This window comes from Sphaeramia orbicularis, chromosome 6 (genome assembly GCF_902148855.1).
Source record: "Sphaeramia orbicularis chromosome 6, fSphaOr1.1, whole genome shotgun sequence".
Classification (NCBI taxonomy): domain Eukaryota; kingdom Metazoa; phylum Chordata; class Actinopteri; order Kurtiformes; family Apogonidae; genus Sphaeramia; species Sphaeramia orbicularis.
In genome coordinates, this window is record NC_043962.1 from 44,371,482 (window position 1) to 44,485,210 (window position 113,729).

At 37.3% G+C, this 113,729-nt stretch overlaps 10 protein-coding genes across 15 annotated transcripts; 2 read left to right on the forward strand and 8 right to left on the reverse strand.

The window, feature by feature from the left end:
- Positions 1-5,875: 5,875 nt before the first annotated feature.
- LOC115421226 (pulmonary surfactant-associated protein D-like) lies at positions 5,876-11,676 on the reverse strand. 2 transcript variants are annotated; one of them, XM_030137009.1, is made up of 5 exons: positions 11,540-11,676; positions 10,593-10,761; positions 8,288-8,383; positions 7,288-7,353; positions 5,876-7,020 (listed from the first exon to the last, which is right to left on the reverse strand). In XM_030137009.1, the coding sequence occupies exons 2-5, from the start codon at positions 10,756-10,758 to the stop codon at positions 6,638-6,640; spliced, it is 711 nt and encodes a 236-aa protein (XP_029992869.1). In that variant the 5' UTR covers positions 10,759-10,761; positions 11,540-11,676; the 3' UTR covers positions 5,876-6,637. The 2 variants fall into 2 exon arrangements, with proteins under 2 accessions (XP_029992869.1, XP_029992870.1); XM_030137010.1 differs by having other exon boundaries at positions 10,593-10,758; positions 11,540-11,588.
- A 6,089-nt stretch (positions 11,677-17,765) lies between these two features.
- Positions 17,766-29,083, reverse strand: LOC115421350 (pulmonary surfactant-associated protein D-like). 3 transcript variants are annotated; one of them, XM_030137203.1, is made up of 5 exons: positions 29,045-29,083; positions 22,429-22,594; positions 19,958-20,053; positions 18,885-18,950; positions 17,766-18,617 (listed from the first exon to the last, which is right to left on the reverse strand). In XM_030137203.1, exons 2-5 carry the CDS (start codon positions 22,589-22,591, stop codon positions 18,235-18,237), a joined length of 708 nt encoding a protein of 235 aa, XP_029993063.1. In that variant the 5' UTR covers positions 22,592-22,594; positions 29,045-29,083; the 3' UTR covers positions 17,766-18,234. The 3 variants fall into 3 exon arrangements, with proteins under 3 accessions (XP_029993063.1, XP_029993062.1, XP_029993061.1); XM_030137202.1 differs by lacking the exon at positions 29,045-29,083 and adding an exon at positions 23,374-23,716 and having other exon boundaries at positions 22,429-22,591; XM_030137201.1 differs by lacking the exon at positions 29,045-29,083 and adding an exon at positions 23,374-23,715.
- Positions 28,063-35,537, forward strand: LOC115421352 (pulmonary surfactant-associated protein D-like). The gene is made up of 5 exons (XM_030137204.1): positions 28,063-28,130; positions 32,324-32,483; positions 33,216-33,311; positions 33,673-33,738; positions 33,998-35,537. Exons 2-5 carry the CDS (start codon positions 32,327-32,329, stop codon positions 34,378-34,380), a joined length of 702 nt encoding a protein of 233 aa, XP_029993064.1. The 5' UTR covers positions 28,063-28,130; positions 32,324-32,326; the 3' UTR covers positions 34,381-35,537.
- A 198-nt stretch (positions 35,538-35,735) lies between these two features.
- Positions 35,736-38,998, reverse strand: LOC115421353 (pulmonary surfactant-associated protein D-like). The gene is made up of 5 exons (XM_030137205.1): positions 38,875-38,998; positions 38,107-38,266; positions 37,144-37,239; positions 36,762-36,827; positions 35,736-36,502 (listed from the first exon to the last, which is right to left on the reverse strand). The coding sequence occupies exons 2-5, from the start codon at positions 38,261-38,263 to the stop codon at positions 36,120-36,122; spliced, it is 702 nt and encodes a 233-aa protein (XP_029993065.1). The 5' UTR covers positions 38,264-38,266; positions 38,875-38,998; the 3' UTR covers positions 35,736-36,119.
- A 537-nt stretch (positions 38,999-39,535) lies between these two features.
- On the reverse strand, positions 39,536-46,826 carry LOC115421356 (mannose-binding protein C-like). The gene is made up of 5 exons (XM_030137210.1): positions 46,645-46,826; positions 44,109-44,265; positions 41,247-41,333; positions 40,320-40,385; positions 39,536-40,092 (listed from the first exon to the last, which is right to left on the reverse strand). The coding sequence occupies exons 2-5, from the start codon at positions 44,263-44,265 to the stop codon at positions 39,713-39,715; spliced, it is 690 nt and encodes a 229-aa protein (XP_029993070.1). The 5' UTR covers positions 46,645-46,826; the 3' UTR covers positions 39,536-39,712.
- Positions 46,827-50,566: 3,740 nt separating this feature from the next.
- On the reverse strand, positions 50,567-64,003 carry LOC115421355 (mannose-binding protein C-like). Of its 2 annotated transcripts, none has more exons than XM_030137209.1 (5): positions 63,936-63,977; positions 62,367-62,523; positions 52,207-52,293; positions 51,324-51,389; positions 50,567-51,097 (listed from the first exon to the last, which is right to left on the reverse strand). In XM_030137209.1, exons 2-5 carry the CDS (start codon positions 62,521-62,523, stop codon positions 50,718-50,720), a joined length of 690 nt encoding a protein of 229 aa, XP_029993069.1. In that variant the 5' UTR covers positions 63,936-63,977; the 3' UTR covers positions 50,567-50,717. The 2 variants fall into 2 exon arrangements, with proteins under 2 accessions (XP_029993069.1, XP_029993068.1); XM_030137208.1 differs by having other exon boundaries at positions 50,568-51,097; positions 62,367-62,526; positions 63,936-64,003.
- Positions 64,004-64,641: 638 nt separating this feature from the next.
- On the reverse strand, positions 64,642-71,851 carry LOC115421357 (mannose-binding protein C-like). The gene is made up of 5 exons (XM_030137211.1): positions 71,657-71,851; positions 69,156-69,312; positions 66,285-66,371; positions 65,385-65,450; positions 64,642-65,159 (listed from the first exon to the last, which is right to left on the reverse strand). Exons 2-5 carry the CDS (start codon positions 69,310-69,312, stop codon positions 64,780-64,782), a joined length of 690 nt encoding a protein of 229 aa, XP_029993071.1. The 5' UTR covers positions 71,657-71,851; the 3' UTR covers positions 64,642-64,779.
- Positions 71,852-75,511: 3,660 nt separating this feature from the next.
- LOC115421359 (mannose-binding protein C-like) lies at positions 75,512-88,290 on the reverse strand. Of its 2 annotated transcripts, none has more exons than XM_030137213.1 (5): positions 88,209-88,290; positions 86,648-86,807; positions 77,178-77,264; positions 76,286-76,351; positions 75,512-76,059 (listed from the first exon to the last, which is right to left on the reverse strand). In XM_030137213.1, exons 2-5 carry the CDS (start codon positions 86,802-86,804, stop codon positions 75,959-75,961), a joined length of 411 nt encoding a protein of 136 aa, XP_029993073.1. In that variant the 5' UTR covers positions 86,805-86,807; positions 88,209-88,290; the 3' UTR covers positions 75,512-75,958. The 2 variants fall into 2 exon arrangements, with proteins under 2 accessions (XP_029993073.1, XP_029993074.1); XM_030137214.1 differs by having other exon boundaries at positions 86,648-86,804; positions 88,209-88,257.
- Positions 88,291-88,917: 627 nt separating this feature from the next.
- LOC115421354 (mannose-binding protein C-like) lies at positions 88,918-96,149 on the reverse strand. The gene is made up of 5 exons (XM_030137206.1): positions 96,104-96,149; positions 95,359-95,536; positions 90,567-90,653; positions 89,664-89,729; positions 88,918-89,437 (listed from the first exon to the last, which is right to left on the reverse strand). Exons 2-5 carry the CDS (start codon positions 95,519-95,521, stop codon positions 89,058-89,060), a joined length of 696 nt encoding a protein of 231 aa, XP_029993066.1. The 5' UTR covers positions 95,522-95,536; positions 96,104-96,149; the 3' UTR covers positions 88,918-89,057.
- Positions 96,150-105,273: 9,124 nt separating this feature from the next.
- LOC115421358 (interferon-induced transmembrane protein 5-like) lies at positions 105,274-108,007 on the forward strand. Its single transcript, XM_030137212.1, has 2 exons — positions 105,274-105,580; positions 107,630-108,007. The coding sequence occupies exons 1-2, from the start codon at positions 105,374-105,376 to the stop codon at positions 107,849-107,851; spliced, it is 429 nt and encodes a 142-aa protein (XP_029993072.1). The 5' UTR covers positions 105,274-105,373; the 3' UTR covers positions 107,852-108,007.
- Positions 108,008-113,729: the final 5,722 nt, after the last annotated feature.

Here is a 113,729-nt window from a genome sequence, read left to right on the forward strand (position 1 = left end):
AAAAGCCTTAAAGATGATTATGGAGACAGAGTCTGACAATTCAATATATGATGGAGCTACAGAAGAACCATTTAGAGACAGGAACGGAGAAATATAATAAATAAATCCTGGCTAGGGCACACATCAGCAGTTCACCGCCTCACCACGGGGGTCCCCCAAGGCTCTGTGTTGGGCCCCCTCCTTTTTGCCATATACACCACCTCACTCGGTCAGATCATCCACTCACACGGCTTCTCATATCATTGCTATGCTGATGATACCCAGCTCTATCTGTCATTCCCACCTGATGACTCCACAGTCTCAGTGCGGATCTCAGATTGTCTCTCTGACATATCTGCATGGATGAAAGCCCATCACCTTCAGCTGAACCTGTCCAAAACTGAACTGCTGGTCTTCCCAGCTAAGCCAACCATACAGCTGGACATCTCCATCACTATTGACTCCATACCTCTGGCTCCTACCAGTGTAGTACGTAACTTGGGAGTCATGATTGATAATCAGTTGACCTTCACGGATCACGTTGCCTCTGTCACCCGATCATGCCGTTTCACTCTGTTCAACCTAAGAAAGATCAGGCCATACCTAACCGAACAGGCCACCCAGCTCCTGGTGCAGACTATGGTTATCTCCCGTCTTGACTACTGCAATGCTCTTCTAACGGGCCTCCCAGCTTGTGTTGTCAAACCACTACAGATGGTCCAGAATGCAGCAGCGCGTCTGGTCTTCAATCAGCCTAAAAGGGCACATGTCACCCCCTTACTCATTGAGTTACACTGGCTACCCATAGCTGCCCGCATCAAATTCAAATCTTTAATCCTAGCCTACAAAATTCTCCGTGGGTCTGCTCCTGTCTACTTAGGTGCACTAATAAAAGCTTATGTCGCCCCACGACCACTCCGCTCGTCTGGGGAACGTAGTCTGGTGGTCCCCAGACCTTGTACAAGACAATCCAGGCTCTTTTCATGGGTCGTTCCATGTTGGTGGAACGCTCTACCAAGTGCTACAAGAACAGAGTCATCCCTGCCTATCTTCAAGAAGCTCCTGAAGACCCAGCTCTTCCGAGAGCACCTCCTGTCCTAGCACTTTCAAACATTCCATTTTAAATATTCTAATAAGGTTTTTCCCAGGACAACCACAGATTCTTTCACGATTATCTCTGGACCTGCTGCGGTGGTCCGGCCTCTTCCCTGCCCTCATCATCACCACTCACTTATCCTCAACCGCCTCCATGTGTCTCCCCCTACTCCCCCCTTCTCCCCCTCTCCCCCAGTCCCTATCTCTATCGCTCTCTCTTTTTCCCCTTCTCTACTCTCTCTCTTTAACCCCAACTGGTCAAGGCAGACGGCCATCCTCCAGGAGTCTGGGTCTGCTCGAGGTTTCTGCCTGTTAAAGGGAAGTTTTTCCTCGCCACTGTCACCAGTCACAAGTGTTTGCTCCTGGAGGATTCTGTTGGGTTTCTGTAGAATTGACTTAGAGTCTGGTTTTGACCAACTCTATCTATAAAATGTCAAGAGATAACTTTCTTGTGATCTGGCGCTATATAAATAAAATTTGATTGATTGAGTGATTTAATTGGTTTTCCCCTGTAAGTCGCTTTGGAAAAAAGCGTCTGCCAAATGCGTAAACATAAACATAAACATAAATAGAAGGTGAGGGAGACGGACACGGAACACGGGAAACACGGAGCGGCTCAGGTCCGACACGGAGGTGCGGGGTGGGTGGGGGGGCACGGAGCGACACAGAGAAAATGACAGACAGGAGGAAGAGAAAAGAGACATTTATAGAGGACATTCAAGGAGCAGACAGACACACAGACATGAGACAAGACAAAGGACAGCTAGTGTTCATCTGTTAGAGTGAGTTCAGTTCAGACTGAGGACACAGAACAGATTCAGCTGTATAATGTCAGCAGGGACACAGGTAAGACACTGTTTGATTTGGCTTTAGTAGGAAATAAATAAATACATATTTTCATACAGAGATAAATAACTAGATGTCCAAATAATTATTTACAGATCAAACACAGCAGGTGGTCCAAACAAGAGGACCTGATACAGCCAAGGAAAGGCCAGAAATCTACAGTATTTAGTGAATTTGTTTCTTTTTTCCTTGAAAATGAGGAATATTGAAGTGTTTATATCAAAAAGCTAAACTAATATGTGGAAGACTTATAACTGATGTACGTAAATGTGTAAAGTTTAGAAGGAACCTGGTGCTTTAGAAGATGTTTAGTCTAAAGTTTGGTGTGGATTCCCCTGACATTTTGTGGAATGATGGGATATCTTAGAGCTGTTTGTTACTATTACTGCTGTTATTATTATTTTATTTTGTGATTTGGAATACAGTGTTACTGTTGGTAAATGAGAAAGAGTCAAAAATGTAAATAGGAAATCAGTTTTATCTTGAAAATCAATATCTTTGAAAAAAATGCAGTTTTCTCAGCTTTTTGCTCAAACTTCAGTTTTTTCCTGAAAATGACCAATATTCAAATGTTTATATCTCATGAACGAATGAATATAGAATAAAATCGTTTTTTTGTGTTTAAAAGTTGAAGTTCTGTTCTTTCTTTTGATGTATTCAGTGTTCACATACTCCTAACAACATTTTCAGTGAGCCTCCAAAGGTTAGTGAAAACGACCAAAACGGCTGGCGCTGGCTACCAACTCACTGGAAAATGCTCTGGCGGGGAAAGAGTTAAAGACTGGATGTCCCACAGTTTCCTTCACCTAAACCCGAGTACAACAGAAATTCTCATAATCGGACCAGACACCTTCTCCACTTCAGTTGAACAGTTTACTGCTTCCCTCCACTCAAACATCACACCCACTGTTAAAAACCTTGGTATCATCTTTGACCAACATCTGTCTTTCAAACACCATGTCACTAAGCTCGTCCAGTCCTGTTTCCTCCAACTCAGAAATATTGCCAAAATCAGACACATCCTCTCCCCTTCTGACCTCGAGCTCCTCATCCACACCTTCATTTTCTCCCGTCTAGACTACTGCAACTCACTCTTCACCTGCCTCAGCCAGTCCTCCCTTCATCGTCTACAGTTAGTTCAAAATTCAGCCGCCAGGTTGTTAACACACACCAGTCGTCGGTCCCACATCACTCCAGTACTCGCATCCCTACACTGGCTTCCAATAAAATTCCGCATTCACCTCAAAATACTCCTAAGTACTTTTAAAGCCCTACACAACCTCGCCCCCAGTTACATTTCTGACCTCCTAGTTTCCTACTCACCCTCACGACCACTCCGTTCATCAAACATTAACCTCCTATCCATCCCCCACTCCAACATCTCAATAAAAGGTGACTGTGCTTTTGCAATTCTGGCCCCAACCTTCTGGAATAGTCTACCCCATTACATCAGATCATCAGATTCTATAGACACCTTCAAGCGACTCTTAAAAACTCACTTTTATAAACAAGCATTTCATTAAATCAGGACAGTGTAGTGTATGTGTGTGTGTGTGTGTATGCATATTAGATATAAAACACATTGTTTGGTTATTTGTCTTTTGGTTAAAGCACAAAGAGAGAGGGGAGCAGAGAGACACTTAACATATACACTGGTCTACAGTTTTGTAGAAATTATCTGCCTCGGAGATTAAATGTGCTAAATGTTATGTATTTTAATCACATTAATTGGAAAACAAATGACAAAAGTGCTTGTATGCTGATGTTTTGAAGGTACCATAAGGTGTTATTCCACATATACATTGGTTTATGTACATTTATACAACAGATTTATAAACGTTCCACTGATGAAACCTGTAAAGTGAATGTATTGTAATCTACAGACAGTGTTTGGAAGTAGATCTGGTAGCTCTGAGACTAATATTCCTCTGGAGTTAAACCCATTCTCATGTATATGTATATGTTGAGGAGCTGCTGTATCAAAAATGGAGGATTACAGTAGTATAAGACATAAAGTCATAATACAGTCCATTCCTCTTTTACTGTGGCTCAGCATTTAAATAACTTTTTTCAGATTTGATGGTTTAGTCACAGAGTTTCTCAAACCCCAAAAATGTCACACTTTTCTTTCACAAATGTGGGAATGATGGTCCGAAATTGTGTTAAAATGTAGAAAACAGTGAAATTTCTCTTGCCTGGCCAGCCAGTACTCTGGGTGCTCAGCACCCTTAAACCTCTGATCCTAGAATCACCTCCGAGTGAATGTGACTTTTTTGTTACCTGGGTAACATTATCTTCATCTGTGCTGTTGTAACGGGCCACATCAGGAGACACCTGGAATCTGGACTCAACAAACTGAGGCTGGGTGTCCGGGGCGCTGAAGCTGCTGGGGTAGTAGTTTGGAGCTCCACCAAGAGGACAGATGGGTCAAACACAGCTGAGACATGGGGGGAATGAAGTCACCACTGGACTTTACAGCAGTGGTCCTCAGATGGTCTGGCTTCGGGACCCACTACCACCCCTCAGTGACAAGCTGCGACCCAAACTGACAAAAGTTAAACTTCTCAAATGTATTTAATGAAAAGATGGTGTGTTTTGAACCTGAGATAAAACAGAATATCACAGTATGAAAACACAGAAGACAGTTCAACAATAAACCAAACTGACCAGCAGGGGGCGATGCTAAAGAGGGAAATATTCACTTATCCACTATATTAGGTACATTTGAACCAAAACTAAAAAGTGCATTCAGCCACTTATTCAAGCAATAAACAAACTGAGGTTTTTGTCCTCAGTGTAGGTAAAACCATATCTGATGCAGTTGTTGTCATACCTGAGTTTTGCCATGATATGAACAGATACTTTTGGGTCTTCCTTTATGCCAGGGATGTCAAACTCACATTAGTTCAGGGGCCACATACTAGAGCCCGGCTGATATGGGATTTTTGGGGCCGATGCCAATATTGGGGGCTAAAAAAATGATGATGTCCAATATATCGGCCGATATCCGATATTGGCCGATAACCGAAATAATGACCGATATATGACATAAGAACTTTGATCTACACAGGATATAATAATCTTATAGTAAACAAATGTGGACAGGTGGATCAACAGTTGCATAAATCTTTGTTTATCTCAAAAAGATAATTTACACAACTTTCAAATGCTGTATAATAGTCTTACATTAGACTAGTATGTGACCTGTGGGGAACCACAGGTTGTAGATGTGGTAGTTTTTATGCTAGGGAGAGCAGACTTTCGAAAAAGATGTGAATCTATATTTTATAAGTAGTGACATAACATGTTATGATATGTTTGTGTTATACTATGTTTTTGTTTGTTAAAAAATAATATGTGAGCATTGAGACCCAATGTATCAAATATGATACAAATTGAAAGTCATACATGGAAATTAGTATTTGAATTTTTGTTTTTTTGGTTGTTCAGAAGGACCAATAAAGGCTCCAGTTTTAAAGAACTGAAATTTTATGTCAATGATTTAATGGTTCAGGCTGTACAGGGTTAACAGTGAAAAAATAATTGCTATCTTTGAGAGTGAGTTACATGTCATACATATTTCATAACATACCATTGTCTATGTTTGTAAACATGTGCTTCCACTTCGTTTGGAGATAGCTTGAAAGGCTGAGGAGCAGCAGACAGGACTAGAAAGTATTTTAACCATCAAGTTAAATAGACAAATACATGGAGAGAGAGAGAGAGAGAGAGAGAGAGAGAGAGAGAGAGAGAGAGAGAGAGAGAGAGAGAGAGATTTTATCACAGTTATATCTAATAAATGAAACTTAAATACAGTGATATTAATATATTATTACGTTATTATATAATTATAAGTTATTATAAGTTATTATTATAACGTAATAACCAACCGATAACGTAATAAGTTATTACATTATTGTCCAAAAGTGATTATGTTATTGGCTCAGGACTTTTATTACGTTATTGGCCAGTTATTACATTATTGGCCTATTACATTTAAAAATAGCAAATTTATTATGTTATGGGTCGCTATTACATTATTGGCTTCTACACGCCCCTATAAGACTTGTGCTATATTTTTTCCCACTTAAAAATAGCTTTTAATCATTTGGTTTGTTTTATCTCTGTCTATTTTGATTTTTGCTTCAGTACTGGCTCATGTGAGTAACAGTTGGAAAAACCATGACTATAATGTAGTAAAAGTGAATGAAATATGGTTTTAATTCAGCCAAAAAAATAACACTTCAAAATAATGACACAAAATACATTTTATTACTGTAGTTTGACATAATATGCTTTTATGTCTTTGCAAAAGCTACAATTAATGTTATAGTACTTGTTATAGTTTTAGAAAAAAAAAAAACAAAACAGGAAGCGAGCCTTGGTGCCTAAACCTGTTTTTGTAATATCTATACTAAGATTATAATTCATTTGTTTCAGTATTTTCAATTTCAATAGTTGAAGATAATAATGAAGATCTTTCTTTGTTCTCTACTGCTGAAGATATAATTTCTCTTTTGAAATATGATTTTATATTTTAAGTATTTTATGAGTGATATAAAATGAACAAGGATGAACAACTGTAGAACTGTTTTCTGTGGTTTTTCATAGTTATTGTTTTGATGATTTTCAGTACTCAGCTTTCGAGAGGAGGTGAGATTTTCTAGTTTAGTAACAAGTTAAAACACAGAGATTGGGAAACAAAAGTGAGTTCTATTTATAACTGACAAATGATGTAAGCCTGCAGGGAGCATTCTTGTGTGACTGTCCAGAAGCCGTTTTCTGTCAGCATGGTGCAGCCTGTATCCTGGACTGATCTGTCCGGCTGCCCTTCTGCCCATTTGGTAAAAACCAAAGGTTGGTTTTTCAGATCGACTGCAAAATTCCCTTGTGCTTTTCTGTTGTTGATGCTGATCCAGGCCGTTTTGTCACCTTCACCAAACACCTGAGTCAGTGCGTTATTCTCCTCCTCATTTTGGGGCAAAGCCAGCTGTAATCCTTGCTGGGAGCAGAAGTCAACAGCTTTGGAGAAAGAGCCTCTCTCCTTGAAGGACACGAAGTATTTCTGACCAGCTCTCCTGATGAACTCATACTTTATAACTACAACAGACAAATAGATAGAAGAAGCTGTGTTAAAGTATCAAATTACATGGACTTTTCCCTTTCATACTTAACAGGAAAAGACACTCTCTTCAATCCAGAAATGCTTTTTATCAAACAGGTCCAAACATACCAAACACACAAACAAAATCCAATAAAGGATGTGGATGGAAATAAAATACATTTAAATACAATTACATACAAAATGCAATTTCTACAACTCTACCGTTCAGAGATGTTACCATCCAACTTTTGCAGAATACTTACGTCGCTGTAAGTTCTCCAAGATTTTCTTTAGATCCTCAAATTCACGGCTAACAGAACCATGGGGATCTGGATTGAAAAGAAGAGATTCTTGTTTCATTCTTTACAAGGATATGTTTTAACTTTAACACTTTGGTTTATCATCCCCCCTTTACCCTTCATAGCGATGCACAACTTAGAAGTACTGACTTTATTTACATTTTACTTTAAACAAAATGTTGAAATGCTGCAATTGTTTTCCTGAAATGATCAGTTGATTTACACTATTTGGACAAAAATATTCAGACATGTTGAATTCAGGTGTTGCTTTTCTAAACAGTGGTCTGGCTTTACTTAATTTCTCTCAATATTGATTTCTACATTTTTTTTTCCATGACAATGGATATTTTAAATGTTCTTCCTCTAAATTTCAAAAATATTTTTCCTGCTCTGACTGTAAATAACAATTTTCTACCACAACTAACCATCTACTTTCTTCACATCTCACTTAAGAAGAAAAATCTACTGTTAAACTTTAAAGAAATATTGACGTTTATATCTCAAATCAGCATGAACAGGACATCAGTTAATCAGTCATCATCAGTTTAATGGGAGATTTTTCCTCCTAAAGTGAGATGTTTAGAGGTAAAACATAAAATCATGGTCATGGTTAAAAAAAACAAAACAAAACAAAACAAAAAAAAAAGAATGTTGAGAGAAATAAAGTAAAAACCATCTCTGAGGCATTTTGGAAGCAAAGCTAACAATTTAACAAAACTAGTTTATGTTATTTTAATAATAATAATAATAATAATAATAATAATAATAATAATAATAATAATAATAATAGAATTTCAAATATGTATAAGCCTATGAATATAATCAAGTATTTACTTTTTAGGAGAATAGAATCAAATCGAATTGAATCGAATCGAATGTTAAGGGACTGGAACACAGTTCTATAAATTTGTGCTTAAATGGATGTTCAATCAAAAGTTCTGAATCAGTAACAGTTAAACAGCACCTCGTCCACACATTACAATAGGTCCAGGATATCCAGGCGGTCCTTTAGGTCCCCAAGGTCCAGGGAAACCAGGTGGTCCACTTGGTCCTGGGTCTCCTGATGAGCAAATAAATAAATAAATATGGAAATGTAACATGATTTTACTTGATAATTAAAAGTGGTGCCACGTCATCAAGAGGCTGAGATTGGCCGGTCGGGGTTAAGAGGGGGGGCACCTTCAGGTCACAAATCGGTGTGTTTGACTGCACTAACGCACTGAACAGCAGCCAGGGGTACTCAGCCTTCTTGGAGTCCCTGGGTGGGGGTCTGGAAGGTGTCCTGACTTGGGACTTCAGTGTTCTTCTGGGGGACTTGAACGCTCCTGTGGGCAATGACAGTGTGACCTGGAGGAGTGTGACTGGGGGGAACAGCCTGCCTTAATCCGACTGGTGTTCTGTTGTTGGACTTCTGTGCACGTCACAGTTTGTCCATACAGACAAACATAAGGATGTCCACAAGTGTCCATGACACCAGGACACCTGAGGGCATAGGTCCATGATGGACTTTGTATGTGTTTCATCAGACCTGCAGCCGTATGTTCTGGACACTTGGGTGACATCTCTGCTTTTTGTAGATGATGTGGTCTTCTTGTGTTCATTAAGTAGTGACCTCCACCTTACACTGGGGTGGTTCACAGCCAGGATGAGGATCAACACCTCTAAGTCCGAGGCCATGGTTCTGAGATGGAAAAGGATGGAGTGCCCTCTGAGGATGAGTTGCTGCCTCAACTGGAGGAGTTTAAGAAATGAAGCTACTGACTGTATGTTTGGGTCAAAGAATTTGTTGCAGACTTCTCTCTCCTCGGCCACCTCCTCTAGCTCCTCTGGGGGACACCAAGGCGTTCCCAGACCAGCCACAAAGTAGAATCTGTCCATTTGTTATCTGCCCTGGAGTCTTCCCCTCATTGGACTTGTGTGAAACACGTCTCCAGTGAAGTGTCCAGGAGGCATCTTGACCAGATGTCAAAACCACCTCAAATGGCTCCTCTCAGAGTGGAGGACCATCATCTGGTCCAGATGGACAAACTCCTCACCCTATCTCTGAGGGAGAGTCCATCCACCCTGTGGAGGAAACCCATTTCCACCGCTTGTATCTGTGATTTTGTTCCTTCGGTCTCTGCCACAGCTTGTGACCACATGTGAGGGTAGAAACGTATCATGACTGGTAAATGAAGACCTTCGCTTTTCGTCTCAGCTCCTTCTTCACCACAACAGACTGGTACAAATCACTGCCGACATCACACCAATCCACCTGTTCATCTGATGATCCATCGTTCCCACTTTCATGAGTAACTGACATACTTAATGTGGACATACACACATGTGAGTACTGTGATGAAATGGACCTGATCTTGGTGTTTAAGTCTTTTCTACACCAGAGTTAAGTTCTTTTAAACAGTTCACTACTTTTATTTATATTCACATCAGTAAAAATTCAGTGGTATGGTCATGCTACTGCCCAACAATGCTTTGTGGTCAATTTATTTGTTTGTTATTACTAGATTAGGCAGTGATTTTATACAAATGAAGCCCCACAGAGCTTTTTGTTTATTACCTCCACCAGGAGGTATTGTGATCACTTTGCTTTGTGTGCGTGCGTCTTTGTTTGTTTGTTTGTTAGCAAGATAACTCAAAAAGTTATGGACGGATTTTCATGAAATTGTCAGGAAATGTTGACACTGGCACAAGGATGAAATGATTAAATTTTGGTGGTGATCGGGGGTGGGAGGGCCACGGGGGCCCACTGATCTGCTTTGGCAGAGGTCTGCATTCTCCGAGTGCTTTTCTAGGTTAGATACGTGTTTGATTATTATTTTGTCATTACAGTATTCTGTATTATTGTCAATTTCTTTATTGAGAACCTCTGACTGAGATGAAAATATACAGATAACAGTCATGGTAAAATACAAATCAAATATGTCACAGCTCTGTGGAAGACATTTTTCATATTGGAAACAGACAAAGGGCTGAAAATTTGACAACTACAGTGTCCAGACTGAAATCTGTACACCACATATGCCACAGTGAATCAAGTTGGATTAATGAAATATTGTGTGTGTGTGTGTGTGTGTGTGTGTGTGTGTGTGTGTGTGTGTGCGGTTTTATTTTTGACCAGGCAGTGTACATAAATTACATGATGTAGAGTAATCCCAAACAGATGATTTATAACTATTGATCATATCTCATAAACATTTTGAACTCTTTTTTTAAATGAGGTTTTCCCAAACTGCTCTTGTATTATTTGTGGTGAAGTTGGTAAAATGTACCTTTTGGACCAGGAAGACCAGGTAAACCATAACTCCCAGGACGTGCAGGAATCCCAGGAAATCCAGGATCCCCTTTGTCACCTTTAGGACCAGGAGGACCTGGAATCTGACCAAAACTAACAGGAACCATCAGGCAGAGAAGGCAGAAGAGGAGACAAGTCCTCATCTTCTAAATATAAAAAGAAAATCAACGTGACAGTCACTGTTACATTAAATATGTTTTTCATCATGATTTTATGCAAAGTGTAAAAAAATAAACCAAAGTAGTGGACCCTGAAAGATCTAGAACTGCTTTTGTAGTGACTTCCAAAGGAATTTCTCACTATCTTTAATTTTTTGTGAGGTTAAAATGTACCACCATTTACTATAATACTATCCTCTACCTAATTTTTCAAGGAATTTTGTTATATTTGATTTACTAATCACATAGATGTTCATAAAACCTCAGTTTAGGTTTTTTAAAACAGAGAAAACTGAAGAAAAATTGACTTGTTCAGCAAAATCTATCAGTAAGTGAAAATAAAAACAAGTGTCTACAGCCACTGTTATTTGTCTAATTTCATGGGTTTTACTGGTGAATTATTGTTTGCAGTCGATAGTGTTTCTACGTTCACTACAGAGACTCTGGACATCCAAATAAAACACATCTGATGATACTGAAAAGCTGAGAAACTGTATTTTACCCGAAGTACTTAAATGTATTGATAATATGGGTGGTTTTAGATTAATAGATGTGTTTGAGCACCAACAGTTGTTTAGACCTTTGAGGGTTAATTTCATACATATTCATTCATGATATCATTTATTATTTTAATTATTTCTTTTGCATTTTGTATTATGTTACAGCTATGTATAAATCTAACAGAATGCTCTTTTCAATAATAAAGTTTCCTTATTTGTGATGCTATTCAAGTGCTAAATAATGATTAAAAGAAGTAATAACTCACATTTTAGATGAGGAGTAATCTGCTCGCTGTGCTTCTTCTTTGCTTTTTCCAAACAAAACTGGCAAAAGGGTTGAAAAGATCCAGCCAGAAAAAGAAAAAAAAAATCAAAAGCAGCTTTCTCTACCCTTTTACAGGAAGTGAAGACAAAAAAAGGCTCATCATCTGTTCTGAGAAGATATGGAAGACAGGGCTGATGTTTCCCATCAGGTGAAGCTGGTGAAGTGTCTTATTTCCACATTTGGAAGACGTACAGTTGGTCACATCATAGTATCCACACAAAAACACATGTACTGTAGGAAACCACTGTATTCTCCTCTATAGTCCTCAGTGGTCTTCTACTTTTCTTATTTTAGTGTCAGAATGTTTTTCATTTTCCCTGAAAACATCTGGCATCCACTTGACATATTGAAAAGAGCAAAGCAGAAAAAAACAGTTTTAGTTTTGCATAAATGAACCACTGTTGTACTTTTTGTAGTTTTTAACCCCCTAGACCTGAAGGAAGTATTGTCATCAGCATGTCTGTCCGTCTGTCTGTGACACATCTTATAAACACTGTAACTCTGAAACATTAACACTTTTACCTTACATACATCATGTACAGAGTTTGGACATTTTGAAATTTGAAAATTGTTGCAGATCAACTTCTCAATTTAGTTGAAGGTAATAAAATATTTGACAAATTTCAATCTGGTTTCCATCACAAACATAGCACTGAGACTGCACTACTTAAAGTAACAGACGACATCCTGATGCACGCAGACAATGGCGAACATTCCATTGTCATACTACTTGACCTAACAGCAGCCTTCGACACCACTGATCATGCCATCCTCTTAGACAGACTCCATAACTGGGTTGGTATCACTGGTACTGCACTGAACTGGTTCCATTCATACTTAACAAACAGACACTTCAACATTCATATCAACAACCACGTATCCTCCTCCGCTCCCCTCCTGTGTGGAGTGTCTCAAGGCTCAGTACTCGGCCCTGTCCTGTTCTCCCTATACATGCTACTCCTTGGTCAACTACTCAGCCAGTTCCATGACATATCCTATCACTGTTATGCCGATGACATCCAAATCTACTTCTCTGCAAAAATCAACAACCTTAATCAACTATCCTCCCTCCATGATTGTTTAGCTGCCATTAACTCTTTCCCTGCCATTGACGAGATATTCCATCAATTACTTCCCAACGCTTCCCCACCAATGACGAGATTTTCCGTCAGTCCGTGTTTTCACTGTTATGCTGTAGTTGGAGATGTTGCGGATCGTGTGAATTACTTTCCTTTTTTTTTTTTTTTTTTTTTTTTTATTTCTTGTATGTTATCTTATGTTATCTTTTTCTTGTATGTTATGTAATGTCTTTTTTCCTGTAATGTTTTCAGTCAGTGAAGACGAATTTCCCCACGGGGACCAATAAATTAAATCTAATCTAATCTAAAAACAAACAATTAAGCAGCTTTTTCGGAAAAATGTAGGACCGGGTTTAACGTTTTTGCACTGGAGTCTCCGTATCCCATAGCAACGCATCCAGCGGCAGTCACTGAATGAGGAAATGCAGACTGTGCAGGAACCGCGCACAGTTTCAAAAGCCTTAAAGATGATTATGGAGACAGAGTCTGACAATTCAATATATGATGGAGCTACAGAAGAACCATTTAGAGACAGGAACGGAGAAATAGAAGGTGAGGGAGACGGACACGGAACACGGGAAACACGGAGCGGCTCAGGTCCGACACGGAGGTGCGGGGTGGGTGGGGGGGGTGGGGGGGCACGGAGCGACACAGAGAAAATGACAGACAGGAGGAAGAGAAAAGAGACATTTCTAGTGGACATTCAAGGAGAGGACAGACACAGACATGGGACAAGACAAAGGACAGCTAATGTTCATCTGTTAGAGTGAGTTCAGTTCAGACTGAGGACACAGAACAGATTCAGCTGTATAATGTCAGCAGGGACACAGGTAAGACACTGTTTGATTTGGCTTTAGTAGGAAATAAATAAATACATATTTTCATACAGAGATAAATAACTAGATGTCCAAATAATTATTTACAGATCAAACACAGCAGGTGGTCCAAACAAGAGGACCTGGTGCAGCCAAGGAAAGGCCAGAAATCTACAGTATTTAGTGAATTTGTTTCTTTTTTCCTTGAAAATGAGGAATATTGAAGTGTTTATATCAAAAAGCTAAACTAATATGTGGAAGACTTATAACTGATGTACGTAAATGTGTAAAGTTTAGAAGGAACCTGGTGCTTTAGAAGATGTTTAGTCTAAAGTTTGGTGTGGATTCCCCTGACATTTTGTGGAATGATGGGATATCTTAGAGCTGTTTGTTACTATTACTGCTGTTATTATTATTTTATTTTGTGATTTGGAATACAGTGTTACTGTTGGTAAATGAGAAAGAGTCAAAAATGTAAATAGGAAATCAGTTTTATCTTGAAAATCAATATCTTTGAAAAAAATGCAGTTTTCTCAGCTGTTTGCTCAAAATTCAGTTTTTTCCTGAAAATGACCAATATTCAAATGTCTATATCTCATGAACGAATGAATATAGAATAAAATCGTTTTTTTGTGTTTAAAAGTTGAAGTTCTGTTCTTTCTTTTGATGTATTCAGTGTTCACATACTCCTAACAACATTTTCAGTGAGCCTCCAAAGGTTAGTGAAAATGACCAAAACGGCTGGCGCTGGCTACCAACTCACTGGAAAATGCTCTGGCGGGGAAAGAGTTAAAGACTGGATGTCCCACAGTTTCCTTCACCTAAACCCGAGTACAACAGAAATTCTCATAATCGGACCAGACACCTTCTCCACTTCAGTTGAACAGTTTACTGCTTCCCTCCACTCAAACATCACACCCACTGTTAAAAACCTTGGTATCATCTTTGACCAACATCTGTCTTTCAAACACCATGTCACTAAGCTCGTCCAGTCCTGTTTCCTCCAACTCAGAAATATTGCCAAAATCAGACACATCCTCTCCTCTTCTGACCTCGAGCTCCTCATCCACACCTTCATTTTCTCCCGTCTAGACTACTGCAACTCACTCTTCACCTGCCTCAGCCAGTCCTCCCTTCATCGTCTACAGTTAGTTCAAAATTCAGCCGCCAGGTTGTTAACACACACCAGTCGTCGGTCCCACATCACTCCAGTACTCGCATCCCTACACTGGCTTCCAATAAAATTCCGCATTCACCTCAAAATACTCCTAAGTACTTTTAAAGCCCTACACAACCTCGCCCCCAGTTACATTTCTGACCTCCTAGTTTCCTACTCACCCTCACGACCACTCCGTTCATCAAACATTAACCTCCTATCCATCCCCCACTCCAACATCTCAATAAAAGGTGACTGTGCTTTTGCAATTCTGGCCCCAACCTTCTGGAATAGTCTACCCCATTACATCAGATCATCAGATTCTATAGACACCTTCAAGCGACTCTTAAAAACTCACTTTTATAAACAAGCATTTCATTAAATCAGGACAGTGTAGTGTATGTGTGTGTGTGTGTGTATGCATATTAGATATAAAACACATTGTTTGGTTATTTGTCTTTTGGTTAAAGCACAAAGAGAGAGGGGAGCAGAGAGACACTTAACATATACACTGGTCTACAGTTTTGTAGAAATTATCTGCCTCGGAGATTAAATGTGCTAAATGTTATGTATTTTAATCACATTAATTGGAAAACAAATGACAAAAGTGCTTGTATGCTGATGTTTTGAAGGTACCATAAGGTGTTATTCCACATATACATTGGTTTATGTACATTTATACAACAGATTTATAAACGTTCCACTGATGAAACCTGTAAAGTGAATGTATTGTAATCTACAGACAGTGTTTGGAAGTAGATCTGGTAGCTCTGAGACTAATATTCCTCTGGAGTTAAACCCATTCTCATGTATATGTATATGTTGAGGAGCTGCTGTATCAAAAATGGAGGATTACAGTAGTATAAGACATAAAGTCATAATACAGTCCATTCCTCTTTTACTGTGGCTCAGCATTTAAATAACTTTTTTCAGATTTGATGGTTTAGTCACAGAGTTTCTCAAACCCCAAAAATGTCACACTTTTCTTTCACAAATGTGGGAATGATGGTCCGAAATTGTGTTAAAATGTAGAAAACAGTGAAATTTCTCTTGCCTGGCCAGCCAGTACTCTGGGTGCTCAGCACCCTTAAACCTCTGATCCTAGAATCACCTCCGAGTGAATGTGACTTTTTTGTTACCTGGGTAACATTATCTTCATCTGCGCTGTTGTAACGGGCCACATCAGGAGACACCTGGAACCTGGACTCAACAAACTGAGGCTGGGTGTCCGGGGCGCTGAAGCTGCTGGGGCAGTAGTTTGGAGCTCCACCAAGAGGACAAATGGGTCAAACACAGCTGAGACATGGGGGGAATGAAGTCACCACTGGACTTTACAGCAGTGGTCCTCAGATGGTCTGGCTTCGGGACCCACTACCACCCCTCAGTGACAAGCTGCGACCCAAACTGACAAAAGTTAAACTTCTCAAATGTATTTAATGAAAAGATGGTGTGTTTTGAACCTGAGATAAAACAGAATATCACAGTATGAAAACACAGAAGACAGTTCAACAATAAACCAAACTGACCAGCAGGGGGCGATGCTAAAGAGGGAAATATTCACTTATCCACTATATTAGGTACATTTGAACCAAAACTAAAAAGTGCATTCAGCCACTTATTCAAGCAATAAACAAACTGAGGTTTTTGTCCTCAGTGTAGGTAAAACCATATCTGATGCAGTTGTTGTCATACCTGAGTTTTGCCATGATATGAACAGATACTTTTGGGTCTTCCTTTATGCCAGGGATGTCAAACTCACATTAGTTCAGGGGCCACATACTAGAGCCCGGCTGATATGGGATTTTTGGGGCCGATGCCAATATTGGGGGCTAAAAAAATGATGATGTCCAATATATCGGCCGATATCCGATATTGGCCGATAACCGAAATAATGACCGATATATGACATAAGAACTTTGATCTACACAGGATATAATAATCTTATAGTAAACAAATGTGGACAGGTGGATCAACAGTTGCATAAATCTTTGTTTATCTCACAAAGATAATTTATACAACTTTCAAATGCTGTATAATAGTCTTACATTAGACTAGTATGTGACCTGTGGGGAACCACAGGTTGTAGATGTGGTAGTTTTTATGCTAGGGAGAGCAGACTTTCGAAAAAGATGTGAATCTATATTTTATAAGTAGTGACATAACATGTTATGATATGTTTGTGTTATACTATGTTTTTGTTTGTTAAAAAATAATATGTGAGCATTGAGACCCAATGTATCAAATATGATACAAATTGAAAGTCATACATGGAAATTAGTATTTGAATTTTTGTTTTTTTGGTTGTTCAGAAGGACCAATAAAGGCTCCAGTTTTAAAGAACTGAAATTTTATGTCAATGATTTAATGGTTCAGGCTGTACAGGGTTAACAGTGAAAAAATAATTGCTATCTTTGAGAGTGAGTTACATGTCATACATATTTCATAACATACCATTGTCTATGTTTGTAAACATGTGCTTCCACTTCGTTTGGAGATAGCTTGAAAGGCTGAGGAGCAGCAGACAGGACTAGAAAGTATTTTAACCATCAAGTTAAATAGACAAATACATGGAGAGAGAGAGAGAGAGAGAGAGAGAGAGAGAGAGAGAGAGAGAGAGAGAGAGAGAGAGAGAGAGAGAGATATTTTATCACAGTTATATCTAATAAATGAAACTTAAATACAGTGATATTAATATATTATTACGTTATTATATAATTATAAGTTATTATAAGTTATTATTATAACGTAATAACCAACCGATAACGTAATAAGTTATTACATTATTGGCCAAAAGTGATTATGTTATTGGCTCAGGACTTTTATTACGTTATTGGCCAGTTATTACATTATTGGCCTATTACATTTAAAAATAGCAAATTTATTATGTTATGGGTCGCTATTACATTATTGGCTTCTACACGCCCCTATAAGACTTGTGCTATATTTTTTCCCACTTAAAAATAGCTTTTAATCATTTGGTTTGTTTTATCTCTGTCTATTTTGATTTTTGCTTCAGTACTGGCTCATGTGAGTAACAGTTGGAAAAACCATGACTATAATGTAGTAAAAGTGAATGAAATATGGTTTTAATTCAGCCAAAAAAATAACACTTCAAAATAATGACACAAAATACATTTTATTGCTGTAGTTTGACATAATATGCTTTTATGTCTTTGCAAAAGCTACAATTAATGTTATAGTACTTGTTATAGTTTTAGAAAAAAAAAAAAAAAAAAACAGGAAGCGAGCCTTGGTGCCTAAACCTGTTTTTGTAATATCTACAGTAAGATTATAATACATTTGTTTCAGTATTTTCAATTTCAATAGTTGAAGATAATAATGAAGATCTTTCTTTGTTCTCTACTGCTGAAGATATAATTTCTCTTTTGAAATATGATTTTATATTTTAAGTATTTTATGAGTGATATAAAATGAACAAGGATGAACAACTGTAGAACTGTTTTCTGTGGTTTTTCATAGTTGTTGTTTTGATGATTTTCAGTACTCAGCTTTCGAGAGGAGGTGAGATTTTCTAGTTTAGTAACAAGTTAAAACACAGAGATTGGGAAACAAAAATGAGTTCTATTTATAACTGACAAATGATGTAAGCCTGCAGGGAGCATTCTTGTGTGACTGTCCAGAAGCCGTTTTCTGTCAGCATGGTGCAGCCTGTATCCTGGACTGATCTGTCCGGCTGCCCTTCTGCCCATTTGGTAAAAACCAAAGGTTGGTTTTTCAGATCAACTGCAAAATTCCCTTGTGCTTTTCTGTTGTTGATGCTGATCCAGGCCGTTTTGTCACCTTCACCAAACACCTGAGTCAGTGCGTTATTCTCCTCCTCATTTTGGGGCAAAGCCAGCTCTAATCCTTGCTGGGAGCAGAAGTCAACAGCTTTGGAGAAAGAGCCTCTCTCCTTGAAGGACACGAAGTATTTCTGACCAGCTCTCCTGATGAACTCATACTTTATAACTACAACAGACAAATAGATAGAAGAAGCTGTGTTAAAGTATCAAATTACATGGACTTTTCCCTTTCATACTTAACAGGAAAAGACACTCTCTTCAATCCAGAAATGCTTTTTATCAAACAGGTCCAAACATACCAAACACACAAACAAAATCCAATAAAGGATGTGGATGGAAATAAAATACATTTAAATACAATTACATACAAAATGCAATTTCTACAACTCTACCGTTCAGAGATGTTACCATCCAACTTTTGCAGAATACTTACGTCGCTGTAAGTTCTCCAAGATTTTCTTTAGATCCTCAAATTCACGGCTAACAGAACCATGGGGATCTGGATTGAAAAGAAGAGATTCTTGTTTCATTCTTTACAAGGATATGTTTTAACTTTAACACTTTGGTTTATCATCCCCCTTTACCCTTCACAGCGATGCACAACTTAGAAGTACTGACTTTATTTACATTTTACTTAAAACAAAATGTTGAAATGCTGCAATTTTTTTCTAAAATGATCAGTTGATTTACACTATTTGGACAAAAATATTCAGACATGTTGAATTCAGGTGTTGCTTTTCTAAACAGTGGTTTAGAACAGTTTACTTAATTTCTCTCAATATTGATTTCTACATTTTTTTTCCCATGACAATAGATATTTTAAATGTTCTTCCTCTAAATTTCTAAAATATTTTTCCTGTTCTCACTGTAAATAACAATTTTCTACCACAACTAACCATCTACTTTCTTCACATCTCAAGAAGAAAAATCTACTGTTAAACTTTAAAGAAATATTGACGTTTATATCTCAAATCAGCATGAACAGGACATCAGTTAATCAGTCATCATCAGTTTAATGGGAGATTTTTCCTCCTAAAGTGAGATGTGAAGAAAGTAGATGGTTAGTTGTGGCAGAAAATTATTATTTACAGTCCGAGCACGAAAAAATATTTTAGAAATTTAGAGGTAGAACATTGAAAATCAAGGTCATGGTTAAAAGACAAAACAAAACAAAAGAAAATCAATGTTGAGAGAAATAAAGTAAAAACCATCTCTGAGGCATTTTGGAAGCAAAGCTAACAACCTAAACAAAATGAGTTTATGTTATTTTAATAATAATAATAATAATAATAATAATAATAATAATAATAATAATAATAAGAATAATAATAGAATTTCAAATATGTATAAGCCTATGAATATAATCAAGTATTTACTTTTTAGGAGAATAGAATCAAATCGAATTGAATCAAATAGAATGTTAAGGGACTGGAACACAGTTCTATAAATTTGTGCTTAAATGGATGTTCAATCAAAAGTTCTGAATCAGTAACAGTTAAACAGCACCTCGTCCACACATTACAATAGGTCCAGGATATCCAGGCGGTCCATTAGGTCCCCTAGGTCCAAGGAAACCAGTTGGTCCACTTGGTCCTGGTTCTCCTGATGAGCAAATAAATAAATAAATATGGAAATGTAACATGATTTTACTTGATAATTAAAAGTGGTGCCACGTCATCAAGAGGCTGAGATTGACCGGTCGGGGTTAAGAGGGGGGGCACCTTCAGGTCACAAATCGGTGTGTTTGACTGCACTAACGCACTGAACAGAAGCCAGGGGTACTCAGCCTTCTTGGAGTCCCTGGGTAGGGGTCTGGAAGGTGTCCTGACTTGGGACTTCAGTGTTCTTCTGGGGGACTTGAACACTCCTGTGGGCAATGACAGTGTGACCTGGAGGAGTGTGACTGGGGGGAACAGCCTGCCTTAATCCGACTGGTGTTCTGTTGTTGGACTTCTGTGCACGTCACAGTTTGTCCATACAGACAAACATAAGGATGTCCACAAGTGTCCATGACACCAGGACACCTGAGGGCATAGGTCCATGATGGACTTTGTATGTGTTTCATCAGACCTGCAGCCGTATGTTCTGGACACTTGGGTGACATCTCTGCTTTTTGTAGATGATGTGGTCTTCTTGTGTTCATTAAGTAGTGACCTCCACCTTACACTGGGGTGGTTCACAGCCAGGATGAGGATCAACACCTCTAAGTCCGAGGCCATGATTCTGAGATGGAAAAGGATGGAGTGCCCTCTGAGGATGAGTTGCTGCCTCAACTGGAGGAGTTTACGAAATGAAAAGCTACTGACTGTATGTTTGGGTCAAAGAATTTGTTGCAGACTTCTCTCTCCTCGGCCACCTCCTCTAGCTCCTATGGGGGACACCAAGGCGTTCCCAGACCAGCCACAAAGTAGAATCTGTCCATCTGTGGTCTGCCCTGGAGTCTTCCCCTCATTGGACTTGTGTGAAACACGTCTCCAGTGAAGTGTCCAGGAGGCATCTTGACCAGATGTCAAAACCACCTCAAATGGCTCCTCTCAGAGTGGAGGACCATCATCTGGTCCAGATGGACAAACTCCTCACCCTATCTCTGAGGGAGAGTCCATCCACCCTGTGGAGGGAACCCATTTCCACCGCTTGTATCTGTGATTTTGTTCCTTCGGTCTCTGCCACAGCTTGTGACCACATGTGAGGGTAGAAACGTATCATGACTGGTAAATGAAGACCTTCGCTTTTCGTCTCAGCTCCTTCTTCACCACAACAGACTGGTACAAATTACTGCTCAGTCTGATGAAGGGCCTTGGCCCGAAACGTCACGATTAAATGGTTTGGGAGCTCACTGGTTGTGCGGACCTTCCTTTATTTTTTCTCACGTTCTACTGTTTTTGGGATCCAGCACACCTCTAATTTTGGATGTGCGTGTCGTTCACCTTTTTTCACAAATTACTGCCGACATCACACCAATCCACCTGTTCATCTGATGATCCATCGTTCCCACTTTCATGAGTAACTGACATACTTAATGTGGACATACACACATGTGAGTACTGTGATGAAATGAACCTGATCTTGGTGTTTAAGTCTTTTCTACACCAGAGTTAAGTTCTTTTAAACAGTTCACTACTTTTATTTATATTCACATCAGCAAAAATTCAGTGGTATGGTCATGCTACTGCCCAGCAATGCTTTGTGGTCAGTTTATTTGTTTGTTATTACTAGATTAGGCAGTGATTTTATACAAATGAAGCCCTACAGAGCTTTTTGTTTATTACCTCCACCAGGAGGTATTGTGATCACTTTGCTTTGTGTGCATACGTCTTTGTTTGTTTGTTAGCAAGATAACTCAAAAAGTTATGGACGGATTTTCATGAAATTGTCAGGAAATGTTGACACTGGCACAAGGATGAAATGATTAAATTTTGGTGGTGATCGGGGGTGGGAGGGCCACGGGGGCCCACTGATCTGCTTTGGCAGAGGTCTGCATTCTCCGAGTGCTTTTCTAGGTTAGATACGTGTTTGATTATTATTTTGTCATTACAGTATTCTGTATTATTGTCAATTTCTTTATTGAGAACCTCTGACTGAGATGAAAATATACAGATAACAGTCATGGTAAAATACAAATCAAATATGTCACAGCTCTGTGGAAGACATTTTTCATATTGGAAACAGACAAAGGGCTGAAAATGTGATAACTACAGTGTCCAGACTGAAATCTGTACACCACATATGCCACAGTGAATCAAGTTGGATTAATGAAATATTGTGTGTGTGTGTGTGTGTGTGTGTGTGTGTGTGTGTGTGTGTGTGTGGTTTTATTTTTGACCAGGCAGTGTACATAAATTACATGATGTAGAGTAATCCCAAACAGATGATTTATAACTATTGAACATATCTCATAAACATTTTGAACTCTTTTTTTAAATGAGGTTTTCCCAAACTGCTCTTGTATTATTTGTGGTGAAGTTGGTAAAATGTACCTTTTGGACCAGGAAGACCAGGTAAACCATAACTCCCAGGTGCAGTAATCCCAGGAAATCCAGGATCCCCTTTGTCACCTTTAGGACCAGGAGGACCTGGAATCTGACCAAAACTAACAGGAACCATCAGGCAGAGAAGGCAGAAGAGGAGACAAGTCCTCATCTTCTAAATATGAAAAGAAAATCAACGTGACAGTCACTGTTTACATTAAATATGTTTTTCATCATGATGTTATGCAAAGTGTAAAAAAATAAACCAAAGTAGTGGACCCTGAAAGATCTAGAACTGCTTTTGTAGTGACTTCCAAAGGAATTTCTCACTATCTTTAATTTTTTGTGAGGTTAAAATGTACCACCGTTTACTATAATACTACCCTCTACCTAATTTTTCAAGGAATTTTGTTATATTTGATTTACTAATCACATAGATGTTCATAAAACCTCAGTTTAGGTTTTTTAAAACAGAGAAAACTGAAGAAAAATTGACTTGTTCAGCAAAATCTATCAGTAAGTGAAAATAAAAACAAGTGTCTACAGACACTGTTATTTGTCTAATTTCATGGGTTTTACTGGTGAATTATTGTTTGCAGTCGATAGTGTTTCTACGTTCACTACAGAGACTCTGGCCGTCCAAATAAAACACATCTGATGATACTGAAAAGCTGAGAAACTGTATTTTACCCGAAGTACTTAAATGTATTGATAATATGGGTGGTTTTAGATTAATAGATGTGTTTGAGCACCAACAGTTGTTTAGACCTTTGAGGGTTAATTTCATACATATTCATTCATGATATCATTTATTATTTTAATTATTTCTTTTGCATTTTGTATTATGTTACAGCTATGTATAAATCTAACAGAATGCTCTTTTCAATAATAAAGTTTCCTTATTTGTGATGCTATTCAAGTGCTAAATAATGATTAAAAGAAGTAATAACTCACATTTTAGATGAGGAGTAATCTGCTCGCTGTGCTTCTTCTTTGCTTTTTCCAAACAAAACTGGGAAAAAGGGTTGAAAAGATCCAGCCAGAAAAAGAAAAAGAAATTAAAAGCAGCTTTCTCTACCCTTTTACGGGAAGTGAAGACAAAAAAAGGCTCATCATCTGTTCTGAGAAGATATGGAAGACAGGGCTGATGTTTCCCGTCAGGTGAAGCTGGTGAAGTGTCTTATTTCCACATTTGGAAGACGTACAGTTGGTCACATCATAGTATCCACACAAAAACACATGTACTGTAGGAAACCACTGTATTCTCCTCTATAGTCCTCAGTGGTCTTCTACTTTTCTTATTTTAGTGTCAGAATGTTTCTCATTTTCCCTGAAAACATCTGGCATCCACTTGACATATTGAAAAGAGCAAAGCAGAAGAAAAACAGTTTTTGTTTTGCGTAACTGAACCACTGTTGTACTTTTTGTAGTTTTTAACCCCCTAGACCTGAAGGAAGTATTGTCATCAGCATGTCTGTCTGTCCGTCTGTCTGTGACACATCTTATAAACACTGTAACTCTGAAACATTAACATTTTGACCATACATACATCATGTATAGAGCTTGGACAATTTCTGAAATGAGTGACCTTCACCTAGTTTGTGACCTACTTTTCCAAGGTCAAATGTCTGAATATGAAGATTATTTTGTGTCTTTACTATGCAAGCAAAGGGAAAAAGGCAAATGAAAAATATAGTTTTGAAACAAAAAAAATCAAGATTTGAAAACAAAAATGTAGATTTCAAATTTTTTAAAGGTGCTGGAGACTTTCATTGACCAGTTTTTCATCAAATCTGTAAAACCTCAGTCATAGCCTAAGTATCACGAATCTGAGAGTCTTTCTGTGATTACTCACCTGAATCTCTTGCATTACAGTGAACAAATTCGAAGTGCCATCCACCGTAAACAAAACCCATGTGTTTACATTCAGACCATGAGGTCGCTCGGGCATCTTCGGAATTTTTTGTCACGACGTGCATTATGGGAAACGGAGGTTCGCGCTGCTGCTGCAGGCGGCTGGGAGGTTCATGCAGCGTGAGCAAAATATACAGAGTATAATAGAGTAATTAATGGTCACTTAAGAAAGGTTTGATATAGTGAAAAAATCATTTGGGAACTGCCACAAAAGTAGCACTGGGTCTTTATGGGTTAAGAAGGATGTGACAAATTGATGCTGCAGAAGGTGTTGGTGTAACTCTGTTCACTATAGAAAGTCAAAGTAAATCACTGACAAGCTGTGGAACTCCTGACTTTTAAAAAAGTATATGGTTGAATGATCTGTTAGTTATAAAAGTAATAGATGTATACAAATAATATAATATTAGTGTTACATAAACAGTAAATCACTGAAAAGGCATTAAATATTTTAGATGAATAGTCATCTATCTATGGAGGGTTAGTTTAACCTTTGAAAGTTCACACTGAAACTGAAGCTTAGCTTGTGTTTGTTTTAGTCAACTTACTTCTCTCTTTTACGAGTAGACAGACTGTCTTGGTGTGAGTGTTGTTTTTTCAGTAGAAAAAGGGATGAATGTCAACCAGGAATCAATAGGTGTCTTAAAAAGGACCAAGATGTCACCAAGATTTCAATATTTCATCTCCTCCAATTAATGATGGATTACATGTTTTCATGTTGCTGACAGTGAATGCTCAGAAAAACATCAGCAGCAGGAGCTAAATGTACATGTTTCCACTAAAACTGTCACATTTTGGTCATTTTTGATCATGGCAAGAAATGAAATGGTGTCAAACAGATCTTAAAAGTCAGAAGGCCAAAACACGTAACACTGCATATGTTCCTGCACACATTTTTAGCTTACCGGCCAACAGGCTGTTAGCTGTTGTCGTCATGTGGAGTCTGTAGTCGTCATCTGTTGTCTGTCACAAAATTTCAATCGTCTTCTTCTCTGAAACTACAATCCCGATTGACTTCAAACTTGGTACACAGCTTCTTTATGATGATGTCAACAAAAGTTACCGAAATTATTTGGATCCAGATCTGATTCTGGATTTGGTGTGACTTTGAAAAATTTCCCCATTATAAGAGATAGGAAGTGGATCGATGCAATAACTCAGTATATATAAATGATATCAAGTTGAAATTTCTACAGTCCAGCCCTGATGGGGAGATGACCAAAACATAATGTCCACACGCTGATCAGGATCTGCTTCTGGATCCGATAACTTAGGGAAAATGTAACATGGGCTCTTATGGGGAAAAAATTTAAATCATAGCCCATGTTTTGGTCATATTCCAATCAGATCTGTAAAAAATTCAAATTCCAACTTGATATCATTGATATATACTGATTTATTGGATCAATCCACTTCCTATCTGTTATAATGGGAAAATTTTTCAAAGTGGCACCAAATCCAGAATCAGATCCGGATCTAAATAATTTCAGTTCCTTGTGTTGACATCATCATACAGAAGCTGTATACCAAGTTTGAAGTCAATCAGAACTGGAGTTTGGGAGAAAAAGACGATTGAATTTTTTCCCCATAAGAGCCCACATTAAATTTTCCGTAAGTTCCCGGATCCAGAAGCAGATCCTGATCAGCATGTGGCCATTATATTTTGGTCATCTCCCCATCAGGGCTGGACTGTAGAAATTTCAACTGGATATCATTTATATTTACTGAGTTATTGCATCGATCCACTTCCTATCTCTTATAATGGGGACATTTTTCAAAGTCACACCAAATCCAGAATCAGAACCAGATCCAAATAATTTCACTAACTTTTGTTGACATCATCATACAGAAGCTGTACACCAAGTTTGAAGTCAATTGGAATTGAAGTTTTGGAGAAGAAGACGATTGAAATTTTTGTAACGGACGACAGACGACGACGACGGACGCCGCATGACGACAATAGCTTATGGCCTGTCGGCTGGTAAACTAAAAAGCGGTGAGAAGAAAGAAAAAAAAAAAAAGACATGCTGATGATAAAACCCCCTTCATCCAGGCCCAGGGGGTAAAAAGCTACAAAAAGTACAACCGTGGTTCAGTTATGTAAAACAAAAAAACAGCTGTTTTTCTGCTTTACTCTTTTCAATATGTCAAGTGGATGCCAGATGTTTTTCAGGGAAAATGAAAAACATTCTAAAAGGAGAAAAGTAGAAGATCATTGAGGACCATAGAGGAGAATACAGCGATTTCGATTCCTAAGTTTCTGAAACGATTATTCATGATTCGATTCGATATTGATTCAATTCAGTATTAATTAACTGATTCAGAGTAATTTAGTGATACCAAAGTACAATTTTGAGTTGCAACCTGATTATTTGACTACTGCAGTCATGCAACACATCAATACTGGTATCAGTATTGATACTAGAAAGGAAATAAATTTGACATTTCAGCTGTAAGTAGCTGAATGTTCTCATAATTAATGAACAGGACAGAATTATTGCCATGTCTCTACAGTGGCTCAAAACGGACTTCGTCATGTTTATTCTGTTTTATGGCTGGAGGCTTCTACTCACTGGGGGGGTGGGGGGGGTGCACTCCGTGATTGTTGGTTGGAGTGGAGTGGGGCTGGGGCTGGGGGGGGGTGCGCGCTCCGTGAGTGTTGATCAGGGAGCGGGGGGGTGGAGTAGCGTAGCGTAGCGTCGGACATTGTCACTTTACTCTTCCTCTAACTCCATTCTCAGCCATAGGTGATAGTATGGATCCAAGTTATTATTCCAAGAGTGACTCGCCGGGCGGCCAGTTCCTTCACACTGCGGGTTTGAGTTTGAGGCCAGTAGGACCGCTGGAGGTCCTCCCAGTTTTCCCCACCCTTCCTCCGCGTCTTTTCCGTGACAAAGCCATTGCGAGTGAGACCAAGTCTTCCCCAGGGGTTCACAAGACGGAGCCACCCGCAGTTCTGCGTACTCCTGGTCCTGCTCTGAAAAATCGATCTCATCCACTATTAATCGATTACACAAAATTAAAATGAGATCGATCTAAGATCGATTAAATCAATTTTTTTACCCAGCCCTATGCCTCTCCATGTGAACATGTAAAGTGTTGGAAACAATGTATGTGTATGAAATGTATTATTACACAGTGGGAAGGATAGAACTGTATGGACTGAATGTTAAATATCTTTGAATTGCCGTGGAACACAGTCATTAACTGAGTGAATCACATAAAGTTGTCAAACACAGGTCTATAACTCACTGTAACTTATTGTTTGTCATTTAAATTATTTGGAATACAATGGAATTCAATGCCATAATGAAAACCTCAATAAAACGAACTCTGCTTTGGTTCCAAAAGTGGTCACATTAGTGAGGTTAAATTCTATTCATTTTATTAGTTTATGATGATTAAAAAAAAATACAGATTTATGTGATTTGAAGCATTTATAATGTTCATTTTGCCTCTCTTTGCCCCGACCCTGGACCCCACCATTTTCCTGTCCTCCCCCCTTCCATTTTTTCTGGATCTGCCACTGCTATGATGTGACCAACTGTACGTCTTCCAAATGTGGAAATAAGACACTTCACCAGCTTCACCGGATGGGAAACATCAGCCCTGTCTTTGATGTCTTCTCAGAACAGATGATGAGCCTTTTTTTGTCTTCACTTCCCGTAAAAGGGCAGAAAAAGCTGTTTTTAATTTTATTGGTTTTTTTCTGGCTGGATCTTTTCAACCCTTTTGCCAGTTTTGTTTGGAAAAAGCAAAGAAGAAGCACAGCGAGCAGATTACTCCTCATCTAAAATGTGAGTTATTACTTCTTTTAATCTTTATTTAGCACTTGAATAGCATCACATATATTTTTAAAGAAACTTTAATCTTGATAAGAACATTGTGTTAGATTTATAAAAAGCTGTAAAATAGTACAAATGCTAAAAAAATAATTAAAATAATAAATGATAGCTGTTCTTGTATGATATTAACCCTCAAAGGTCTAAACAACTACCATCACCAAAGCATATCTAATCTAAAACCACCCATGTTATCAATACATTTAAGTAATTCAGGTAAAATGGAGTTCATCAGCTTTTCAATATGAACACGTGTCCTATTTGGATGTTCAAAACCTCTGTTTTAATTTTCACTTAATGATAGATTTTGCTGAAAAAAATAATTTTTTCATCAGTTTTCTTTGTTTTGAAAAATTATCCTTTAACCTAAACTAAAAATTGATTGATTTTTTTTTTGCATTTGCAATCATAATTTCACATCATGTACAGTAGAGCTGATCAAGCAAGCAAACCATCATAGTCAGTCAGTTCTAGCCATTTTGGCACCATAGGCGAGATATGAATTTGGTGCCCCCCCCTCTAAAACACACACACACACACACACACACACACACACACACACACAAACACACATACATATGGGGTGGGGGTGTAGTAAACCACGTAGAAACAAATAAATCAGATAGAAGCATATAGAAACCACATAGAAACATAAATAAACCAAATAGAAACATATAGAAACCAGCCAACCAGCAGTAAACCAAATAGAAACATATATAAACCAGTTCAGCAGTAAACCACACACCTTAGCAGATATCGCATATCTTAACCATCTACAGTACCATAATTAGCCAACTTGGTTCATTTCAGTTCAGCTAGCTGTAGCTAGCAACATAAAACGTTCTTTAACATTATAAAAGGTTACATACCTCTGTAACAGTGGTGATTTCTCACAGACTGCAAGGGAAGCCCGGCTTCCCCTAAAATTACGAAAATTAAATGGTTAAATATGTTCGGTTGTGTTGACATTTCATTGACTACAAATGTGTTAGAACACGTTCATCTCAAAGATGAGTTCGTTCAGAATCAGCTTTATCACAAACCAACGGATGCGATGTTGTTCACTTCTCATCCATTCCCGTTTCGCTGTTTTCTCATTCGATCTCTGCTCAGTGCATTTGTCCGTAGACTGCGGGCGTCTATGGGCTTCAATGGGACTGAATGGAACAGTTTTTTTCATTGCGTCAAAACTGGACGGTAATTGGATAAATGCCACGATGTTGTCCCGCCCCCGGACGCTGGGCGTCTCTAGGGGTGAATGGAGCTGTGGGCGGAGCTCGGCCGGGCTGGACGCCAGAATCCCACGTGCTGATTGGAGGATCGGTCGAAAGGCTGAATCCCGTTTGATTGACAGCTAGTTTCGGATCTACTCCTTCACTGACACAGTTCAGTTTAATACAGTCGCACATTCTGCTGTGAAATCAAGAGAGAAACTACTACGAAATTACTCGTTCATTTCTTGCACTATAAATAAAACCCACTCATTGTACTTCCTTGTTTCATTTTAACATAATTTCAGCGTTTTCTTGTTTCAGTTACATAATTTAATCATTTCTTGTTCGAGTTTAATATTGTTTTGTAGATAGCTAAATCAATCAAACTGTCGGCTAGGTCGCAGTGAAAGGAGCATCTCTTGTTTAAAAAGGCTGAAGTCTTACACTCACAACACAATGGGCCAAGGCAATCTAAGCAGCCTAGCTCTGCTGGATATTGAGAGGACACTGGTCCAGTCCCTGGAAAAGACGCCTACTTGGTACGATAAGGTCACTGACCATTTTCTTAATTCTTTTTTTTTTTTCTTTATGTTAGCCAACAATGAGCTTCCCCTGTCTGAAAGACGAGCAGCCACCACTGCTCTATAATTGGATTACTTTTCTGCCTCCTCTTTTCTCTGCTTCTAAACAGTGCAGCTAAGGCCTTGGAAGGCCTTTTCATGGTGATAAACTCTCTTTCCTCACCTGGATGTTTAGTTCTACACCTGTGTGACTGTCATTCAGCTCCACTCTGTCTGTATCACTCACACACACAGTGAGCACCAGTCTGGAAGAGCTCACATGAGAAATTACGGGGGGGTTCTATGGGGTTGTTGTTGTTGTTGTTGTTGTTGTTTTCTCTCATTTCTTTATTTTTAAGACAATTAATGAGAAATTATCATGTTATTAGTTATCAGCCTATGCCACAAAGCAGCCCTGCACGCACGGACACGCATACGCACACACATGCAGGCAAACAGACACATGTACAATTGTAAATGTAAATGACACCTCTGATATTCAAATCCGTCTAGCTGACATGACCCAGGCAGAACAAATGCAAACATGTTGACAACTTACGGTAAGCGGTTGGAGATACGAACTGCCTCCTGTCCGGTCCAACTAGCGGGTAACTAGCTTATACAAGTAGATGGAGTAACAGCGGGGGCGGTCAATCACATGCACAGTAGCAAAGCCGCAGAGCCAATCGGAGAGTGATACTTAGGTTAGAGGCGGGACTTCTAGCAGAGACTGACTATTAACCCTTTGTGTGCCATAATCATTGACTAAACCAGGGGTCACCAACACGGTGCCCGTGGGCACCAGGTCGCCTGCAGGGACCACGCGAGTCGCCCGCAGGCCTGCTCTAAAAATAGAACTAGTTCAGGGTTCTCCAACACGTTGCTCACGATCTACCAGTGGTTCACCAAGGGTCACTAATATAAGAACACAAAGTTGATTCGTCATTTGGTAGAACAGGTCTAAATTTCCACCCAATCAAAATTACAAGTGTCCTGTCCCCCTCCTGAGATGAAACGGTCAACTAGCTGTCAATCAGACTTTAGCACTGGTTTGCTGCCTGTCATTGGAGAGGGGTGGAGCCCAGGATGAGCCAGATGCCAGGCAGGTAGTGGGTTTAGCCCCGCAACGATGTTGGCCAAATATAGTCAGGGAGTTATTTTCACCAACGATGAGGCACGGACTTCTGTTTGACAAATGTGAAAGACGAGTGTGTGTGTCTGATCTGTGGCGCGTTCTGGAAGTCAGTGAAAGATGCAACGTGGAGCGGAATTTCACCAAAGTTCACAGCAACTTTTCTGGAGATTCTCCAGTGGGAATCAGCCTCCGTGAAGAGAAGGTAAAAGAGCTGAAAACTAAAGTCCAAAAACAACAGTCCATGTTCACTAAACTGACCAAGGCCAGCGCTTCAGCATAGACATCAGTAAAGTGGGTCACATCCTGGACAAGCGCAAACATATGTGCACTATCTGCGCATGCGCTCAGACAGCTGGAGTCAGACCTGAACAGGTGCCTCTGCGTTTGACTCCAGTGTGATGACTGTAGAAGTGACGGGGATGGTGGATTTATGTGCACAAAGTTCTGGTTTTAATTAATATGTTTTGACAGCGTATGTGAATTTAGAAAAAGTCAAATCCTTCAGAAAAACAGCAGCACATGCTGGTGAAGTTTTATTGTGTGAGTGACAACGTTCCTTCTCACAATTTCAAAGTATTAAAAATGCACATACAGTGTGTGTATTATTTGTTTTTAGTAATTCTATAAAAATATGCAGGATTGTTCCATTTCATAATTTTTGACATAGTATTAAAATATTTAGGAATACAGCATGCAAATGCTTGTATTTGTTTTTTTCTACTTTTGATTTTCTTAATTAAAGTAAAATAATAGTTTCATATTAACACTTTTTAAGTACTGTAAATATTAAAACAAAGATATATAAATAAATAAAATAAATGAAGAGCACAATGTTACAAACGTATGATACAAAATATGCGTATGTATGAAAAATAGCTATGTAAATAAATGTAGCTAAATTAGAGTAGCCCTCTGGCAACTTCATTAGGTATAAGTAGCCCACAGAAGAGAAAAGGTTGGTGACCCCTGGACTAAACACTACGGACAGCGGTTGTATTGGTAGGGACAAAACAGTAGTGGCTGGATATTGGTATGGACGTGTCCCTAGCGTCCCTATGCTTTTGTACGCCCCTTATATATATATATATATATATATATACATATATATATATATATATATATATATATATATATATATATATATATTCAGTTATTTATTTTTCACACTTTGCATAAAATGATGAAAAATATATTTAATGTGAACAGTGACTGTCATGTTGATTTTCTTTCTATATTTAGAAGATGAGGACTTGTCTCCTCTTCTGCCTTCTCTGCCTGATGGCTCCTGTGAGTTTTGGTCAGATTCCAGGTCCTCCTGGTCCTAAAGGTGACAAAGGGGATCGTGGGATTCCTGGACCCCCTGGGAGTTATGGTAAACCTGGTATTCCTGGTCAAAAAGGTATGTTTTACCAACTTCACCACAAATGATACAAGAGTAGTTTGGGAATACCAAATTTAAAAAAAATGTTCAAAATGGAGATATGATCAATAGTTATAAATCAACTGTTTGGGGTTACTCTACATGATGAAATATATATACATACACTACCGACCAAAAAGTAAAATCACACACACACACACACACACACACACACACGCACGCACACCTGCACACACACACACACACACACACACACACAAACAACATGTCATTATTTCACCTTTTACATTGTTTACTAGACATTCATTGTGGCATTTGTGTTGTACCATGACTGTTTACTGTCAATAAAGTAATTGACAAAAAATATAGAAAAATACTTCAAATAATAATGAAACAACTATCTAACTAAACAAAAAGGTGACCTGTAGGGCTTCATTTGGATAAAATCACTGCTTAACCTAATAATAACTAGTAAATGAATTGATCTAAAAGCAGTGTTGGCCAGTAGCATGACCAGAAGAACACCAGTCAGATCAAGGCAGGCTGTTCCCCCCAGTCACACTCCTCCAGGTCACTGTCATTGCCCACAGGAGTGTTCAAGTCCCCCAGAAGAACAATGGAGTCCCAAGTCAGGACACCTTCCAGCCCCCCACCCAGGGACTCCAAGAAGGCTGGGTACCCCTGGCTGCTGTTCAGCGCATATGCACACTGCACACATTACACTGTCGTATCTCTGTATTCATTCATCAGGAGAGCGAGGGGCACCTGGATTTCAGGGGTATCCTGGGGGAATGGGACCTCGTGGAGCGGCAGGATCTACTGGAGCTGCTGTAATGTGTGAACAAGGTGGTTTAACACTGTCAGTGATTCAGAAGTTTTCTATTCTATTCTATTCTATTCTATTCTATTCTATTCTATTCTATTCTATTCTATTTTATTCTATTCTATTCCCCAAAAGGGAAATACTTGGTTATATTCATAAGGTTAAGTATGCTTGAATTTAACTTATCATTATCAGTTATCATGACCATTAATATAAATCAACATTAATAAGTAATTATTTTTAGGAAAATCCATGTGATGATTAAGTCAGTACTTCTAAGTTGTGCATCACTATGAAGGCTAAAGGGGGATGATAAACCAAAGTGTTAAACTTAAAGCATATCTTTATAAAGAATGAAACATGAATCTCTTCTTTTCAATCCAGATTCCTACGGTTCTATTAGTAGTGATCTTCAGGATTTGAGGAGAATCCTGGTGAAATTAGAGCTGGGTAAGTATTCTGTGAAAGATGGATGGTAACATCTCTGAATGGTACAGTTGTTGTAGAAAACTGCATTTTGTATTTAATACCTTTTTATTTCCATCCACATCCTTTATTGGATTTTGTTTGTGTGTGGTATGTTTGGACCTGTTTGATTAAAAGCATTTCTGGATTGAAGAAAGTGTCTTTTCCTGTTAAGTTTGAAAGGGAAAAGTCCATGTAATTTGATACTTTAACACAGCTTCTTCTATCTATTTGTCTGTTGTAGTTATAAAGTATGACTTCATCAGGAGAGCTGGTCAGAAATACTTCGTGTCCTTCAAGGAGAGAGGCTCTTTCTCCAAAGCTGTTGACTTCTGCTCCCAGCAAGGATTACAGCTGGCTTTGCCCCAAAATGAGGAGGAGAATAACGCACTGACTCAGGTGTTTGGTGAAGGTGACAAAACGGCCTGGATCAGCATCAACAACAGAAAAGCACAAGGGAATTTTGCAGTCGATCTGAAAAACCAACCTTTGGTTTTTATCAAATGGGCAGAAGGGCAGCCGGACAGATCAGTCCAGGATACAGGCTGCACCATGCTGACAGAAAACGGCTTCTGGACAGTCACACAAGAATGCTCCCTGCAGGCTTACATCATTTGTCAGTTATAAATAGAACTCACTTTTGTTTCCCAAGCTCTGTGTTTCAACTTGTTACTTAACTAGAAAATCTCACCTCCTCTCTAAAGCTGAGTACTGAAAATCATCAAAACAATAACTAATAAACAGTTCTACAGATGTTCATCCTTGTTCATTTTATATTTTATATGACTCATAAAAATAAAATACTTAAAATATAAAAATCAAATTTCAAACGATAGAAATTATATCTTCAACTGTAGAGAACAAAGAAAGATCTTCATCATTATCTTCAACTATTGAAATTGAAAATACTGAAACAAATGAATTATAATCTTAGTATAGATATTACAAAAACAGCTCCAAAGTGCAGGTTTAGGCACCAACGCTCGCTTTTCCAAAACTAGAACAAGTAGTATAACATTAATTGTAGCTTTTGCAAAGACATAAAAGCATATTATGTCAAACTACAGTAATAAAATGTATCTTGTGTCATTATTTTGTGTCAAATTACATCATGAAAACCTTTACATCTACAAATGATCCTTGAAAAAATGTGAGTACAAGCACTGTAAGAACATTGACAACGACACAAAAAAGAGATTTGATTTCTTCTGTGTCAGATACTTTGTGAAGTGCAGGCACAAGACGACCACATGAAAGAGCTGTGAATCAACACAACATAAAAAATGGCCCCTTGAGTCGACCTTCAGCTCAACTTGTCTTGAGGTTGAAGGTTTTTCTGTTTTACCCAGAGGTGACTCCACTGTCACAGATAGCACCTTCTGTTTGTCTTTCATTTGTCTCACTAATAAAATGCTTTATTACATTTGCAGGTTTTTTTCCGTTTTCTTTGACTATAACTCCTTTCAACTATTTTTATGTGATCACATCTATTGTTTTTATTTCTTCTTTCCTAGTTTTTTTTTCTTTTTATAGTTTTAATCTGCTTTTATTTATTGTTTGTCGGTTTTCACTGTGTTCGGACTGTGTTAAATTAACTGTTTGATTCTTGTTCAACACTTTGGGTGATGACTAGTTGTGTTTTTCAATGTTCTGTACTATATACATATACCTGCCCTGCCTTGTCGTTCCTCTGGTGCCACCATCAGGCCGAACAGGGCAATTTTTGGCCCAGATTATAAGACCTTTATGCCCCAATAAGAATTGTGCCATTTTTTTTTCCTAACTGAAAAAAAAAAAAAAAAAAAATAAAACTTTTAAAAATAAAATTAACTAAATCATTTTGTTTGTTTTATGTCTCTCTATTTTTATTTTTGCTTCACTACTGGCTCATGTGGATAACAGTTGGGAAAACCATGACTATAATGTAGTAAATGTGAATTAAATATAATTTTAATTCAGCCAAAAATGAAAACACAACAAAATAATGACATGACACATATTTTATTGCTGTACTTTGACATAATATGCTTCTATGTCTTTGCAAAAGCTACAATTAATGTTATACTGCTTGTTCTAGTTTGGAAAAATGAGCCTTGGTGCCTAAACCTGTATCTTGGAGCTGTTTTTGTAATATCTATAGTAAGACTATAATACATAGAAAATTTAATTTCTATCTTTTGAAATCTGATTTTATATTTTAAGTGTCTGATGTTTAAGTCATATAAAATGAACAAGGATGAACAACTGTAGAACCGTTTATTAGTTGTTTTGATGATTTTCAATTCTCAGCTTTAGAGAGGAGGTGAGATTTTCTAGTTTAGTAACAAGTTGAAACACAGAGATTGGGAAACAAAAGTGAGTTCTATTTATAACTGACAAATGATGTAAGCCTGCAGGGAGCATTCTTGTGTGACTGTCCAGAAGCCGTTTTCTGTCAGCATGGTGCAGCCTGTATCCTGGACTGATCTGTCCGGCTGCCCTTCTGCCCATTTGGTAAAAACCAAAGGTTGGTTTTTCAGATCGACTGCAAAATTCCCTTGTGCTTTTCTGTTGTTGATGCTGATCCAGGCCGTTTTGTCACCTTCACCAAACACCTGAGTCAGTGCATTATTCTCTTCCTCATTTTGGGGCAAAGCCAGCTCTAATCCTTGCTGGGAGCAGAAGTCAACAGCTTTGGAGAAAGAGCCTCTCTCCTTGAAGGACACAAAGTATTTCTGACCAGCTCTCCTGATGAACTCATACTTTATAACTACAACAGACAAATAGATAGAAGAAGCTGTGTTAAAGTATCAAATTACATGGACTTTTCCCTTTCAAACTTAACAGGAAAAGACACTTTCTTCAATCCAGAAATGCTTTTAATCCAACAGGTCCAAACATACCACACACAAACAAAATCCAATAAAGGATGTGGATGGAAATAAAAAGGTATTAAATACAAAATGCAGTTTTCTACAACAACTGTACCATTCAGAGATGTTACCATCCATCTTTCACAGAATACTTACCCAGCTCTAATTTCACCAGGATTCTCCTCAAATCCTGAAGATCACTACTAATAGAACCGTAGGAATCTGGATTGAAAAGAAGAGATTCATGTTTCATTCTTTATAAAGATATGCTTTAAGTTTAACACTTTGATTTATCATTCCCCTTTAGCCTTCATAGTGATGCACAACTTAGAAGTACTGACTTAATCATCACATGGATTTTCCTAAAAATAATTACTTATTAATGTTGATTTATATTAATGGTCATGATAACTGATAATGATAAGTTAAATTCAAGCATACTTAACCTTATGAATATAACCAAGTATTTCCCTTTTGGGGAATAGAATAGAATAGAATAGAATAGAAAACTTCTGAATCACTGACAGTGTTAAACCACCTTGTTCACACATTACAGCAGCTCCAGTAGATCCTGCCGCTCCACGAGGTCCCATTCCCCCAGGATACCCCTGAAATCCAGGTGCCCCTCGCTCTCCTGATGAATGAATACAGAGATACGACAGTGTAATGTGTGCAGTGTGCATATGCGCTGAACAGCAGCCAGGGGTACCCAGCCTTCTTGGAGTCCCTGGGTGGGGGGCTGGAAGGTGTCCTGACTTGGGACTCCATTGTTCTTCTGGGGGACTTGAACACTCCTGTGGGCAATGACAGTGACCTGGAGGAGTGTGACTGGGGGGAACAGCCTGCCTTGATCTGACTGGTGTTCTTCTGGTCATGCTACTGGCCAACACTGCTTTTAGGTCAATTCATTTACTAGTTATTATTAGGTTAAGCAGTGATTTTATCCAAATGAAGCCCTACAGGTCACCTTTTTGCTTAGTTAGATAGTTGTTTCATTATTATTTGAAGTATTTTTTATATATTTTTGTCAATTTCTTTATTGAGAACCTCTGATTTAGATGAAAATATACAGTAAACAGTCATGGAACAACACAAATCAAACACGTCACAGCTCTGTGGAAGACATGTTTGATACAGAAAACAAAGGGCTGAAAATTTGAAAAGTAGAGTATCCAGAATAAAATCTGTACAACACTTATGCCACAATGAATGTGTCTTGTAAACAAAGTAAAAGGTGAATTAATGACATATTGTTTGTGTGTGTGTGTGTGTGTGTGTGTGTGTGTGTGTATGTGTGTGTGTGTGTGTGTGTGTGTGTGTGTGTGTGATTTTACTTTTTGGTCAGCAGTGTATATATATATATTTATATATTTCATCATGTAGAGTAACCCCAAACAGTTGATTTATAACTATTGATCATATCTCCATTTTGAACATTTTTTTAGATTTGGTATTCCTAAACTGCTCTTGTATCATTTGTGGTGAAGTTGGTAAAACATACCTTTTTGACCAGGAATACCAGGTATACCATGACTCCCAGGGGGTCCAGGAATCCCACGATCCCCTTTGTCACCTTTAGGACCAGGAGGACCTGGAATCTGACCAAAACTCACAGGAGCCATCAGGCAGAGAAGGCAGAAGAGGAGACAAGTCCTCATCTTCTAAATATAGAAAGAAAATCAACATGACAGTCACTGTTTACATTAAATATGTTTTTCATCATGATTTTATGCAAATTGTGAAAAACAAAACAAAGTAGTGAACCCTGAATGACCTACAACTGCTTTTGTGGTTACTTCCAAATGAACTGAAAATAAATAAATAAATAAATATCATGTGGATGTTCAGCACATTTTTGTTTAGGTTAAAGGATATTTTTTCAAAACAGAGAAAACTGATGAAAAAGTGATTTTTTTCAGCAAAATCTATCAGTAAGCGAAAATAAACAGAGGTTTTGAACATCCAAATAGGACACGTGCTCATATTGAAAAGCTGATAAACTGCATTTCACCTGAATTACTTAAATGTATTGATAACGTGGGTGGTTTTAGATTAGATATGTTTTGGCGCAGATATTGTTTAGACCTTTGAGGGTTAGTTTCATGTAAGAACAGTTATCATTTTTTATTTTAATTAAATCTTTAGCATTTGTATTGTTACAACTATGTATACATCCAACACAATGTTCTTTCCAAGATTAAAGTTTCTTTAAAGATATATGAGATGCTGTTCAAGTACTAAATAATGATTAAAAGAAGTAACAACTCACATTTTAGATGAGGAGTAATCTGCTCGCTGTGCTTCTTCTTTGCTTTTTCCAAACAAAACTGGTAAAAGGGTTGAAAAGATCCAGCCAGAAAAAAAATACAAATTAAAAACAGCTTTCTCCACCCTTTTACGGGAAGTGAAGACAAAAAAAAGGCTCATCTTCTGTTCTGAGAAGATATAGAAGACAGGGCTGATGTTTCCCATCAGGTGAAGCTGGTGAAGTGTCTTATTTCCACATTTGGAAGACGTACAGTTGGTCACATCATAGTATCCACACAAAAACACATGTACTGTAGGTAACCACTGTATTCTCCTCTATAGTCCTCAGTGATCTTCTACTTTTCTCATTTTAATGGCAGAATGTTTCTCATTTTCCCTGAAAAAACATCTGGCATCCACTTGACATATTGAAAAGAAAAAGCAGAAAAAAGCTGTTTTTTTGTTTTACATAACTGAACCACTGTTGTACTTTTTGTTGCTTTTTACCCCCTGGGCCTGATTGAAGGGGGTTTTGTCATCAGCATGTCTGTCTGTCTGTGACACATCTTGTCAATACTCTAATTCTGGAATTGGATAAGTTCTAAAATGGTTAATGTAGTTCAAGTATTTCAGCCTAAATTCACCTTGAGTCTTGAGTTATCGCTATTGAATCATCAGACTGCTTAGTGTTAAACACATAATAGTTTATTGTAGAATATTCACTGTACAGTTGGATATCATTAACAATGTCAGGGCTTACATTTTGATGGATGAGAATACAAGTAGAGTACAGATGCTGAACTACTAAACATTGGTATACATAATTTTAAAAAAATGCTTTTGCAAGCATTCACTGGTTTCTATAACTGGCAGATAATATAAACATGCTGAAAACAGTCGTGTGTGACTCTCCAGAAGCCACTCTCTGTCAGCATGGTGCAGCCGGTATCCTGGACTGATCTGTCCGGCTGCCCTACTGCCCATTTGTCAAACTTCAGAGGTCGATTTTCCATATCCACCTCAAAATTCCCTTTTTTATTGTTGATGTTTATCCACATCACCGTGTTGTCATCAGAGCCAAAGAAATGAGAGAGTCGGTCGTTTTCCTCTGTATTTTGGGGCAAAGCCAGCTCTAAGCCTCGCTGAGAACAGAACTCAACAGCCATGGAGAAAGAACCTCTGTCCTTATATGACACAAAGTATTTCTCACCAACTCTTTGGACATAGTCATAGTTTATAGCTGGAAGGAAAAAAAAAAACACCATTTTACGAACATCAACATGAACAGTGAATTAAACAAAGGAAAATCAATGATTTATACTGAAAAATGCCAAATATAGACAATAAAATTATAAATCACTTGGGAAAGAGGAAAGAAAAATCATTTGGAGTTGTGACAAAAACAGTTGTGGATCTTTAACAGTTATAAACATTTGCAAATAAACTACACCACCTCTGAATACTTACCCCGCTCTAACTTTGCAACATTTGTCTTGAAGGTTTCAAGCTCCTTCATAATGGAACTGGAGGGACCTGGATTGTACAAATGATGTTGCCAGTTAATAATCTTCCATCCTTGTTTACACATGTACAGACTAACCCTCGTTACAAATATAATATCTGTCTTGTCTTTTCAGATTATGTTAATATAAAAGACACCAAAGTACAGACTGTTTTTGGACCTTTAATGTAGTATTTAATAAATGGGTTAGATGTAAAGGGCTGCAATGATTAGCTGATCAACTGATTATTTTACCTCAAATACTTCTATATGGATCCAAACATAACAAAGAATATATCTTCACATACAAAGAACCCATCCTAACTCCTTATTTCTTTTCGCTAAATGCTGTAATGTTACTGAATTCTATAAGTAACATTATACTGATGTAAATGATCAGGCAAGTTTTATTATTATTATTATTATTATTATTATTATTATTATTATTATTATTATTATTGTTATTATTATTATTATTATTATTAGTTTAGTTTATTAAGTCGTGGACAATCCTAATTAATTAACTGTATCAATAACAGTACAAAGGGCAGCTTTAGCCAACAGGACTAGTATCCTGCTGTAGTCTCCGGCCTGATGACAATAGGCACCCAAAAAAAACAATATATTACAGCACATTGAATTAAAAGAGAGAGTTAAGACAGCTAAGAGACAAGATAAATCAATAAAAGTAAGAGAGAACAATGAAACATCAGGACATTCACACAGAGACAGCACATATACTAAAAACATACAAAAGCAGCACATACAATATAATTACACACAATACACCAGCACAGAATCACATTCAGGGATGCAGACAGACATCACATGTGGACAGACAGCATCCACGATCAGGACTTAAATAACACACAGCCATATCTACAATATTTGACCTGCGTCACATGTAGCTGGTCTCCCAGGTTTCCCAGTTCTTCCTGGGGCTCCATGAGCTCCTTGTGGACCTGGTGGACCTGGGATTCCTTCAAAGCAATAGGAACATTTCATTATGAAGGAATCTAGAAAGTATTTCTTAACACAAGAATGACCAGGGGTGGCTATACTGTACTGAAAAACACCAAATTTGATCCATAAACCATTTCTACTCCACAAAAACATCTTCTGTCATTCTGTAAAAAATTTCTCTTTGTAAAAGAATGTCTCCAGTGATAACACACATTTGTGTATTCATCATCTGTATTTTGATCTGGTTTCATCAATAATTTTTGTATTAATTTTTGTATTAATGTAGTAATTTTTTGTTATACCTGGTGATCTCCCATGTTTTGTTTTGTTTTTTTCCATCTCCTGCTTCATAACCTGTGAGGTAATATCCGTCAGCGCTCAGTTCCTGTGGGTGTAACTTATGAGCGGCCTCCAAGGCTGCGCTGCAGAGAGTCGACGGCTGAAGGTAGTTTCGCCCTGGAGCAGTTTATGGAGTTGTCAGGAGGTGCCTCAAACAGGAAACATGTGACTTGACTGCTCATTAAACACCTGAAAACATTTTTAAACTACACTTGAACGCAGATTATACACAGTACTCACTGGCTGTATCATGGCTTGTTTATTTGAATATTTTTATCAAAATTTAGGGCTGGGCAAGTTAATGAGTTATTACCGCGTTAACACATTCATTAAATAACGCCAACACTTTTTTTTTTTAATCTCACGTTAATGCCGTTTTATTCTAACTCCTATTATTCTGCTCCTGCTTGTGTGCGTGTAGCGATTAGCTCGGCAGATAGACAACAGATTTACCAAGAAAAGTCGGACGCCGAAAACTTCTCTCCAAATCTTTTACTTGAGACTCACTGTAAAACTGCAACATACATACAAAATATGTCTCAGTTCTGTTCATTGCCTTAGTACATTTACATGGCATTATACATTTAAATGAATGGGAAAAAGATCGCTGGCTCGATGCTAACTTGAAAAGGAAAATCCATAGACACGCTAACGATTAGCATTTACAGATTAACTTAAGATTTACAATGTCTTTTTATCCAGCAACAAAGGTTCACATCAGATATATTTTATACTATTCATTCTTACAACAACTGAACATAAAATACTCACAGGCAAACATTTTTCGGGCCGTACAAACAGAGTGAAAGAAACACGTCTGTTAGTTCCTTCTTATGTCCGAACTGGCTACAGTAACACCGCAAGGACAAAACATACGTTAGTGCAACTTATTCTGACCACTAGAGGGCCCCCTTTCTTGCTTTTAACAACTGAACATCACATATTATTGGGCTTATTAGTATTAGTACTTATTAGTGGGCTTAAGACTCCTGTCAATCACTCACAAGGGGAAATAAACTGGTGGGGACATAAACATGGAGAAAAGTCCTGGTCTTTTCCATGGACATTTTCATTTTAAATGTCTTCAGATGGTGGGGCTGAGAAGGACAAAGTTGTTTGTAAGCACTGGAATGTGGAATTATTTTTCATCACCGAAGTACTTTGAGTCTGAAATATCACTGAAAGGAAATACACGCTGATGATGCCGGCAACCCCCCCATATAACCATGCGATTAATCGTGATTAATCATAAAAATCCACATGATTAATTGTGATTAAAAAATTTTAATCGCTGCCCAGCACTATTAAAATTATTAATTATATTAATTATTATTAAAATTATTTTAGGTGATTCCTATTGTCTTCTTCTTCCTGTGAGACAGGTGGGGCAGCACCCTCTATTGACGAGCCACCACTGATGATTAACATGTTTCAGCTAAAACAAGTTCTTTGACCCTGACTGATGCAATGAGTAGCTTCTCATTTCTTAAACAACCATTAAGAGCATGAAGACCAGACAATGCCAGGAATTCTCCAGCTCATTGGACTTTTGAAAGAGTGATTCAGGTCCATGAGACCTGATTCACACACATAGACTGGTCCAGATCTTAACTCCAGTTAGAACCTTTGGGAAGTACTGGAGACCAAACACACCAGTCTGACTCTCCATCACTTTTACAAGAACTTGGCAAACAACATTAAAGTTAACTACGGATGTTAAATAAATGTTGTGTTTATTGTGACATTGTGAGGCATAAATGACATCACACTGAATGTATGAATGTCATAACCAAAGCTAAAGGTGGTCCAACTAAATATTGTGAGACTTTTTTTGTTTTTATCCAGACAGTGTATCATCTTAATTTTAGGGCTGTGGGGAAAAATTTTGTGGTATGTTCATGCTACTGCCCAACACTGGTTTGTGGTCAATTTATTTGATTGTTATTATTAGAACAGGCAGTTATTTTAAACGAATGAAGCCCCACAGGTCAACTTTTGGTTTAGTTAGATAGTTGTTTAATTATTATTTTGTCATTAGAGTATTTCTTCTGTACTTTTTGTCAATTTCTTTACTGAGAACCTCTGATTTAGATGAAAATATACAGATAACAGTCATAGTAAAATACAAATCAAACACATCACAGCTCTGTGGAAGACATGTTCAATACTGAAAACAAACAAAGGGCTGACAACTACAACTACAGTGTCCAGACTGAAATATGTACAACACTTATGCCACAGTGAATGTGTCTTGTAATCAAAGTAAAAGTTGGATAAACAAAATATTATGTGTGTGATTTTATTTTTGGTCAGCAGTATATGTAAATTTCATGATGTAGAGTAACCCCAAGAAGTTGATTTATAATTACTGATCATATCTCTATTTTGAAGTTTTTTATTTGGTTTTCCCAAACTGCTCTTGTATCATTTGTGGTGAAGTTGGTAAAACGCACCTGGTGGACCAGGAAGACCAGGTAAACCATCCCTTGCATAGGGCCCAGGAACCCCAGGATCCCCTATGTCACCTTTAGGACCAGGAGGACCTGGAATCTGACCAAAACTCACAGGAGCCATCAGGCAGAGGAGGCAGAAGAGGAGACAAGTCCTCATCTTTTAAATATAGAAAGAAAACCAACATGACAGTCACTGTTACATTAAATAGGTTTTTCATCATGATTTTATGCAAAGTAAGAAAAAAGAAACCAAAGTAATGAACCCTGAATGACTTACAACTGTTTTTGTGGTGGTTTCCAAATGAATTTTTCACTACCTTTAATGTTTTGTGAGGTTAAAATGTACCACCATTTACTATAATATTATCCTCTACCTAATTTTTCAGTGGAAATCAGGTATTTTGTTATATTTAATTTACTAATTACGTAGATGTTCAGAAAATCTCAGTTTAGGTTAAAGGACATTTTTTCAAAACAGAGAAAAATGGAGAAAATTTGACTTTCTCAGGAAAATCTATCATTAAGTGAAAATAAAACAGAGGTTTTGAACGTCCAAATAGGACACATGTGATGATGCTGAAAAGCTGAGAAACTGTATTTTACCTGAATTACTTAAATGTATTGATAAGGGTTTTAGATTAGATATGCTTTGGTGCAGATATTGTTTAGACCTTTGAGGGTTAGTTTCATGCAAGAACAGTTATCATTTATTATTTGAATGATTTCTTTAGCCTTTGTATTATGTTACAGCTATGTATATGTCTAAGACAATGTTCTTTCAAAGATTAAAGTTTCTTTAACCCTTTCATGCATAGTGGTCACTACACTGGAAAAAAAATTGGGGGTGTTATTTACTTAGGAAAACTTAGGAAAGTATTTGCACTTAGAATTGTAAGTAAATTCTACACGGACGATCATCAAGTAAACTTTACTTGCGGTTATATGTTAATTTTACTAGCAAACCTCAGGTAATTTACTGATGATTATTAATATGGTCATTGAATTATACTTTCTCCTTTGTAAGTTTTACTTACATTCTGACTGCTTTAAGCTAAAAAACACTAATGCTAATGCATCTAAACCTAATGGCTTTTCATGGTAATTTTCAAATACTGTAATGTTTTGGTACAACAAAGTCATCAGAGAGTGAACATTGGTTACACTTCTCAATAGTGACATTTACTTTTATAAAACAATTCATGTCAAAAACAGCATAGACTGTCTGACAGCAGCACAGACCATTCAGTCATGGTGTCAAACTGAATTATTGCTTCCACCCAGTTCACTCAGGTACTCTCCCCTATAGGCAGAACTTGAGTCATAGAACTACAGAACACAGAACAGCAACTTGCTTTTAACAAATACTTACAACTTGCAAGGTAGCGGACTGTCACATGACACAATGACACTGTAAAATACGTGAGTCACATGACTCGGCATAAACTGCCCCCATTACAGTCAGTGTGGCTCACTACAATACTTTTTGTAACTTTTATTAATGTACAATATTTAAGTAACATTTACACAACATTTTACAAATTTTTTCTGCAGTTTACATTGTCTATTAAAACTTACTTGGTATTTCTAGGTTCATGTGTAATGACTTTAACCTTTGTATATTATGTGAAAATACATAATACAACTTACTCTTCCCACACAGTTTATTTACTACACAAATGACATATTTAGTTTTACTTGAATAATTCCAGTTCTCACTGATACTTACAATTAGAAAATAAAAATTGTGACAGATAACCTAATAAATATTACTGCACCAAAAAATATTTTTTCAGTGTACAGTGGACAGCTATTCTACAGCTGTTCTCTTGTATATTCAGAGGTTTTGTTGTTTTAGTTGCATATCAGCCAACACAGTGGACACTTAAGTATCATCCCATCCACTTCAATTCATACCGTTACTGTAATTTTGCTGTTCTTGATAAACCTGATCTGCAATAACATGCTTTAAATCAGTTGCTAATAGTTATTAGACTGTAATTAACAGTTTTCTTAATCTTTTTTTTTTTTTTTTTTTTTGCATAGTGTCACCATGAAATTAGTAATAACTAGTATTAGAGTATGTTAAAATGTGAGAAAACATTAGATTAGCTGCATGAAAAATGTTTTTGTTTCATAGTTTTTCTTCTTCCCACTCCTTTTCGTGTGTAGATGAGTCATTTTGGAATTTTGAATTTGCATGTATTCTGTAAATGCTCGAAATAAATAAAAAATGAATGAATGAATAGTTTTCACACAGTATATGACTTTCTGATTATGGGTTTTAAATACATGTTTCTGTGCATCAAAAATTAAATGCATGGTGTCCAGCTGAGTGGATGTTTTCTAACTAAATGAAAAACAGGTTCATAAAAAAACCCAAATTCAATTGCATTGTTTTTTTCATGCCTAAAGAGGAATAAAAACACACAGGAAAAAAATCTCGACTCAGGTTCTCATAATTCATGCATGAAAGGGTTAAAGATATACGCAACGCTATTCAAGCACTAATTAATCATTAAAAGAAGTTATAACTCACATTTTAGATGAGGAGTAATCTGCTTGCTGTGCTTCTTCTTTGCTTTTTCCAAACAAAACTGGCAAAAGGGTTGAAAAGATCCAGCCAGAAAAAAACATACAAATTAAAAGCAGCTTTTTCTACCCTTTTACGGGAAGTGAAGACAAAAAACGGCTCATCATCTGTTCTGAGAAGATATGGAAGACAGGGCTGCTGTTTCCCATCCGGTGAAGCTGGTGAAGTGTCTTATTTCCACATTTGGAAGACGTACAGTTGGTCACATCATAGCAGTGGCAGATCCAGAAAAAATGGAAGGGGGGAGGACAGGAGAATGATGGGGTCCAGGGTTGTTATAGATGCTTCAAATCACATAAAACTGTATTTTTTTTTTATTATCATATACACTAATAAAATGAATAGAATTTAACCTCACTAATGTGACCACTTTTGGAACCAAAGCAGAGTTCGTTTTAATGAGGTTTTCATTAAGACATTGAATTCCATTGAATTCCAAATAATTTAAATGAGAAACAACAAGTTACAGTGAGTTATAGACCTGTGTTTGACAACTGTATATGATTCACTCGATCGGTGACTGTGTTCCACGGCAATTCAATCATATTTAACATTCAGTCCATACAGTTCTATAGTTCCCACTGTATAATAATACATAACATACACGTACATTGCAAGGTTATTATCGTTAACGAAAACGAACGAAATGACGAAAACTAAAATTGAAAAAACATTTTCGTTAACTGAAATTAATAAAAACTCTAATTAAAAGAAAAAAACGATAACTAACTGAAACTGTATTGTGAGCTTACAAAACTAACTAAAACGTATAAAAATTATGGATACAATTCCCTTCGTTTTCGTCTTTGTCAATGTCGGATTGATATGAAATTAATTTATTTCGCTCCAGCAGTTTGAGCTAGCAGCACCATACGACACTTCACAGTCTGTCATGTCTGGTCACTGTGGGTTTCAAGTTGTCTTCTGGTCCCCACTCTACCTGGAACATACAGACTAAAGCTGGCACAAAGCAGCACAGTCCTGTCTGGGGTTTACTGTAGTGATGCGTGGGGTCGGGTTTTTTTCTTTTTTCTTTTTGGTGTACCGTGTGTGTGCGCGTGAGTGACAGAAACAGAGCAGAGCTAAAGGACAGAGTCAAACAGGACTAGCATCCAGGTTAACACTGGAGAGTTTATCACCATGAAAAGGCCTTCCAAGCCCTGAACTGCACAGTTTAGAAGAGGAGAAAAGAGGAGGATGAAAACTAATCCAATTACAGAGGTATGGAACCTGTTAGAATGTTAAAAAACGTTTGATGTTACTAGCAACAGCTAGCTGAACTGAACTGAAGCAAAGTTGGCTAATAATGGAACTGGAGATGATTAAGAGATGAGAGATCTGCTAAGGTGTGGTTTACTGATGAGGAACTGGGTTATATATGTTTATAAGTGGTTTATATATGTTTCTGTCTGCTTTAACTGCTGGTTAGCTGGTTTATAATAGGTTCCTATCTGCTTTAACTGCTGGTTAGCTGGTTTATATATGTTTCTATCTGCTTTAACTGCTGGTTAGCTGGTTTATATATGTTTCTATCTGCTTTAACTGCCGGTTAGCTGGTTTATATATGTTCCTATCTGCTTTAACTGCCGGTTAGCTGGTTTATATATGTTCCTATCTGCTTTAACTGCCGGTTAGCTGGTTTATATATGTTTCTATCTGCTTTAACTGCCGGTTAGCTGGTTTATATATGTTTCTATCTGCTTTAACTGCTGGTTAGCTGGTTTATATATGTTTCTATCTGCTTTAACTGCTGGTTAGCTGGTTTATATATGTTTCTATCTGCTTTAACTGCTGGTTAGCTGGTTTATATATGTTTCTATCTGCTTTAACTGCTGGTTAGCTGGTTTATATATGTTTCTATCTGCTTTAACTGCTGGTTAGCTGGTTTATATATGTTTCTATCTGCTTTAACTGCTGGCTGCTTTGTGCATCTCCTCTCATGCTTTGCACATCTTCGCATTGTTTCACGTAAGTGACGTTGTGTATGGATTGCACCCCCCCCCCAAACCTGCTATAGGGAATTTATACATTGTACGGTACATTGTGTCTCTGCTCAGTCCATGAGCCGCCCTAACCCGACCCCCAAATAAAGTGTCCAGGGTAACCCATATCCGCGCCTCACTAATTTCTTTGAATAGGATGATGAGGAAGATAAAATATATGAAATAACTAAAACTAATACTAAAACTAAACTAAACTAAACTAAAACTAAGCATTCAGAAAAAAACGATAACTAATAAAAACTAACAAACCTGCTCTAAAAACTAATTAAAACTAACTGAATAAGAGAAAAAAAAGTCAAAACTAATTAAAACTAAACTATAATTAAAAATCCAAAACTATTATAACCTTGGTACATTGTTTTCAACACTTTACATGTTCACATGGAGAGGCGTGGCTCTAAGGGCACCGCTACTATCCACACAAAAACACATGTACTGTTGGTAACCACTGTATTCTCCTCTATAGTCCTCAGTGATCTTCTACTTTTCTCATTTTAGAATGTTTTTCATTTTCCCTGAAAAACATCTGGCATCCACTTGACATACTGAAAAGAGTAAAGCAGAAAAAAGCTGTTATTTTGTTTTACATAACTGAACCACTGTTATAATTTTTGTAGCTTTTTACCCCCTGGGCCTGGATGAAGGGGGTTTTGTCATCAGCATGTCTGTCTGTCTGTCTGTGACACTTCTTGTAAACACACTAATTCTGGAACCTTAACATTTTTCCCATACATACATCACAGTGGTGGCTGCTTGTCCTTCAGAGGGGAAGCTTATTGTCGGCTTACATCAAAAAAATTGTCAAGTCATTTAAACATAAATTCGGCCCTCCGTTCCTTTTTAAGAAAGTGGTCAGTGACCTTATCGTACCAAGTAGGCATCTTTTCCAGGGACTTGACCAGTGTCCTCTCAATGTCCAGCAGAGCTAGGCTGCTTAGACGGCCTTGGCCCATTGTGTTGCGGGTGTAGGACTTGAGCCTTTTTAAACAAGAGATGCTCCTTTCACTCCAACCTAGCCAACAGTATGATTGATTTAACTATCTACAAAACGATGTTAAACTAGAACAAGAAATGATTAAATTATGTAACTAAAAACAAGAAAACATTGAAATTATGTTAAATTGAAATAAGGAAGTAAAATGAGTGTGTCGTATTTACAGTGCAAGAAATGAACGAGTAATTTCGTAGTGGTTTCTCTCTCGATTTCACAGCAGAATGTGCCACGGTATTAAACTGAACTGTGTCAAGTGAAGGAGTAGATCTCAAAATAGCTGTCAATCAAACGGGATCCTCCAATCAGCCCATGGAAGCCTGGTGTCCAGCCTGGCCGAGCTCCGCCCACAGCTCCATTCACCCCCAGAGATACCAGGCGTCCGGGGGCGGGACAACATCGTGGCATTTATCCAATTACTGTCCAGTTTTAAGGCAATGAAAAAAACTGTTCCACTCAGTCCCATTGAAGTGCATGGACACCAAGCGTCTACGGGCAAATGCACTGAGCAGAGATCGAATGAGAAAACAGCGCAACGGGAATGTATGAGAAGTGAACAACATCAAGTCCGCTGATTTGTGATAAAGCTGATTCTGAACAAACTCGTCTTTGAGATGAACGTGTTCTAACACATTTGTAGTCAATGAAATGTCAACACAACCATACATATTTGACCATTTAATTTTCGTAATTTTAGGGGAAGCCGGGCTTCTCTTGCAGTCTATGAGAAATCACCTCTGATACGTCATGTATAGAGGTTGGATAAGTTCTAAAATGGTTAATGTCGTTCAAGTATTTCAGCCTAAATTCACCTTGAGTCTTGAGTTATCTCTTTTGAATAATCAGACTGCTTAGTGTTACACACATAATAGTTTATTGTAGAATATTCACTGTACAGTTGGATATCATTAACAATGTCATGGCTTACATTTTGATAGATGAGAATACAAGTGGGGTACAGATGCTGAACTACTAAACATTGGTATACATGATAAAAAAATGTCTTTGCAAAAATTCACTGGTTTCTATAACTGGCAGATAATATAAACATGCTGAAAACAGTCGTGTGTGACTCTCCAGAAGCCACTCTCTGTCAGCATGGTGCAGCCGGTATCCTGGACTGATCTGTCCGGCTGCCCTACTGCCCATTTGTCAAACTTCAGAGGTCGATTTTCCATATCCACCTCAAAATTCCCTTTTTTATTGTTGATGTTTATCCACATCACCGTGTTGTCATCAGAGCCAAAGAAATGAGAGAGTCGGTCGTTTTCCTCTGTATTTTGGGGCAAAGCCAGCTCTAAGCCTCGCTGAGAACAGAACTCAACAGCCATGGAGAAAGAACCTCTGTCCTTATATGACACAAAGTATTTCTCACCAACTCTTTGGACATAGTCATAGTTTATAGCTGGAAGGAAAAAAAAAACACCATTTTACGAACATCAACATGAACAGTGAATTAAACAAAGGAAAATCAATGATTTATACTGAAAAATGCCAAATATAGACAATAAAATTATAAATCACTTGGGAAAGAGGAAAGAAAAATCATTTGGAGTTGTGACAAAAACAGTTGTGGATCTTTAACAGTTATAAACATTTGCAAATAAACTACATCACCTCTGAATACTTACCCCGCTCTAACTTTGCAACATTTGTCTTGAAGGTTTCAAGCTCCTTCATAATGGAACTGGAGGGACCTGGATTGTACAAATGATGTTGCCAGTTAATAATCTTCCATCCTTGTTTACACATGTACAGACTAACCCTCGTTACAAATATAATATCTGTCTTGTCTTTTCAGATTATGTTAATATAAAAGACACCAAAGTACAGACTGTTTTTGGACCTTTAATGTAGTATTTAATAAATGGGTTAGATGTAAAGGGCTGCAATGATTAGCTGATCAACTGATTATTTTACCTCAAATACTTCTATATGGATCCAAACATAAAGAAAGAATATATCTTCACATACAAAGAACCCATCCTAACTCCTTATTTCTTTTCGCTAAATGCTGTAATGTTACTGAATTCTATATGTAACATTATACTGATGTAAATGATCAGGCAGGTTTTATTATTATTATTATTATTATTATTATTATTAGTTTAGTTTATTAAGTCGTGGACAATCCTAATTAATTAACTGTATCAATAACAGTAAAAAGGGCAGCTTTAGCCAACAGGACTAGTATCCTGCTGTAGTCTCCGGCCTGATGACAATAGGCACCCAAAAAAAACAATATATTACAGCACATTGAATTAAAAGAGAGAGTTAAGACAGCTAAGAGACAAGATAAATCAATAAAAATAAGAGAGAACAATGAAACATCAGGACAATCACACAGAGACAGCACATATACTAAAAACATACAAAAGCAGCACATACAATATAATTACACACAATACACCAGCACAGAATCACATTCAGGGATGCAGACAGACATCACATGTGGACAGACAGCATCCACGATCAGGACTTAAATAACACAAAGCCATATCTACAATATTTGACCTGTATCACATGTAGCTGGTCTCCCAGGTTCCCCACGTCTTCCTGGGGCTCCACGATCTCCTGGTCGACCTGGAAAACCTTTCTCCCCTTTAAAGCAATAGGAACATTTCATTATGAAGGAATCTAGAAAGTATTTCTTAACACAAGAATGACCAGGGGTGGCTATAAACTGTACCAAAACCCACCAAATTTGATCCATAAACCATTTCTACTCCACAAAAACATCCTCTGTCATTTTGTAAGAAAACTGTAAATGTAAAAGAATGTCTCCAGTGATAACACACATTTGTGTATTCATCATATGTATTTTGATCTGGTTTCATCAATAATTTTTGTGTTAATTGTTGTATTAATGTAGTATTTTTTGTTATACCTGGTGATCTCCCGTTTTTTTTTTTTGTACATCTCCTGTTTTGTAACCTGTGAGGTAATATCCGTCAGCGCCAGTGACGTGCAGTCAGAGGAGGCAGGGGAGGCAGAGCCTCCCTTGTCAATCTTGAAAAGAAAAAAAAACTTGACTATAAAATATAATAAATGTTGATAGTTGTCAGCTGGTATGTCCTATAAACTCATTTTCCGTTCGAATCCAATATTGTGATTATTATTATTATTTATTTTTAATTTTTTTCAATTAGAATAGCAGAATTTCCGCATGCTCCGTTCAAATACAGGGAGGAGAGGCAGCGCTGTGCTGTGCCTCCCGGAGAACTGTCTACTCCCCTCATGAACTCTGCTGGTACCCGATGAAAATATTGTGTCGCTGTCCCTCTGTATATCGCAGTTAAAATGCTTTCAAACACTCTGATTATATGCTCTATCCTTCCATAATGTGCATAATGTATGGAATGTATTTCTGTAATGTGTTTAGGCTCGCAGATTAATCATAAAACCACAGTGAAAAAGTCACTAGGGGAGGCAAACAGTACCCCTGCCTCATGATAGATGGCGCCTGTGAGTCCACAGATTCATGCGCTTATAATCTTCTTCGTTCTTTTTTATACACTTTAATTCACCAGGATCGGCGCATGGATTTCATGTACAAATAAAGGTAAGACCATAAACTTTTTTTATTTTTAGTTAGAAATGGCTCTTTTTGAAGGTTTCCTGTTGAGTTCCTGCCAGTCTACCTATGCTGACTTGATGCACAGCCCATATACGTACCCAGGCCATTCCTTTTGCTCACTCTCTCTATTCCAGTTTCTCAGGCCACCATATATTTGTAGATCTGGCTCTGAAAGAGTCAGTGCCTCCCCAGCCATGAATCCCACTGCACGTCACTGGTCAGCACTCAGTTCCTGTGGGTGTAACTTATGAGCGGCCTCCAAGGCTGCGCTGCAGAGAGTCGACAGCTGAAGGCAGTTTCGCCCTGGAGCAGTCTATGGAGTTGTCAGGAGGTGCCCCAAACAGGAAACATGACTTGACCGCTCATTAAACACCTGAAAACATTTTTGAACTACACTTGAATGCAGATTATACACAGTACTCACTGGCTGTATCATGGGTCATTTATTTGAATATACATTTGAATATTTTTATTAAAATCATTAATTATATTAATTATTATTAATATTATATTATTTAAAATGATTCCTATTGTCTTCTTCTTCCTGTGAGACAGGTGGGGCAGCGCCCTCTATTGACGAGCCACCACTGGTGATTAACATGTTTCAGCTAAAACAAGTTCTTTGACCCTGACTGATGCAATGAGTAGCTTCTCATTTCTTAAACAACCATTAAGAGCATGAAGACCAGACAATGCATGGAATCCTCCAGCTCATTGGGCTTTTGAAAGAGTGGTTCAGGTGCATGAGACCTGATTCACACACATAGACTGGTCCAGATCTTTTTTTTTTTTTTTTTTAATCTTTTTTTATTATTTCAAATTATACATTTACACAAACATGTACCCATACACAGGGGACTACACAGACACAACATATACAAACAAACCATACAACAAACCTACCAAGCCCCCCCCCCCCCAAAAAAAAAAGCAACAAGATAAATACCGTTATCAACTCCTCTTTACAATACTCAGGGCTGAGTCAATACAGTGCAAACCAACAACACAGTTCTCCGTCAAAAGGACACAGGTGACAGCAGGACACTCTTGTTGACAGTAGAGAAAAAAGGATTCCAGTGTTGATAAGACAAATTAATTTGTCTACGAACAGAAAACTTAATCTTTTCCAGCTTTAAAAAGAAAAGTAAATCATGCACCCATTGCACAAAAGTGGGTGGCAGAGGATCCTTCCACTTAAACAGAATCATACGATGGGCTAAATAGTGTACAAAAAGCTATTGAGTCACTTCGGGCTTTGGATAATCCCAGTGCAGGAGAGGAAACTCCAAAAATAGCCAGTAGGGGGCATGGTTGCACTGATTTACCCAAATTAGTGCTAATCAAAGCAAAAATATTATTCCAAAAAGTATTAAGTTTTGAGCAAGACCAAAACATGTGAACATGATTAGCAGGAGCAGCACCACAGTGGTTACAGTTTGGATTTACATCAGAGAAAATCTTTGCCATCTTTTGATTGGTCCAAAAACAGCGATGCAAAATTTTACACTGCATAAATGACTGTTTGGTGGAGATGGAAGATGTGTGAACCCTCTTTAAAAGACTAAACCATAGACTTTCACAAATTGTTAAATTTAACTCAGTTTCCCATTCTCCTTTTAAAACTGAGGAAAATTAATTTTGAATATTTAGAAATGTATTATATAGCGTTGAAATGATTCCCTTCAGTGCTTGGGGATGTTCTAAAATTGAGTCACATGGATTTATTCCTGGAGCATTAGGAAACTGAGGTGTTATTTTGGACATAAAGTCACGAATCTGTAAGTAGGGAAAAAAGTCTCTGTTTTGGATCTGATATTTATCAATAAGATTGGTCAAAGACATGAATATGCCATTGTCATACCGATCAGCAAATGTCTTAATCCCCCTGTCTTCCCAAACAGAATAGGCTTTGTCCAATAGAGCTGGTTTATGAATGAATGTTTATTTCAGTTAAATACAAGATACAAAACACACACATATAAAAAAGACAACAAAACAAAACACCTACATATTAAAAAAGAAACAAACAAGCATAAAATTAACACATTTTGTAACTGAAAAAGGAAGAAGCTGAAGCCGGAGGCTTATTTCTGCTTCTCCTATTTACACCCTTAGTCCATGTCCACACCTTAAGTTGCAACAGAAAAATACTTAAACTTAAATTATACTACATTCAGTGTAATAAGTTATTTTGTAAACATATTACTCTCATAGCCCTTCATAATTTGACCAATTAAATTCTTTTTGAAACTCAACAGTGAGCTACACAATTTCACTTCATCCTTCAATTCGTTCCATAGCTTGACACCAATAACTGAAACACTGTGATATTTAACGTTTGTTCTTACTTTACACTTTTCAAACACAAACATCCCTCTTAAATTATAATGTCCTTTTCTTAACTTAAAGATTTTCTGAATACAAAAAGGAAGGTTTTTACTTTTAACGTGAAACATAAATTCCATTGTTTTTAAATATACAATGTCAAGAAATTTTAGCAAACCAGATTCTACAAAAAGTGGATTACTTGATTGGAGATAACCAGCTTTGTTTATGACTCTAATAGCTTTTTTTTGGAGTTTAATTATTGGGTCTAAATTAGTCTTATACACATTGCCTAACACATTGTTTAAAGAGATGGTTTGATTGGATAGGCACTTTTAGAGAAATTGATGTCCAATTAAAATGATGCTTGAACTGAATCCAAGTTTTAACAGTACATTTTACAATAATGTTCTTAGTATACTCAGGTGGAGGAACTGTATTTGAAAAAACTAAAGCTGAAAGAGAGGATGGGTGACAAGATGCTGCCTACAGTTGTAACCATGATAGCGCATCAGCTCCCGGATGTTCATAAAGCCAGGGGACAATTGATCATATATTTGCAGCCCAATAATAATAGATAAAATTTGGAGCAGCCATTCCTCCCAACTTTTTAGGCTGTTGCAGCGAAGTCCATGAAAGCTGTGGCGGCTTGCCATTCCAAATAAAAGTTGATAAGATGCTGTTTAGTTTATTGAAAAATGTTTTGGGGATAAAAACTGGTAAACATTGGAAAAGATAAGTAAGTTTAGGTAAAATATTCATTTGGACAGAATTTATGCGACCAGCAACAGATAAAGGAAGAGAGGACCAACGATGTAGGGTGGACTTTGTCTGATCTAGTAAAGCTTGAAAATTAACGGAAAAAAGATCGGAATATTTTTGAGTAACAGTGATGCCCAAATAATCAAACTGGTTGGTTGTATTAAAAGGAAGTGAGTCAGGTGGATAATTACAAGCTGCAGCATTAACTGGAAATAACTCACTTTTCTCAAGGTTTAACTTGTATCCTGAAAATCTTTCAAATTTTTAAAGAATATTAAAAACATGTGGAAAACTGGTGTCTGGGTCGGATATGAACAAAAGCAAATCGTCAGCATAAAGAGACGCGCGTTGTCCTTGGCCCTCGCTTGTGATCCCTTTAATTCCAGTATTTTGACACAAAACTAATGCTAGTGGCTCGATAGCTAACACAAAAAGAAGGGGTGAGAGGGGGCAGCCCTGCCTCGTTCCTCTGCTGACAGGAAATTGATTGGAAAAAGTATTATTTGTGCGAACTGAAGAGACAGGAGCAGTGTATAATAGTTTCACCCAAAAAATAAAGATCGTACCAAACCCAAATTTTTGAAGTGTGTAAAATAAATATTACCATTCTACGTGGCAGGCCCAGACTGGCTAATCAGGAGGACCGGGACAATTCCCGGTGGGCCGGTATAATATTTAGGCCGCGAGGGCCAGAGTTCACTTTAAAAAAAAAAAAAAAAAAATTATATATATATATATATATATATATATATATATATATATGGGGGGGTGTCAGTCATAGCACTGGGCTGATCACGTAAACTGCAACCGCTGTTCCTGGGCCCCACCCCCTCTACTAGCAAGCAGACGCACCGTGACCTGACGTAATCTGTCCTTGCATACGGTTAGTAGCTCTATACTGCAGCTGAGGAGCATATATGATCTGTGCTCTGTAGGCTGTGGATGGTCAGCTGTGTTTGCTCTTTGAAACATGGATAATAGAAAGAGCAAGGGTGGTGTGGAGAAGCAAGAATTAAAAAGAGGAAAGCTCTGGAAGCAAATGCAGCCAAATGTGCCAAAATCTGCAACTTTTTCTCAAAAATGACCTCCCGGTTGGAAACTAATGAGGATGATGAAACGGGTAAACCACCTTTCCAGCTAGTTAATTATCGAGTCAGTGAATTGTGTGGCATTGTGACGTGGAACATAACATTATGCAATTTAAATAATAGTATGATGCGACACCACATAACTGCGAAACTTTGTCTTGTAGCTCCTCAGAGTCAGAAAGCAGATCCAGCAGCAGACACCAGCCATGAGCCCACAAGTCCAGAGTGGGCAGGTAGGACTGCTCATAGACTGAATATTATTAGAAGAAATAGGCTCCAATGAAGAGTATGGTGTAGGCCTGTTCAATATGAAAGGTGCTCTGAGATGCTCCATGATTCAGCACTACATGAATGAAACTGACACCAAGGCTTTGCAAAATAGAAGATTTGTGTTGAGAATTATGACCATTTTAAAATGTGATTTAGTGTCAGAAGCAGAGCCAGGAGCCAGTAGTGATGAGGGGATTGTTCCTGTCAGGATGGAAGGAAAAGGTGAGCTGTTGGAACAGACTGTGTGAACAAGCATTAGTTCCAGTAAAACCACTTTCTATACCCAAACCATAGTCCTGACCTATTTTAATTTTTATTATTAAAAGTGAGACAGTAAATACACAAAGCCCACAACTGAAAGGCAATAGCATAAAGTAATATTGAATAAGCCTGCATATTTTGCCAATGTAAATATCTTAATTAGTTCAGTAAGTCCAAATGTCTGTAGATATTATTTTTTATTGTGATCCAGGTGCAGGCGAGTCTAGAGAAACTGGAGGAAGTGTGAAAGGGAGAGCAGAGTCTACTGATGACAGAGGAGCAGCTCAGCAGCACAACCCTGAACCACTAGTCATGAGACAGATGAAGATGAGTCTGTTGTTAGCTTTGATTGCTTTGCTCACCCTCAGTCACAGGACATACATACATTTTTTTCTTATCATCCTCATCAAACCCCTAATATAACTATACCAAAAGTTTTCAATAGCAAAGATGGAACAAACCGCAAGGAAGTTGTGATGGAAATCTTTTGTTGCAGAGGATACAAAAATGATAGAGTTATTAGAAAGTGCAGTAGGCTTTATTTTTTATTTTTTTTATTATTTTTTTATTTAATATTTTTATATATTCTTTTATTTCATTTCAAACATTTTAAAGGTTTGAAAAATGTTAACACTTATAAGAACAAAAATATAGATTGTTATTGTTGTGCTGTGAGGAATAATAATGTTGGAGATGTTGATGTGCACTCACTGTTGAAATAAATCCACATTGTGAAGCAACCTTTACTTGCACTGAATTGGAAATATTTTAGAAAATACACTGAATTACAAGGCTTTGCAGAACAGTGTGTAGACCTAACATGTAAGGTTATAATTCCATGATTTTAATAGTAATTGGTCGTGATCTAAAGTGGGCCGGTCTGAGGTATGAAACTCCAGGGCTGAAAATGAGTCTCAGTCCGGCCCTGCTACACGGTCAAATGCTTTTTCTGTAACATCTCTGTCTTTTTGTTCTGCTGTTTCTCTTTCTTTCTCTCTCTTTTCCTCTGTCTCACTCTCTGCCACACCTCCCCATTGCTCTGCCTGCCACACCTCATCAGTAGATTCCCCTCACCTGTGAGCACAGCTGGGCTCATCAGGTAGAGGGTTTATATTCACCTCTCTCTCCTTTGTTCTCTGCCAGATTGTTTTCTACCCTGTGTGAAACATTCCAGCGTTATTCTTGCCTGATTCTCCGTGTCTGATCCCGTTCGTCCCTGACCTGCCCTGCCAACCTGTCACCTGATCCCCAGCCTGACCCGTCTGCCTGGTTCTGCCTTCTTCTAGTGATGGTGAGATGAAGCCTCATGAGGCATCGAACCACTTGAGCCAGTTGGTTCGAGAAAGGGTTCCTTTCTCGATGCTTCATGTGCACATGAAACCTCCTACTGGCCATGTGTATAATCACAGGTAGCTGGATCTGAACCACAGAATGTGTGATGCATTGAATTTTTTGGGTCTGTTATGGCTCTTGGGAATGACTATGAATAACAAAAAATGTATGACCAAATAACTTCTCTACATAAATTTTCACATATGCGTATAATAAAATATCTTTGAATGTATTCTCTGTGTGTGAATTTCCCCCAAATGATGGTGGTATCATACGTAGGAGGATGTGTAATGTTTTTTTTTTGTCACTTTAGGATAATGTCATGGACTTAAACAGGCAGAGGACAGTGAAAGTGTTTGTGGAACTAGGAAGAGGACACTGAACATGCTTGTGTAATTTGGACAATGATGTACAGAACAGGGGAGATTTTATTTATTTTTATTCAGAAATAACAGTTTCTGGTTTGAAGTGATTCTCTTCTTTTTTTTTTTTTTTTTTTTGACACAACGTCTCCAGCATTTGAAAACACCCTGTCACATGGTACAGACAGAGCCGTCGCGATGACGTAGGCAAGGTAGGCAGTTGCCTAGGGCCCCTCGCTGAAGAGGGCCCCCGATGGCCGCATGGTCATTTATCTGTACAACTTATTAAAAACCATCCATTGTAAACAAACCACCACAGTGAGGCAGCGCTAACCCTCTCCTGTACTGTTTTGTGACTGGGGCCCCCCAAACTAGGGGGATTCCACCTATGCAATGACAAACGCTATGAGGGTCATGTAGAAATGTCTGCCCTCGCGCACCCCCCATCATACCCCCCACTTGCTGTCAGTGGAACAAACGGTCTGTCCACACTGAGCAGGGCGGCGCGAGCATTTAAAAACAGCAATGATAAAGCGCTCCTACCCTTCAGGGTTTGCAAAAAGACAAAAAAGAAAGAAGAAGAGGAAAAACGCCAACGACACAGCGGTAAGTATTAAGTAAACCATTGTTTTCTCCAAATAGGCTACAACTGTGTGATATGTTTGAAAGTGTGTGAACAAAAGCCCTCACATCAGTGACCAAACACACAGATAGATGTTAGCATGAGAGGGGGAGGATTCAGTTCAAGAACTAATCATATACACACAACAAAACTGTGTTCTGTTGGAAGAATTTAAGGACAGAATAAACACAACTTCTCCATCACCCTTTTCTACTGTTGGACAGCGTTCCAAAACTTCTTTTGAGCTAAATAATTTGGATGTGGAGGACCGAAGTATGACAGCATTAACAGTATTTAGTCATGAAAAGCCCAAAGCTAAGCCTACTGAAGTGTTTTCACTTACTCTGGACAGTTGCCTGCCTCCTGCTGCGGTCACCCACACAACTTTATTCCAAACTAAATCGTCTGCTCCTATGAATCCCATCCAGTTTGGACAAAGAATCCATCCAGTTCAATGGACATTTTCGGTTAGCAAGCAGTTTCCGTTGGTGATCCTTCCATCCCATTAGGAGAAAAATGTCCCTTTTCCATTGCGTTTGTCCGTCTCATCAGTACGTCTGTTCCTTGTGTGTCAGCTGGTTTAGGCACAGAAGAGGACTAGAGTAGGACTGCAGCTAAAGTTTGTATTTTCAAGCCAACATTTGTTAAAGTCCCTCACATCAGCTCTGTGCCCTCACTGCGTTTTTTCTTCACGTTCAAGGAAAGCACACGTCAACAATACATGAGGCGTTCAAGAACAATTAGAATAATTAGGAAATTACAACACTTTTCAAAATCGTCAAATATTCAGAATATTCAAATACAACATCAAAAAAATTAATGGCGGTGTCTGTGAACCATGTAATCACAATCCTACATTTTAAACTCTGTAATTATCTATATTTCCCACACTTGCCCATCAACACATCGCAACACTTTGCACCATGTGCTCAGGTAGTTTTCCCGGATGAGGTCTGACGTTACATTTTGGTGCATTATGGGAAGTGAAGTTCTTCTCCTGCAAAGTTACTATCAAATCCTCCGCACTTTAATCATATACTTCTAGAATAAGGACAAAAGTAAGCCTACTCACCAAATGCCTTTTTTTTTTTTTCTTTTTCAGGTGCTTTGCTTAAATTTCTGTCAGCGCCAACTGATAGTGACAATTTGTGTCATTCCCATCAACAATGCCTAATTGAAGACACTGTGTCCTTTACTACACTCTGGTGGATACTCTGTGTTGCGTAATACAGAGTAATTCATGACTCATTAAATGCACCAGAAAACAGGAAATCGCATCTGGATTTTATTTTTCTTCTTCGGTGATTCGACCACCACATTTTCGCGTATTAGGGGCCTCACTTTACTTTCTTGCCTAGGGCCCCCAGATATCTTGAAACGGCCCTGGGCGGAGGTTATGTTTTCATCAGGGTTTGTTTGTTGGTTTGTTAGTTAGCGAGGTAACTCAAAAAGTTATTGACGGATTTTGATGAAATTTTCAGGAAATGTTGACACTGGCACAAGGAACAAATGATTAAATTTTGGTGGCGATTGGGAAGGGGCTGATCTGCCTTGGCGGAGGTCTGCACTCTCCAAGTGCTTTTCTCGTTATTATTAGAATAGGCAGTTATTTTATACAAATGAAGCCCCACAGGTCGACTTTTTGTTTAGATAGATAGTTGTTTAATTTTTATTTTGTCAGAGTATTTTTTCTATATTTTTTGTTAATTTCTTGAGAACCTCTGATTTAGATGAAAATATACAGATAACAGTCATGGTAAAATACAAATCAAACACATCACAGCTCTGTGGAAGACATGTTCAATACTGAAAACAAACAAAGGGCTGACAACTACAACTACAGTGTCCAGACTGAAATATGTACAACACTTATGCCACACAGAATGTGTCTTGTAATCAAAGTAAAAGTTGGATTAACAAAATATTATGTCATTAGTGTATATAAATTCCATGATGTAGAGTAACCCCAAGAAGTTGATTTATAATTACTGATCATATCTCTGTTTTGAACAGTTTTTTATTTGGTTTTCCCAAACTGCTCTTGTATCATTTGTGGTGAAGTTGGTAAAACGCACCTGGTGGACCAGGAAAACCAGGTATACCATCCCACCCATGGAGCCCAGGAACCCCAGGATCCCCTATGTCACCTTTAGGACCAGGAGGACCTGGAATCTGACCAAAACTCACAGGAGCCATCAGGCAGAGAAGGCAGAAGAGGAGACAAGTCCTCATCTTCTAAATATAGAAAGAAAACCAACATGACAGTCACTGTTACATTAAATAGGTTTTTCATCATGATTTTATGCAAAGTGTGAAAAAGAAACCAAAGTGGTGAACCTCAATGACTTACAACTGTTTTTATGGTGGTTTTCAAATGAATTTTTCACTACCTTTGTTTTGTGAGGTTAAAATGTATCACCATTTACTATAATATTATCCTCTACCTAATTTTTCAGTGGAAATCAGGTATTTTGTTATATTTAATTTACTAATTACATAGATGTTCAGAAAATCTCAGTTTAGGTTAAAGTTTATTTTTTCAAAAAAGAGAAAAATGGAGAAAATTTGACTTTCTCAGGAAAATCTATCTTTAAGTGAAAATAAAGCAGAGGTTTTGAACGTCCAAATAGGACACATGTGATGATGCTGAAAAGCTGAGAAACTATATTTTACCTGAATTACTTAAATTTATTTTTAACATGGGGGGTTTTAGATTAGATATGCTTTGGTGCAGATATTGTTTAGACCTTTGAGGGTTAGTTTCATGCAAGAACAGTTATCATTTATTATTTGAATGATTTCTTTAGCCTTTGTATTATGTTACAGCTATGTATAAATCTAACACAATGTTCTTTCAAAGATTAAAGTTTCTTTAACCCTTTCATGCGTAGTGGTCACTACAGTGGACAGTTATTCTACAGCTGTTCTCTTGTATATTCATAGGTTTTGTTGTTTTAGTTGCATATCAGCCAACACAGTGGACACTTAAGTATCATCCCATCCACTACAATTCATACTGTTACTGTAATTTTGCTGTTCTTGATAAACCTGATCTGCAGTAACATGCTTTAAATCACTTGCTAATTGTTATTAGACTGTAATTAACAGTTTTCTTTTTTCTTTTTTTTTTTTTTTGCATATAATCACCATGAAGTTAGTAATAACTAGTATGAGAGTATGTTAAAATGTGAGAAAACATTAGATTAGCTGCATGAAAAATGTTTTTGTTTCATAGTTTTTCTTCTTCCCACTCCTTTTCGAGTGTAGATGAGTCATTTTGGAATTCTGAATTTGCATGTATTCTGTAAATGCTCAAAAAAAATAAAAAATGAATGAATGAATAGTTTTCACACAGTATATGACTTTCTGATTATGGGTTTTAAATACATGTTTCTGTGCTTCAAAAATTAAATGCATGGTGTCCAGCTGAGTGGATGTTTTCTAACTAAATGAAAAACAGGTTCATTAAAAAAAAAAAAAAAAAAAAAAATTCAATCACGTTGTTTTTTTCATGCCTAAAGAGGAATAAAAACACTGGAAAAAAAATCTCGACTCAGGTTCTCATAATTCATGCATGAAAGGGTTAAAGATATACGCGACGCTATTCAAGTACTAATTAATTATTAAAAGAAGTTATAACTCACATTTTAGATGAGGAGTAATCTGCTCGCTGTGCTTCTTCTTTGCTTTTTCCAAACAAAACTGGCAAAAGGGTTGAAAAGATCCAGTCAGAAAAAAAAAAAAAAAAAAAAAATTAAAAACAGCTTTCTCCACCCTTTTACGGGAAGTGAAGACAAAAAAGGCTCATCATCTGTTCTGAGAAGATATGGAAGACAGGGCTGATGTTTCCCATCAGGTGAAGCTGGTGAAGTGTCTTATTTCCACATTTGGAAGATGTACAGTTGGTCACATCATAGTATCCACACAAAAACACATGTACTGTTGGTAACCACTGTATTCTCCTCTATAGTCCTCAGTGATCTTCTACTTTTCTCATTTCAATGGCAGAATGTTTTTCATTTTCCCTGAAAAACATCTGGCATCCACTTGACATATTGAAAAGAGTAAAGCAGAAAAAAGCTGTTTTTTTGTTTTACATAACTGAACCACTGTTGTACTTTTTGTAGCTTTTTACCCCCTGGGCCTGGATGAAGGGGGTTTTGTCATCAGCATGTCTGTCTGTCTGTGACACATCTTGTCAACACTCTAATTCTGGAATTGGATAAGTTCTAAAATGGTTAATGTAGTTCAAGTATTTCAGCCTAAATTCACCTTGAGTCTTGAGTTATCACTATTGAATCATCAGACTGCTTAGTGTTAAACACATAATAGTTTATTGTAGAATATTCACTGTACAGTTGGATATCATTAACAATGTCATGGCTTACATTTTGATAGATGAGAATACAAGTGGGGTACAGATGCTGAACTACTAAACATTGGTATACATAATTTTAAAAAAATGTCTTTGCAAAAATTCACTGGTTTCTATAACTGGCAGATAATATAAACATGCTGAAAACAGTCGTGTGTGACTCTCCAGAAGCCACTCTCTGTCAGCATGGTGCAGCCGGTATCCTGGACTGATCTGTCCGGCTGCCCTACTGCCCATTTGTCAAACTTCAGAGGTCGATTTTCCATATCCACCTCAAAATTCCCTTTTTTATTGTTGATGTTTATCCACATCACCGTGTTGTCATCAGAGCCAAAGAAATGAGAGAGTCGGTCGTTTTCCTCTGTATTTTGGGGCAAAGCCAGCTCTAAGCCTCGCTGAGAACAGAACTCAACAGCCATGGAGAAAGAACCTCTGTCCTTATATGACACAAAGTATTTCTCACCAACTCTTTGGACATAGTCATAGTTTATAGCTGGAAGGAAAAAAAAACACCATTTTACGAACATCAACATGAACAGTGAATTAAACAAAGGAAAATCAATGATTTATACTGAAAAATGCCAAATATAGACAATAAAATTATAAATCACTTGGGAAAGAGGAAAGAAAAATCATTTGGAGTTGTGACAAAAACAGTTGTGGATCTTTAACAGTTATAAACATTTGTAAATAAACTACACCGCCTCTGAATACTTACCCCGCTCTAACTTTGCAACATTTGTCTTGAAGGTTTCAAGCTCCTTCATAATGGAACTGGAGGGACCTGGATTGTACAAATGATGTTGCCAGTTAATAATCTTCCATCCTTGTTTACACATGTACAGACTAACCCTCGTTACAAATATAATATCTGTCTTGTCTTTTCAGATTATGTTAATATAAAAGACACCAAAGTACAGACTGTTTTTGGACCTTTAATGTAGTATTTAATAAATGGGTTAGATGTAAAGGGCTGCAATGATTAGCTGATCAACTGATTATTTTACCTCAAATACTTCTATATGGATCCAAACATAACAAAGAATATATCTTCACATACAAAGAACCCATCCTAACTCCTTATTTCTTTTCGCTAAATGCTGTAATGTTACTGAATTCTATAAGTAACATTATACTGATGTAAATGATCGGGCAGGTTTTATTATTATTATTATTATTATTATTATTATTATTATTATTATTATCATTAGTTTAGTTTATTAAGTCGTGGACAATCCTAATTAATTAACTGTATCAATAACAGTAAAAAGGGCAGCTTTAGCCAACAGGACTAGTATCCTGCTGTAGTCTCCGGCCTGATGACAATAGGCACCCAAAAAAAACAATATATTACAGCACATTGAATTAAAAGAGAGAGTTAAGACAGCTAAGAGACAAGATAAATCAATAAAAATAAGAGAGAACAATGAAACATCAGGACATTCACACAGAGACAGCACATATACTAAAAGCATACAAAAGCAGCACATACAATATAATTACACACAATACACCAGCACAGAATCACATTCAGGGATGCAGACAGACATCACATGTGGACAGACAGCATCCATGATCAGGACTTAAATAACACAAAGCCATATCTACAATATTTGACCTGCGTCACATGTAGCTGGTCTCCCAGGTTCCCCAGTTCTTCCTGGGGCTCCACGAGCTCCTGGTGGACCTGGTGGACCTGGGATTCCTTCAAAGCAATAGGAACATTTCATTATGAAGGAATCTAGAAAGTATTTCTTAACACAAGAATGACAGGGGTGGCTATACTGTACCAAAACCCACCAAATTTGATCCATAAACCATTTCTACTCCACAAAAACATCTTCTGTCATTCTGTAAAAAATTTCTCTTTGTAAAAGAATGTCTCCAGTGATAACACACATTTGTGTATTCATCATCTGTATTTTGATCTGGTTTCATCAATAATTTTTGTATTAATTCTTGTATTAATATAGTAATTTTTTTATACCTGGTGATCTCCTGTGTTTTTTTTTATTTTTTTTTCTTTTTTTTGTACATCTCCCACTTCATAACCTGTGAGGTAATATCCGTCAGCGCTCAGTTCCTGTGGGTGTAACTTATGAGCGGCCTCCAAGGCTGCGCTGCAGAGTCGACGGCTGAAGGTAGTTTCGCCCTGGAGCAGTTTATGGAGTTGTCAGGAGGTGCCTCAAACAGGAAACATGTGACTTGACTGCTCATTAAACACCTGAAAACATTTTTAAACTACACTTGAACGCAGATTATACACAGTACTCACTGGCTGTATCATGGCTTGTTTATTTGAATATTTTTATCAAAATTTAGGGCTGGGCAAGTTAATGAGTTATTACCGCGTTAACACATTCATTAAATAACGCCAACACTTTTTTTTTTTTAATCTCACGTTAATGCCGTTTTATTCTAACTCCTATTATTCTGCTCCTGCTTGTGTGCGTGTAGCGATTAGCTCGGCAGATAGACAACAGATTTACCAAGAAAAGCCGGACGCCGAAAACTTCTCTCCAAATCTTTTACTTGAGACTCACTGTAAAACTGCAACATACATACAAAATATGTCTCAGTTCTGTTCATTGCCTTAGTACATTTACATGGCATTATACATTTAAATGAATGGGAAAAAGATCGCTAGCTCGATGCTAACTTGAAAAGGAAAATCCATAGACACGCTAACGATTAGCATTTACAGATTAACTTAAGATTTACAATGTCTTTTTATCCAGCAACAAAGGTTCACATCAGATATATTTTATACTATTCATTCTTACAACAACTGAACATAAAATACTCACAGGCAAACATTTTTCGGGCCATACAAACAGAGTGAAAGAAACACGTCTGTTAGTTCCTTCTTATGTCCGAACTGGCTACAGTAACACCGCAAGGACAAAACATACGTTAGTGCAACTTATTCTGACCACTAGAAGGCCCCCTTTCTTGCTTTTAACAACTGAACATCACATATTATTGGGCTTATTAGTATTAGTACTTATTAGTGGGCTTAAGACTCCTGTCAATCACTCACAAGGGGAAATAAACTGGTGGGGACATAAACATGGAGAAAAGTCCCGGTCTTTTCCATGGACATTTTCATTTTAAATGTCTTCAGATGGTGGGGCTGAGAAGGACAAAGTTGTTTGTAAGCACTGGAATGTGGAATTATTTTTCATCACCGAAGTACTTTGAGTCTGAAATATCACTGAAAGGAAATACACGCTGATGATGCCGGCATCCCCCCCATATAACCATGCGATTAATCGTGATTAATCATAAAAATCCACATGATTAATTGTGATTAAAAAATTTTAATCGCTGCCCAGCACTATTAAAATTATTAATTATATTAATTATTATTAAAATTATTTTAGGTGATTCCTATTGTCTTCTTCTTCCTGTGAGACAGGTGGGGCAGCACCCTCTATTGACGAGCCACCACTGATGATTAACATGTTTCAGCTAAAACAAGTTCTTTGACCCTGACTGATGCAATGAGTAGCTTCTCATTTCTTAAACAACCATTAAGAGCATGAAGACCAGACAATGCCAGGAATTCTCCAGCTCATTGGACTTTTGAAAGAGTGATTCAGGTCCATGAGACCTGATTCACACACATAGACTGGTCCAGATCTTAACTCCAGTTAGAACCTTTGGGAAGTACTGGAGACCAAACACACCAGTCTGACTCTCCATCACTTATACAAGAACTTGGCAAACAACGTTAAAGTTAACTACGGATGTTAAATAAATGTTGTGTTTATTGTGACATTGTGAGGCATAAATGACATCACACTGAATGTATGAATGTCATAACCAAAGCTAAAGGTGGTCCAACTAAATATTGTGAGACTTTTTTTGTTTTTATCCAGACAGTGTATCATCTTAATTTTAGGGCTGTGGGGAAAAATTCTGTGGTATGTTCATGCTACTGCCCAACACTGGTTTGTGGTCAATTTATTTGATTGTTATTATTAGAACAGGCAGTTATTTTAAACGAATGAAGCCCCACAGGTCAACTTTTGGTTTAGTTAGATAGTTGTTTAATTATTATTTTGTCATTAGAGTATTTCTTCTGTACTTTTTGTCAATTTCTTTACTGAGAACCTCTGATTTAGATGAAAATATACAGATAACAGTCATAGTAAAATACTAATCAAACACATCACAGCTCTGTGGAAGACATGTTCAATACTGAAAACAAACAAAGGGCTGACAACTACAACTACAGCGTCCAGACTGAAATATGTACAACACTTATGCCACAGTGAATGTGTCTTGTAATCAAAGTAAAAGTTGGATAAACAAAATATTATGTGTGTGATTTTATTTTTGGTCAGCAGTATATGTAAATTTCATGATGTAGAGTAACCCCAAGCAGTTGATTTATAATTACTGATCATATCTCTATTTTGAAGTTTTTTATTTGGTTTTCCCAAACTGCTCTTGTATCATTTGTGGTGAAGTTGGTAAAACGCACCTGGTGGACCAGGAAGACCAGGTAAACCATCCCTTGCATAGGGCCCAGGAACCCCAGGATCCCCTATGTCACCTTTAGGACCAGGAGGACCTGGAATCTGACCAAAACTCACAGGAGCCATCAGGCAGAGGAGGCAGAAGAGGAGACAAGTCCTCATCTTTTAAATATAGAAAGAAAACCAACATGACAGTCACTGTTACATTAAATAGGTTTTTCATCATGATTTTATGCAAAGTAAGAAAAAAGAAACCAAAGTAATGAACCCTGAATGACTTACAACTGTTTTTGTGGTGGTTTCCAAATGAATTTTTCACTACCTTTAATGTTTTGTGAGGTTAAAATGTACCACCATCAGGTATCAGGTATTTTGTTATATTTAATTTACTAATTACGTAGATGTTCAGAAAATCTCAGTTTAGGTTAAAGGACATTTTTTCAAAACAGAGAAAAATGGAGAAAATTTGACTTTCTCAGGAAAATCTATCATTAAGTGAAAATAAAACAGAGGTTTTGAACGTCCAAATAGGACACATGTGATGATGCTGAAAAGCTGAGAAACTGTATTTTACCTGAATTACTTAAATGTATTGATAAGGGTTTTAGATTAGATATGCTTTGGTGCAGATATTGTTTAGACCTTTGAGGGTTAGTTTCATGCAAGAACAGTTATCATTTATTATTTTAATGATTTCTTTAGCCTTTGTATTATGTTACAGCTATGTATATGTCTAAGACAATGTTCTTTCAAAGATTAAAGTTTCTTGAACCCTTTCATGCATAGTGGTCACTACACTGGAAAAAAAATTGGGGGTGTTATTTACTTAGGAAAACTTAGGAAAGTATTTGCACTTAGAATTGTAAGTAAATTCTACACGGACGATCATCAAGTAAACTTTACTTGCGGTTATATGTTAATTTTACTAGCAAACCTCAGGTAATTTACTGATGATTATTAATATGGTCATTGAATTATACTTTCTCCTTTGTAAGTTTTACTTACATTCTGACTGCTTTAAGCTAAAAAACACTAATGCTAATGCATCTAAAGCTAATGGCTTTTCACGGTAATTTTCAAATACTGTAATGTTTTGGTACAACAAAGTCATCAGAGAGTGAACATTGGTTACACTTCTCAATAGTGACATTTACTTTAATAAAACAATTCATGTCAAAAACAGCATAGACTGTCTGACAGCAGCACAGACCATTCAGTCATGGTGTCAAACTGAATTATTGCTTCCACCCAGTTCACTCAGGTACTCTCCCCTATAGGCAGAACTTGAGTCATAGAACTACAGAACACAGAACAGCAACTTGCTTTTAACAAATACTTACAACTTGCAAGGTAGCGGACTGTCACATGACACAATGACACTGTAAAATACGTGAGTCACATGACTCGGCATAAACTGCCCCCATTACAGTCAGTGTGGCTCACTACAACACTTTTTTTAAATTTTATTAATGTACAATATTTAAGTAACATTTACACAACATTTTACAATTTTTTTCTGCAGTTTACATTGTCTATTAAAACTTACTTGGTATTTCTAGGTTCATGTGTAATGACTTTAACCTTTGAATATTATGTGAAAATACATAATACAACTTACTCTTCCCACACAGTTTATTTACTACACAAATGACATATTTAGTTTTACTTGAATAATTCCAGTTCTCACTGATACTTACAATTAGAAAATCAAAATTGTGACAGATAACCTAATAAATATTACTGCACCAAAAAATATTTTTTCAGTGTACAGTGGACAGCTATTCTACAGCTGTTCTCTTGTATATTCAGAGGTTTTGTTGTTTTAGTTGCATATCAGCCAACACAGTGGACACTTAAGTATCATCCCATCCACTTCAGTTCATACCGTTACTGTAATTTTGCTGTTCTTGATAAACCTGATCTGCAATAACATGCTTTAAATCAGTTGCTAATAGTTATTAGACTGTAATTAACAGTTTTCTTAATTTTTTTTTTTTTTTTTTTTTTGCATAGTGTCACCATGAAACTAGTAATAACTAGTATTAGAGTATGTTAAAATGTGAGAAAACATTAGATTAGCTGCATGAAAAATGTTTTTGTTTCATGGTTTTTCTTCTTCCCACTCCTTTTCGTGTGTAGATGAGTCATTTTGGAATTTTGAATTTGCATGTATTCTGTAAATGCTCGAAATAAATAAAAAATGAATGAATGAATAGTTTTCACACAGTATATGACTTTCTGATTATGGGTTTTAAATACATGTTTCTGTGCATCAAAAATTAAATGCATGGTGTCCAGCTGAGTGGATGTTTTCTAACTAAATGAAAAACAGGTTCATAAAAAAACCCAAATTCAATCGCATTGTTTTTTTCATGCCTAAAGAGGAATAAAAACACACAGGAAAAAAATCTCGACTCAGGTTCTCATAATTCATGCATGAAAGGGTTAAAGATATACGCAACGCTATTCAAGCACTAATTAATCATTAAAAGAAGTTATAACTCACATTTTAGATGAGGAGTAATCTGCTTGCTGTGCTTCTTCTTTGCTTTTTCCAAACAAAACTGGCAAAAGGGTTGAAAAGATCCAGCCAGAAAAAAACATACAAATTAAAAGCAGCTTTTTCTACCCTTTTACGGGAAGTGAAGACAAAAAACGGCTCATCATCTGTTCTGAGAAGATATGGAAGACAGGGCTGCTGTTTCCCATCAGGTGAAGCTGGTGAAGTGTCTTATTTCCACATTTGGAAGACGTACAGTTGGTCACATCATAGCAGTGGCAGATCCAGAAAAAATGGAAGGGGGGAGGACAGGAGAATGATGGGGTCCAGGGTTGTTATAGATGCTTCAAATCACATAAAACTGTATTTTTTTTTATTATCATATACACTAATAAAATGAATAGAATTTAACCTCACTAATGTGACCACTTTTGGAACCAAAGCAGAGTTCGTTTTAATGAGGTTTTCATTAAGACATTGAATTCTATTGAATTCCAAATAATTTAAATGAGAAACAAGTTACAGTGAGTTATAGACCTGTGTTTGACAACTGTATATGATTCACTCGATCGGTGACTGTGTTCCACGGCAATTCAATCATATTTAACATTCAGTCCATACAGTTCTATAGTTCCCACTGTATAATAATACATAACATACACGTACATTGCAAAGTTATTATCGTTAACGAAAACGAACGAAATGACGAAAACTAAAATTGAAAAAACATTTTCGTTAACTGAAATTAATAAAAACTCTAATTAAAAGAAAAAAACGATAACTAACTGAAACTGTATTGTGAGCTTACAAAACTAACTAAAACGTATAAAAATTATGGATACAATTCCCTTCGTTTTCGTCTTTGTCAATGTCGGATTGATATGAAATTAATTTATTTCGCTCCAGCAGTTTGAGCTAGCAGCACCATACGACACTTCACAGTCTGTCATGTCTGGTCACTGTGGGTTTCAAGTTGTCTTCTGGTCCCCACTCTACCTGGAACATACAGACTAAAGCTGGCACAAAGCAGCACAGTCCTGTCTGGGGTTTACTGTAGTGATGCGTGGGGTCGGGTTTTTTTCTTTTTTGTGTACCGTGTGTGTGCGCGTGAGTGACAGAAACAGAGCAGAGCTAAAGGACAGAGTCAAACAGGACTAGCATCCAGGTTAACACTGGAGAGTTTATCACCATGAAAAGGCCTTCCAAGCCCTGAACTGCACAGTTTAGAAGAGGAGAAAAGAGGAGGATGAAAACTAATCCAATTACAGAGGTATGGAACCTGTTAGAATGTTAAAAAACGTTTGATGTTACTAGCAACAGCTAGCTGAACTGAACTGAAGCAAAGTTGGCTAATAATGGAACTGGAGATGATTAAGAGATGAGAGATCTGCTAAGGTGTGGTTTACTGCTGATGGACTGGGTTATATATGTTTATAAGTGGTTTATATATGTTTCTGTCTGCTTTAACTGCTGGTTAGCTGGTTTATAATAGGTTCCTATCTGCTTTAACTGCTGGTTAGCTGGTTTATATATGTTTCTATCTGCTTTAACTGCTGGTTAGCTGGTTTATATATGTTTCTATCTGCTTTAACTGCCGGTTAGCTGGTTTATATATGTTCCTATCTGCTTTAACTGCCGGTTAGCTGGTTTATATATGTTCCTATCTGCTTTAACTGCCGGTTAGCTGGTTTATATATGTTTCTATCTGCTTTAACTGCCGGTTAGCTGGTTTATATATGTTTCTATCTGCTTTAACTGCCGGTTAGCTGGTTTATATATGTTTCTATCTGCTTTAACTGCTGGTTAGCTGGTTTATATATGTTTCTATCTGCTTTAACTGCTGGTTAGCTGGTTTATATATGTTTCTATCTGCTTTAACTGCTGGTTAGCTGGTTTATATATGTTTCTATCTGCTTTAACTGCTGGCTGCTTTGTGCATCTCCTCTCATGCTTTGCACATCTTCGCATTGTTTCACGTAAGTGACGTTGTGTATGGATTGCACCCCCCCCCCCCAAACCTGCTATAGGGAATTTATACATTGTACGGTACATTGTGTCTCTGCTCAGTCCATGAGCCGCCCTAACCCGACCCCCAAATAAAGTGTCCAGGGTAACCCATATCCATGCCTCACTAATTTCTTTGAATAGGATGATGAGGAAGATAAAATATATGAAATAACTAAAACTAATACTAAAACTAAACTAAACTAAACTAAAACTAAGCATTCAGAAAAAAACGATAACTAATAAAAACTAACAAACCTGCTCTAAAAACTAATTAAAACTAACTGAATAAGAGAAAAAAAAGTCAAAACTAATTAAAACTAAACTATAATTAAAAATCCAAAACTATTATAACCTTGGTACATTGTTTTCAACACTTTACATGTTCACATGGAGAGGCGTGGCTCTAAGGGCACCGCTACTATCCACACAAAAACACATGTACTGTTGGTAACCACTGTATTCTCCTCTATAGTCCTCAGTGATCTTCTACTTTTCTCATTTTAGAATGTTTTTCATTTTCCCTGAAAAACATCTGGCATCCACTTGACATACTGAAAAGAGTAAAGCAGAAAAAAGCTGTTATTTTGTTTTACATAACTGAACCACTGTTATAATTTTTGTAGCTTTTTACCCCCTGGGCCTGGATGAAGGGGGTTTTGTCATCAGCATGTCTGTCTGTCTGTCTGTGACACTTCTGGTAAACACACTAATTCTGGAACCTTAACATTTTTCCCATACATACATCACAGTGGTGGCTGCTTGTCCTTCAGAGGGGAAGCTTATTGTCGGCTTACATCAAAAAAATTGTCAAGTCATTTAAACATAAATTCGGCCCTCCGTTCCTTTTTAAGAAAGTGGTCAGTGACCTTATCGTACCAAGTAGGCATCTTTTCCAGGGACTTGACCAGTGTCCTCTCAATGTCCAGCAGAGCTAGGCTGCTTAGACGGCCTTGGCCCATTGTGTTGCGGGTGTAGGACTTGAGCCTTTTTAAACAAGAGATGCTCCTTTCACTCCAACCTAGCCAACAGTATGATTGATTTAACTATCTACAAAACGATGTTAAACTAGAACAAGAAATGATTAAATTATGTAACTAAAAACAAGAAAACATTGAAATTATGTTAAATTGAAATAAGGAAGTAAAATGAGTGTGTCGTATTTACAGTGCAAGAAATGAACGAGTAATTTCGTAGTGGTTTCTCTCTCGATTTCACAGCAGAATGTGCCACGGTATTAAACTGAACTGTGTCAAGTGAAGGAGTAGATCTCAAAATAGCTGTCAATCAAACGGGATCCTCCAATCAGCCCATGGAAGCCTGGTGTCCAGCCTGGCCGAGCTCCGCCCACAGCTCCATTCACCCCCAGAGATACCAGGCGTCCGGGGGCGGGACAACATCGTGGCATTTATCCAATTACTGTCCAGTTTTAAGGCAATGAAAAAAACTGTTCCACTCAGTCCCATTGAAGTGCATGGACACCAAGCGTCTACGGGCAAATGCACTGAGCAGAGATCGAATGAGAAAACAGCGCAACGGGAATGTATGAGAAGTGAACAACATCAAGTCCGCTGATTTGTGATAAAGCTGATTCTGAACAAACTCGTCTTTGAGGTGAACGTGTTCTAACACATTTGTAGTCAATGAAATGTCAACACAACCATACATATTTGACCATTTAATTTTCGTAATTTTAGGGGAAGCCGGGCTTCTCTTGCAGTCTATGAGAAATCACCTCTGATACGTCATGTATAGAGGTTGGATAAGTTCTAAAATGGTTAATGTCGTTCAAGTATTTCAGCCTAAATTCACCTTGAGTCTTGAGTTATCTCTTTTGAATAATCAGACTGCTTAGTGTTACACACATAATAGTTTATTGTAGAATATTCACTGTACAGTTGGATATCATTAACAATGTCATGGCTTACATTTTGATGGATGAGAATACAAGTGGGGTACAGATGCTGAACTACTAAACATTGGTATACATGATAAAAAAATGTCTTTGCAAAAATTCACTGGTTTCTATAACTGGCAGATAATATAAACATGCTGAAAACAGTCGTGTGTGACTCTCCAGAAGCCACTCTCTGTCAGCATGGTGCAGCCGGTATCCTGGACTGATCTGTCCGGCTGCCCTACTGCCCATTTGTCAAACTTCAGAGGTCGATTTTCCATATCCACCTCAAAATTCCCTTTTTTATTGTTGATGTTTATCCACATCACCGTGTTGTCATCAGAGCCAAAGAAATGAGAGAGTCGGTCGTTTTCCTCTGTATTTTGGGGCAAAGCCAGCTCTAAGCCTCACTGAGAACAGAACTCAACAGCCATGGAGAAAGAACCTCTGTCCTTATATGACACAAAGTATTTCTCACCAACTCTTTGGACATAGTCATAGTTTATAGCTGGAAGGAAAAAAAAAACACCATTTTACGAACATCAACATGAACAGTGAATTAAACAAAGGAAAATCAATGATTTATACTGAAAAATGCCAAATATAGACAATAATATTATAAATCACTTGGGAAAGAGGAAAGAAAAATCATTTGGAGTTGTGACAAAAACAGTTGTGGATCTTTAACAGTTATAAACATTTGCAAATAAACTACATCACCTCTGAATACTTACCCCGCTCTAACTTTGCAACATTTGTCTTGAAGGTTTCAAGCTCCTTCATAATGGAACTGGAGGGACCTGGATTGTACAAATGATGTTGCCAGTTAATAATCTTCCATCCTTGTTTACACATGTACAGACTAACCCTCGTTACAAATATAATATCTGTCTTGTCTTTTCAGATTATGTTAATATAAAAGACACCAAAGTACAGACTGTTTTTGGACCTTTAATGTAGTATTTAATAAATGGGTTAGATGTAAAGGGCTGCAATGATTAGCTGATCAACTGATTATTTTACCTCAAATACTTCTATATGGATCCAAACATAAAGAAAGAATATATCTTCACATACAAAGAACCCATCCTAACTCCTTATTTCTTTTCGCTAAATGCTGTAATGTTACTGAATTCTATATGTAACATTATACTGATGTAAATGATCAGGCAGGTTTTATTATTATTATTATTATTATTATTATTATTATTATTATTAGTTTAGTTTATTAAGTCGTGGACAATCCTAATTAATTAACTGTATCAATAACAGTAAAAAGGGCAGCTTTAGCCAACAGGACTAGTATCCTGCTGTAGTCTCCGGCCTGATGACAATAGGCACCCAAAAAAAACAATATATTACAGCACATTGAATTAAAAGAGAGAGTTAAGACAGCTAAGAGACAAGATAAATCAATAAAAATAAGAGAGAACAATGAAACATCAGGACAATCACACAGAGACAGCACATATACTAAAAACATACAAAAGCAGCACATACAATATAATTACACACAATACACCAGCACAGAATCACATTCAGGGATGCAGACAGACATCACATGTGGACAGACAGCATCCACGATCAGGACTTAAATAACACAAAGCCATATCTACAATATTTGACCTGTATCACATGTAGCTGGTCTCCCAGGTTCCCCACGTCTTCCTGGGGCTCCACGATCTCCTGGTCGACCTGGAAAACCTTTCTCCCCTTTAAAGCAATAGGAACATTTCATTATGAAGGAATCTAGAAAGTATTTCTTAACACAAGAATGACCAGGGGTGGCTATAAACTGTACCAAAACCCACCAAATTTGATCCATAAACCATTTCTACTCCACAAAAACATCCTCTGTCATTTTGTAAGAAAACTGTAAATGTAAAAGAATGTCTCCAGTGATAACACACATTTGTGTATTCATCATATGTATTTTGATCTGGTTTCATCAATAATTTTTGTGTTAATTGTTGTATTAATGTAGTATTTTTTGTTATACCTGGTGATCTCCCGTTTTTTTTTTTTGTACATCTCCTGTTTTGTAACCTGTGAGGTAATATCCGTCAGCGCCAGTGACGTGCAGTCAGAGGAGGCAGGGGAGGCAGAGCCTCCCTTGTCAATCTTGAAAAGAAAAAAAAACTTGACTATAAAATATAATAAATGTTGATAGTTGTCAGCTGGTATGTCCTATAAACTCATTTTCCGTTCGAATCCAATATTGTGATTATTATTATTATTTATTTTTTAATTTTTTTCAATTAGAATAGCAGAATTTCCGCATGCTCCGTTCAAATACAGGGAGGAGAGGCAGCGCTGTGCTGTGCCTCCCGGAGAACTGTCTACTCCCCTCATGAACTCTGCTGGTACCCGATGAAAATATTGTGTCGCTGTCCCTCTGTATATCGCAGTTAAAATGCTTTCAAACACTCTGATTATATGCTCTATCCTTCCATAATGTGCATAATGTATGGAATGTATTTCTGTAATGTGTTTAGGCTCGCAGATTAATCATAAAACCACAGTGAAAAAGTCACTAGGGGAGGCAAACAGTACCCCTGCCTCATGATAGATGGCGCCTGTGAGTCCACAGATTCATGCGCTTATAATCTTCTTCGTTCTTTTTTATACACTTTAATTCACCAGGATCGGCGCATGGATTTCATGTACAAATAAAGGTAAGACCATAAACTTTTTTTATTTTTAGTTAGAAATGGCTCTTTTTGAAGGTTTCCTGTTGAGTTCCTGCCAGTCTACCTATGCTGACTTGATGCACAGCCCATATACGAACCCAGGCCATTCCTTTTGCTCACTCTCTCTATTCCAGTTTCTCAGGCCACCATATATTTGTAGATCTGGCTCTGAAAGAGTCAGTGCCTCCCCAGCCATGAATCCCACTGCACGTCACTGGTCAGCACTCAGTTCCTGTGGGTGTAACTTATGAGCGGCCTCCAAGGCTGCGCTGCAGAGAGTCGACAGCTGAAGGCAGTTTCGCCCTGGAGCAGTCTATGGAGTTGTCAGGAGGTGCCCCAAACAGGAAACATGACTTGACCGCTCATTAAACACCTGAAAACATTTTTGAACTACACTTGAATGCAGATTATACACAGTACTCACTGGCTGTATCATGGGTCATTTATTTGAATATACATTTGAATATTTTTATTAAAATCATTAATTATATTAATTATTATTAATATTATATTATTTAAAATGATTCCTATTGTCTTCTTCTTCCTGTGAGACAGGTGGGGCAGCGCCCTCTATTGACGAGCCACCACTGGTGATTAACATGTTTCAGCTAAAACAAGTTCTTTGACCCTGACTGATGCAATGAGTAGCTTCTCATTTCTTAAACAACCATTAAGAGCATGAAGACCAGACAATGCATGGAATCCTCCAGCTCATTGGGCTTTTGAAAGAGTGGTTCAGGTGCATGAGACCTGATTCACACACATAGACTGGTCCAGATCTTTTTTTTTTTTTTTTTAAATCTTTTTTTATTATTTCAAATTATACATTTACACAAACATGTACCCATACACAGGGGACTACACAGACACAACATATACAAACAAACCATACAACAAACCTACCAAGCCCCCCCCCCCAAAAAAAAAAAAAGCAACAAGATAAATACCGTTATCAACTCCTCTTTACAATACTCAGGGCTGAGTCAATACAGTGCAAACCAACAACACAGTTCTCCGTCAAAAGGACACAGGTGACAGCAGGACACTCTTGTTGACAGTAGAGAAAAAAGGATTCCAGTGTTGATAAGACAAATTAATTTGTCTACGAACAGAAAACTTAATCTTTTCCAGCTTTAAAAAGAAAAGTAAATCATGCACCCATTGCACAAAAGTGGGTGGCAGAGGATCCTTCCACTTAAACAGAATCATACGATGGGCTAAATAGTGTACAAAAAGCTATTGAGTCACTTCGGGCTTTGGATAATCCCAGTGCAGGAGAGGAAACTCCAAAAATAGCCAGTAGGGGGCATGGTTGCACTGATTTACCCAAATTAGTGCTAATCAAAGCAAAAATATTATTCCAAAAAGTATTAAGTTTTGAGCAAGACCAAAACATGTGAACATGATTAGCAGGAGCAGCACCACAGTGGTTACAGTTTGGATTTACATCAGAGAAAATCTTTGCCATCTTTTGATTGGTCCAAAAACAGCGATGCAAAATTTTACACTGCATAAATGACTGTTTGGTGGAGATGGAAGATGTGTGAACCCTCTTTAAAAGACTAAACCATAGACTTTCACAAATTGTTAAATTTAACTCAGTTTCCCATTCTCCTTTTAAAACTGAGGAAAATTAATTTTGAATATTTAGAAATGTATTATATAGCGTTGAAATGATTCCCTTCAGTGCTTGGGGATGTTCTAAAATTGAGTCACATGGATTTATTCCTGGAGCATTAGGAAACTGAGGTGTTATTTTGGACATAAAGTCACGAATCTGTAAGTAGGGAAAAAAGTCTCTGTTTTGGATCTGATATTTATCAATAAGATTGGTCAAAGACATGAATATGCCATTGTCATACCGATCAGCAAATGTCTTAATCCCCCTGTCTTCCCAAACAGAATAGGCTTTGTCCAATAGAGCTGGTTTAAAGAGATGGTTTGATTGGATAGGCACTTTTAGAGAAATTGATGTCCAATTAAAATGATGCTTGAACTGAATCCAAGTTTTAACAGTACATTTTACAATAATGTTCTTAGTATACTCAGGTGGAGGAACTGTATTTGAAAAAACTAAAGCTGAAAGAGAGGATGGGTGACAAGATGCTGCCTCCAGTTGTAACCATGATAGCGCATCAGCTCCCGGATGTTCATAAAGCCAGGGGACAATTGATCATATATTTGCAGCCCAATAATAATAGATAAAATTTGGAGCAGCCATTCCTCCCAACTTTTTAGGCTGTTGCAGCGAAGTCCATGAAAGCTGTGGTGGCTTGCCATTCCAAATAAAAGTTGATAAGATGCTGTTTAGTTTATTGAAAAATGTTTTGGGGATAAAAACTGGTAAACATTGGAAAAGATAAGTAAATTTAGGTAAAATATTCATTTGGACAGAATTTATGCGACCAGCAACAGATAAAGGAAGAGAGGACCAACGATGTAGGGTGGACTTTGTCTGATCTAGTAAAGCTTGAAAATTAACGGAAAAAAGATCGGAATATTTTTGAGTAACAGTGATGCCCAAATAATCAAACTGGTTGGTTGTATTAAAAGGAAGTGAGTCAGGTGGATAATTACAAGCTGCAGCATTAACTGGAAATAACTCACTTTTCTCAAGGTTTAACTTGTATCCTGAAAATCTTTCAAATTTTTAAAGAATATTAAAAACATGTGGAAAACTGGTGTCTGGGTCGGATATGAACAAAAGCAAATCGTCAGCATAAAGAGACGCGCGTTGTCCTTGGCCCTCGCTTGTGATCCCTTTAATTCCAGTATTTTGACACAAAACTAATGCTAGTGGCTCGATAGCTAACACAAAAAGAAGGGGTGAGAGGGGGCAGCCCTGCCTCGTTCCTCTGCTGACAGGAAATTGATTGGAAAAAGTATTATTTGTGCGAACTGAAGAGACAGGAGCAGTGTATAATAGTTTCACCCAAAAAATAAAGATCGTACCAAACCCAAATTTTTGAAGTGTGTAAAATAAATATTACCATTCTACGTGGCAGGCCCAGACTGGCTAATCAGGAGGACCGGGACAATTCCCGGTGGGCCGGTATAATATTTAGGCCGCGAGGGCCAGAGTTCACTTTAAAAAAAAAAATAAAAAATTATATATATATATATATATATATATATATATATATATATATATATATATATATGGGGGGGTGTCAGTCATAGCACTGGGCTGATCACGTAAACTGCAACCGCTGTTCCTGGGCCCCACCCCCTCTACTAGCAAGCAGACGCACCGTGACCTGACGTAATCTGTCCTTGCATACGGTTAGTAGCTCTATACTGCAGCTGAGGAGCATATATGATCTGTGCTCTGTAGGCTGTGGATGGTCAGCTGTGTTTGCTCTTTGAAACATGGATAATAGAAAGAGCAAGGGTGGTGTGGAGAAGCAAGAATTAAAAAGAGGAAAGCTCTGGAAGCAAATGCAGCCAAATGTGCCAAAATCTGCAACTTTTTCTCAAAAATGACCTCCCGGTTGGAAACTAATGAGGATGATGAAACGGGTAAACCACCTTTCCAGCTAGTTAATTATCGAGTCAGTGAATTGTGTGGCATTGTGACGTGGAACATAACATTATGCAATTTAAATAATAGTATGATGCGACACCACATAACTGCGAAACTTTGTGTTGTAGCTCCTCAGAGTCAGAAAGCAGATCCAGCAGCAGACACCAGCCATGAGCCCACAAGTCCAGAGTGGGCAGGTAGGACTGCTCATAGACTGAATATTATTAGAAGAAATAGGCTCCAATGAAGAGTATGGTGTAGGCCTGTTCAGTATGAAAGGTGCTCTGAGATGCTCCATGATTCAGCACTACATGAATGAAACTGACACCAAGGCTTTGCAAAATAGAAGATTTGTGTTGAGAATTATGACCATTTTAAAATGTGATTTAGTGTCAGAAGCAGAGCCAGGAGCCAGTAGTGATGAGGGGATTGTTCTTGTCAGGATGGAAGGATAAGGTGAGCTGTTGGAACAGACTGTGTGAACAAGCATTAGTTCCAGTAAAACCACTTTCTATACCCAAACCATAGTCCTGACCTATTTTAATTTTTATTATTAAAAGTGAGACAGTAAATACACAAAGCCCACAACTGAAAGGCAATAGCATAAAGTAATATTGAATAAGCCTGCATATTTTGCCAATGTAAATATCTTAATTAGTTCAGTAAGTCCAAATGTCTGTAGATATTATTTTTTATTGTGATCCAGGTGCAGGCGAGTCTAGAGAAACTGGAGGAAGTGTGAAAGGGAGAGCAGAGTCTGCTGATGACAGAAGAGCAGCTCAGCAGCACAACCCTGAACCACTAGTCATGAGACAGATGAAGATGAGTCTGTTGTTAGCTTTGATTGCTTTGCTCACCCTCAGTCACAGGACATACATACATTTTTTTCTTATCATCCTCATCAAACCCCTGATATAACTATACCAAAAGTTTTCAATAGCAAAGATGGAACAAACCGCAAGGAAGTTGTGATGGAAATCTTTTGTTGCAGAGGATACAAAAATGATAGAGTTATTAGAAAGTGCAGTAGGCTTTATTTTTTATTTTTTTATTATTTTTTTATTAAATATTTTTATATATTCTTTTATTTCATTTCAAACATTTTAAAGGTTTGAAAAATGTTAACACTTATAAGAACAAAAATATAGATTGTTATTGTTGTGCTGTGAGGAATAATAATGTTGGAGATGTTGATGTGCACTCACTGTTGAAATAAATCCACATTGTGAAGCAACCTTTACTTGCACTGAATTGGAAATATTTTAGAAAATGCACTGAATTACAAGGCTTTGCAGAACAGTGTGTAGACCTAACATGTAAGGTTATAATTCCATGATTTTAATAATAATTGGTCGTGATCTAAAGTGGGCCGGTCTGAGGTATGAAACTCCAGGGCTGAAAATGAGTCTCAGTCCGGCCCTGCTACACGGTCAAATGCTTTTTCTGTAACATCTCTGTCTTTTTGTTCTGCTGTTTCTCTTTCTTTCTCTCTCTTTTCCTCTGTCTCACTCTCTGCCACACCTCCCCATTGCTCTGCCTGCCACACCTCATCAGTTGATTCCCCTCACCTGTGAGCACAGCTGGGCTCATCAGGTAGAGGGTTTATATTCACCTCTCTCTCCTTTGTTCTCTGCCAGATTGTTTTCTACCCTGTGTGAAACATTCCAGCGTTATTCTTGCCTGATTCTCCGTGTCTGATCCCGTTCGTCCCTGACCTGCCCTGCCAACCTGTCACCTGATCCCCAGCCTGACCCGTCTGCCTGGTTCTGCCTTCTTCTAGTGATGGTGAGATGAAGCCTCATGAGGCATCAAACCACTTGAGCCAGTTGGTTCGAGAAAGGGTTCCTTTCTCGATGCTTCATGTGCACATGAAACCTCCTACTGGCCATGTGTATAATCACAGGTAGCTGGATCTGAACCACAGAATGTGTGATGCATTGAATTTTTTGGGTCTGTTATGGCTCTTGGGAATGACTATGAATAACAAAAAATGTATGACCAAATAACTTCTCTACATAAATTTTCACATATGCGTATAATAAAATATCTTTGAATGTATTCTCTGTGTGTGAATTTCCCCCAAATGATGGTGGTATCATACGTAGGAGGATGTGTAATGTTTTTTTTTTGTCACTTTAGGATAATGTCATGGACTTAAACAGGCAGAGGACAGTGAAAGTGTTTGTGGAACTAGGAAGAGGACACTGAACATGCTTGTGTAATTTGGACAATGATGTACAGAACAGGGGAGATTTTATTTATTTTTATTCAGAAATAACAGTTTCTGGTTTGAAGTGATTCTCTTCTTTTTTTTTTTTTTTTTTGACACAACGTCTCCAGCATTTGAAAACACCCTGTCACATGGTACAGACAGAGCCGTCGCGATGACGTAGGCAAGGTAGGCAGTTGCCTAGGGCCCCTCGCTGAAGAGGGCCCCCGATGGCCGCATGGTCATTTATCTGTACAACTTATTAAAAACCATCCATTGTAAACAAACCACCACAGTGAGGCAGCGCTAACCCTCTCCTGTACTGTTTTGTGACTGGGGCCCCCCAAACTAGGGGGATTCCACCTATGCAATGACAAACGCTATGAGGGTCATGTAGAAATGTCTGCCCTCGCGCACCCCCCATCATACCCCCCACTTGCTGTCAGTGGAACAAACGGTCTGTCCACACTGAGCAGGGCGGCGCGAGCATTTAAAAACAGCAATGATAAAGCGCTCCTACCCTTCAGGGTTTGCAAAAAGACAAAAAAGAAAGAAGAAGAGGAAAAACGCCAACGACACAGCGGTAAGTATTAAGTAAACCATTGTTTTCTCCAAATAGGCTACAACTGTGTGATATGTTTGAAAGTGTGTGAACAAAAGCCCTCACATCAGTGACCAAACACACAGATAGATGTTAGCATGAGAGGGGGAGGATTCAGTTCAAGAACTAATCATATACACACAACAAAACTGTGTTCTGTTGGAAGAATTTAAGGACAGAATAAACACAACTTCTCCATCACCCTTTTCTACTGTTGGACAGCGTTCCAAAACTTCTTTTGAGCTAAATAATTTGGATGTGGAGGACCGAAGTATGACAGCATTAACAGTATTTAGTCATGAAAAGCCCAAAGCTAAGCCTACTGAAGTGTTTTCACTTACTCTGGACAGTTGCCTGCCTCCTGCTGCGGTCACCCACACAACTTTATTCCAAACTAAATCGTCTGCTCCTATGAATCCCATCCAGTTTGGACAAAGAATCCATCCAGTTCAATGGACATTTTCGGTTAGCAAGCAGTTTCCGTTGGTGATCCTTCCATCCCATTAGGAGAAAAATGTCCCTTTTCCATTGCGTTTGTCCGTCTCATCAGTACGTCTGTTCCTTGTGTGTCAGCTGGTTTAGGCACAGAAGAGGACTAGAGTAGGACTGCAGCTAAAGTTTGTATTTTCAAGCCAACATTTGTTAAAGTCCCTCACATCAGCTCTGTGCCCTCACTGCGTTTTTTCTTCACGTTCAAGGAAAGCACACGTCAACAATACATGAGGCGTTCAAGAACAATTAGAATAATTAGGAAATTACAACACTTTTCAAAATCGTCAAATATTCAGAATATTCAAATACAACATCAAAAAAATTAATGGCGGTGTCTGTGAACCATGTAATCACAATCCTACATTTTAAACTCTGTAATTATCTATATTTCCCACACTTGCCCATCAACACATCGCAACACTTTGCACCATGTGCTCAGGTAGTTTTCCCGGATGAGGTCTGACGTTACATTTTGGTGCATTATGGGAAGTGAAGTTCTTCTCCTGCAAAGTTACTATCAAATCCTCCGCACTTTAATCATATACTTCTAGAATAAGGACAAAAGTAAGCCTACTCACCAAATGCCTTTTTTTTTTTTTCTTTTTCAGGTGCTTTGCTTAAATTTCTGTCAGCGCCAACTGATAGTGACAATTTGTGTCATTCCCATCAACAATGCCTAATTGAAGACACTGTGTCCTTTACTACACTCTGGTGGATACTCTGTGTTGCGTAATACAGAGTAATTCATGACTCATTAAATGCACCAGAAAACAGGAAATCGCATCTGGATTTTATTTTTCTTCTTCGGTGATTCGACCACCACATTTTCGCGTATTAGGGGCCTCACTTTACTTTCTTGCCTAGGGCCCCCAGATATCTTGAAACGGCCCTGGGCGGAGGTTATGTTTTCATCAGGGTTTGTTTGTTGGTTTGTTAGTTAGCGAGGTAACTCAAAAAGTTATTGACGGATTTTGATGAAATTTTCAGGAAATGTTGACACTGGCACAAGGAACAAATGATTAAATTTTGGTGGCGATTGGGAAGGGGCTGATCTGCCTTGGCGGAGGTCTGCACTCTCCAAGTGCTTTTCTCGTTATTATTAGAATAGGCAGTTATTTTATACAAATGAAGCCCCACAGGTCGACTTTTTGTTTAGATAGATAGTTGTTTAATTTTTATTTTGTCAGAGTATTTTTTCTATATTTTTTGTTAATTTCTTGAGAACCTCTGATTTAGATGAAAATATACAGATAACAGTCATGGTAAAATACAAATCAAACACATCACAGCTCTGTGGAAGACATGTTCAATACTGAAAACAAACAAAGGGCTGACAACTACAACTACAGTGTCCAGACTGAAATATGTACAACACTTATGCCACACAGAATGTGTCTTGTAATCAAAGTAAAAGTTGGATTAACAAAATATTATGTCATTAGTGTATATAAATTCCATGATGTAGAGTAACCCCAAGAAGTTGATTTATAATTACTGATCATATCTCTGTTTTGAACAGTTTTTTATTTGGTTTTCCCAAACTGCTCTTGTATCATTTGTGGTGAAGTTGGTAAAACGCACCTGGTGGACCAGGAAAACCAGGTATACCATCCCACCCATGGAGCCCAGGAACCCCAGGATCCCCTATGTCACCTTTAGGACCAGGAGGACCTGGAATCTGACCAAAACTCACAGGAGCCATCAGGCAGAGAAGGCAGAAGAGGAGACAAGTCCTCATCTTCTAAATATAGAAAGAAAACCAAAATGACAGTCACTGTTACATTAAATAGGTTTTTCATCATGATTTTATGCAAAGTGTGAAAAAGAAACCAAAGTGGTGAACCTCAATGACTTACAACTGTTTTTATGGTGGTTTTCAAATGAATTTTTCACTACCTTTGTTTTGTGAGGTTAAAATGTATCACCATTTACTATAATATTATCCTCTACCTAATTTTTCAGTGGAAATCAGGTATTTTGTTATATTTAATTTACTAATTACATAGATGTTCAGAAAATCTCAGTTTAGGTTAAAGTTTATTTTTTCAAAAAAGAGAAAAATGGAGAAAATTTGACTTTCTCAGGAAAATCTATCATTAAGTGAAAATAAAGCAGAGGTTTTGAACGTCCAAATAGGACACATGTGATGATGCTGAAAAGCTGAGAAACTATATTTTACCTGAATTACTTAAATTTATTTTTAACATGGGGGGTTTTAGATTAGATATGCTTTGGTGCAGATATTGTTTAGACCTTTGAGGGTTAGTTTCATGCAAGAACAGTTATCATTTATTATTTGAATGATTTCTTTAGCCTTTGTATTATGTTACAGCTATGTATAAATCTAACACAATGTTCTTTCAAAGATTAAAGTTTCTTTAACCCTTTCATGCGTAGTGGTCACTACAGTGGACAGTTATTCTACAGCTGTTCTCTTGTATATTCATAGGTTTTGTTGTTTTAGTTGCATATCAGCCAACACAGTGGACACTTAAGTATCATCCCATCCACTACAATTCATACTGTTACTGTAATTTTGCTGTTCTTGATAAACCTGATCTGCAGTAACATGCTTTAAATCACTTGCTAATTGTTATTAGACTCTAATTAACAGTTTTTTTTTGTTTTTTGTTTTTTTTTTGCATATAATCACCATGAAATTAGTAATAACTAGTATGAGAGTATGTTAAAATGTGAGAAAACATTAGATTAGCTGCATGAAAAATGTTTTTGTTTCATAGTTTTTCTTCTTCCCACTCCTTTTCGAGTGTAGATGAGTCATTTTGGAATTCTGAATTTGCATGTATTCTGTAAATGCTCAAAAAAAATAAAAAAATGAATGAATGAATAGTTTTCACACAGTATATGACTTTCTGATTATGGGTTTTAAATACATGTTTCTGTGCTTCAAAAATTAAATGCATGGTGTCCAGCTGAGTGGATGTTTTCTAACTAAATGAAAAACAGGTTCATTAAAAAAAAAAAAAATTCAATCACATTGTTTTTTTCATGCCTAAAGAGGAATAAAAACACTGGAAAAAAAATCTCGACTCAGGTTCTCATAATTCATGCATGAAAGGGTTAAAGATATACGCGACGCTATTCAAGTACTAATTAATTATTAAAAGAAGTTATAACTCACATTTTAGATGAGGAGTAATCTGCTCGCTGTGCTTCTTCTTTGCTTTTTCCAAACAAAACTGGTAAAAGGGTTGAAAAGATCCAGTCAGAAAAAAAAAAAAAAAAAAAAAAAAAATTAAAAACAGCTTTCTCCACCCTTTTACGGGAAGTGAAGCCAAAAAAGGCTCATCATCTGTTCTGAGAAGATATGGAAGACAGGGCTGATGTTTCCCATCAGGTGAAGCTGGTGAAGTGTCTTATTTCCACATTTGGAAGATGTACAGTTGGTCACATCATAGTATCCACACAAAAACACATGTACTGTTGGTAACCACTGTATTCTCCTCTATAGTCCTCAGTGATCTTCTACTTTTCTCATTTCAATGGCAGAATGTTTTTCATTTTCCCTGAAAAACATCTGGCATCCACTTGACATATTGAAAAGAGTAAAGCAGAAAAAAGCTGTTTTTTTTGTTTTACATAACTGAACCACTGTTGTACTTTTTGTAGCTTTTTACCCCCTGGGCCTGGATGAAGGGGGTTTTGTCATCAGCATGTCTGTCTGTCTGTGACACATCTTGTCAACACTCTAATTCTGGAATTGGATAAGTTCTAAAATGGTTAATGTAGTTCAAGTATTTCAGCCTAAATTCACCTTGAGTCTTGAGTTATCGCTATTGAATCATCAGACTGCTTAGTGTTAAACACATAATAGTTTATTGTAGAATATTCACTGTACAGTTGGATATCATTAACAATGTCATGGCTTACATTTTGATGGATGAGAATACAAGTGGGGTACAGATGCTGAACTACTAAACATTGGTATACATAATTTTAAAAAAATGCTTTTGCAAGCATTCACTGGTTTCTATAACTGGCAGATAATATAAACATGCTGAAAACAGTCGTGTGTGACTCTCCAGAAGCCACTCTCTGTCAGCATGGTGCAGCCGGTATCCTGGACTGATCTGTCCGGCTGCCCTACTGCCCATTTGTCAAACTTCAGAGGTCGATTTTCCATATCCACCTCAAAATTCCCTTTTTTATTGTTGATGTTTATCCACATCACCGTGTTGTCATCAGAGCCAAAGAAATGAGAGAGTCGGTCGTTTTCCTCTGTATTTTGGGGCAAAGCCAGCTCTAAGCCTCGCTGAGAACAGAACTCAACAGCCATGGAGAAAGAACCTCTGTCCTTATATGACACAAAGTATTTCTCACCAACTCTTTGGACATAGTCATAGTTTATAGCTGGAAGGAAAAAAAAAACACCATTTTACGAACATCAACATGAACAGTGAATTAAACAAAGGAAAATCAATGATTTATACTGAAAAATGCCAAATATAGACAATAATATTATAAATCACTTGGGAAAGAGGAAAGAAAAATCATTTGGAGTTGTGACAAAAACAGTTGTGGATCTTTAACAGTTATAAACATTTGTAAATAAACTACACCACCTCTGAATACTTACCCCGCTCTAACTTTGCAACATTTGTCTTGAAGGTTTCAAGCTCCTTCATAATGGAACTGGAGGGACCTGGATTGTACAAATGATGTTGCCAGTTAATAATCTTCCATCCTTGTTTACACATGTACAGACTAACCCTCGTTACAAATATAATATCTGTCTTGTCTTTTCAGATTATGTTAATATAAAAGACACCAAAGTACAGACTGTTTTTGGACCTTTAATGTAGTATTTAATAAATGGGTTAGATGTAAAGGGCTGCAATGATTAGCTGATCAACTGATTATTTTACCTCAAATACTTCTATATGGATCCAAACATAACAAAGAATATATCTTCACATACAAAGAACCCATCCTAACTCCTTATTTCTTTTCGCTAAATGCTGTAATGTTACTGAATTCTATAAGTAACATTATACTGATGTAAATGATCGGGCAGGTTTTATTATTATTATTATTATTATTATTATTATTATTATTATTATTATTATTATTAGTTTAGTTTATTAAGTCGTGGACAATCCTAATTAATTAACTGTATCAATAACAGTAAAAAGGGCAGCTTTAGCCAACAGGACTAGTATCCTGCTGTAGTCTCCGGCCTGATGACAATAGGCACCCAAAAAAAACAATATATTACAGCACATTGAATTAAAAGAGAGAGTTAAGACAGCTAAGAGACAAGATAAATCAATAAAAATAAGAGAGAACAATGAAACATCAGGACATTCACACAGAGACAGCACATATACTAAAAACATACAAAAGCAGCACATACAATATAATTACACACAATACACCAGCACAGAATCACATTCAGGGATGCAGACAGACATCACATGTGGACAGACAGCATCCACGATCAGGACTTAAATAACACAAAGCCATATCTACAATATTTGACCTGCGTCACATGTAGCTGGTCTCCCAGGTTCCCCAGTTCTTCCTGGGGCTCCACGAGCTCCTGGTGGACCTGGTGGACCTGGGATTCCTTCAAAGCAATAGGAACATTTCATTATGAAGGAATCTAGAAAGTATTTCTTAATACAAGAATGACAGGGGTGGCTATACTGTACCAAAACCCACCAAATTTGATCCATAAACCATTTCTACTCCACAAAAACATCCTCTGTCATTCTGTAAGAAAATTCTCTTTGTAAAAGAATGTCTCCAGTGATAACACACATTTGTGTATTCATCATCTGTATTTTGATCTGGTTTCATCAATAATTTTTGTATTAATTTTTGTATTAATGTAGTAATTTTTTGTTATACCTGGCGATCTCCCATGTTTTTTTTTTTTTTTTTTTTTTTTTTTCCATCTCCTGCTTCATAACCTGTGAGGTAATATCCGTCAGCACTCAGTTCCTGTGGGTGTAATTTATGAGCGGCCTCCAAGGCTGCGCTGCAGAGAGTCGACGGCTGAAGGTAGTTTCGCCCTGGAGCAGTTTATGGAGTTGTCAGGAGGTGCCCCAAACAGGAAACATGTGACTTGACTGCTCATTAAACACCTGAAAACATTTTTAAACTACACTTGAATGCAGATCATACACAGTACTCACTGGCTGTATCATGGCTCGTTTATTTGAATATATATTTGAATATTTTTATCAAAATTTAGGGCTGGGCAAGTTAATGAGTTATTACCGTGTTAACACATTCATTAAATAACGCCAACACTTTTTTTTTTTTTTAATCTCACGTTAAAGCTATACCGTATGATGTGGCATTTTTACACTTTTCTTTTGTCATCTTAAAATGCTCCTAATAAGTGTGTGTCAAACTAAAATGTAAAAGAAATCCACCAGGTATTGAAACTCAAAAATGTTTAATTCTCATATATTTCTAATAAAAGTCTGACCAATCATTTTAGTCGGTCCGAATAAAATAATTGGCCGAACCTGACTGAGCCTCCTGTCAATCATCCATTACGGCCGTCCAGCATCCGATCCATTATCGCCGTCTCACAGCCGATATGTGTCCCTCTGAATCTGACACTTCACTGGCGCTGCTTCTCCTGTCACTGACCACAGTCTACTGTCTAGGATGTGTTTGGATAGAACTGACATGCACATGTGGAAGGGAAAAAACGGATTTATGAACAGAAATGACAACTGAGGGGCACAAACGGGAGTCTGATGAATGAAGGATGGAGATAAAAGACCGGAAGTCAGCTGTACTGGACTGAACAGGTCTGCATAAAGCTCAGCTTTTATGACGGTGGGACTCATACAGGTACATGTACATGGTGTCACACATGTAAGATGATGTAGGATGATAAATGTATGGACTATGAAACTTCAAATGTCCACGGAAAATTCGCGGAGGCTGCACGTTCACAGTGCGCACGCCCATCCCCTGGGCACTGCAGTGAAGACACTGACCCAGTACTGCACAGACCAGGTCTACTGATGGAACAGGAGCTGCGGGCCCGCGGCAGGTGGATGATGCATCTGATTACTGAGGGAGGGGTCCGCGGACACGCCAAAACGGACCAGACCACCACCTCTGCTTCCTCCTCCGTTTCCATCGCGCATCAGGAGAGAGGAGGAGAGAGGAGGAGGAGCCTCAGTGCTCAGGCAGAGGGAAGGGGGCGGGGCTTTGGAGGGAGGCGGGTTGTTGATGTTCAAACTTTTACTAAGTGCTGTGAGAAATGCCACATCGGTAGGTATAGCTTTAAATCAATAAAAACACCAACAGTACCGGGCTTTGCAAAAGTTCTGTTACACTCGGTTTCATGATCTTTAGAGACGTTTACATGTCGGAGTGAAAAATTCCATTAAACAAACTGAAAGTTCTACCTTATAGGCAGGTGTCATTAATACAAATTTGTTCGCTGGTGAAGTTGTATCAAGATGGAAGTCAAAAGAGTTGAGATATCTGCTCTCCTTCGTGCTGGCCACAACAAGTCTGACATAGCCAAACAGCTGAACATCAGCCGGATGACCGTCCACAGAGTCACGGAGAGGCTCAAGAATGGTGAAGACCTGAAAGATCGACCACGATCAGGCAGAACTCGAGTTGTCAAGCGTTCGGTGGTGAGAAAGGCCTTTGAAAGCAATCCGACGCTCAAAATGACTGAGTTTGCAAAGAAAAAGAAGATCTCGGTGGCCACAGTGTCCAGGGCTGTCAAGGAGGAAGGTGGCAAGAGCTTAAGGCATGTACCAAGGCCTCTGCTAACCAACCGTATGCGAGAACAATCCCAGGAGCGTAGTCGTCGCCTTCTTAACGACTTGAAGAGCCATGGCAATTGAGTTCTGATTTTTTCTGATGAAAAGACCTTCACAGTCGATCCAGTCATCAATAAGCAGAACAATCGTGTGGTCAGCTTCGGCCAGGATGTCTCCACAGTCCGATACGTGTCTGTGACCAAGCGCCCAGCCTCTGTGATGATGCTCAGCGTTGTGGCTTCAAATGGTGAGAAAATGCCACCCATATGGTTCAAGACTGGCTACAGGCTCAACGCAGCCAACTACAGGGACATCTTGGCCACAAAAGTCCTGCCGTCGGTGAAAAAGATCACAAAGAAGGGAGACTATGTCTTCCAGCAGGATGGTGCACCAGCCTACACTGCCAAGGTTGTGCAAGAGTGGTTAGGGTCCAACTTGAGTTTCTGGCCGAAGGACATGTGGCCACCTCGACTGCAGCGTGTGGGTGCACGTTGAGGGTAAGGCCTGCAAGGTCCGGCACAGTAGTGTCGAGGAGCTCAAGACTTCCGTCAACCGTGTGTGGGCAGGAATGAAGAAGGACTATGTCCGCAAGGTGCGCACAGCCTTCAGGTCTCGTCTGGAGCGTGTGATTGCAGCCGAGGGTGGCCACATTTCTGATTAATATTATCATTAACACATATATTGAAATATTTGGGAAATAAAAAATTATCTTATTGCACCAAAAAATCTTTGTGTTCATTTTCGTGAATGTCTCAACAAGTGTAACAGAACTTTTGCAAAGCCCGGTATGTTGTTTCTGATCCACCGCTGTTGCTATATTTTCTGCAAATTCCATTACTGCTAGAGATGTTGATCGGTTTTTCCTAAATCCGTACTGGTGATCATTTAATATCCTATATTTGTCTATGTAGTCATCTAATCTCTTTACAAACAGTTTCTCAAGAATTTTAGAAAATTGTGGTAACAATGACACCGGTCTATAATTTGACACCATGTGCTTATCACCATTTTTATAAACTGGAATCACTTTAGCTATTTTCATATTTTCTGGAAAAGTGCCTGTTTGAAATGATTTGTTACATACATAAGTGAATGGTTGAAGGATACTGTTTATCACTTGTTTTATGAGTGACATATCAATGGAATTTCTATCAGTAGATTTTTTATTTTTAAACTTCCTGACCACTTCCAACACTTCACTTTCACAAACTCCAAACATTGAATTTTTGTTTTCAATATCAAAATCAAAGTTTTTATCATCCTTTTCCCACTTGGTAATATCTTTTGCCAAATTTGGACCGACATTAACAAAAAAGTCATTCAATATGTTCACGATGTCCTCTATATTTTCCACCACAGTGTCACCAGTTTTAACAACATATGTAGAAAAATCCTTTTTATTACTTTTTTTAATCATATCATTTAACACTCTCCAAGTGCCTTTAATATCATTTTTGTGTATTTCCAACAACTGATCATAATAGGCTTTTTTATGTGTTCTTATGATTGCTGTCAATCTGTTTTTGTATCTTTTATATTTATTCTCTTTTTCTTTCATTCTGTGCTTCAGAAATTCCCTATAGTGCCTGTTTTTCTTCTTACAAGCCCTTTCCAATCCCTTAGTTAACCATGGTTTCTTATTCTTTTTAAAATTTTGCCTATATTCTTTCACAGGACAATGTCTGTTGTACAATGTCAGGAATATGTCTAAGAAAGCATTATATGAATCATTAACATCATCTACATAAACGTCATGCCAGTCATAATTTATTAGTTCCTCGTTTAAGGCCATAATTGCTTCTGTTGACTTTGTTCTAACCAGACAAGGTTTTTGCTTATAGTTGGGTAAAGATAATTTGTTGTTCATTTCCAGTTCTACAAAAACTGGCAAATGATCACTTATGTCAGTCAGAAATAGACCACTCGTTATTTCACCATCAATAATGTTTGTAAAAATATTATCAATCAATGTTGCACTTTCCAATGTGATTCTACTTGGTTTTGTAATTACAGGATGAAAACTCAAACTAAACATAGTATTTACAAATTCTGCCGTTTTTGCATGTTCATTCCATTTCAGTAGATCATTGTTAAAGTCACCACAAACCAGATTTTGCCTGGTTAAATAAGTATTGTTTCATTCATGACAAAAATGCAGTTTTACTTTTTACTTTTGTACTTTATTACAATTGAGAAGTTGTACTTTTTTACTTTTACTTAAGTGAAGTAGTTGAATCAGTACTTCTACTTTTATGAGAGTATTTTTTCACACAAGTAGTTGTACATCTACTTAAGTACAGAATGTGTGTACATTTGCCACCTCTGGTTTTGGTTAGAGAAACAAAATCACTGCCAAAGCCCAGGGTCTCAGTAGATACATACACCACTGCACACTGACAGAGGCTCAGAACTGATGCTAAGGGTCAGTTTTACCAAGTGGTAGTTATAGATATCAATGCCTGTATTTTAATCTCAACAGATAGTGTAACCTGATAACTTCATGAAACATCAGAAAGTGGGGCCCACCTCTTGGACCAGGAAGACCTCTTTCACCTTTGGGGCTTATCCCAGGAGGCCCCATATCTCCTCTATCTCCTCTTTCACCTTTGGGTCCAGGAGGACCCTGGAGTTGACTGTAGCCAGTAGAATTCATCAAGCAGAGCAGGCACAATGACAGAAAAAGGATCATCTTCTGCAAACAGACCTAAAATGAAAAAGAACTACAACTGAGAACTATTTACCATATTTACTTAACCTGTACTGCATCTTTTATTCTCTAATTAATAATATTGTACAATGAAATAAATCCAAATTACTATTTGTGCATTGTTAACTCTGCAGCATATTGTGGGGTAGGTGGAAGTTCAGCAGGAAGTTAGCTGTATCAAACATGAACACAAATTACACTTTTAAGTTGATAAGCAGGAAGAAGTACAGTGTACCAGTCGCGACAGGATAGCCATTGTTCTGCCTATGGCTGTCACTCAGGGTGCAACTTTAGAAATTACAAAAATACAAAAAAAAAAAAAAAAAAAAAAAATACACAAAAAGGCCAATAAACATTGCCATACACATACTAAGTCAAAACTAGTACTAACACAACAACCCCACTGAATTCTTGCACATAAAAATAACATATTTACAACAAAATACCCACTACCCATAATGCACTGCAGCAAACATGCCACAGTATATTACAGAATGTCATAATTTATTCTAGCTTCCATCTTCTAATCTAGTGTAATTTAGTAATAAACAAGGAGTCACTCACAGTTTAAATGAGGAACACTCTGCAGGACGTCCTGCTTCTTTGCACACTGCTAAGAAAATGGCTCATGGTCCAGTATGTGAATTCTAACCCAGAGACAATGAAAAGCAGCTGAAAAGCAAACATCTGTTTACAGGCTACGTTTCCATGTAGTCAGGTATCTGGCAAAACAGAGATTTTTCTCTGCGTTTCTGCCTTTCGTTTACACAACAATGGGAACGTGCACTGAAAACAATGGTTTCTAAAAACTCTGGCCAAAGTGGAGATTTCTGCAAATGTCTGTTTTTGTGTTTGCGTGTAAACAGAGGAAAACTGAGATCTCGGACAGACGTCACACTTTTGACAGTGTCAATCGTGGTTCGGGTTTACTGTGTGTGGTGAACTGACAAGTGACCTACACTTGAGCAGTAATGTATGGTGGTCCTTTCAGCAGGTATGGTCAGTGAGAGACACTATTTTTAGCAGCGTTTTAGTGAGTTCTCAGCTGTTTTTACAGTCAATTCTTATTAATAATTAAAGTCATAGTGCTGTCTTGGAGAATTCTAGTGTGTTTTGCAGTTTTTTTCACTTTTTTTTTCTGGTTTGTATAGTTTATTGATAGTTGTATTTTAGCTCTAGTATATATATATATGTATATATATATATATATATATATATATATATATATATATATATATATATATATATGTATATATATATATATAGCCAGGGCAGTAAGAAATGCAGTGTCTGCAAACGAGGCAGATCAAAAATGTTTAATCAGTGAAATGAGGGGCACAGGCTAAAAATGACTAAAAATAACAACAAATGAAAAGCTGTTACATGGACACAGTATGATCTAGACAAACAGAAATGTTTTAGCACATGTTTCTGTAATCTCTTTAATGTTTCCTTACACACACTTACAGTTTTTTTTTATAATAATAAATATGCAAAAAAATTCAAGTCCATTTTTCTTGTGTCTGGATGCACTTCTCTCCATTCATCTGTATTCACTCTGATGCAGTTCTGTGTCCTGAAACACATCCTGTTGTCATTCTACCACTTCACATGTGATAATACAGTATAGAGGGAGATGATGGAGGTGATAAGTAAAGTTAGAATTATTAAATGAGAAAATCAGGAAGTCTGGGGCTAGCAAATGTTAGCATCTTAGCTAATCTGCACCCCCTGCATTTTAACAGGATCTTCGTGTCTTTACTTGATATAGAATAAGGCTTTTATGAGGTGTTTCCACATCTTCATACTTCATCTTTTGTTTGTCAGTCCATTATCTGTTCTGTCCAGTTCAGTAGAAGGTAAATGAAGTTATAATTTACATATGTGAACAGCCGTCATCATGAACTGAAGACAAAACATGATTGAAAAACAGACCGCAGCTGTTAATGACTACAGAACTAACACGGTTCGACTCAACAGAGTTCCAGCTGTTTTTCATTTGGGGCAGGTCTTTTCGGACCCTGGACGTTTGAAGCAGGACAAGGTTCGCACCTGGCCTGGACATTTCAAACCCTGGGATAAAGACGTTTCGGACCAGACTTAGTGCACTGATATATATGTAAATACATTTCATTTTACATGAACAGACTCAAGAGAGAGGGGAATATATATGCACTGAACGTGCTTATTAAACACCTTCAACAGTTTCAACAAGACAACTTAAATCAAAACAACTTGAAACAACTGTTCCTTCTTGGTGTAGATCTCATGATCTTGAAATGAATATAATTTGTCTTAAATATCTTCTTCTAAACTAATTAATGTAAACATCATCTTATTAATAATTGTAGAAGTGCATGTTAGGTTTCTAACTAATTCCTTATTTAACCTAAATAAAATTATTAACATTTTATTTTCTCATGACAGCTCTGACTCTGTATCATGATTGAAAGCCAACCTAGTTTCATTAGTTTGTCCACCAATAACTTTAAAAGTAACATTTCAGAGAGCTTGGTACATGCCATTTGTGAAGTAGATCTCATGATCTTTAAATGAATATAATTTATCTTATACATATTTAGAGTATCTTCTTCTAAAGTAATTAATATAAACATGAATGTGCTGGGGGAGGAGTTAAAATGTGCCACATGTTGTGGAAATTTTTTGCTCTGCTGCTGGTGAATAATAAAATAGAGACCAGGAAATAAAATCTTGTGGGACGGCAGAAGTCTCTATTTCATTATTCACCAGCAGCAGAGCAAAAAATTCTGCAACATATGCCACAAATGAAGCATCGAAATCACTGTAAAATTGTATAGCAGAGTGACAGTTTTGGAGGGAGGGCTTACAGTGATGACCCCTTGCCACCCTCACCAGATGAAACCATGCTAATTATGCCCAGTAGGCTTGTGAGGTGAACAGTCTTGACAGGGGAGGCGAACCATCCAGACTTCAGGTGTGAACCGGAGGAGGTGAACCACCTGAGTGTGAAATGTCTGGCAACCGTTCATCCACTCTGGCTCATCAGAGAAACCATTTGTGATGGTAAAAAAGAGGCACTGGCTCAGCCATTTGCACTGTAGGTTGCACATCTCAGATTTGTTTGGACCTGGAACAAGGAAAACTACATCTCCATTGGTTCATAGCGGAAGTAACGTTTTGTTGGGATTCTTTTCAGGATTCTGACTGGTTACTGGTACTCGATCATCTCACCCCACTGCCATTTACAGGTATGCTCTTGGCGGTGTAGATATATGGGCAAATTTTTCCGAAAACTGTCACGTGTGCAGGAGGTCTTTTTTGAAAACGGAAAGAGGGAAACATACCCATTTTCCAAAATACCAGACTATGTGCAAACAAAGATCTTCCTTCCTTTAATGGAACAACACCTTGACAGTATTAAAAGGTTAGTGTAAGCAGTTTTTGTACACACCATACACTCTTAAATTCTAATTGGGTGCTTCTGTGAAAATGAGTTCATTTTGGTACCTGACCCAGTAGACCCAATAATAAAATAGAAATTTAGACATATTTACTCCCAGGATGTACCTAATGATCACCTCAGATAAATGCAAAAAAAAAACTATACTCTTGCTCTGAGCCATCCCAAAATTAATGAATTTTTAATCAAATATTGGGGCCAAAAATATGACCAAAATTGGGACAGGAAAGGCTACCCAGGTATTAGTGCATTTGATCTGGAAAACATGGCTGTAAATGGTCTTATATAGCGCTATAAATAAAGACACTGTGCTAAATTTGATGATCTTAGTGGTTTTTCTAATTCAGACATGAGGGTTTTTCATGAATCTCAGTCTCATTCCAGGTTTCATGTGTAACCCATTGTATCCACATGTGTTACATGCGGAACCTGCCCAGTTAAACACAAATAAATCATGAATGATTTTTCAACAGCGGTCATTTTTGTGAAACACTCTGCCTTGCATAATTAGTTCAATTCCCAAAATGTACCTGTGAGAGAATAAAGAGATATTTAAAAAAAAAAATAGTAGTGTGTAATATTTGTGTCCTTTTGACCATGTTACATGCAGATTTAAAAAAAAAAAAAAAAAAATATATATATATATATATATATATATATATATATATATACATATATATATATATATATATATATATATATATATATATATATATATAAATGTGTTTTATCTGAAAAATACTTTATCTCAGTAAATTTTTTTTTTCTAAATAGACCCAAAGTGCTTCCAAACTTGCTTCATAACATTAGTCTATATCTGGGACCAGTTTCATTGAAGCACCCAAATATAAAAGAAAGATTTAAACTTTTTTGTGTTTATTAATTGAAGCAGAAGTACAATTTACTATTGGCTGAAAATGAACTCAGACCAGAGGATGGATGGAAACATGGTCATGGAGCAATAAAAAACATGATACTTGTAATAATAGTGATAATAGCAGCCTGGGCAGAAGGCTTTAGAGCAGACAGACTAGCACCAGAACAAAGCTTTGTGACCCCTGGACCTGAATAAACATAAAAAAGAATAAAAGAAATATGTCTAAAGTCTAAGGATTGATATATATATATATATATATATATATATATATATATATTTTTTTTTTTTTTTTTTTTTTTTTTTTTCTGTATTAGTATTTGTGAGCAGAGTGGCACAGCAGAAGTGTGCTGGTCCCTTAACCCAAAGATTGATGAATTGTAACCATTCTCTGCTAACTTGTTTGATTCTTCATTTCTTACTCTTACATAAAGCTGTTTTCTACATTAAAAATCCAGTACCTTCATTTATTGCAGAGGATAAAACATAACACTTACAGTTAAATTCATTTTTGTCATCCCTCCGCAGTAGAATAAAAGGTTTAATAAATAAATAAATCAGCACAGACGCCCATAGTACCAGCAGGATGGAGCTGGTTAGAAGGTAACAAGGGTAAAGTATAAAGTGGCATTCAGAAGCAGTACGTTAAAATCTGAAAATGTAGAAGACATTAACTGGGCTTCCGAGGTTTGCATAGACTTCATTTTATGTTTCAAATGTTTTTTTTTTTTAATTGAACACATTGTCATACAGTTATATGTTTACAGCACATTATGAGTGGGATTTTTATATCCATACAGAAAAATGTGCAGTTAGGTAGACTTCATTTTAATTTCCTCATTTGTAATGGATATTAGTTGCCTAGAGAAGGAATTTCATCTGACTCATTGAAACAGCATACTGACATACCCAGTTTGTTGTAAATTCCCCTGTGTAAATTTCCCTATGGGATGAATAAAGTATCTATCTATCTATCTATCTATCTATCTATCTATCTATCTATCTATCTATCTATCTATCTATCTATCTATCTATCTATCTATCTATCTATCTATCTATCTATCTATCTATCTATCTATCTATCTATCTATCTATCTATCTATCTATCGTTATTTTATTATCATGGTGCACACTTATATCTGTGCCTCACTGTATCTACGCATCCTATTATTGTATCTAAAATCTACAATATATGCATGTTACAAACATATATTGTTCTTACATCTAAAATTAAAGGCGTGTGTTTTATAATAAGTCTAAATGGTCTCAGACTGTTTGAACTTGGCTGCACTACCAAAACCAGCCAGCAGGGGGTGCTGCTGTTCCAATAACAGTGGGCTACAGGTAAAACGCTTCCAGAATAAATGTAGTTAAATTTTACCAAATTTGACACACTAATAAAAAAAAAAAAAAAAACAAAAAAAACAAAAACAAAAAAAAAAAAGAAGTAAAAAGTGCTAGTTGGTTGTAGTTTCTAACATACAGTCTTGGGACAAAATGTGAAATTCTGAGAATTAATGAGAGAATGAGTTTTATTCAAAGGGAGTGTTTGTCTCAGATCTACCAGATCTACCTGAAACAGTCTCTGCACATTACATGACATTCACTTTACAGGTTCTTTCTAATGGAACATTTATAAATCCATTGTATAAATGTTTGTAAACCAATATATATGTGTAATAGCACACTATCATACTGAAAACATGAGCTAATCAGCACTTTTGTCATTTGTTTTCTGATTCATCTTATTAAAGTATGTAAGATTTAGCACATTTAACCTTGTGAGACCCAGGAAATGTCAGCAAAGTACCAGCTTTTTTTGTTTTTTATTAAATAAGTGCCTACATTAGAAACATCACGACATAACCATTTTTTCAGATCCAGTTTTAAAAATCTTTTATGGAATGTCCTTTGTGGTGGACAGTTTTCTTTTCTTTTTTTTTTTTTTTGTATGAAGCTGTGAAACTCTTGTCCACAAATGTGGACAGAAAACCCATAGCTGGGTCTTAGGAGGTTAATGTCTGAAGCATATATTGTCTAAGAAACTGTAGAGCAGTGTAATTTGTTGAAAAGCGAACATCATTTCAATTCACAGTCAATACTCCACAGGTTTTTCCTCACTTATTTCCATGTATGTGTTAGATTTTAATTGTTGCTTGTTAATATATCAAATCACGCACAGAACTCAACAGTGAAAATGTGTCACTGTCCCTCAAAAAAGCTTCAAAACTTTCCATCAGAGTTTTGTTGTGAGTAATGCCATTTTATACCCACTTAGAAGGACACGACACAGACTCTGTGGTTGTACTTGGAAACTCCAATGTGAGTAAGTCTTTACACTAAAATGACAAAAAATAGAAAACAGAAAGAAAACACAACTGTTCACAACAAAAACAAGGAATAATTTCATCAACCTACACAAGGAGAGATTACTAATCCTACATACCGTAAATAATAAAAACATCCTATTGTTCATTCTGTTATTTCTGTAAATCTACAAGAATTGTGACTCAATATAACCCAGGACAATTCAGTGCACTAGAATGAAAGCACAGCAATGATACTGGCAAATGGATTAAAAGAAAAGTAGTAGATAGTTACATTTAGGAAACAGAAAAAGAGCATATTCTGCTTGAAAAACATTCAGTATGGTTCATTCTTAGTTGGAGTTGATCAATAATAATAATAATAATAATAATAATAATAATAATAATAATAATAATAATAATAATAATAATAATAATAATGATAAGACACTGGTCTTCAAGTAAAATACATCAAGAGTAAAAGTAGAGAAAATTTACCAAGTTTGAGTCACTATTAAAAAAAATTCAGTCAAAACTGCTGTTTGGCTGTTGTTTTCAAGATACAGTCTTGGGTTAAAATGTAAAATTCTGCAAATTAATGAGAGAATGAGTTTTATTCCAAAGGAATATTTGTCTCAGAGCTACCAGATCTACATTCAAAACACTGTTTGCACATCACAATACATTCACTTTACAGGTTCTTTTAAGTGGAAGATTCATAAATATATGTGTGTAATAACACTTTGTCATATACATTGAAAACATCATCCAACCAGCATTTTTGTAATTTCATTTCAAATTATGCACATATGTAAGATTTAGATAAAATTGCAGTGCAGTGTAATCAACTGTGTTTATACATCAGTCCCTTTCCACCAGATTCCTCTGCTCCTTTATTAACATGAATGTATGTACGTGGGTAAAAGAATTCCTTGTAATCTATATTTTTTGCATTTCTACCGCACCCCGAAGTTCCTGAAAATGTGTTCAAATGAGGCTTGAAGAACAGAATTAATTAAATGCAAGGTTATAACAATATTCTATTCTATTCTATTCTATTCTATTCTAAAGGGTGTATAAAAAAAAAAAAAATGTACATTTTGCAAAATTACCCCCGGTTCCGCATTTGATAATTTTTGGAATTTTCTTTTAATGGATATCAGTAGGTAGGAGATTGGTGGATATTTGTCCAAATTTACAGACCCAGGTTTTCATGCAGGAGTGAGCAGGGGAAAATTGTGCAATCCAAGTTAAAATTGGTTTGACACCCATGGCAGCCTTTTCTGCCTTTCAAAGTCAATTCAACTTGTTTAGGCCTAAAAATGTCACTGAGGACAGACCAAGTTAAGGTTAGGATTTGGGTTTAGGTTTGGGTTAACCCTTTACCCAGCTGCCATGGATAAAAAAATGAAATTGACGTGGTGGCCAGAGTGTTAATGCTGTAACCTGGCAATTTTATGGAAAACGAGATGGATGCCCCTATTGTCTGGTCATGACCTTTGATTGGATTTCAATCCCAGCACTACTTCCCACAAACCAGTTTTAACTTGGATTGCGCAATTTGCCCCTGCTCACTCATGCGTGAAAACCTGAGTCTCTAAAATTGGACTAATATCCACCAATCCCTGACCTACCAACATCCATTCTTTACAATTTCAAAAATTATTAAATGTGGAACTGGGGGTAATTTTTCTAAATGTATATCAGTGGAAGTTGCTCATCTTTCAGAGAGGGGAAGCTCATTGTTGGATCACATAAAAAAAAAAAAATGGTCAAGTTATCTAAACATAAATTTGTCCCTCCGTTCCTTTTAAAGAAAATGGTCAGTGACCTTATCGTACCAACTAAACAAGAAAACGCTGAAATTATGTTAAATTGAAACAAGGAAGTACAATGAGTGTGTTTTATTTACAGTGCAAGAAATAAACAAGTAATTTCGTAATGGTTTCTTTCTCGATTTCATAGCAGAATGCGCGACAGTATTAAACTGAACTCTGTCAAATGAAGGAGTAGTTCTGAAAATAGCTGTCAATCAAACAGGATTCAGCCTTTCGAATGATCCTCCAATCAGCTCGTGGAACCCCTGCATCCTGCCTGGCCAAGCTCTGCCCACAGCTCCATTCACCCCCAGAGACGCCGAGTGTCTGGGGGCGGGACAACATCGTGGCATTTATCCAATTACCGTCCAGTTTTGAGGCAATGAAAAAAATTGTTCCACTCAGTCCCATAGAAGTGCATGGACGCTGAGCGTCTATGGGCAAATGCACTGACCATAGATCATATGAGGAAACAGCGCAACAGGAATGTATGAGAAGTGAACAACATCGAGTCCGCTGATTTGTGATAAAGCTGATTCTGAACGAATTCATCCTTGGGATGAACGCGTTCTAACACATTTGTAGTCAATGAAATGTCAACACAAGCGTACCTATTTAACCATTGAATTTTCAGAATTTTAGGGGAAGCTGAGCTATGAGAAATTGCCACTGGTATATATATGTATATATATATATATATATATATATATATATATATATATATATATATATATATATATATATATATATTTATTTATTTATTTATTTATTTATTTATTTTTTAACACCCTGTATAAAAACATGTGCTGAACTTTTTTTGTGTGTCCCATTTGTGGTGGAAGTTTGTACAAGTCAGTTTATTTGAGGTTCAGGAACTTTTTACATTGAAAGCTAGAATTTATTTTTTAGAATGTACGCATGTTAAATTACATTATGTGTTTTCTGACTACCCCACTCAAGACACCACAAGACAAGGTCATCCTACACGGTCTCTGGGACACATGACTTCAGATAAACTCCTCCTCAACACCTCATCCCACCTCGGCAGCAGCTCGGTCAACTTCCTGACCCGCACACTACAATCACCAAAGAAACTGAGGTGAACAGTCGTTTTTGTTCGAACTCCTACAGTTCCCTGTCTGTATTTATGTCCTCTCCTACTGCTCTCTGTCTGTCTGTATCTCTATTTCAGTCTCTCTCTGGCCTGACCACATAATGACAGACCTGCTGTATATTAAAGTACCCTGCCTATGCGTCCACTCCCAGTCACCACCCTCTTCATTGGCTCATATAAACCTCACACATAGGGGGGGACCACTTTCCAAAGAGGGACATTTGGAAGGTTAGCTGTACTTTGCAAAGCTCCAGCTGAAAACCTCCTCGCTGAAAGTAGCCATGGACAACCATTCGTACAACTTCCCCTCTGACTGTACCCCGCTGACCAACTGTAAGTCCGCCCGTAAGCCGGGTGGATCCACCGTGGTAAACATGGGCAACACCGGCAAGAATCCTCCCCGGGACTATCTCATCTGGTCTCTGTGCAACACCTTGTACGTGAACTTCTGCTGCCTGGGGTTCATGGCTCTTGTCTACTCAATCAAGGTGAGGTCATTCTTTACTTCAGCTTGGGTTGCTAGGTAACAGTGGGAGGTTTGAGGTAAGATGTCCAAGCAGGAACAGGATGATACTCAGTGCTAATGTGGTTTACAGCAGCACCCAGCACCTCAGAAGACTTATGTTTACCACCATGAGCTTTATGGCTGCAAACCTTCAGCCAAAAGTTCTGTTTCACTTCGAAGTCTGAAATGTCTTGAGGGAAACAGTGTCAGGTTGGTGCAACTTTATATGCAACATTAGCATATCCTTGATAATTGGTGCTGTCTGTAATGTAGTGTCAGACAAAAGGAAGCCTGAGCTTACAGAGGAAGCTTAAACGCATTGGGCTTGTTTTTGCCAAGGCCATATTGAGAAATGGAGTGTCGATAAACCCCGACATAATGCCAAAATAAATCAAACCATCCTGTATACTCAAGAATAAATGCAAATATAGTCTGTATGCTGCTTTGTAAATGCTCGACATGTATTTTTACAATATAGAGTCCAGTCAGTTTAAAGATAATTACAGTATATTTAAGGTCATTAAAATTTAGGATTTGAACAACTAGTTTTCAGTTACATCCTCCAGCAAATAAATAAATGTGAAGGTGTATAAGGAGTATGATCAACTTAAAGGCTTGTAACATATTCAGTTTCTTGGACTCGTGACATACAGTACAAAGCAGACCGTTTCTGTGTACCCTTTTACCACAGGAATGGAGCTGTGGAGAAACTGGAACGTAAACCAAAACAAAACAAGGTCTCTTCTAACAAAAAGATGGAGAAAATTCAGACATGCCATTTGCTAAGCAGGATGAACAAACTGTACGACTACCTGACAGAGAGGCTTTCTGTAAAAACTCACCACAATGGGTGTGTGTTCCCTTAATTTAGGCTTTTACTTCTACTCTGCACAGCTCTGAATCACAGGCCCAATGTTGGCCCTGCACTCAAATTAGAGACAGTGACTGGCTGCTTGTCTGGGGAGTTAAATATGGCGTAATTGGCATCTTCCTAATGGGCAAGTGCTCGTGAGAAATTAGAGAGTGCAAAGGAAAGGTTCAGCTAGTTTCATTCCAAGATATACAAAAGTAGCTTAGGGATTCATATCAGTACACTGCAAAAATCCAAATCTTACCAAGTGTGTTTTTCTCATTTCTAGTCAAAATATCTCATCACACTTAAAATAAGACATAATCACCTAAAGAGAAACTTTTCAGTGAGATAGAAGAACTTATTTTTAGACAACAGATCTTGAAAATTTTATTTCAAGAAATCTTACCAAAATAATTTTCACTTGTTCCATGGGCAGATTTTTTGCTTGATTCAAGATTTTTTTTGCTTAATTCAAGCAAAAAAAAAATCTGCCAGTGGAATGAGTGAAAATTATCTTGCTAAGATGTCTTGAAGTTCTTATATCTCACTGAAAAGTTACTCTTTAGGTGATTATGTCTTATTCTAAGTGTGATGAGATATTTTGACTAGAAATGAGAAAAATACACTTGGGAAGATTTGATTTTTACAGTGTACAACCTTGAACGTGAGGGAAATCGATTAAAGTAAAATCTATAAAAGCTTAGATGAAATGACTGTAAATAAAGCCATGGCTCAACATTATAAGACACACAAGACAAACACACGAAAAACACACAAAACACATGAAAAACATGAAACACTTGACAAACACACGAAAAACACAAAACACATGAAAAACATGAAACACTCGCCATACACACGAGAAACACAGAAAACACATGAAAAACATGAAACACTCAACAAACACACGACAAACACACGAAAAGCACATGAAAAACACACAAAACACATGACAAACATGAAACACTCGACAAACACACGAAAAACACACACAAAATACTTCTCAGTATTTACAGTATTGTGTATAGTATTATATGCATGACCTAAGCATTTTTGAGTATGGAGATGCAGCAGAGACAAAACCTTTATATCATCAAATATTGTGGGACAAATACAAAACTTCTGTTATAATTGACATTGATTTCGGTGCATTTTGTCTGTATGTGTGTCTGCATAAAGGCGAGGGATCAGAAGACTCAGGGGAACCTGCAGCTGGCCCAGGAGTGTTCAGACAAGGCCAAGTGGTACAACATCCTGGCAGCTGGCTGGAACCTGCTCATTCCCCTCCTCGCCATCGTCCTGCTCGTCCTCCTGCTCGTCCACCTCGGTTCATCTCAGGGTTCCTACGACTTCTTTGGAGAGGATGGCTTCCAAAACTTCATGAAACTGTTCAGCTGGTAGATGGAGGAGAATGAGGAGAAGAAAAAAAAAACAGATCACCCCCTATATGTCATCGTATTAATAGGGCATTTTATCAGAATAACCTGCATGGATATGAAACACTGTGCTGGGCTCGCAAAAAACTATTCAAGAAGAAAATAACTACCAGTGAGTAACTTTAAGAGAGAAAAAATAATCAAATAGATAAAACATTTGGACCTAAAGTAATTACATGAACTAAATATTTGGTTGGTTTGGCACAACACTAACTAGAACTGGTATTACAAGTGGAACATAAATATTGATGCAACTGTTCCGACACATTAGAGGGAGTTTATCTGATATGCACCAGTCTCAAAGACATGGGTAAGATAGTGTATTTAAAGACTGAGTAGGTGAAAACGGAAACAAGGTTAAGAGCATGAGCTAAGATCCTGACCAAGAAGCTGATGTGGGTCGTTTTTGTTGTTATTTATTGTATTTATGCTGGATTGAACATAAACTCCAGTCATGATAGAAAGAGGAGAAAGAGCAGAGAGAACAGAAAACTGAAACATGACGATGGACGAGCAACATTCACCTCCCAAACATTTCTTAAATACTATTAATATTACAGTATACTACATGTGTATTTTAACTACCATTTTTTTTTTTTTTTTAATATATTTTCATTCTACATCACTTTGTTGCCAGACTCTGAGTGAGGTAAATAAACCAGATCATTTTTAACTCATTCTTACATGAAAGAAAATTGTCCTGATTTTCTTCTTCACATCAGATTGATGGTTGACATGATGGTTGGTTGCAGCTCCCCCCGCTGCACCTACACCCAAGTTGGAAATGATCATAGGTTTCATTCAGGGGCGGGTCAAAGGGAAAAAAAGGCAAAGCATGGTTGTTTTCATCCCAGCTGTGTGCCTGCTGCTGTACCAACTATATACAGAACATCACGTTTTAGGAAACTGGCAGGGCAGGGCCGCCCATGCAGACCACTACAGACGAGTCAGTAGCCATGTGGAGGCCTGCGTTGAAGCTGCTCTGAGGGGAATTATTACAGATGGTACAGATGTTTGTTTGCGGACTGGCACCTGTACTTTTAGGACTCTGAACGAGCTACTGGTCATATTAATACTGTTTTAAACATTTGCAGTACTAACTTATTATGACAGATGGTTTTCCTGCAAAACACTTCCTCAGAGGCAAAAAGAAACTAAGTAAGATGTGCTAAATATGTAACACTGGTCTACAATTTTTTTGAAATTATCTGCTTCAAAGATTAAATGTGCTAAATGTTACATATTTTAATAAGATTAATTGGAAAACAAATTACAAAAGTGCTGCATTTATACAATAGATTTATAAAACTTCCACTAGATAAGTGTTTTTCAACCTTGGGGTCGGGACCCCATGTGGGGTCACCTGGAATTCAAATGGGGTCACCTGAAATATCTAGTAATTTATAAAAACAAAACAAACAAAAAAACTTACTTAACTAGAAAAGCACTCAGAGAGTGCAGACCCCCACCAAGACAGATCAATCCCTCCCCCAGTCACCACTAAAATGTAATAATTTATTCCTTGTGCCAGTATCAACATTTTCTGAAAATTTCATGAAAATCCATCGATAACTTTTTGAGTTATTTTGCTAACAGACAAACAAACAGACAAACCCCGATGAAAAATTAACTTTCGCTATTCCTTGGCGGAGGTAATAAAAAAAAATATGTTGAGTTGACAGAGACAATCCCAATACATAAAAGACATGACAAACTGTGAAGCTGAAACTGAAGCACTGCGGTACTATTTATCTTTCAAATGTTCATTGTGGTCAGTTTCAGATGCTGCAGCTCTTTCATAATTCATAGTTTGAGTTCTTGTTTGTTCAGTATTAATTGTCAGCCTTGTGAATCCAAGCTGGACTGACTGTACATATCCTGACCAAGGAAAATCAAATTCTCACTTTGTGCAGTAATCTACACCTGGCTTTACTGCCTCTGTCCATAATAATATACATCATATAGACTAAATGTCGTCTAAAATTAACCTTTATTTGCAGCATAGTATAGCAAACTATTACATGATCAAAAATAAATTAATTCTGGCAAAAAAAAAAAAAAAAAAATCTCTGTTTTGAATGTCTGGGGTCGCCAGAAATTTGTGATGTTAAAATGGGGTCCCAAGCCAAAACAGGTTGGGAACCACTGCACTAGATAGAACCTGTAAAGTGAATGTATTGTCATGTGCATACAGTGTTTTGAAGTAGATCTGGACACTCTGAGACAAATATTCTTTTCAGTAAAACCCATTCTCATGTTAATTCTTGAATTTAACTCAAGACTGTATCTTGGAAACTTCAGTCAACCAGCATTTTTGATTTGATTTTTCTTTATCAGTGACTCACACGTGGTAAAATTTCACTACTTTTATTATGGAAGCATTTGACTTGTAGACTTATAACTGTATAACTATAAAAAATTGTGGCTATTTTTTGTGGTGGAACAAGAATTGCAAGTGCAATACTGGACTTGTTTTTTTCTTTCAATGCAACCATAAGATAAGATGAGATAAGATAAGACTTTATTTATCCCACCATGGGGAAATTTCCCAGTTAACAGCAGCAACATACAACAAGCAAGTGCAGAGAAAAAGACAGGTAGAAAAACATCAAATGAGTGAAAAAACAAATAAGAAATTTGGTTTTACTATTTACATATAATTATTTACATATGTTCATTGTGGTTGCACATGCACATGGTGTGCTAAGGGGGGTGGGGGGTTTACTGAGAACTGTTGTATCATCTGTTCTATTGTCTGTAAGACTTTACGATCTGGGCTGATAGTTCTGTCAGACGCAGTTACATACTTATAACCTCATGCAAATAAATACATTACTATGAAGGTGGTGGCGCAGATGTATGAAAACAGAGATTAAGTCAAGTTTCTACATGTGTATGGTATGTGAGTTACATCTACTGAGAAGCCCGTGTGTAATTCAGCATCTACATCTGAACGCCTTACATTAAATCCCACAAAGGCTCCATGTGTCCTCGTACGTCGTCTTTGATCAACATGGCGTCCCGTTGCTCTCGACCTCCCACCCTCTGGACTCCCATCATATTAACAACCTCTCCTATGCTTGCAACTTTATTTATACACACCCAAATCACAGCCTCCAGCTTCCAACTTTCTATTTTCTTCCTGTGGTCTGGGAGAAATGCTTACAGATGTCTGTGCCATGGACAATTACAGGCTAGGATCTAACACTGCAGAGGGAGAGGGCGCTAACATCTCACTGCTCTTTATGGAAGCTGTTCATTAAGATGGTGGTTCTCAATGCTGGGGTCCCGACCTCCACAGGGGTCAGATATTTAACATAATTACATCTGTTTTTTTTTTTTGTTTGTTTTTTTACATTATGTTGCCTATACCAGTAATTTGCCTTAGAATAGCCAAAACATATCTTTCATTTCAGTACTTTGGAGGAACAGTGTTATACTTAACCCTTTAACCCAGGGGTCTCAAACTCATTTTCTTTCAGGGGCCACATTCAGCCTGATTTGATCTCAAGTAGGCTGAACCAGTAAAACAATAGCATAATAACCTATAAATATGACAACTTCAAAGTGTTTTAGTGTAAAAAAAAAAAAAAAAAAAAAAAACATTAAATTTTGAAAATACTTACTTTTATAAACCATCCAAACAAAAAAGATGTGAAAAAACTGAAAAAATGTAAATTATGGATCAGATCTACAAAGACACTAAACAGTTAGTAACAGGCAGAAAATTGTTAAAATTGTGCTTGATTTTCTTTAGACATTTCAGGTTGTTCATGCAGTATTTGCTCAGGTTATTCATATTTTATTGTAACAGGATAGTTACCTCCGCCAAGGAGGTTATGTTTTTGCCAGGGTTTGTTTGTTTGTTTGTCTGTTTGTTTGTTTGTCTGTCCGTTAGTGTGCAACATAACTCAAAAAGTTATGGACAGATTTGGATGAAATTTTCAGAGTTTGTTGGAAATGGGATAAGGAAGAAATGATTAAATTTTGGTGGTGATCGGGGGTGGGGGGGCCCACGGGGGGGGCGCAGACCACAAAATTTCATCAAAATCTGTTCATAACTTTTTGAGTTATGTTGCACACTAACGGACAGACAAACAGACAGACAAACAAACAAACAAACAAACCCTGGCAAAAACATAACCTCCTTGGCATGGGGGGGCCCACGGGGGGGGCCACTGATCAGCCTTGGCAGAGGTCTGCGCTCTCCGAGTGCTTCTAGTTTGTATATGTAAATATTTTAATAATTTAATGTTATTTTTTGCACTGAAACAAAGACAAAAATTTGAGGTTGTCATTACTTATAGGCATAATGTAATATTATTTTTTTCACACAAAACCAAGAAGAAAATATGGAGTCCTTATTTTTTGTAGGTTATTATGCTATTATTTTACTTGAGATCATATCGGTCTGTATGTGGAACCTGAACTAAAATGAGTTCCACAGCCTCAACTGTGGAATTTTTGCACTTTGCAAATTCTTCCCATGGGCCGGACTGGAGCCTTTGGCGGGCTGCATGTTTGAGACCCCTGGTTTAACCCCTGACATGTCTGTAGAGAGCGTTCTGAATGTATGATTTATTTTAAATATTCCAAAAAAAATTTAACTGTTTCTTCAATAGGAAAACATGCTGATAGAATAGACCTTGTTATTTCCATAGACATCTGAGCATGCTCAGTGGACCCTCTGCTGCCTGTGTAATTGGGGGCAAAACACAGACCAGTGAGAGAGACAGCCTCGCTATAAAAATAGACGGTTTGGGCTTTTCTTTTTTTTTCTTTTTTGCAACATTTCCCTTGTCGTTTTTTGTATATATTGTTGGTTTCAGTGTTGCAATGATTTTCCCCATTTTTTCTTTTTTCTTTTTTTTTTAACAAAGTTTTTTTTTTCTTACGAAGTTTTTTTTGTATTAGTTTAGGTTCTTTTGAATATGCAACAAGACAAAGTAATCTTACTTAGTCCTTAGCAGTGAAACAGGTAGTAAGAAGTCATGAAAGAAAACAATAAAACAAAAACAAAGCTTATACATATACATGACTTCATTTACATATTCGAAAAGGAGTAGGAGGAAGTATAACTTATTATAACTTATAACTACAACTTTATAACTTATAACAAGTTTTAACCATCTAACTGCTTTTTGGTGTTCGACCAGGTGCCAAGTTAAGCAGTCAAACTGCATGAAACGATGGATGGATAAAGCTTTCATTTCAAATTAATCTGAATCTGAAAAAGTGACGTGGGAAGAGCAAATTCACACAAAAAAATTAGTGCTGGGCAGTGATTAAAATTTTTAATTGCAATTAATCGTGTGATTTCTGCGATTAATCATGATTAATCGTATAGTTTTTTTGGGGGGGTTTGCTGGCATCAACAGTGTGTATTGCCTTTCAGTGATATTTCAGACTTGAAGTACTCCGGTGATAAAAATAATTCCACATTGCAGTGCTTCCAAACAACTTTGTCCTTCTCAACCCCACCATCTGAAAACATTTAAAATGAAAATGTCCATGTAAAAGACCGCTACTTTTCTCCACGTTTATGTCCCCACCAGTTTATTTCCACTTGTGAGTGACTGACAGGGGTCTTAAGCCCACTAATAAGTACTAATACTAATAAGCCCAATAATATGTGGTGTTCAGTTGTTCAAAGCAAGCAAAGGGGGCCCTCTAGTGGTCGGAATAAGTTGCACTAATGTATGTTTTGTCCTTTCGGTGTTACTGTAGTCAGTTTGGACATAAGAAGGAACTAACTAATAAAATAAAGACAAAATAAATCAGTTAGTTATGTCTATTAATTATATGCATATTCACAGAGAATGCATAGATATAATTATTATAAA

Bases quoted from the DNA above. Each gene is read 5' to 3' on its own strand.
- LOC115421357 (XM_030137211.1), bottom strand. From the start codon at position 69,312: ATGAGGACTTGTCTCCTCTTCTGCCTCCTCTGCCTGATGGCTCCTGTG. The intron at 66,372-69,155 runs GTGCGTTTTACC...ATTGCTTTGAAG, and splicing joins TGGTCTTCCTGGTCCACCAG to GAATCCCAGGTCCACCAGGT. The intron at 65,451-66,284 runs GTCAAATATTGT...TGTACAATCCAG, and splicing joins ACCAGCTACATGTGACGCAG to GTCCCTCCAGTTCCATTATG.
- LOC115421353 (XM_030137205.1), bottom strand. From the start codon at position 38,263: ATGAGGACTTGTCTCCTCTTCTGCCTTCTCTGCCTGATGGCTCCTGTG. The intron at 37,240-38,106 runs GTATGTTTTACC...TTCATTCATCAG, and splicing joins TGGTATTCCTGGTCAAAAAG to GAGAGCGAGGGGCACCTGGA. The intron at 36,828-37,143 runs GTGGTTTAACAC...TTTTCAATCCAG, and splicing joins TGCTGTAATGTGTGAACAAG to ATTCCTACGGTTCTATTAGT.
- LOC115421356 (XM_030137210.1), bottom strand. From the start codon at position 44,265: ATGAGGACTTGTCTCCTCTTCTGCCTCCTCTGCCTGATGGCTCCTGTG. The intron at 41,334-44,108 runs GTGCGTTTTACC...ATTGCTTTGAAG, and splicing joins TGGTCTTCCTGGTCCACCAG to GAATCCCAGGTCCACCAGGT. The intron at 40,386-41,246 runs GTCAAATATTGT...TGTACAATCCAG, and splicing joins ACCAGCTACATGTGACGCAG to GTCCCTCCAGTTCCATTATG.
- LOC115421358 (XM_030137212.1), top strand. From the start codon at position 105,374: ATGGACAACCATTCGTACAACTTCCCCTCTGACTGTACCCCGCTGACC. The intron at 105,581-107,629 runs GTGAGGTCATTC...GTCTGCATAAAG, and splicing joins CTCTTGTCTACTCAATCAAG to GCGAGGGATCAGAAGACTCA.
- LOC115421354 (XM_030137206.1), bottom strand. From the start codon at position 95,521: ATGATCCTTTTTCTGTCATTGTGCCTGCTCTGCTTGATGAATTCTACT. The intron at 90,654-95,358 runs GTGGGCCCCACT...ATTGCTTTGAAG, and splicing joins AGGTCTTCCTGGTCCAAGAG to GAATCCCAGGTCCACCAGGT. The intron at 89,438-89,663 runs GTAAGTATTCAG...TTTTCCTTCCAG, and splicing joins TGTTGCAAAGTTAGAGCGGG to CTATAAACTATGACTATGTC.
- LOC115421352 (XM_030137204.1), top strand. From the start codon at position 32,327: ATGAGGACTTGTCTCCTCTTCTGCCTTCTCTGCCTGATGGCTCCTGTG. The intron at 32,484-33,215 runs GTATGTTTTACC...TTCATTCATCAG, and splicing joins TGGTATTCCTGGTCAAAAAG to GAGAGCGAGGGGCACCTGGA. The intron at 33,739-33,997 runs GTAAGTATTCTG...TGTCTGTTGTAG, and splicing joins CCTGGTGAAATTAGAGCTGG to TTATAAAGTATGACTTCATC.
- LOC115421359 (XM_030137213.1), bottom strand. From the start codon at position 86,804: ATGAGGACTTGTCTCCTCTTCTGCCTTCTCTGCCTGATGGCTCCTGTG. The intron at 77,265-86,647 runs GTGCGTTTTACC...ATTGCTTTAAAG, and splicing joins TGGTTTTCCTGGTCCACCAG to GGGAGAAAGGTTTTCCAGGT. The intron at 76,060-76,285 runs GTAAGTATTCAG...TTTTCCTTCCAG, and splicing joins TGTTGCAAAGTTAGAGCGGG to CTATAAACTATGACTATGTC.
- LOC115421355 (XM_030137209.1), bottom strand. From the start codon at position 62,523: ATGAGGACTTGTCTCCTCTTCTGCCTTCTCTGCCTGATGGCTCCTGTG. The intron at 51,390-52,206 runs GTCAAATATTGT...TGTACAATCCAG, and splicing joins ACCAGCTACATGTGATACAG to GTCCCTCCAGTTCCATTATG. The intron at 51,098-51,323 runs GTAAGTATTCAG...TTTTCCTTCCAG, and splicing joins TGTTGCAAAGTTAGAGCGGG to CTATAAACTATGACTATGTC.
- LOC115421350 (XM_030137203.1), bottom strand. From the start codon at position 22,591: ATGAGGACTTGTCTCCTCTTCTGCCTTCTCTGCCTGATGGTTCCTGTT. The intron at 20,054-22,428 runs GTACATTTTACC...TTTGCTCATCAG, and splicing joins TGGTCTTCCTGGTCCAAAAG to GAGAACCAGGACCAAGTGGA. The intron at 18,618-18,884 runs GTAAGTATTCTG...TGTCTGTTGTAG, and splicing joins CTTGGAGAACTTACAGCGAC to TTATAAAGTATGAGTTCATC.
- LOC115421226 (XM_030137009.1), bottom strand. From the start codon at position 10,758: ATGAGGACTTGTCTCCTCTTCTGCCTTCTCTGCCTGATGGTTCCTGTT. The intron at 8,384-10,592 runs GTACATTTTACC...TTTGCTCATCAG, and splicing joins TGGTCTTCCTGGTCCAAAAG to GAGACCCAGGACCAAGTGGA. The intron at 7,354-8,287 runs GTGCTGTTTAAC...TTTTCAATCCAG, and splicing joins TATTGTAATGTGTGGACGAG to ATCCCCATGGTTCTGTTAGC.